The sequence below is a fragment of the Candoia aspera genome, chromosome 8 (genome assembly GCF_035149785.1).
Source record: "Candoia aspera isolate rCanAsp1 chromosome 8, rCanAsp1.hap2, whole genome shotgun sequence".
In the NCBI taxonomy this organism is placed as follows: Eukaryota; Metazoa; Chordata; class Lepidosauria; order Squamata; family Boidae; genus Candoia; species Candoia aspera.
In genome coordinates this window covers 18,058,808-18,202,986 of record NC_086160.1, presented here as the reverse complement: position 1 = coordinate 18,202,986, position 144,179 = coordinate 18,058,808, and the positions used below count along the sequence as shown (strand labels likewise).

Sequence of the window (144,179 nt, the reverse complement as noted above, 5' to 3'; positions counted from 1 at the left end):
AAATTCACACAGAGCCTGCATAGTATCTAACCATTATTATTGAAGAGAGAGGGGGAGAGGTTGTGGGAACAAGAAGCAAGAGGTAGAACTGCTGACAGCCTTGTGGATACTCATCAAACCAAGTAGAGGTATGCTAAGTAGTATAAAATAAAGGGTATTTCATCAGGACTCATTTAAAGTGTTATCTCTTGATCCTTGAGTGATAGAACACTATATTGGTATGAAATTGGCTACCCTCATTGCCAGAGGGTATGCTATGCTGTTACAGGTATGCTGCCAAAGGATGGTGCCCCTATGTACTACTTGCAGGGCATGTTAAAGAAAGAGATTGGTCACTTTCTGTAATGGTATGCGGGAAAGACCTTGGGACACTGGGCCAAGAGATGCTGCCAAGGAAACAGTTAGATAAGAGACAGCATAGCCCCATCTGGATAGTGGGTGGGGCAAGAGGCTAAGAAGAGACCCTCCCTAGTTTCTCAGGTTGTAAAGGAGATGGGGGGGGGGGGCGGAGGATTGTACTTTCAGACTTGCAAGATTCTGTCAATGTAGCTTTACAATAAAGTAGAATTAGCTCATCTGATTGTAATTCCTATCTGGTTTACCCCGTGAGGCCGACATCAATCTTGCAAGTCTGAAAGTACAATTTCCCCCCCCACCCATCTCCCTTACTGCCTGAGAAACTAAGGAAGGTCCTTCTGAGCCTCTTGTTCGCCCACTATCCAGCTGCAGGCTATGATGCCTCTTATCTCACCGTTCCCTTGGCAGCATCTCTTGGCCCAGTCTCCCAAAATCTTTCCCACATACCATTACACTTCCCTGGTTTTTGTTTCCTTCTCCCTCAAGCATCTCCAGCTGGTGGGAGAACATCCACCAATCCAATCCAACTTATCTAATTACAATCCAATCTTTATCTACAGCAAAGCCTGGGTTGGGTTGACAGGGAAAATACTATTTTATCACTGGAATGATTAAGGATGATTTAAGGTTGCTTCAGGCATTGGCTGGGAATCTGTAATGGTATGTGGGAATGACCTTGGGAGATGGGGGGGTGGGGAGAGATGCTGCCTAGGGAATGATCAGATAAGTGGGGGGAGCCTGCAGCTGCATAATGGGCAGAAAAAGAAACTCAGAAGGGACCCTCCCTAACTTATCAGGCTGTAAAAAGAGATGACGGGAGATTTGTACTTTCAGACTTGCAAGATTCTGTTAATGCAGCCTTACAATAAAGTAGAATTAGCTCATCTGGCTGTGTTTCCTGTCTGGTCCACCTGGGAAGACTGGTACCAGTCTTGCAAGTCTGAAAGTACAGCATCTCCCCCCGCAACACCTCCCAGTCTCCCAAAGTCATTCCCACATACCATTACAGAATCAGATGAAGGCAATATCATTAGGAAACAATGCAAACAGCAGCAAGCCAAGGCATATTTGGGCTGTGGTTAGATGCAAATGAGAAAAAAATCCCAGGATGGGAATTCCCTACACTAGCACTGACTACATCTATTTCCCCTAGTAGCCACTAGATTATGAAGTTACAATGAATCCATGCTCACTAAAGTGGGTTTTCCAACCTTTAGTTTCAATTTCTGCTGAATAATGTTCAGTTTTGAGTGCTACGATACAAGGGGAATACAGCATATCTAAGAACAGTAGCTCAGTCAGCAATCTGATAAGGGTGGGGACAAAGCAGTGTGGAGTCATGAAATGTTCAAAACAGCTCTGGTGGAGAACACGCTTTCTCTCTCTTTGTCATGGCTGGAAGCAATATGTTCATTTGCAGGTTGATATTGACCTTTGCCTGCAGATTGGAGGGAAAGCTTCCCTCTGGCTATAGCTAAGCAATCCCAGAAAAATATGCATTTGAGCTAAGGACGCATCAGCGTGTGTAGTGAATGGCCACTCTCCCTTCAAAGCATCTTCTACTATCTCGTACTTTGTCAGCACCTCCTTAACTCAAACACACTTTTTTTTTGAATTGCACAGCTATCATGAGATGCAGGGAAACGACACAGCTTTTTAAAGGTGCTTGATACATCATACACATGCACACCCACTCTGAAGCCCCTTTTCAGTTTTGGACCTGAAGTGTGTACATAGCTTGTGACCTATATACAGTATGTTGGGAGTTCTTTATGGAAAACCAGGGTCACCTTATGAGCATAAGAAGAGTTGTGCTGAATCAGACCAAAACGCCTGTCTAGCTCAACATCCTGTTCTCCAAGAGTCACCCTAAGGCCTCTGAAAAGTCCACAAGTAGGACCTGGATATGATAAGATCTTCCTACTGGTATCTCCCAAATTAAGAAATTATAGATAATATATAATAATAATGATAGTATAGTGAAACAGCATAATTCATAAACAGCATAAAAATCAGGAGAGTCACAAGACCAGGTGAAGTGGCAAGTGGTTTTAAAAAGATAGCATTCCCAATAGAAGATATTAAATTGGATGTTAATAGAGTTGTTCTGATTTTCTGCAAGATTCTTTGTAAACTCCTGTTTGCAAGAACACAAAAATGATAAATAACTGAATGACAAATGAAGGACTACACACACAGGATCCTGCCCTTTGCTAAATAAATGAGAAACAGAGTGCTGTTTCTGAAGAGTTATAAGAACTCTTCAGGGGAAAATGTCATTCACAACACCGTTCATTACAGAGAGTTGCTAAGGCAACTGCTGCTTTCAGATTTATTAAGACCTCTGAAATTTATCCAGTATAATATTACAAACTCCACAGGAGTTAGTTGCCTACAAAGCCAGACCCTATTTTGGTATAAGGATCATTATTTAATTGGCTCACAGGGGAATGAATTTTGATTTTTTCCCCCCCCATAGAATAACTTGGTTGCTGAAGAAAATTTTGAGATACATTTCCTCAAATGGGAATTCTTTCTGTATTCTAAGAAACACTGGATTACGGTTCCAACTGTAGGGCGTTCCCATAAAAATCATTTAGGGAACTGGGGAGAGACAAAGTCCTCACCCAAATAAATGTAAAAAGTTTCTTAGATACGATTGGGTTCACAAAATATGCTAAACTGTAAACCTGAGTAACAAAACACAATTGCTGCCTTCACGTAACAATGCTGTAATGCCACAACCCACCAAAACAGTAAAAGAATTTGTGTAACCTTACTCCATGAATAAAACTAATGATTCCACTGGGATTAGGATTGGGGTTTAAGAACTGGAGGAAGAGACATCAGTAACCTGTGTAATGCTGATGACACTACCTTGATAGCTGAAAATGCAAAGGATCTGAAAGCCTTAGTACTAAAACTTAAGGAGCAAAAGTGAAAAAATGAGACTAAAATTAAATATAAAGAAGACCAAACTAATGACAACAGGTAGAACCACCACCCTTAGAATTGACAATGAAGATATTGAAGGGGTGGATAGCTTCTACTTTTTAGAATCAACCATCAACAGTAAAGGAACAAGCAGTCATAAAACATGCCATAGACTAGCACTTGGTAGAGCAGCCATGGTGGCCTTGGAAAAAATATTCAAATGTCATGATGTGTCTATTGTGCAAGTATGGTATTTCCTGTGACACTCCATGGAAGTAAAAGTTGAATTTTGAAGAAGAGGATAGGAAGAGTATTGAGGCCTTTGAACTTTGGGGTTGGAGAAAATTCCTGAGGATACCATGAACAGCTGAGAAAACAAACCAATGGATCATCAAACAAATCAACCCAAAGTTTTCACTTGAGCACAAATGACCAGGCTTGAATTATCCTACTTCAGACACATTATATGAAGACCTAGTTCTCTGGAAAAGACTCTAACACTGGGAAAGGTAGAAGGAATGAGAAGAAGATGACCAGCAACATAGTGGATGGACTCAGTTACAGTGGAAATGAGTGCACCGTTGGGAGACTTGAAAAAAGGATAGATCAGCATGGAGAAAATCTATCTACAGTATGTTGTTGCTAGGAGTCTAAAAGGACTTTATGGCACATAATCAATCAGAAATAAATATAGCTTAATTCAACTGGAATCTATACAGAAGTTCTCAAATTCTGTGGTACCACAGCTACTCAGTGAGGCAATGTGGGAAGCAAAGCAAAGGAAATGGGAACACAATCAGAACTTGCTTCTGTTTTGCCTGCAAACGGGGTTCATCAAAAGTGGGGAACAAAGTCTGGAGCAGGTTTGGCCTGAGCAAACCTAACCAAAATTTTAAAAAATTTGCAACCTTCCTCTAAATTACTCCCAACCCCATGGTGAGGTCACAACTGACAGTTTGAAAATCCCTGAGTTGATATGATGGTCTGATGCTGACTGCAGCCCCTTATTTGATCAAGGTTAAAAGAAGATTTGTTGTTACTTCTGGCAACCCTTTATGGAGTTTCTGCTGATACCAGGACTGAAAAGATGACACTTTGTTTATAGATAAGAGATGGGATATTGGAAGATAAGATAAATGTCTGTAACCTTAGAGGGGGTTAAGAGTTACAAAATTTGTTTATACTTGTGATGAAATTTGGAAGTCACTTTATATATTTCTTTTCTCTTTATTATATTCTTACTTTCCTCTTTCTTTTTTCCTTGCACTTTTTACTCCTTCTTTCTCTTCTCTTCTCTTTTCTTTCTTTAAGTTTAGTTTGTATTAGATTTTACTATTATATTCAACACTCTTAATAAAAATTATATATGCTAGCGTTGACAGAAGTTGGTGATATGTGATTCTTGAAACAGAACCACGGGTCCTGCTTTTCCTAGTGATGAAGTAGGTTGAAATAAGTTCTTGTTGAAGAACTAGGCTCCTCCCCTTTCACATTTACAGCCAGGGCCGCAACGGGGGGGGGGCAAGCGGGGCATGTGCCCGGGTGCTGCGCTGGGGGGGCACCAAAATGAGTGCTGGGGGGGCACCAAAATGGGCGTGGAATCCATGCTTGCCCCGGGTGACACAGACCCTAGTTGTGGCCCTGTTTACAGCCACTGTCATATCCAGCCATCAAACATGTAAACATGCACTATCAATAACAGAGGATAGAAGGTGTCATAGAACCTGTAACTGCAATGTTGGTTGCCAGAAAGAGCTACAAAAGAAATAGCAAGTCTGGGATAATAGAACCTATTATATATAGTTAAACCTCTTCACTGTAACATAACTAGAAATGTTAATAATACAATTTAGTAATTTTAATTTAGTAACCCTAGCCCCAACTTTGTGCCAATTCTATGGTCTTTTCTTTCTCCCACCAGTTTCCTTTTAGCTGGCTGCTATAACTCCTCCTAGCCCCATTTCCAGTTACCATCCTTGTTTCCCTGTTACTTGTCATACTTTTGTTTGACACAATAGATGTTCCATGGTTTACTGCCTACCTTTCTTGAATTGGATCTGCATGTACAGTTGGGTGGGGCATCACACAATGCAGTAACAACCATCCCTAACTTAGGTGGCAATTTTGAAAGCGATAGGCATATTGTCTCCGTTCACTCTAAGCTGCTTGTTGGTGATGCCCAATGGCTGGCTAGTAAAGGAACAGGAACAGATTTGGCTTGCTTGATCTCCCTGGTTCCTTTGAAAGCCATCAATGAATAATACGTGGTAATTACAAACCAAGCTACTGAAAACATGTATTATTCATGCCTCGCACAATACTTATTCAAACTTAATGTACCCTGTAATAGGGGAGTAAAGGAGCTTTCAGATCCCTGGAGTTATTTCTATGTTTAAAAATACGAATATAAAAATAAGGGCCTGGAGAGGAATTGCAGTTATATTTTATGATTTATATTGGAGCAGAAATATTTCACAAAGGAATGCTGATATGGGAAGCAGCATGGTTTGTGACAGAGAGACTGTAGGTAATGAATGACAGCAAATAGATTGTGCTTTTTAATGATGCTCTGCTTGCTTAATATCAAAGGCAAGTGGAACATACATGGGGGGGGGAATGTCATATCTTTCTCTACAGTATAATAGAGAAAAATACAGTGAAGATGACTACAATTGAGATTTGCCATATTTACCTACCTTAGAAAATAAGGGGGCTCATGGTTGCTTCTCATCTTTTCTTTTTATGATTTTTATTGTTCCATTTTAAATTGTTTTTTCCCATGACATTTTAATTCATCTATTCTGAACACTGTTATAGAATGGTGGCATGCACATTGGAAGGTTAATAAATTAATAAGTTGCAAATACAAACACAGCTATAAAAAAAGGATCTTCTTTTTTACCTATTTTTTAAAATAAAATAAATAGTTCTTTTTGAAAACCAGTATGAGGATAATAAAAGCATTAAATAAATGCCCATGGAAGACGAATCAAGAAAGTATCAGTACATATAGGACATACAACCTGATTTGGACAATAGTATTTTTAAAAATCGAGTAATTGATACATATGCAGTTCACATTAAGGTACAGATTGGATTCCTAGGAAACATTTTCGGTAAAAAAATGTATATTAGCAGGAAGGTGAAACTAGGGTTAGGCTTCTTTGACATCTAAGGTTAAATTTAAGGGAAGGGTGAGCTTTTGAGGTTTTATCATTAATTATAGTCATATGTTCATTTTATTGTAGGCATTGCCTGCCAGGTTAGTCTTTGGGATAAAAATGGGATCTCTTAGTATTAGGATAAACGTAGTATTACAGTTAGGTTTCTGTGAGGCCTGTGGGTCCATTGTTGTGAGGATTAGTCTTACATAGAGTTTTGTGGTTAAATGATAGTCTTAGATTTGGGGTATTTTGGGATACTCTGTTCGGACCACTTTAAAGTATTTCTATTGGTACTTGATGAATTTGTGGCTAGGATTAGTTTTCCATGAAGTTTATAGACAAATTTAACTGTAGGGTTAGCTTTGGATGAGTTTTTATGATTATAGTCTTACATTCATTTTATAGTGCAATTCTGTGCCAGGAGAACTTTTGGGGCAGAAAATTTCTGTTGGCAGTAGGAGGAAGTCAAGTTAGGGTTAGGATTTGGATTTCATGAAAGCTTAATTGTAGGGTTAGCTTTGGAGTGAGTTTTTATGATCAGTGGTAATCTTACATTCATGGTATAGTGTGGATTGTCTGCCAGGCTACATTTTAAGATGGGAGTATGGTTAGGATTCTGAGATTTAATTTGGTTGGAAGGTTAAATTTGTTCAGAAGCTAATAAAGGGTTATTGGTTAATCTAAGTTGTTCTGAGTCTCTCCTGATATACTTCTATCTGTTATCGTCATTAATTTCTACATTGGTTATAACTTTGGGCATGTAATCAGTTTAAATTGTTGGTGCTGACCTTCTGGGATGTGCATAGAGGCATGCCTTACGATATGAAAAACCTGATTACAATTCACGCTGCTGTACGCTTGTCACAACAGCGCAACCAAGATTGATTCGTTTTTCCAGAACATTTCTCCAGAAGCCAGAAACATCTTCTTTCTCATTATTCAATACAGAGTTATATAAAAGTATAAAAGGTGTGCCAGGAATTGTTTATATTGATTACAGTATATTAACAAATATCTTGCAAATGTCTTACATTGATTATTATATTGTTTGCTATAGCTTTATTGCATTAAAAAACAATAATAATTTTTTAAAATAACATCAGGCGTAAGAGTTGGCAAGCTGACGTACAGCCAGTCTGCATTTAAAACTGAAGATATGGAATTATCTGTATGTATATATTCTAAAATCTGCCCACAGGACAAACCTTTTTGGATATTTAATCCTTTCTTGCCAAGGTAGATCTTCAGCAAAAATTTCCTACTTTTACCATGGCAATTAGTCTTAGAGGATAAAAAGACGAAACCCAAATAACTTATTGGTACCAGGATATTCTTCTCCAAATATCATTAGGCTGGGAGGAAGAATCTTTGCCAGGATCACAGAGGGAAGGCTTAAGCATCCTCTTCCCATTCTCAATGCCCTCCCCCACCCTCAGCTCTGTCATTAAATCTCTAAATCACAGATGGCACTGCATGCTGCACATATAATGTAATTAGTCAAACTCTTATGCTGAAAACATTCTCCTCTGTTAGATCTGTCTCTAGTCATTAGAATGCATGTCACAATGTAGACATCCTTCTTTTGCTGCTTATATCTAAGACCACCAGTGGTGAAGCTCACTGATTCATCTTCTCTGAGTCAACTGTCAAGGATCACATAAGCAGTCAAGTATAAAGTGGTTTTAAAATACGGTTTGAAAGGCTAACAAGCATTTTTAAATGTGGGGTCACATCACAGAGATGGCAACAACATATTTCTGAAGAAAATGACATCTTGAAGAATATTTAATGATTCGTTTGTCTCATTTAAATCTACACTCAGCTCAGGGCTGCAAAGAACAGATAGAGCTCATTTTTTAAAGCTTGTATTTGTATTTCCTTTCTAACCATACTCATTAATTAGTGTGTGGCAATGAAAGAAGCTATGTGAAAGAAACCTGTTGGTTTTCAGAAATAGCCCAATATTTCTGCTCACCAACTTTTATGCTTCTGATGTTTTTAAAGATGGCATCCCCGTGGTCATGATGGAAGACAAGAAAAAGATATCTCTCTTCCCATACCCATTTCAGGCCACATGCTGGTTTTTCCTTTCCTTCTCCCTGCTTCATTTTATCAGATACCTGGCTTGTTCATTACCTGCAAACCAGGGTGTTAAAGCTGCCAGAGGTAAAGACATCTACCTTTTCATTTCTGGTTCTAAGTACATATACTCCAGATATCATTCATAAATGATAAAAAGACCTCCTCACTATAGGAAATGAAATGTTCATCTTTCTATATGAACCTTATCATCACAGACATTTTATAGAAGCCAAAACTACAAGCTATATAAGGCATGGTTTGCGATCATCAGAAGTACCTACAGTAACTGCATGCAACTGAACACTTACTTACTTACTTACTTAATTTATTTACATTTCAAATTTTGTCACAGCCCATTTCCCTCAAAAGATGGACTAGAAACAACAGTTGCAGAACTTGCTGCTGAACATGGGATGAGGCTTCAGAAGGCCCAGATATCCAGAGATATTGGATGTGGACATTCAGGGTGCATTCTCATAACTCTACATTGTGGACCACTAAATAAACATTCAGAAAAAGGAGAGACCCATTCAACAAAACATCCCCTGTGTAAATTTTTATCTATTCATGTGTTTTGGAGAATAAGAACATGGTTATAACTGCATTTCTGTGTGCTTTCCCATTTTTAAATGTCTTTTTACACTAAATTCAGTTTATTTTGAATTTAAAAAATAATCCAAAATTAAGTATTGATTTACCACTTGAATTATCTTATGTACCTCATGCCATAATAACAACAGCTCTTAGTGAAAACTTGCTGGTTAAGAATATTATTCAATAGTATGAAGTACAAAGAAGCTAGGGATGAGTGGATCTCCAATCTGACAAAGTCCCATTTTCAAATTTAGTATTTCCCATTTGCACTTTTCTTTAGAGTTCACAAGTTCCCCTCGCATGGCACATGCAGACTTAATCTGTAACTGCACTCAAGGCCTGTTCACTATCGCCAGTTTTCCAAATGTTAATATACTTACTGCTCCTTGTGTTATTATTTGGACAGCAAATGCTGGCAAGTGGGTTCTGGCCCAGCCAATAACAGTCAGTGAACATGGGAAGGCTTCACTGGATTATCTGATGGTTCACACGTCATAATTTAAGAATCACTGCTTGTTTAGCTCTTCCCAAGGACATTTATGGAACCAGAAAACATGGTATAGGATTGGGTATCTTTACAAATAATGCAAAAAATATGGGTCACAAAGTCCTTGATTCAAACTTCTCACCAGCCATTAATTCAGCAGCTGGTCTTAAGCCTCCTCCATTGAACCTGGAATTAGTAGCATTGGCAACCCTTTCATGAATATTTTAAAGACTGCAAAGATAAAATATGCATGGCTTTCCTCAGACACTCAGCAAGCCTTTATAAATATTAACACTGTTGGTATTATGTATTTAACCATTCAGATTTGATCCAGGCTTCCCTTCAATTCACCATTTATTCAGGTTTTTTTATAAAAAGGTATTGCCATTTTTCAAGGTTAAACTGTGCAATGGCCAATGGTCTTACCAAAGTTGAAAAAAAAATCAAGCATTTTTTAAAATCCTGAAATACTACTAATCAAACTTTATGGTCACAATAGCTAAGCATGTTTTTTTCTCCATCCCCCACCCCATTGTTTGCATCAATGGAATTTTTGAGGGGGTGTCAAAACAGGTGAGGTTTGCATGATTCAAGCCCTGCCCATTCTGTGTGTGCATCAACATTGCAGGCATTTACAAAGGGACAGGGTTTTAATGATGATGTGGGGACCACTACCTTGACTGTTTTGACCTCTACTCCACAGACACTGCCACTTTGCATTGTAAAAAAATACAACCTGGAATAAAAAATTTGCTATTATCATCATCCCTACAGTCACCAGCAGGAGAAAGATGGAACAAGAGGGAAATCAGCTCAATATTCACCTAAGCAGCTTCTATACTAAAAGGTCAATACAACAAGATTTATTTATTTATGTATTTGAATTTATGAAATTTATGAAATATGAAACTTTAAGGACTGGTCTTTATATTTGCTTGTTTATTCTTGCCTTGCCATGGTCTTTTTCTTCTATGCTTATGAACAAGCGGACTGTTGAGTTTCATATGTAACTAGTGCTTAATAAATTGTAAATGAATTTCTGTGAGGATCGTATTAAGACACTTTGTGTGCCCGCAAGAAAGATGGGATGAACACATACCAATCAAACAAACCAATGAGACAATTATTAGCATTTACTTTCACATTACCTACTGTGTTGTTTCTTTTCGAGAAGGTTATTTGCCACTAGGTGACAGCACTTCCACGGATAAACTTAAACTGGGATGAAAGCAGGACGAAAGAAGAAAGGGTGTTCATGCTTATGTTCTTTTGAATCTGCTAAAACATAATTAATATTTGAAATATTTCTGTCCAAAAGGAAGACACTATATAGTCATATAATGTTAATGTTGTATTTTCAGCACTACATTTCAATTAGCTGAACCCATCTTTCCAAACAGATACCCAGGGACCCAGTAGACATGAAGTAGTCTTTGTTAAATTAATTGTAATTGTAACCCTACAGAAACATTATATATAGATGCCAAATTGATGTTGTGTTGATGCTAGTTCCTTCTATGTCACCCTCTTCTTGTTTTTTTATTAAAAACACTATTAGGTAAAGGTAAAGGTTTCCCTTGACGTAAAGTCCAGTCGAATCCGACTCTAGGGGGCGGTGCTCATCTCCGTTTCTAAGCCTTGGAGCCGGCGTTGTCATAGACACTTCCGGGTCATGTGGCCAGCATGACGACACGGAACGCCGTTACCTTCCCGCCGAAGCGGTACCTATTGATCTACTCACATTTGCATGTTTTCGAACTGCTAGGTGAGCAGGAGCTGGGACGAGCAACGGGAGCTCACCCCACCGCGCGGTTTCGAACCGCCGACCTTCCGATCGACAGCTCAGCGGTTTAACCCGCAGCACCACCAACACTATTACAAACATTAAAAAAAAAGAAAGTGGACAAAATATGATGCTTTGATGCCTCATTACTTTACAACAGGAAAACAAACGTATTTATTATATTGACAGCATTTTATAATGGTGCTATCACTGTAACAAAAGAATTACACATGCTTTTAATTCTATTTCATCAAGCGGCTGCCTTCCACAGATAGTAAAGTCGTCAAGCTTTCTTCAGAATGTCATCAGTTGTGTGGCAAGCTCCATCCCTTTGGGGCTGGCATGTGACTTCACAATACTGCAACAATGCTTTGGTCATCACTCTGCCCCCCCATCTGCTCTGATGCCACTGCCTGTAGATTATATTTTACATACATTTTGTGCAAGCTTATTTATATTATATTATATTATATTATATTATATTATATTATATTATATTATATTATATTATATTATATTATATTATATATTATATTATATTATATTTTGTCTTGAACCCCACCTTATTTCAAACATGATTTCCAGTGGTTAACAATACAAACACAGTAAAATATCTGTGGTAAGCCAAAACAGTAAATTAAATTCAAGACATTAATTTAAAATTAATATTAAAGCACGCATGGTAAGTGAAAATTAATCTATATCTAAAACTGGAACATCACTGTAACCATCAGACAGCATCATCACCCACTACCAGAACTCTCCGGGAAAGCTCTGTCTTAACTTGCTTCTGGAAATCAGTGAACAATGGAGCCAAGCCAATCTAATTTTTGAGGGGGGGGGGGACTTTTGCACAATACTGGGACCATAATAGAGAAACACCTCCTCACCTAGATCCTCCTGACATGACAGAAGTTGGGACTTATCAACAGTTTCTCCCTGAATGAATGTATTGGGTGTGTTGAATCACTTTAAGGGATGTCAAATTTTGCTTGGAGTATAATTTGGTACAAATTTGCAAGTGTTTGTTTGGGGAGGTAAGCTCATCATATTTCTTAAGGCAAAGAATTATGCACTTTATGGACAAAGCCATACCATCATTTCTACCAATCCTTCAAAAGAAGTTTAAAGATGACCATCCTCTCTTCTAGCACTCTCACAGTGCTGAACAGAAGGAACAAAGAATAATTGCTCTACTTCCAGATGGATGACTCTAAGTCAGTGTTTCTCAACCTTGGCAACTTTAAGATGTGTGGACTTCAACTCCCAGAATTCCCCAGCCAGCCTCACATCTAGGCTGCTTTCTTGGCAATAATATACAAGTTGTTTGTTGTTCACTTATTCCAGATTTTTTTTTTAAAAAAAAATCTATTTTCTAGTTTAGCCTAAAACCTGGGTTTCTATCCAAGTACTGGCTAGCTCTACTACTTACTAAGACAGGTTTTGGTGAAGAAGTAATTCAGAGATCACATGGGGCCCACAGAACTTGGACTATTCACTCTCATCAAAAAGTAAAAATGTAATATAAATGTAAAAATATCTATTTTCTCCATTGAAATGAATGAAGCACATAAGACCTCCAGGTGCACTCCAGTATGTATAATTTCCTCCAGTAATTTCTCCAATTTGGAAGGATATCATGCCTACAACAACCTGTCAGTAGAAAGAGCAAATGGTTTAAAAGATGGAGGAAACAGTTAAGGCATGCAAGCAACTGTCAATGGATGAGAATTTTCTTGTCAGTCACACCCTCTGCCTGAAGGTCCTCTGGCAAAGTTCAGAGAATAATCACTTATAACTAATTTGAATCATGCTTCTCCAGATGCTTTTGATCAACTTCTGATTAAAACTTCCAGATATGCTGGTCTATAAATTCTCAATGATCATGCAAGATGGGAATGTAATTTTTTAATTTATTATTTATTAAAGAATTGCAGATGGAAATGCTTCTGGATAAAGCTTCTGGATAAAGCTTTCCTATTGAATTATTAGTGATCACTTAAAAATATGTACAACAAATTACAAAAGAATAGAAACACGGGGCTACATAACTTCATTCACTACAGAAGGCACAGTTGATTAGGCTCGTATTAAGTCTGACCTGTCTATAGAAGCTCTAATTAAGACCAGCTAACATCAGTAATATGAAACTTTTTTTGACTAATAACCTAATTGCCTCTTAGATGTTGTCAGTAGGGAGGATTCTATTCTATTCCTTTTGAAGTTACACCTCTCTCAGAAAATTAATCTCAAAAAAGGTAGGGAAAAACAGGAATCCATTTCACTTTCATTTTCAGATTGCTTAATATCGCTCCAGGCATAGAACAATCTATCCCTCAGTAACAATGGAAGGGGGAAGTGATTCCACTTGATAATTGGACTGGAAAGCCATGCAGGCCACATCCACCCCATGGGTGGGAGAGAAGTGAACATTTCTCATCCTTATGCTATATTACGGCAACTTCTTTAGCTTTGTGACAACAGCTAAAGACCTCTGAGACAGAGAACATGTATTTCTACTGTGCCACATCAGACATGGCCTGAGCACTCATCACCTTCTCATAAAGGCTCTGAAACACATTAGACCCTTTTGCTTCTGCTAGATTTTACAAGCCATGCCGTGTTTGAAGCAGTAAACAGGGTTCTAGTCACAGTTAATTATGTGTCACAGCACAGGAAAAATTGGAAATGAGACAGCTAGACAGAATAATATTACTGTTTATGTCCTCATGAATAAAAACTCTTATCTATGGTTTCATAACCCGTGAAAGTGATGCAGGCCAGCTCAGTCATTAATCATCAAAATAGCCTAGGCTACTGACACGATGAATACATAGAAGTTAAGAATACTGCTGCTACTATGATTTCAGATTGCACAAGATCTCAGTCAAGCCCAGGAATCTAAAAGAAAGAGCTCTTGGACTGAGTTTAAACATTACTAATGACACTTTTTAAGCCCTACATCAATATCAACAAAAGTGTTAAGAGCAGAGGGTTCACTGGTAGCTAAGAAATCTAGTCCTAGCACATCTGGGGTACATCAGGCAGGGGGAAACATGTTTAAGTGTCCCTTTACAATTGTTCAGATATGAAGATCCAGTTAGAGACTGTACTCTGTGTCCTGCCATAAGGTACAGTACATTAGAGACCCAAGAGAGTGTCTTTTTGAGTATGGCATCTTGGCCATGGAATGCCCTCTTCTCATAGGCCAGATTCATGCCAACATTTATTTCATTTCAATGCTATGCGAAAACCTATTTACCTAACCTTGACTGTAGCTCAGTCCTAACTCACCACCTGATTCCTATTTTGATGTGCAATCAATGACTTTACTATATCATTGTGGTGTGGATTATTTTTCATTGTTCATTCATGCTTAACCTACTTGGAGATCCACTGACAAGGAGCATAATATGAACATTATAATTAATAAATTGATATTGATAATAAAGATTAAGAGATGGGTAGAATCCTATATCATGGAAACCATGGTAGAAGCCTGGAGCAGAGGCTGGTTTCCAGCTGAAAAGGTATTACAATTGAAGCCTTTAGTGTAGGCAATGCCAAAGAAGTAATCCAAACAGAGTAGAGGAATTAAAAGCATTCCCTGGATATTACATAACCCTTGTCATCCAAGGAAAGAATGAAATATTTGGGTTAAAGAGGAAAGTGTTATTTGTCAGGATTGCTGTGACAGAAAGTCACTCATAAAAGTACATCACACAGAAAGTCCATAGAGCATGCTTAATTTCAAAAACAACCAAACCAATTAAAGAATAGCTAAAATATTTTTTATGGTGACCTTTGTTGTCTAGTAGCCTAATTAGACTGCAATAATCAGTGAGATGCTTTTGACTTAGATCAGTGTTTTTTCAAATTTGGCAATTTTAAGATGTGTGGGCTTCAACTCCCAAAATTCCCTAGCCAGCATAGATGAAAAACCAGAGGTAGGCTAGACTGGCAAGTCGAAAGCTGTCCAGGAAGAAGCAACACAAATCATTTCTGTATGGTTGCACTGAGTTGTCCATTAAGCTTCCAGAAGACATGCCTAACTCAAAGAGAGTTTATCTTAATTAAGTTTCCAGCAATTCAGACTGGACAATCTACAGACTAAAACTAATATCTGTTAGTTACAAAATATCCATTTACCAGAAGATAAATTAGTGCTCCCTGCTACACCTTCAGCCTTCTAAGATGTTTCCATATATCCCAATTTACTATTGTCTTTTTTTTTAAAGCACAAACAAAGCAGTTGTGTTGCAGTTACCCATCTACTTTTATTTTCCAAGAATTCTTCTTGGCCCTACACAGGGCCAAGAAGTATTCTGGGAAACAAATATGATTCTAGAGGCTAGCATTTCATTTTGTAGCTTGCCAGTCTGCTTTTTAGTTTTTAAAATTAAAACAGACTTTAAAAATTTTTAGATCAGTTGGGGAAGGGAGTAATCTCTAGACATTGTCTCATCTGTGGAGGGAACAATGTTATCATTCCTTTTTTTTAATTTCTAAAACACCACCGGGTTCATTGTTCTAGTTGCTACAACAGGCTAACATAGTTACACTTGCGGATAATTACCAGATTAGAAAGGCATCATAAATAGATCCAAGCCATTGTTGTGTTGCTGAGCGTTCCAGCTTTGTCCCAAATACTAATTTCTGGGTGGCTCCACTGCAATTGCAAGCATTGCTGCTGTGGTGCTTGGCAATGGAGGAGAACTACAGTCCAAGTCACCTACAGAGTGCATGGTTAGGGAAGGCTTTGTTAGGCAACTGAGCTCACAAAACATATCGGAACTCAATTCTGGGTAGACATGCACAGAATCATACTATTTAGCATGGTACTATACAGCTTTTATAAATTCCCGTAGAACAGTGGTTCTCAACCTCAGCAATTTAAGATGTGTGGACTTCAACTCCCAGAATTCCCCCAGCCAGGTACGGGAATTCTGAGCATTGAAGTCCACACATCTTTAAGTTGCTGAGGCTGAGAAACACTGCTGTAGAGCAAATGTTTGAAGGTTTTCTCATCCTGACACTGATCTAGCCACACTAGTTTTACTAATTTCAGCTCTTCTTCAAACAGTACATGGTAAAACCAAAGCTACTTTTCACAATATGACAAAGATCTGATGTAATAAATGAGTGGATAGCTGTCACTGTTACTTTTCTGCACGTCCAAAGCCAACTCGTGTGCATATATACTATATACTGTCATATATACTATCAACAGAAAAAGGTAAGTGGGTGATTCAGTGTCACCGCTAGCCACTAAAATATTGGTGAGAAAAGTCTGGCCCACCAGATTTTGGATTCTAACTCCTGTCATCTCCAGGCAGGAAATTCAAGCCCAACAAGGCTGGAAGGTTCTTCATTCTTCAGCTGTAGTAGATAGAAGATTGCAATCAAGAGGGAGGGAGCGGGGCAGAGAGTATTGAACAGGATTTTTTTAAAAGAGCAAATATATCAGTGTCACAAATTTTCAAAGAACTGGGGACCCATACCCATTGAGATAGGGGCAGTTTTACCAGTTCAAGATTTTACCTATGTATTATCAAAATGCCTTACTAGATCAGACCCAAAGCCATGATACTGCTAAAATGGAAATTTTCTTTCCAATAGATCACCTTGCTAGATAGCCCAACACTGGGAATGATGGTGGTGGTGGTACTTCCAAATGGATTCATTTGGCACAAGGAATGTTCTGTTTGTACATGCAGAGTTTTTCATCTCTCCCTTCCAGCAGCAAAAACTCCCCCAAAACTTCCACTCTGGCCAACCCCTATGCCTGGGATCAGAATGGGTGATGGAACTCTTCTGTGATGTTTTGGTCTTTCGGATGGTCATGGAGTTTTTTCGTGGACTTTCTTTTTTGCTAAAGCAATTTTTTGTTTTAATATTTTGTTTTTTATTGTTGTATTCTGCAAGCTACCCAGAGTTGTAACAGGCTGGGGAGGTCTATACATTCCATAAATAAATAAGTATATACCTACTCATCTCATGGTCAGAAGATTCATTAGAAGAGTACTTGATTACATATAAGAAGTTGATTCCCAAATAAAATGTTTCCTCCGTTCATGTCTACACAGAACAGCTTATTTTAGTCCTCTGAATATATTGGTCGAGTCAGAACCAGAAGGGAATTTTGTAGTTTTTACGACCTAAAACATGGGATGAATAGCTCTTCTGTATTTCCATTCCACCCCAAACCTTGCAAGCATCTAGTTTATTCATTTATTAGTTTATTTGTGCAGATACTCTGAAAGAAGAACAACACATTAACTAAACTATTTTTGCAGAATCATTAAGTAAACCTTTCTGAGCAATATATTACTGCCAACATGTGTGGCAGAATTGGCATTCTCTAGCGTTAGGATACAAGACCCATGCCCTATATTTGAAATCCTTGGCAGGAACACAGTGAAAATTAGATGACAACAGCAAGAGCTTCACAAACACAACAAGTTTAAACAGGATTCAAGCAGTCTGGTGGTTTGAATTGCATAAGCATATTTTATAACCAAGGCAAAAAATTATTTAGACTCAAGTTCAGTAAACAAGATGGGACTGCAAAGCTGAAATACAAACAATTCATTTATACTACGGCAAAACACTGTCTTAAGAGGTGGGTATTCATTATTAAATGGAAAAATAACTAGATTCATTTTCACAGTTACATAATTGCTAACAGTACTTTCTCAAATTAAGATACTGGCACATAAAACAAGTAAAACTCATTGCAAATAAGTGGATGAAATTATCCTGGAGTGGAGACCTACCTTTTGAAATAAAATTACTCCAAAAAAAGTGCACTGAGGTTGCAATAAACAAAAAGAGATGCTGGATGCTCTTCAAATGTTATGGACTAGAAGTCCCATCAACTCCTAGCCACTAATGCCGATAGTTGAGGGTGATGGATTCTGTAGTCCAGAATTTCAGATCTGCTTCTTTATATAGAAGCACAACCACAGGAGACTGTCGCTTGCCCTAAAAGAACTGAACTGCAGTAATATGGGGGAGGGAGGGGAAGCATAAAAATTTGAAGGTCAGCGATCACTCATAAAGCATGATTGACATGATCCAGTGTAAAACAAAGCACTCTTAATGCTTGCCTTCAGGATGGAGAAATGCATTCCCTGCCAAAGGAGTAAGATCCGCTTACCTGGAGGCCAGGTAACAGGTTTTATTAATATCATTCTGTAATATCAGTTAAGACTCCCCTTTGACTCCATTTATTTCAGTGTTTTTCAAACTTGGCAACTTTAGGATGTGGGGACTTCATCTCCCAGAATTTCCCATACTCAAGTCTACATTCTCCATTGGGTGATCCTCCAAACTACACAAGTGCTACCCTAGAGGTAACACAGTCAAATCTTTATCCACTGTCTTTTGGACAAGGTGTTAGATTTTTAATACCAGAAATGACCGCCCCCATCCTTTTTTTCCCCTATCCCACCATATCCCTCCTAATTCTGTGAATGGGGCTATCAAAATTAATTGTCGTGTTTGTCCTGTGATGGTGAGACAGCATCTACAACCTCCATGTTACAAGAAGCAAAAATAGAACTCACTTTGCAAATTGGAAAGAATTTGTGGAGGCTCAGAATAAGTACTTTTCCTCACCCATTTTTATTACCCTCATTATTTTAAATGAGACGGATGGCTGCAAAAGGAGGAGAATAAATATTTATATTGGACTCCTTGGCCTAGTTTTGCACTGGCCTTGTATCTGGGAAAGTAATAGGTTGTGGTTTGTTTTTTGTGATGGCAAACAATTTCAATAATAAACCCTTGGAAAATGTGAGCATCATTATTCATGCATTGAGATAAAGCCTTTGGATGCCAAACAGCAAATGAGTGTGATTTAATATATGCACCAACTGAATTGTACCCTTGTACCTTTCTTTCCATTCCTCTGGTCTCTGATTATATTAGACTGTCCTCTTTGGGAACCCTTACCATTTGGAAAGGTTTATACCTCTAAATCAGAGCTCTCCAACCTTTTCATGTTGGTGACACACTAACACACTGCAGGTGCGGCCACATCACTGGAAGTCACGTGGAATCAGCTGTTTCGACCCGATTACGCATACTGCGCATGCGCAGGACCTTTATGATCGCCCGACCACACGACACACCTACACACTGCCACCAACACACTAACGTGTCGCAACACACAGTTTGGAAAGCTCTACTCTAAATCCGTTATAGGACTAGAAGTGCCACAGAGCTGCTGATTGAGCTTGAGAGTGGTAATACAACTGTCCTAACAGCCAGGAACCACGCTGAGACAAGGAATAGGTCTCTAGTGCTTTATTACTGCTACGTTAGACAGAAAATCCTAACAAACTGAAGAAGCATGGGAAAACCCAGACAGATAAACCCCAAAAGTCAAGGCCAGTCTGTTCTGTGTCTCTTTGAATGGCTGCTCAACTCCTCAGTACTACGCATGCGCTTTCCCCCCTGGATAGAGGCCCCCTCCTGCTCACCATCAGCACTCATGACAACAACATCCAGCGCATTGTATAGGGCTAGAAGCAGCAAGAATAAATCAGGCCCTAAGTCTCTGCTCTATTACATAAGTATTATGCAAGAGATGTGATTTTTTCTCCTGGAATTGCCAAATTGAACTCAAATGTCTTGTGACTTTCATTCTTCCCATATCGAGTTAAGCCACTGCAAGCGTGACGCTTTCCAATATGCTTGCAAAAAGAAAATAATTGAATCAGGACTTTCCTCCACTTAAATCAATATTATCTAGTTAATATCTTAGATGGGGAATATGTCCTAGGTGCTATTAACAGGAGATGCCAAGGCCGGTATCTCCTATAGATAACTTCTTTTCTCTACATTTGTCCTATGGTTCCTCCCAAAGGAGTTGGGTGCAATCCTGAGTCCTAAGACATGTATATAGTGAACTAAGCTCAGTCTTACTTCTGAATAAAGATCTTTAGGATTGGACTGCAAATTTATGTTGCATTGTCTTACTATGGAAGGATAGCGTCAGACTGAGCTAATAGATTCAATTTACTCTACTTTGCTTTTGTGTCTTATGTAATAGCCCCCATTTTGAGTTTATGTCTAGGAAAGCCAAACTAACTGTTTCTTCCCCCTATAAATTGTTAAATAAGCAATTACAAGGGTATTTACAGTTTTCCATTTACTTAGCTTCAAGTCTCATAAGCTTTTGCATTTGTCAAAGAAAAAGAGATGGCCACCCTTATTTTTTCATTTCTCTTTAGGTTTCGTGGGACGCCTTGACAACAGCTACTCAAAGAAGCCATGAGGCATTTGCAACAGATGTGCAGTTTATGATACTGTTACATCAACAGTGTACAATCACCACAAATATACTCTTAAAGACAGCTTTTATAAGGAACAGGGCCTCATACTTACTCTTAAAACATTTTATTTAAAACATTTACATCCTGGTTGATTCCTTCACTCCTTTTTTAAATTTACTGTCCTAGATAGGAACAGAAAATAAGCCTTGAAAGCAGGCTACAAAGTTTAGGCCTAATTTAGTCAACTCAATTGCTGAAGGATGGATAGACAACAAATAGGTTCCTTCCATCCTTCCCTTTTAAAGGAGAGGAAGAACAAAGAGCAACGAAAGAAGGCATTAAGAGATCTGAGAGCAGTGAAAGACAAGACAGGATGAAACAGAGCAGGCAAGCTTCTGCGGGGCAGAAAGAAGGGAGAAGATTGGCTGCTGCTGAACAACCCAGAAGATGCCCGCCAAGCTTTTCTGAGCAGAGACTGGCAAAGTTCTGAAAGGTTCAGTGCTGGCAAGCAGAAGCCCAGATCCTGGCAACCTGAAGCAAGACAGAGCAAGTTAGGTAATTGCAGAGGAGCCCAGGACACTACCAACAACCCATCAAGAAATGAGGACCTGGAACCTGGCTAGGAGTTCAGTAATCCCCTCAGCATCTAGCAAGCCATGCAGGTACTGTGGGTCAGGGATAGATCAGGAATTCCAAAGAAGAATTCTGATTCAAGAAAATTAAAGCAAAACATAAGATCTACAAGGAGTGACAAAAGGAGCAGAAAACAAAGGCTATGCAAATCTAAAACTATAGAACACAGTATAGTAGATTATAGAACCAGTAAGTAAACATTGGTAGTGTATGATAGAATAGATCACAAGTTAAAATAGGAAACAGAAATTTGAAACAAAATTAAGCAAAATAGCTTCAACATATAAGAACTTAGCACTAAAAACAAAATTGTTCTTTGTATAGAAATCTTTATTTTGTAATACTTCAAATAAAAACCTCATTTATTTTGTGTCCCTGCCTCTAACTAGTGCCATCTCACAACTGAATCTACAGCACCAACCTTCAAATGTTTGGGCTAGTTTTAACTTTTGGGGGGCCATGGTAACTGGAGTTGATTTGACATCTGGAAGAGCCAGGTAGGAGATGGCTGGTTATGAAATGCAGAGGAACTAAGTCAGAAAATAGTTAGCATTCCTATTCCCCCTCACCTCACCCCACCCTTAGTGCCTGCAGGTGAAATTGGGTTTAACTCATCATTCGCAGACAGCACTTCTCTCAATTAGTCTGGTTGGTTGAAGTGAAAAGAATAGTTGAGTCTATTAATCCAGAAGCCACAGGGCTCAGAAAGGTTAATTTAATGTAGAAATAATGGACTAAGTAATCTAGATATAAGTCTATATAGAGAGCACATTGTGGATAACTGTTTTTGCCTTTGGAGTTCTTATCTGATCAAGCTGGAAAGTGGGAAGGGGGGGGCAGTCTGGCAAGAATTAAATCCCAAATCTCATGGTGCTAACAAATATTTAGGCAGATCTGCAAACATTTTTATGCATTTGGACAGAATTACTGTTTCAGGAACAGAAGACACGAATCAACAGGACATTTGCTTATGAAATGAGTTGCGCCAGTGTCCATGGGCAAAGCACAGTGATGGAGCCCCAAAAGATATGATGTATTGCACTACTGATACCTCCATCCCTATTGAAAGACTATTTAGCACTGTTATTCTGAAGTTTTAGGCACAGGTGTATATTTAAAATTTTGACCTAACTCATTATGAAGAAAACTGCAAGCTTTTGTTAAAGATCACGTTGAAAAGTGCTAGTCCACCTCGGCCATGAAAGCTGGCTGAATGCCCTTGGGTCAGTCCCTCTCTCTCAGCCTAAGAGCCAATCAGGCGTGGTATGAGAGTTCTACTCCCGCTTTGGGCATGAAAGCCAGCTGGGTGACTTTAGGCCACTCCCTCTCTCTCAGCCCAAGAGCCAATCAGGCGTGGTATGAGAGTTCTAGTCCCGCCTTAGGCATGAAAGCTGGCTGGGTGACCTTGGGCCAGTTACTCTTTTCCAGCCCAACTCACCTTACAGTGTTGTTGTGGGGAAAACAGGAGGAGGAAGGAGTATTAGGTATGTTCGACACCTTGAGTTATTTATAAAAATAATAAAGGCAGGATAGAAAATAAATAAATAAATAATGCCTTCAGCAGAAAATCCCCATTGTAAACCAAATAATCATTTTCCTGTCTTTTGGCTGAAAGCCCAAAATCAAGCAACCAACCTTTTTAAACTCTGGAACATGAAAGGACAGAATGTTTATCCAAGTTATGAAACTGTCTGCTCACTGGAATTCCTCTTTTTATTATTAACACCTTGCCTTTCTGTCCATGCAATTCTCAATATGGCTTATGGCAATCAGAAATACACATCATAAATGGTATGCCAGTGAAATCCATCTACCATTTTTTGTTCTTTGAAGATAATAGCTCAGAAAATGAGAACTTGTGAGGAAACTACAAATACTAAAACCAATCTTTGGATTATATTTTAATGGGTTAGTTCTTCCACCTTGAATGAAAAGTACTGATGACCTGGACTATATAGAAGCCAACTTGATATCCCCCTTGACAAAGCCCTGGTGAACTTCTATTCCTTGTCTGAGGGTAAGGCAGAGGCTTCGTGGATCACAGAAATTCATACACGAGTTGATCAGCAATAACAACAAATGAAAATAACTGAATACTGAATCTTGAGTACCTATTATGGGTGCTGTTACAAAATGACTGCTGGGTGGGCTAGACTATTAACAAAATGACTCCTATGGGAACATTAGACTCACCCCCAGGCAGTCACTAAGACTACAGTGCTACTTGTTATCCCTTCTACATCCCCTCTTCCACTGGATGGATCCAACCATCCTTGCTCCCCACTTTGTCCTTTTGGTTATACTTCAAAACTAAGTATTGCACCACAGCGTTTTTTTTTTCCAAATAAAATTCTATTTAGGTACTAGTGCCATTCTTGGAAATAATGATGATGCTAGAGGCTGGTAGATTGCTTTGCTAATTCCCTACATCTGATTGTTAAGCTTTCTAGAATATTTCACAGTATACAGTTTCAATGGACTTACCAAGTTTTCCAGGAGTCAGATCAATGTTTGAAACAAAACAGTTGGAAAACCACTAAATGAATGAATCTATTTAATATTAGCTAATATTGAAATCAAGTAATGCTGAAATCCTATAATCACTTCTCTGATAGCAAGTCTCAGTGAACTCAGAAGATACTTCTGAGTAGAGCCATATAGAACCATACTGTGAAGCTATAATCATAAAATAGGAAAAAGGGCCATTAAATAGATTAGGGTTTGCCCTCAATAAGAATACAAGTGCACCTTAAAATTCTAATTCTAAACATAAACTCAGTGGATTTACTTCCTAATAAACTTACATATGATTGAGCTGCTAAAAAATATTTAAACAGCTAACCATTGCCATATGACTGGCATTATGAGTACAGGGAACTTCAACACAGTTATGGCCTAAAACACAGTGTTCAAAAACGGAACTTATCGATGATAGTGAAAGCAGGAAGTGGATGCTTGGTTAGGAAAACATCTTAAGAAGTTTAATGGCCAGTGGAATTTAAAAGAAAAAAGCAGAAAGATAAATGGTTTGGAAACTATGCATGAGGGCTGGGCTCAACAGAGAAATCTGCAAAACTAATCTTGACGGTTAACAAGAACATTACATCCAGTAAAGCATTTCAAGGCTGAAGCTAAACAACTTTGTAAATGTTTTCCTTAATGAACCATGAAATTTATGGTGTAACTTAGTAGACTATATCCACAGAGAAAACAGGTATCTTCCAAGAACAATGGAATTTAGCAAATGAATGTCTTCACAAAGCATTGTAAAGAAAGGCAGTTTCTAGTTCTGCTCAATTAATTAACAGATATACACTATATTTCAATTTTTTAAAATAGTTATTACAAGATATCTTTTTCTGCCTATCCACGCTAGTCTTTGCCAACTGGATACCATCCAACTGTGTTGTAACTACAAGGGTTCCAAGAAGGACAGAACACATGAATCAAGTGGTCAAAGCCACTTGAGTCATAATATACTAAATACATAAAAGGTTAAGTTTCAGTAAGGATTTCATGGATCATTTACTGTATAACACTATTTACTTGAAAAAAAACAGTCTGAACTAAGGTAGATTAAAATTTCTCTACTTCTTATACTACTTTCTTCTGGTTGTTGGGTTCAGATTCCAATAGCTCCTGCATGAGGCTAAGGCGTTTTCTAAAGTTATCTCTCGTGTTTTTGGATTTATACCACTGTAGAGATAATCTAATATCAGTATGAAATTACAAAACATTGAGATTATATTTATAATGCCCAGGAAGGCATTAGGGACCTGCAGGCAAGGCTAGCTGGTTTAGAAAGAAAATGGCTACAGCTCAAAGAACAAATTATAGATGAAGTAGTGGTTAAGCTGATAGCAAAAGTACAAGTACTTTTTGGTTTACAAGTACTATCCAGACCAGGCCAACTTTTGGTACAGGAGCATAACCTTAAAACAGGAAAAAAGGTAGTTCTGGCAAAAGATTTGTTGGCAGCTTGGAGGACAGAAGAAGCCCAAAGAGGGATGATAGATAAAGGAAAGGGGATGAAGCACAAACAAGGGAACAGAAAGAAGGAGTGGGAAGAAGAGACCGGTCAGGAAAAACTGCATTCCCTTTCCAAATAATACGGAGTTGGATTGTTGGTAGAGAAAACTAAGGGTGCTATAACAGTGGAAAATGGGACACTTAGCTTGGTAGCACAAGAATTATTCCCAAGGGTAGGGTTACCAGATACCTGGCAAAAGGAAGAGATGTCCTCCTTTTTGGCCTCAGGTCCTCTGTCCAGTAGGCATAGTCTTAATATCAAATATTGTCTGTCTTGGAATATTTTTAGACTTGGGATATTTTTAGACCACAACAGTGGTCATTCAAACTTTTGTATATTGTGACCTTGTAAATTGTTTACTTCCTTTTTTCCCTCATCTGTCAACAGATGACAGCCTAGATTTATGTTATTTATTTCCTGATTCCAGCAATCAGCTTCAATCCAGCCCCTTCAAATCTATTATCACTGTAGTCTGTAGATGTGATAGACTTCAGTAACACTTCTGGTTATCAGGAAGGAGGCAGCACATTCCAGGGAAGGGAGCAAGATAAGAGAAAACACAGTCCAGAGATGGAACATGGGAAGACCAAGGGGTTCAGAGTAGCCCCACCCTAGAGCCTTGCCAGGTTATTTCCCCTCAGGTTAGGTAGAGTAGCCTTAGTCTGGCAAGATTCTGTCTATATGGTGTGAGCAAATAAAGAACTGAAGTTTGGCTGGATTGATTCTTCGCCATTCTTGGGCTGGGCCTGACAGTAGATCACATGACTCATCATATGTGTCAGAACCCACAATCAAAGAATAGTTAAATCGTCCGATTGTGTTCTCTGCCATTGAAGCAACATGTGTCAGGCTCAGGATGGGAGGGGGAGAGATGCTGAGAGTGAGGAAGAAACATGTTTTGTCTAATGGTGGGGTCCAAGGTCGTAGCAGGCGGAGATGGGCAGAGTTGGAATGCTGAACTGTTGAGGGAAAGGGGGGATGGAACGCGAAGGGGGTTCTGACGTGTCTGTGTGCTTTTTTATTTGATAGCCTGTGTGAGAATTGTTTTTAGTCGTGGCTTTTTGCTTTAATCTGTACACATCGTCAATAAATCTGAAATCTGCATTTCATCTGGATGCATGAGTCAGAACCTTATTGAGTCAACTGGGTCAGAACTTTACAATACATTTCTGTGGTGAAATTTGAAAAGCACAATGTCGTTGATTCGATATTATCACTGGAATAAGTTCTTGAAAATAAAGATTTGTTGGGAAAATATTGCAATTGAAAAAGCAGTCTTTTTGATGCTGAAAAAGTAATTTCATATACATGTAGGCCTAAGTACTTTTTTTTTTTTGCAGTAATTTTTGTCATGGATGCCGAGAAAGTTAAAGAGTTAGTGTGTTCTCCTTTCTCCCCATTTATCCTGCTTTCCAATTGTCCAGGTCCTCCTTTGCCTGTTCAGATATCTGCTAACTCTACCCATGAACCTCTTTTTTTACAACACTACATGAATCTTTGTGGGAGCGATAAACATACATGCTAGATAGAAATACTCGGATTAATAGATACTGCAGGAAGAAGAATGTTGGTTTGCCACACCTGATAAAAGGGTCCTGCAGTATAGGGGAAGAACTCCCAACCAGTGTAAAAAGGCAAGCAAAAAAGTGGCCTTACTGAAGGTCAGAGAACAAGTATGTCCCCAAAATCACAATAATAGGTGGTAATAGGGATCCTTTGGCTGGTTAATAGGGATCAACTTCTTCCAGCTGATTGAGAAGAAAGAAATGGTAGACAGTCTAGAAACAGTCAGAGCAAACCACTCAGACATAGGCAAAGAAACAGGTGGAAGACAGCCCTGTCAGGGATGAAGGAAATAAGATCATTCTTAAGCATCCCTATTTGATTGGAAAGGCTGAGAGTCCTAGAAAGTGCTGAAAAGGATAAGGCCAGAAAGAAACCAAGAGGACAAGAGACTTGCCCGTGGGAGGTGGATTTATGGCTTAGGCAACCAAGCAGGAAAGATATAGACTTCAACAGATAGTTAAATCTGCAGAAAGAATTATTGCAATCCACCTGCCTTCTATAGAAGACCTGTATACTGCAAAGGGTCAAAAGGAGGGCGGAGAAAATATATGCAGACTTTTGCATCCCGGACGTTAACTGTTTCAACTTCTACCACCAGGACGGCGCTACAGAGTACCGTATGTCAAAACATCTAGACATCGAAAGTTTTTTCCCTCATGCCATTGCTCTGTTGAACTCCTAATTAATGTAGCATGATATAATGATTGATAATGATATGGTAAGACATGACTGCTAAGACGTGAGTGGTAATGCTCTGTTAAATGTGAACATATGTTAGACAACAGATGCAGTATATTGTCCCTTAATTCTCCCTTTAAATATGAGTGTTAGTTAATAGCTGTAGCATTATTTTCCTTCAATTCTTTTCTTGATAGTATAGTTTTAGTAAATAACATTACTACTTTATTGTTTATTTTCTGATGTTATGTAAATATATTGAGAGCTCTTGCACCAAAGTCAAATTCCTTGTATGTCTAATCATACTTGGCCGATAAAGTATTCTATTCTATTCTCATATCAAGCAGCTATGCAAACTATGGTTTTCACATCGATAAGACATAGTTAATATTTTATACTGTAGTAGCATAGATATTTTCTTTGGGAAAAATACATTTCTGCCACTTTTGGCCATATTCAATAATTTGTGACCCAGCGAACTGACCAAGCCCATCAATCATGTTCTAAAATAAATAACTGGTTTTCTTTCCATCCCAGAAGTCCCATCCACTTTCCTGACCTCCAGACTGTTCAGCCCCACTGTTAATAGTAGTAGGGAAGCAGTGATCTGCAATAGGATCACTGGGAGGCCCTGCTCCTTTCAGAAATCCTCCATTAAATTACTATTTCTCCATTGCTGTTAGCAGCAGATGCCAGAAATCTGGAACAGGCTCCCTGGGAGTGGGATAATGAGAAAGCTGTAGTGTATGTATGCAGATATGTAGAGCCCTCAGCCTGACACTGTGCATGGCTTATGGGCTAAAATGTTTACCGAGAAGAATATGGTTTTTGTAGTTTGTCTGATGTGATTTCTGACATTAGTCCTTTGAGGTGCACTGTTAGCTGAGTTGCCATGACCGCTTCTCCTTTTATTAACCACCAGAGATGAAGGAACATTACCTTTTGCCTACCACCCCCAAAATAGATTCCGAAGTACAGAAGGAGAGAGGGTCCAATATCTGAATTCCATCTGCCTGGAGCAGATGTTCTTGGGTGGTGATCCCTCTGCCAGTAGTGGAAATGGGGTCAAATCCAAACAGGATTCTAATACCTGCCTTTCTGCTCATGTAGAAACTAATAAAATTAGTATGAGCTGTTTTGGATATGACTGCACCCACAGTCAGCTATGCAATTGCCTTATACAGTATTTCAAATGCTATCCTGCTTCTGTATCATCTGAAAACAGTTCAGTATTTGGAATTGCATTCACTGTTTATAAACGTTTGCTACAATAGTCTCCCTTCAAACATGAGGCAGCAACACAAAGAAGAGTACTTGTGGATCTGGCTGGCCATGATTTCTAGAACATCTGAGGCTGCTTTAAAACAGCTACACCAACTGAACAGCAGGAACAGTTCTGTTTATTTGAAGTATTTATATCTTGCTGTTTACATGAAAGGCCTCTCATTGTAGTCTACAGATCAATTAGGCTAAGGAAATTCCAGTTCTCAGGCTTACACATTTAATGCAAAAGGAATGGGAAGTGAACAGGGGGGGTGGGGACTTCAAACCCTTCTTCTTAATTGCATCTGTTTTTATAAGAACTAGCTATTATGGAAGTGAGCTGTTCACATTGCAAAAAATTAGGTTTGGAAGGTCTCCAGAAATATCCTCACAACCTGATCTTCCCCAAAAGAATTGTAATGCAGCCAAAACTCGGTTTCACAGGGCTTCAGCCTAGTGGAATCTGCTGACTTCTCACTTTTGCCCCACAGCTAAGTGTCCAGGAGATTCCATACAGACTGTTGCTTTGAATGGATCTGTAAGGTGGAGGGAACATCACCCAACATGTAAGAACAGCAGTTATTCGAGAACTGATTACAGTAGAAGAGAACTAGAATACAGTACTGATTCCTCTAAGATCAAACTCAAATGACTGAAGTCATCTGTACTTGGAAGCAAAATTAGGCTAAGTAAAAATAAGACAATTGTTTCAACTTACCTTGGAACTTTTTCAGTATGCAGTACCATTGATACATGTGAACTGAAGGTATGCCAATTATAGGTTACCTGCTCCCATTGCAGCTGAGCCCATAGAGATAACAAAAATGACTCATCGCACTTCTAGAAAGGGAACAGTCATCCTGGATGCCCAAAACAGGAACATTTTGCTATGGATTATGGAAGAGATACAAGCATAGCTGCCTAGCCACAGCTACCTAAAACCCCAGATTTCTCCATTGCTTGCTGTAGTCACTCCTGCCCTAGAGGTATATTGTGTGGATTGTTCAATGAATACAAAAGCAGGTGAAACCCAGAGAAGGACATTTGAGACACCCATTGACACAGTATTGTCTTGAGTGATTGGTAACATGTTTACGACTAGAGTTTAATCCAGGCTGACATAAAGGTAGAGCCACTGACCAGCCAAATCCATTTTAGCCTACACATTCTGCAAACCCAGCCTTTGGACCAGGAATCTTGGAGGGGAATCAGAGTTGGGGAAAGTGTATTATGAGTTTAAAGCAGTTTTTTTTTTTCAAACTTGGCAACTTTGTAAGATGAGTGGACATCAACTCCCAGAATTCCTCAGGGAGGAAGGCATGGGTAGCTTGCACCAGCTTGTCCAGTGTGCATGCTCCATCATGGGGGGAACAGGCTGCTACAGAACTGCCGTCTGCTACAGCAAGACAATGAGCAATTGCCTCCATGGGGCACTTTTCCTAATGCAGGAGAAAGAACAGTTAATTCAGCAGTGAGTAACAGCAACTTTGCTCACCTCTCTTATTATGGAAATGACGATCAGTCGGCAGGAGGCAGACCTGCCCATGAGCAGAGATCCCTCCATTATACTACTGCTGTAATACATACAGTTGTTGTTTATTCATTTAGTCGTTGCTTCCGACTCGTGACTACATGGACCAGCCCACGCCAGAGCTTCCTGTCGGTCAACACCCCCAGCTCCCCCAGGGACGAGTCCATCACCTCTAGAATATCATCCATCCACCGTGCCCTTGGTCGGCCCCTCTTCCTTTTGCCCTCCACTCTCCCTAGCATCAGCATCTTCTCCAGGGTGTCCTGTCTTCTCATTATGTGGCCAACGTATTTCAGTTTTGCCTTTAATATCATTCACTCAAGTGAGCAGTCTGGCTTTATTTCCTGGAGGATGGACTGGTTTGATCTTCTTGCAGTCCAAGGCACTCTCAGAATTTTCCTCCAACACCACCGTTCCAAAGCATCGATCTTCCTTCTCTCAGCCTTCCTTATGGTCCAGCTCTCGCAGCCATATGTTACTACGGGGAACACCATTGCTTTAACTATGCGGACCTTTGTTGTCAGTGTGATGTCTCTGCTCTTAACTATTTTATCGAGATTTGTCATTGCACTTCTTCCAAGGATTAAGCGTCTTCTGATTTCCTGACTGCAGTCAGCATCTGCAGTAATCTTCGCACCTAGAAATACAAAGTCTTTCACTGCTTCTACATTTTCTCCCTCTATTTGCCAGTTATCAATCAAGCTGGTTGCCATAATCTTGGTTTTTTTGAGGTTTAGCTGCAAGCCAGCTTTTGCACTTTCTTCTTTCACCTTCATCATAAGGCTCCTCAGTTCCTCTTCGCTTTCAGCCATCAAAGTGGTATCATCTGCATATCTGAGATTGTTAATGTTTCCTCCAGCGATTTTAACTCCAGCTTTGGATTCCTCAAGCCCAGCATGTTGCATGATGTGTTCTGCATACAAGTTGAATAGGTAGGGTGAGAGTATACAGCCCTGCCGTACTCCTTTCCCAATCTTAAACCAGTCCGTTGTTCCGTGGTCTGTTCTTACTGTTGCTACTTGGTCATTATACAGATTCTTCAGGAGGCATACAAGATGACTTGGTATCCCCATACCACTAAGAACTTGCCACAATTTGTTGTGGTCCACACAGTCAAAGGCTTTAGAATAGTCAATAAAACAGAAATAGATGTTTTTCTGAAACTCCCTGGCTTTTTCCATTATCCAGCGGATATTGGCAATTTGGTCCCTAGTTCCTCTGCCTTTTCTAAACCCAGCTTGTACATCTGGCAATTCTCACTCCATGAATTGCTGAAGTCTACCTTGCAGGATCTTGAGCATTACCTTACTGGCATGTGAAATGAAATACATACAGTGCCATCGAGAATAAGGATCTCTTACGTTGTGGTTTTTCAGAGTCAAAACCAGTGTGCAAAACATAGCGTACCACTACAGCAGGAATTGGAGGCATAGACAGGATTAAACAAAAAGAGGTTTGCATTTGCTAGAATAAAGCAGAGCTTAACCCTTGCATCTTTGGTTATGTTCTCACAATATGCTTAACCGGGTTATTTCTAAATCCAGTGTGCTCTGCAGACTGAGAAACCTGCTCAAATCAGGGTCAGGAAAGGGATCTTTCTAACCCCCAAATACTCCGGCTCAACTGCTAGTCAAAAATTCTTTCTTTCATCAGGTCCTGTTGTACGAACCCAAATCATTCCTGGGTTAGAGTTTCGGCATCGCCCGATTAACTATCCAAGGCGTTTCACTGTAAAATACAGAAGATAACAAAAACCAACCATTCTGATTGGTTGTGGCAGCTAAGCCACGCCCACTGCTGTCAGCCTCGCCATGGGGAGGGGGTCATCAACATAGCAAGGTTGCCGGCACTTTTGGGGAGAGGGGGTGTTTGGAGAAGGGTCGCCAAAAGCAGCAGGCAGCGTGTATGGCCCACTGATCATGCAGCTGACTAGCCACACAAATCAGATTATTAAATACGCTGCTGTTTTCTTGTTTGCAAGAGAAAGAGATGCAGGAACGAGAAAAAACGTTGTACAGGGGTCCGGAAACATCCGTTCTCCAGAAAACAATGCAGGCTTCCTTTCCACCCTTTCCATTTGGTGGCCGAGGGCTTTGGTTAGTCCCCCAAATGGCAGTCCTTGGCCGTAATGTGTTGCTATATCGAAGAGTAAGGATGTATGCCTGAGTCGGCGGCGGTCTCGGATAAGGACGCTACGAGAACACCGCGAAGTTAAGGTGTTTTTTTTTTTAATCGTCTTTCTCCTTTGAAAGTTTCCAGAAAACTAACCAGACTACTGCTCCCACTTTTCCTAGCACAGTTCCCACTGGAGAGCTTTTCCCTGAAAGCCTCTGTAAAATAAAAATCAAGGTTCCAAGCTTATTGCAGATACCACTGCAGGGGGAGCGTAGCTTGACCAGAAGGGTTATTCGAGATGAACCCGCAAAACCAACGCGCGTGGGAACAGAACACACCAAAATTGTACCCCCCCACCCCGGAAGAAACAAAGACGAACTCCTGAAATCCCGCCACCCGGAAGCAAGCACCGCCCACCTTCCGAGCTCCGCCCCATCCTCCTCCTCCTCCTCCTCCTCCTCCTCCTCCTCCTCCTCCTCCCCCCCCACCCGCAGAAGTTCTGAGAAAGCACCAGCAGCACGTGGCCGTATTTTATAATTGCCCCGCCCCGCCCCTTTCCCCGGTCGCGCGCCTCTCCGCGCTCGTTAGCCAATCGAAAGTAAGCCTGCGTGGAAAAGTCAGATGACGCACAGGTTTTTTTTTTAATGCAAGTGAGGGGCTGCGGTGGGGATTGTCTCGCGCCGGCGAGGGAAAGGTGGGGGTGGAACCTACCGTGGCCTACGAGGGGGAACGGGCTTCCTTTAAAAAAACAAAAAAAAAAGGAAGAGGCGGGAGAGAGGGCGATGCGGGCCCGCGCGCCTAACGGCTAGCAACCACCGACCGCGCAACCCTACCGGAAGCGCAAGCGCGCCCGCCCAGAGAGAGAGAGGCAGAGACACACGCACAGGCTCCCTGCCCGACGGCCGTCCTATTCCCCACCAGAGCGAGCGGTGGCGGCTGGAGTCGCAGACCGCCGCCCCCTCAACACCCCCCTCCCCGTCTGCGTCCCGGCAGAAGAAACGCGGGGGGGAAGAAATGGCGTCCTCGCCGGTAGCGGTGAATGCCGAGGCGGCTCTCGACCCGGCTAGCGGCGGCGGGCAGCCGGAGCAGGAGTGGCTGTTGCGGCGCGGGGAACTCCTGGCGCTGGGCAACCACCTGAAAGGGGCTCTGGAGACGTACTCGGCGGCGCTGCGCCTCGCCCCGCCGCCCCCCTCCGGCTCGCGGCGCCTCCTGGGCACCCTGGCGGACTGCCTCGACGGGCAGAAAGCTGGGGAGGGCGAAGAGCAGCCGCCACCGGCGCCCCCCAGCCGGGCGGCGGAGCTCTTCCGCTGCTGCGGCTGCTTCGGCTTCCTGGACGAGCCGGTGACGGCGTCGTGCGGGCACACCTACTGCCGCCGCTGCCTGCGGGAGAGGCTCCACGCCCGCTGCCGTCACTGCGGGGACCCGCTCCGGGGGACGTCGGTCGCCGTCGTCCTCGCGCACCTGGGGGAGAAGTGGTTCCCGGCGGAGTGCGCGAGGGGCCGGACGTGGCGCCGGCTCGGCGAATTGCTGAGGCAGGGGCGGCCCCGCGTGGCTCGAGAATCCGCCGACCAGGCCCTCCGAAAGGGTAAGGCAGGGGAGGCACGGCGTCAGCGTCCTTTTAACCCTCCGCCCGGTTCTCTAGCGCGTTTGAAATAAAATCATAGATGAGTTTTGCTGTAACGGGTCTCCGATCCTGGGCTAGTGGACCAGGAAGCAGGCCGAGGTTACTTACGTGAAGGGATCCGGGAAACATGCGGATTAGACTTCGCAAGACAGACCTGTGCATCTTGGATTGTTCATGCCTCTGGTGACCCAGACGTTGCAGATCACAAGCATCGGTCCTTCTCCGAGTTCAAAGGCTTCATCGGACTATGTTGTGTAATCAAATGCGTTCTTTGCTTCTGGAAACTAGCACTTGAAAGTAGAACTAGCTTTTCAGGGAAAGTATGTGAATCAACTTTCAAACCAGTAGGATTCTTAGATACCAGTATTTTCACTGGCTGCTATAAGAATTGAGGTTCAGACTGGGAACATGAATGCACCGGATTTTTTTTCTTAATTTATATCTAAGGTAAAAAAGGCTAATCATACGGTGATGTGTACTAATGGCTTTGTGGTGAAGGGTGAAAGAGTACTTAACTCGCAATGGTTTGCTGTATTAGCAATATTACATCAAAACTTTATTATTAATTATTATTATTATTATTGGCTGTATAAAATTCTCCAGAAGATTCAGAAGTTGGTACAGTACTTCCTTACATGAGACAGACAGTTCGGGAGGAACTTAGGTAGAAGATATTCTTTAGGATGAGCATTGTTAATGAATGTAGCAGCTAAAGGACAAGTTAATTTGTGTGGTTATTTTCTAAAGAGACAGGAGAATGCTTGAGCTATTATTTCAGAAGTCATCTTCAGTATTTATGCACTCTGTAAAGTGAGGAATTCTTTAGATGGATGATCAAGTGTGTTTTTGGTGGTTAAAGGAATTGGCTGTGAAAATGGTTTAGTACACCTGTTTGGAGGATTATGAATCACTCTGGACCTAGAAATTTTAGCAAAAGGAGCGTTATATTCAGCCTTCCTCAAGTGTTACTAAGATAATTCACTGGCTGGTGCTAGTTGCATAAGGAAATGGGGGTGTGGAAGGGGAAATGTTGTATAATACTGGTGATATCACAGGCATTTGGGTCTTTCACAACACATTGCTGGAAAAAGATTTGGATATACAGAGGTCAAGAGATACGTTTAGGGTAATTCAGTAGGCACGTTAGAGCATTCTTATCATTGAGTAAGTATTTACAGTGCTATGTGAAAAACATTAATGGTAGTTGATCATATTTATATTTATTTGTTTCCTAATTGTATGTCTAGACTAGTAGCCATTTTGACACTAATTTGTCCAATTGTTTGTTTTTCTGATAGTTTATATCATACTAGAGACATTCTTATTTATGAACATTGTTCAGCTTTTATTTTGTACTTAAGATTCTGTGACCTTGATATTGTATCTTCTAAAATTAAAACCGATGCAGGAAAAGAAACAGTTTAAATAATCAGGGTAGCATAGTTTTGGGCTTGAAATTTGAAACCAAATATCTTAATACTGAGGAAAGATCTGTTACACTTGAACATTTTGGCAAGGAACTCAGTTAATATATATGAACTACAAAGCATTAAAACAAAATTCATGTTCAGTTCATGTCGTTTGTATGTCTTGTAAGGGATAATTCTGAGTGAGATAAAATTATTAGATAATTTTTGAAATGTAGAAATAACTGCAGTAAGGGTCTGCAGTCTGACCTAATATGCATGGAGTAGAGAAGCAGTAAATTAACTAATGCAGAAGCATGGTATAAGGTTATTACTCTAAATATTTAATACAACCCTGTGATTAGGATGATCTTTGGGGGACAAAAACTGAATATAATAATTTTAAAATGTGCCTATTTAATTGTATAATATTCTTCTACCATATGACTTCATTAACAGAAGATATTTAACACCAGGTCTTAAGAGATCAGATAGAATGGATCCACAAAAAGCTATGCTTTTGTAGAAAGGACTTCAGCTCTACTTGCTTTAAATGCTTTGTTTTATTGTGCATTTATTGGTTTATGAAATATTTAGAAAACAGCATCTGCAGTTTATGTTCCAATGGATAGTTTTAAAAATATTTAGATAAAAGCATGAGTTATTAGACCTTATGACAGTTTTAAAAATTGCTGCAAGTTATTGACAAATTCTTTGTCACCAAGAGGAAGACAGCAATTATATAATTTTGGTGTGCTGCCTTGGCATTATGTTTTTCTCATACAGAAGCATTATCTTGAGGCAGATTTTTATATAAATTCATCAGAGAAATCTTTGAATATTAATCAAAATATCATTTTCCCCATTACCTGCCATCATGTTAGAAAAGAAAGACAAAAATACTTAATCTAGTAATGTAATTGAATGTGCCTAGGTTCACTTTGGAGAAATGAGCAAAATGTTTTTTTCTTTTTAATTTCTTTGTAAATGTGTTTAAGTTGCTTTAAATCCTAAAACTATAGTAAAGTCTTGTGATGCTCCTTACAATTAGCCCTTGAAGATTCTTTTAAAATTATGTACCTTTGATTCTTAGGGCACAACTACACATGACAGTGGAGATACAACTATAGCATAGTTCTTTCCTTCCTTCCTCCCCTGCCCACAGTCCAATGGCCTTTAAAATGAAGATTAGTAAATGTTTAATCAAAAGTTGTATTTTGATTTTTTCTGTTCTTGGTTGTATTCGTAAGTAACTGTTTTATGGAACTATCAGTCACAAAATGTTCTGCTGAAAAACTCGGAGTAGAAGCACTGAATTATGCTGTCTTTGCTTTTTAGCATATTAAGAAATTATATTTCTGATAGACTTTGGGGATCATAGTGATCTTTATTTAAGTGAAGAAATATCAAAATCAAGGCATTGCTATTGATTTGTCTTCAAATCTATGAAGACATGAGGCCACATGTGGACCTAAACTGGGTTGTACTTTCCAAAACTTTATTACAGATTACCTAAAATTTTCTTGATATAGCTTTCAGAAATTTCTTTTCAGTATATACACAACATTTCTTGTAATTAGGTTACTTTATTATCTTTCAAAATTTTTACAAATAGTTGTCAAAATGTTAGTAACCAATCTTTAGCCATAGAACATTTTCCTGCATGATTACTTGGAGGCAAATCTTACTATCCATAGCTGAGTATCTGTTGTCTAGGTTTATATTATATGTGCTCTTTAAAGTACAGAGTTCTACAATTTGGGTTCAGTAAGCTGCATTCTAAATATGTATATGTGTGTCCTTTTATTTTAGATCCCAGTGATTTAATGTTAAGAATTTACAGAGCTGAATCTTATGCTGGTCTCCAAGAATTTAAATCTGCACTAGATGAACTGAATGCTGTTACTGCTAAAATGCCAAACTGGCCTGAGGTAGGTATAAATGCAAAGTGAAGTTACATCTTTAATGTAGGTTTCTGTATTTTTCATAATGTATCTAAAAGGCTAACATGAAAAATGATAAATTATGCCTAAAAGTTTTTTGTTTTGTTTTTTGTGTGTTTAAAGCAGGTATAATGTATATTTCTTGCAAAAGATCTGTATCATTGCCACCATTCTGTAGGACCCAGAAAATGTTGCCTAGAGTATGGATTTCAAATTTTTTCAGGTTGCAGGGACCTGTTAGTTAAAGGGGGGAAAAAAATCCCAGAGCCCCTGATCAAGAGGCAAAGTTCTAGTGACAGAAAAATGGCTGTATTTAAATGAATCTGTTGTCTCTCATAGAACCCCATCAACTTCTTGAAAAACCCTAAGGTTCCAAGGAATTACAGTTTGAAAAACCATGGCCTAGGCCAGTGTTTCCTCAACCTCAGCAATTTTAAGATGTGTCAACTTCAGCTCCCCAGCATGTTGGCTGGGGAATTTTGGGAGTTGGGAGTTAAGTCCACACATCTTAAAGTTGCTGAGGTTGAGAAACGCTGGCCTAGAGCATAGGCTGAGAACAGTTTTTGGTCTGAGAGATGCACTAAAAGCCAGCTGCCCTAGCACTGTTATTGACTAACGGTTGCTTTGAACCTCCCTGAACTATAATCTTTAGAATGCATTCCATCAGGCTTTTGGAACTATTTCTTCTCTCTGGTCATTCAAGGATATTATCTTTAAGAGTAGTTCCAGAGTAGGCTTTTTTCCCCTCTCTTCCCTCCTGATCTTGCTTTTCCTTGTTGTGTTCCTTAGCTTATATTGTGGGAATAAGGACAGTTATTTGGGTTATCTTTGAAATGAGTACAATAATCTAGGAGTGCTTTTTTGTTGTTAAAATATGGAATGAACTGCTTTAAATAAGGCTCGGGACAAGCACTTGGAAACATTGCATTTGGAAACACAGCACACTGTGGACACTGCAGGCTACAGCCAGATAATCAGATATTATAGTTCATCAATGGAAAGAGGCAAAGGAGCAGGGGGAAGGCTCCCCTGTAAGGAGAAACCCTTTGGGCTATATCGAACCCATGGATTAGAGGATCTGCCTGCTTGTTCTGGAGGCAGTGGCAAGGATGTATGAGTCTGCATACAGATATTTCAAGTTTGGGTCAATGATCCCTCATCCTTAATTCTACGAAAGAACTGGCCAGTTTCAGTCTCTGGACACATTATACAGTGTCAAGTCAATGTGCAATATCTAGAAGATCCTGAATAAAAGATGTTTAAAATATGTACAATGTAAGTATTGTATTCTGTAGTGTAATTTGTATTAATAAGAGTATAAAGGTTTGCAAAGATGAAAAAATACTGTCTAATTTGTGGCTGGTGTTTCCTTGTGGTAACCTCCCTGGCAGTTACTAAAGCAATTAAATAAGTGTTATAACTTGCATATTACATAGGAAGATTCAAAAGATCAGGCTTTGACAGGAAACTTGCAAACATTCTATTTGCTCTCTTTGGTTTATAGCCATTCTATGTACTCTCATTTCCTGGCAGAAACAGGGGAATTTTAGTTTGTTTGTCAGAGACATCTGCCTGAAACTGTATAAAAAGGGCAGTTACAAGCTGTCAGGAATCTGTTACAGCAGTGGGAGTCCTAGCTGGAGGAAAGCTTAGGAAAAGGCAAAAGATCAGCTAAAATTACTGAAAGGAAGAACTGAGCATTTGCCAAGCTTTGGAAATAATAGTCCAGAATAGTTTGTGGCCAGAATAACAGCAAAAGACAGTTGGCTTCGAAGAAGCAAGGCTTCAGAGAATACAATTGTGGTATCTGCTTGCTGTAAATATGGAGTAGTTATAGGAAGCCTATGAAGGATTTATCTATTCATTTATTCATTCATTCAATTTGTATAGCCGCCCATCTCAAACCAGTGACTCTGGGCAGTGAACAATCATAAAAGCAATTAAACACAGTACAGAAAAATTAAATACAAACAGCAGCCAAGAGATATTATAATCTGTCGGCTTCAGCACAAAAAGATAGTATCTGCCTCAGAAAGCCACAAGTGTATTATGAATGGCAGCCAAGGAACTAATTGTTCACAAATCATGCTAAATTTCATTCTCTAAAAAGAGTTCAGAATTCTGCCCCTTCAGTGATCTTAACTGCAGTGCAACCATCAGAAGACAACAGAGGAAGAAAGTACAGATCCACTGCTGACTGATATGTGAACCATATCACTAAGACTAGTGCTAATACTTTAAATCTTGTACCTAGTTAGCCTGTCCACACAGTTATTTGCCCCAATATTATTGGAAGTCTATTAGTTATGCCTTTGTAAACAAAGTTTTTCTAGCTTCCTTCAATGAGGCTTACATAATTGATTTTGAAGGATGATAAAGATCTTGCTGACTATGCAAGCTATTGTCCAGTTTCAGATACAGTGACCCTAGCATGTAGATTGCAAATAATATGACATTCAGTTGTTTATTCCGCACAATCTGGTTTTACAAAAGTTCACCAAGCATCTGCTAATGTTAGATTTCAGATTGACATTCTACATGCATATTCAGAAAAGTGCAAGCAGCATTGTTCTTACTGGACACTGAAGAGGCCTTTAATTTGTGAAGTGGACATTTTTGATATATTTATATCCACAAATAAAATTTTCTTCATTTGAAGATGTAAATATATTAAAATTAAATAGCAACATAATTGGATGGTTAAAAATCCTCTTCAAGTTGTAGGACAAGTTAAATGAAAAAAATGAATATTCAAAATAAACCTGTGCTAATAGCTTTATGTTACTTCAAGCAGATTGATAAATAGCCAGTTTGATCTAGTGGTTAAGGCAACAGGGTAGAAACCAGGATGCTGTGAGTTCCAGTCCTGCCTTAGGCATGAAAGACGGCTGGGTGACCTTGGGCCAGTCACACACACTCAACCCAACCCACCTCACAGGGCTGCTGCTGTGGGGAAAATAGGAGGAGGAAGGAGTATTAGGTATGTCCCTCGCCTTGAGTTATTTATAAAAATAATAAAGGCAGGATAAAAATTTAAAATATAGAGAGGGAGGGAGACATTTTCTATGGGAAGACAAAGCCCTGGATTTTGTCTAAATTACAGTTCTCATATAATGATGTGGGTTTTAACTTGCCTGACTTTTGGTTATCATTCAACCTTTATTTTGACTTCAGTTTTTCTATAGAAAACGTGTGACCAAGTTAAAAAAAACAATGGGTACAAGTAGGAAGTTATTAATGTGACCCATCTGATCTCATGATAGGAGCTTGGCTTCATTTTTACCAATATCTCTGTTGAATTAAATTAAAGGCTGTAAGGGTACCTTTGAAAGATGTTGGATGAAAGTATAATTTCACAGTTTGCTCATATAAAACAGGCTTGTTCTACTGCTGCATTTTGGTTTAGTAGCAGTAAGTTTATTAATATAGTGTTTAAAAATCATGCAGCTTAAAGATGTGAATGTACTTTTGAAGTATCCAAAATTTGAAATTTATCACTGTATGAAGAATTGTAGTTTTACCTAGCACAGAGTAAATCAGAAAAAATTATTATTAAAAATTGGAAAGAAAATATATGCAGTCCAGATATACAGTCTTGGATTGACAATATGTGTTCAGTTTCTGTTTATGAAATGGTTGTCTATTGATGTAGTGGAAAGACTGATTAGTATTATTCCATGTGGTCAGAATGTAATGATATGTTTAATACGAGAAAATTTAGATCATTTGCTGAGCCTTATTTATAAATTGTGGGTGAAATATGATTCAGAAGCCAAACATATTAAAGACTACATGATTAAACAGATTCAGATATGCAACAATGGGAATTTTAGTGGAAGAAAAATAATAAATTTACACTGAATATTATACTTAGAGAACACTGGTATAAGATGTTTTATCACTCGGAAGCGACTAAACGAATAAACAACATATTTGTCCAGTACTGATTGCTAAAATGGACAGTTCATTCTCTAAAAATTTTTGGAAATGTAATGACTGTTGGATTGTTTTGCTGTATTTGGTGGCACTGATGTAAAGGTCACCAATTTTGGGGAATGGTTTTTAATAGAATGAAACAAATTTTAGAAGCTGAATGTCCAACATGCTATTTTAAAAGTAAATATTACTAAACCTGATATTCAAACAAAATGTACCAAATTAACTTTGTACATGGTAAATATTTGTAAAATACTGTATGTTTTTTATTGGAACCCACAATGCCTTCTGCAGAAGAATGGCTAATTAAGCTCTGAGAGTACACCATAATATCCAAAGTAACTTTTTATTTCACAAGTAAATCTGATACAGAATTTAATTCAAGTTGGAAACCATTTTTGGATTATAACTCTATAGGCTTGTACCACATCTGAATTTTTGGTTTTTCTTAACATAAAGCCTTCAGTTGCTTGAATAGAAAGTACTGTAATACTTAATCTTGTTTTATGATTTATCTGCATTAATTATTGCTGTTGATATGTTAATTGGATTCTAACAATGATTTGTAGTTTTTAAAAGAATATAGTATAGTCAGTTAATAAAAACTAATCAGTGAAATATTTAAAATTTAACCTAATTCTGTTATGCTTGTATATTCCCTGTTTATCCACATTGTGCTTTATTTTTCCTTTTTACCTTTTCTTAAAATGCTTAATTAAAAAATGTAATTACTGTATGTATTTAAAAATTACATACGATAATTATTTTCTGTATAAGTATTATAGTGTATTGTTTTCTTTTAGCTTCATGTCAGTATGATTTATTTTAGTTTTAGCAGAAATCTAGTAATGTTTTTAAAAACAAACTTGAACCTAGTAACAAGAAGCAATGTAACCTCAGAAAAAGTATGCTCAGGATTAGGTTTGTAAAGCAAACTCAATCACAATAAATATGTCTTATATCTATTTATAAAATCATCTTCCAGGTATATTTCAGAAGAGCAACAGTACTTAATAATGCTGGTTCTGTAGAAGATGCCTTACAGGTCTTTCTTCACTGCCTATCACTTGATGAAGGATTTATTCTAGCAAAACTAGAAGTAGAAAAGGTACTTGCACATTCTTATAAATAACCTTTCTGGTCAGACTTACGTTTAAGAAATAACGTTGGAAAGCATGCAGATTATGATTTCTAAAATTCTTTCCAGCCCCTTAATAGCAGCACCTTTTTGGGTCCCGTGACTAGTGGGAAGGGAGGGTTGCTTAGAATGGTGCAGTCAGATTCCTGGCTGCTTCCAATTGCCCCTCCCTTAGGGAAAATATTCATTTATTATATTTTTATCACTGCCCATCTCCCCCACATGGGGGAGAATAAACAGACTCCCAAGCCTATTTACATATTTTCTTTCCAATATTCTATTAGGTTGAAAATAATAATAAAACAGAGATTTTCATGCTCTTGGGATGGGTGGTGGTGGTGTTGGGGGCAAAATTTTGCAAGAATCCAAGAAAAGTAATGATGCTACCAAAAACAAATACTTATGCCATCAAAACCATTTGACAAAATCTAGGAATTAATTCTCTGGATCACAGAATAGATGCTAGGAGGTACCTGAGGACCATGCAATGCCATTATATAACTATTGCTTTCATTTTAATCAGTGCTATAGATAACTAATATTCACGTAGAAAACAAAAAGCAGGAACATAGTCTTAGTTGATGAAACAGGGAAGATTTTCAGACAGCTGATTTTGTTCAAAATAAGAGTCCTTAAATTAACACTTCATAAAATGTGAAGTAGTCCAATAAGGAGCTAGGTAAAGAAGTCAGCTGAGTGGGAGTTTCTGTCTTCTGTGAGTGAAGCTTTACATGTGTTAGGGATTCGTTTCTGCAGGAGTGGCTGGAATGAAGTACCAATCATTGTAATCCCTTAAGCTATGATTTTATTGGAGTTCACTTACGGGAATTTAACTGTGGCAGCTTCTAGAACCAATTTTGGCTGAAAAGAAGCATATAAATTAAAGTGTTATCAGACAAGAAGTGCAACCATAAAAGTGTGTGTGGTTTCAAAGCAATGGAATAAGTTTAGGGGAAATAATTGTTGGTTAATTTGAGACGTCTGTCAGTTTGTGGGAGAACAATGAGCTTCTATTTATGTCTAAATATTGGAACAATATTGAAGGAATCTATTTATGCCATACATGAATGTAATAATTGTTGTAGTTTATTCCTTAATGTCAATTTTACAGATATTGTGCAATTTGCTGTCACCAGAAAACGTGAATAAGGGTTTGAAAGAATCCGCTTTGAATTCTTCATATGATCGAAATAAACAGCTTATGCACAGCTCTGAATTTGAAATGGAAGAACCTTGTGATTGTTTACAGCTCACCCCAGTGTCGGTAAGTAAACATTCTCATGCAAAATAATTATGAAGATTACTGGAACCGGTTTCAGTTTTGTGTTCCATCCAGCTTTTTGTGACTTGAAAATGTTTAATGCAGATTAATTAAACCTCCATGAGTCACTTAAATGAAATGGTCAGTCTATATGTTCAATAAATGAACAAAGATGGAGTACCTGAAAAGCTGAATGCGCTAGTGGAATCTTAGTTGTCATTTCATTATCAAAAATGTATAAGATATGTTGATTTTTTCCCCCTAATCTTTTCTGATAGGACTTAGAAGTGCCACAAGTTACATTAGACACTGTTGGAGGAAATTTGCAACGTGCCCAGTCTGCACATTCTCTTGATTCAGTAGAAAAAGATGCCAAAGATGATGGATTAAAAAGAGTTTCTTCTGAACCATTCCTTTCTGGCCAAGAGAAAGGTGCTTTTTTAAAAAGGAAGTTGTCCTTTTCTGAACAAGATATCACTTTTTGTGAAGATGGAAGGAATAAACATAAAAAAGGAGGTAAATATTTAGTTATGTATATTGTTTTGTGAGTTATGCACCAATTCATGTTTTAATCATACTTGTTCGTTTGCTTGTTTAGAAACTCCAAAAGGGAATGCTACCTTTTCACTCAGTTGTGGAGCAGTTCCAGAAAATTTGGTTGATGTAGCAGATTTTGAATGCTCATTGTGTTTGAGGTAATACAGTCTGATTTCAAAATTTATGATCTTTTTAATCACAGTATAGCATTACTATACGGTGGCACTGCGGGTTAAACCGCTGAGCTGCTGAGCTTGCCGATCGGAAGGTTGGTGGTTCGAATCCGCGTGACGGGGTGAGCTCCTGTTGCTAGTCCCAGCTCCTGCCAACCTAGCAGTTCGAAAACATGCCAATGTGAGTAGATGAATAGGTACCGCTTCGGCGGGCAAGTAACGGCGTTCCGTTTAGTCATGCTGGCCACATGACCACGGAAGTGTCTACGGACAAACACCGGCTCTTCGGCTTTGAAAACGGAGATGAGCACCGCCCCCTAGAGTCGGACACGACTGGACTTAATGTCAAGGGAAACCTTTACCTTATAGCATTACTTTAAGGAACCTTTAATGTTAAACTCAGTTCATAGAAGCTACTGAAAATCATTTCTTTGTGAAAAGGTTTCCATGATTTTCAGGGAGTCCCTTAATATGACTGCAAGAATAAAGTGACATTTCAGGCTATTTAAATAAGCTTTAACTGATTGGGCTGGCTAGACTTGTTTAAAATATATGCTTAGCAATTAGCTTGTTGTAGGACTGGATGGCCTCATTTTTTAATAGTACCAGGAGTCCTCAAAATGACACTTCTGAATAATGTTAGCATACTCTCCACCTATTTTCAGCTTGAAATGAAAGAAAATTGGCTTAATAGATCTATTAAAATTTCCCATTGCTGGCTTCCATTGCTGGAGAGCCAGTGTGAGGGAGTGGTTAAGGCACCAGGCTGGAAACTGGGCCAGTCACTCTCTCTCAGCCCTAGAAGCAGGCAGCAGCAAACCACTTCCGAAATCTTGCCAAGATATAACTGCAGGGACGCTTTGAGTCAACGCTGACTCGAAGGCACACACACAAATACACACAAAAAATTGCTGGCTTCAGAGGTTGAAATGTTTCCTGTCTCTAATTCACTGACTAATAATACTAACAGTTTTTGTGTACATCCTTCAAATTATTTTCTTATGATTTGTTTGTATTTGCATCTTAAGGATACATTCACTAATCCCTTGTAACATTGTTTCAGGCTTTTCTTTCATCCTGTGACCACACCCTGTGGTCACACATTCTGCAAAACCTGTTTACAGCGCTGTTTGGACCATGCTCCTCAGTGTCCCCTCTGTAAAGAAAGCTTAAAAGAGGTAATGCTTTTTATGACAATTTATGGTAAGAGGCATCTGTCATAAAGTGAAGTGTGAATCCAGAGTTGAAAAAAACTGGTGGTAGTCTAATAACTTTTTGTTCTGTGAATGGGAATGGTTTCTGGTTGCAAAATCTTCCTCTTAAAAATGTAATTAAGGCTGCAGATTAATATATACATAAGGCTTTATTCCTGATAAGTTTTAAAATCAATCTCACAGTATCTTAAGTACCTTCAAAATCATTTTTAATATGTTAGAATTTCATTACATTTATTATTTTAAATATATAAAAATGAGTAACTGCACACTAAAATATCAGTGATTTTTATTTGTGAACTGCCTTAAATCTTTTTCATAAAGATGGGGAATTAATAGCAAGAATTAATAGAGCTTTTTCAACATGAGAAATTACATTAAAAGTGATTATATTCTATTTCCAGCAAATGCCAGTTGAACATACAGGTAGTCCTTGACTTACAACAAGTCATTTAGGGACAGTTTGAAGTTACGATGATACTGGGGAAAGTGACTTACAGGTCCTCGCACTCACAACTGTCGCAGCATCCCTGCAGTCACATGATCAAAATTCAGGCGCTTGGCAACCAGCATGTATTTGCAATGGTTGCAACATTCCCTGGGTAATGTGATTACCATTTGCGACCTTCCCAGCCAAGCAAAATCAATGGAGAACTGCGTGAATCACTTAATGACCGTGTGGTTCATTTAATGACTGCTGTAAAAATGTCATGAAATCTGGTGTGGTCATGTGATGCCTCACTTAATGACCACACTGCTTAATGACAAATTTTCTGGTCTCTGTTCTCCTAAGTCAAGGACTACCTGTAAGTGTTGTTGCTTAGTATAGTCTTTGCTAGAGCACTATGCATTACTATGCAGTGGCACACGTATAGTGGAGCAGCTGCCTTGGAACCTACTGGTACAGGAGGCCCAACCAGACCTTCAAACTTTAAAAAACATTTGTTGTCAGCTGCAGGAATAGCATGCATACCCATAAAGGAATCTAATTTGCCTAAGATAATGCGATGAGTAGAGATGAATTGGCAGACAGAAATCCATGCAGACTGCCAGTACCATTCTATTTCTGAAAGAGCATCTCACGTTTGTTATGGACTACCACTTCTGCCATTCCTCCCTTATACCCAAGAGCTGCTTATATGCACAGGCTCTGGGTGCCAGAACAGAATTTTGGCGAGTGAAAGAGGCGGCATTATGATTGCTATTTCTGTGGATCTCCTGAAAATAGGGAAAGGAAGTGTTGGGCCATGAGTTTCTTGATTGCAAACCTAGTCCGTTGAAAGGAGACTTAAGCTTAGGAGACACCCACACCCACAATTTTCTCTCTCTCATACATCATGGTATATTTCTTTGAACTTATAGAAAGGCAACAGATGATGTTCAGTATGGTCAGTGTTTTCTGCTTAATTCTTTGAAATTGAAATGACATGAAACAAATTGATTGGCTTTTATGTAAGAAATTTTAATGGCTTAACAATTTATCCTTCATTTTAGTTTCTGGCACGTAGGGAGTACAGCACTACACAGTTGTTAGAAGAACTAATAGTGAAGTATTTGCCTACTGAATTATCTGAGAGAAAAAGAATTAATGACGAAGAAATAGCTGAACTCTCAAGGTAGGTTTAGTTGTATGTATATGCTTTTGTGTGTAATAAAGCTTGTTAACAGTCATTTAGAATAAAGAATAAACTGTTTTGGAACAGTAATCTTACAGAATATTATTTGAATCTTGTACCACAAAAGCAAACTGGAAAATTCTAGTAATTAAAACATCCATGTTCCATTTATACAGGTTAACAGTTAAGTGGAGTGAAATTTTGTTAACATTCCTTGTTTATGTTAATATTATGTTAAGACTTGGTATTAAGTTATTGCAAGAGTTTGTAGATTCTATAAGAATTAATATGTAGGAGACTGTACAGAAAATAACAGTACATATTAAATATAAGGAAAAATAGTACTATCTGTAATTCACACATCTCTTAAGTGCCTTTATGTTGAATGATGGTCCATACAGAGCCACAGTCTGATGCAGTGTGTTAAAGTTTTGGACTAGTGGTCCATTCACTTTGAAGAGAATGAAAGGATATAATTTAATGTTGGGGGAAGGATATTGGTGAGGGATGGGATATCTTGAGTTAAATCTTCCTGCACGGGTAGAATTCTAATTTTAACATTTTATTTTGTGCATTCTGTTTTAAGCTTGACCAAGAGTGTTCCTATCTTTGTTTGCACTATGGCCTACCCAACTGTGCCTTGCCCCCTCCATGTGTTTGAGCCAAGATACAGACTGATGATTCGAAGAAGTATAGAAACTGGGACAAAACAATTTGGAATGTGTGTACATGATCCCCAAAATGGGTAGGTTTATATTCACAATCTGAAAACCAAAACGTATAAAGTTCTTTTAAGCTGGCTATTGACACAGTGCCCTTTCTTCTAGATTTGCAGATTATGGCTGCATGTTGTACATAAGAAATCTTGACTATCTGCCAGATGGACGATCTGTTGTGGATACAATTGGATTAAAGAGATTCCGAGTTATTCAGAAAGGGATGAAGGATGGTTATTGCACTGCAGACATTGAGGATTTAGAAGATATAAAGGTATATAAAATATCTATTTTTGCCTCTACTTATACAGAAGACAACTTGGGTATTGCAGTCCTATTCCAATGCGCAACTTGCCCTTAATTTGATTGGAAGAGGAGAGAGATTCTACTTGCAGTGAATGACAAGTGTATAGAATTCCAGTTAGATCCTTTGTTAGTAAGGTATTGATTTTAATTCATTGTTACAGAGGGCAGAGGTTTTGTGCCATGGATCCCTTTGAGGATCTGTGAAAGCTGCAGACACCACCTCAGAAAAACATATTTAAATGTATAAAATCAAATGCATAAATACAGATCATATTGTAAAGGAAACCAATTATGCTCAAATACAGTTATCAAAATGTTAACAAGTATGTAATATAGTAATATATGTGCTTCTTTATTAATCCATTAAACCAGTAACAAGACAGAATCTTTTTTTAGGGTATAATTTTTGATAGTGAGTTTTATTGCACATTCCTGGGAGTCTAAAGGCCATCAATTATTTTGTTGCCTACATATATCATTGAATTAAAGGCTAAATTTCAGTTAAAGAATCACACCAAAGAGCCCACCAGTAGCCAGTACAGCTCACAGAACTGAAATGTGACATGGGCAAACATGTGAACTTCCTAACTAACTCATTAGCTAGATTTTGGCCAACTGTAGCTTATGAGTGGCTTTAAGAGTAGCCCCATGTAGTGCACATTGCAGTAATCTTAGCGGGAGGTGACTCAGCCATGAATAACTGTGAAGGGCCTCACAATCCAGGGTTCTTTTAATTAAAAATAATAATAAAGAGAACTAGCTTGCTGCAAAGTAAAGTAGAATCCTAAGATGTACTTATTTCCCCAAATGCTACTTGTTTTTTGTTGGGATCAAGTAGATTATTGGATGTTCCTTGAGAAATCATGGGAAATAGTTCCTCTAGGGAGTTATAAGATCCCTCCTGGTATTGCCAGAACCACCAAATCTTTTCCCAATTTGAAACTGTGCTGTTAATTTTAGTAACACAACTTAACGAAATGTAGAGAATACACACACATACACACACACAGGTAGTCTTCGGGTTACAATGGCAAGTGAGACCAAAATTTCTATTGCTAAGCAATGTGCTCAAAGTGCGACATCAGGTGACCATTTTGCTTAGTGATGGCAATTCCGGCAGTCCTGGTTGCCATCATTAAGCAAGGACCGCATGGGTCGTTAAGTGAGGGCCTCACGTGATCGCAACTTCCAACTTCCTGCTGGCTTCCCCATTGACTTTGCTTGTGGGAAGCCAGCAGGGAACATTGGAAATTGCAGTCATGCGACCACAGTTCACTGTGATGTAATCATGAGCTGGGTGCTGAGCGCCTGGATCATAACCACAGCGCTGCAACAGCTGGAACTTTGAGGACCAGTCATAAGCATCATTTGTTCAGTGCCATTGTAACTGAATGAATGGTTGTAACCCGAGGAATATGGATTCTGTCAATGGTACAGTGTTTAGAAATAATAACTATTATTTAACTTGAAAAGATAATCTGAAATTAGCATTTCTCTGCATTAAATAAAGGATGAAGCCTGCCATACTTTCAAAATTTCTAAAATACATGTTTGCCCTAAAAGTGTTAGGGATCCCTGTTGTATGTATTATTATTCACTGTAGAACTCCTCTGTAGTCAGGACCTCCCTTTCTGTGGCATTTTTAAGTGCCTTGCCATTTATTTCCATGTACATTGCAAGCTTTCACATATATTCACAATATAATTTAGTGCACAGGAAGCACTAAATCTTAAGCTGCGCCTAAAGCCCATCAAACTTCCACTTGGATAGGGAGTAAACCATGGCCCAGTGATGGCTAACTGTTGCTCAGTGAAATCAGGAAAGGCATCCAGCAAACCAGTTGGGAAAGGAATAGCTGGAAAACACTGCTTGAGCCAGTAGCTCATTCTCAGTTCTCAGAGCTTTGAACGATTGACTGTAGCAACTGTCTTTGTGATAATATGTGCTTGTATTTTGAGGTGAGCTGCCTTGCTATGCATTTTTCCCCTTTTCCATCTTTAAAGATTGAACTCTGTTTATTTTATTCTTTATATCAAGTTAGCTGTGTAATTTGTAAACAGTTTCATGGCCAAATTTTAATGTAGTGACTATGCTGTATTTTCTTGATGTACAGATTAAAGATGAAGGTGAGATGAGAAAACTCCAAGAACTCCATAATTTTGTATACAACCAGGCTTGTAGCTGGTTTCAAAGTTTAAGAAATAAATTTCATAGCCAAATACTCCAGCACTTTGGTCCGATGCCAGAGAAGGAAGAAAACATACAGGTATTTGGCAACTATAGTATCTGACATTTGTCAGTCTGAACTTCACTTGCTTTGCTAGTAAAGAGAGTAATAGAGTAATTAAATTAACAGAATAAGAAAAGTAAGACAAAAAAGAGGAAGCACAAAAAACAGAGGTTGCATTACTGAAAAAGTAGGAAAATCCAGTGTGGATTAATTGACTTTTTTAAAGTTAGGTCTGGAATGTTGCTGACTACATTTAGCCTACCATTTTAAGTATGCTTGATTTTTTAAGGTAGTCCTTAGTTATTTTACATACACATTTTGTAAAAAAAAGATAACCGAGAACACTGCATTTTTAGACTTAGTAAATATATTCCTTTTGAAACGTAATTGAATAAGCACTTTATTATAATATTTTTGTCCTGAAGTTTTAAGTTTAATACTATTTTTGTTTCTTCTTTTTAGGAAACCGCTAATGGACCTGCTTGGTGTTGGTGGCTTCTAGCTGTTCTCCCTGTGGACCCTAGATACCAGCTTTCAGTGCTTTCTATGAGATCTTTGAGAGAACGTTTGATAAAAATTCAAGCTATATTGACCTATTTCTCCAGAGACCAGTCCAAATGATTTCCTGGACCTTAATAAAACATTCTGGCTGTAATGTCAGCTGATTTTTTTTCTTGCAGAATTTGCACTTTTAGTACTGATTTGAGAACTATTAGGAATATTTTTCCTGTATCAATAATTGTTCACAAGGACCACTTCAGTTAGAAGAATGCCATTAACATTGCACACACAAAATTAATCTAGCAGCAGAATGTTTATTTGCACTATATACAAATGGGAATGTATCATATTATTGTCAAAATGTTTCCACTGACTATAACGAGTGGTGGAAAGTGCAAGATTTAAAATTTGTCAATTCAAGTTTACAGTATTGATGAATTCAAAATCTTGCAAATCAGAATTTGTCTCAGCTACAGCAGCACCTTGTTGCTATTTGCACAAGTATTTAAATGTAATACTGACTGTTGCTATAGCAAAAAAATGTTTTAAATACTTAAATGTAAATTTAGCACAATTTTCTTGCAAAATTATTGTATGAATTTGGAGCCATGTTAAAGAACAGTTGAAAAATATTTCAAAGCTGTTGCCACTGTGACTATGTTACCTATAGTTAGAATTTGAGAGAGATTAGAATTAGACATAGATGACTACTAGTGAATGTTATTTGGAGTTAATTGAAGGATTAAACAATCTCTCCAGTATGTAACAAAATAAAACAAAAAGCAGGCATAGCAACACTGGTGGTCTCTGATGGAGAAACCTTCAGCAGGAACAGGCCTTGTGGACTCCTGTTAGCTATGAGAGGAAAAACTAGAGGTTTCCTTTCCTGACCTGGTTCCCATGAGAAATCATTTATCTACATCAGTTTCATGACTTCTGAAGCCTCCCTATTTGGAGCAAATCAGGCACAGTCACGGGAGCTGTGTGATTTTGTGGTAACTTCTGGTACTTTTCTAATGCTAGAAAAAGTTGGTGGGACACCAGGAGGATGTTTTCAGAGTCAGATTTCTTCCTCCAAGGTTGGATCTTTATTTCCAACCTTGGAGGGAGAAATTTCATGTATCCCATACCTTCTGGACTATGTGTTCTCCAACACCCTAGCTTTGCAGTTAACAGAAAAATCATTCCTAAATCTACACCCATAATACCAAGACTAGTTACAAAGTCTGCATTTGGAAAAACAATCAGTGATTTTTAAAAAATTTGCTGTGTCCCATTAACTGCTCTTACATGTAAGATGCCCGTGTTTTGGAACTGTTGAAGTATCCTTTTTTAAATACTAATTTCTGGAAAGCAAGTTTGGAAACCCAGATTTCCATGCCTTATTAGTATCAAATTATTCTGCAGCACACAAGATGGCAGTCTGCTTGCCAATAGGTTCATTTTGTAATTTGTTTTTAAAATGTCTGTCTTGAATGTGACTCATTTTATGAACTTATTTCTTTAAAAATCTTGCTTTTGCTAATATTTAATTTTCAATAAACCTAAAATTAGTATTTTTAACTTCGATCAGAATTCTTAATACTTTGAGGACTTTAACATTTGTAATGCCTTCTAGAACTTAGTTGCAAGTAGTTTGAATTGCTTCAGCATGTCATTGAATGATTTTGGTGTCAGTGACAATTTAGACAGACTATATTCAAGTAAACTTTTCCTAACACTAAATTATGTGTTTTTGAAACTGTCTTTCCAAATAGGAATTATTAAAACCATTTGTGCTTTAAACGTGCAAATAGTTCATACCATCAAAATGAATGGCTTTGGAATAATTCCTTGGGTGAAATTACATTTTTAAATATCTATCTCCATCCTGTCTTTCAACCAGGAGCTTCATTGGAACAGCAGCATTGTAAGGTTGTTTGAGCCAAGATAAAATGACTGGCCCAAAATCGGTGAGCTTCCATAGCTGGTTCTTCCCTATCTTAGCCCAACAGCTTAACTGCTTTATCAAAGCTTTTCTGAAGAATTTTTTTTGAGTAATTGACAGATACAGCATTTCAGGTTATGCCTGTGACTGTTGCAATACTGTTCTATTAAAGATCATGAAAGCTATTTTGGGAAATGCTAAAATTGCTAAGCATATTCCAATAACCTGGGTAGTCATGACTCAATATTTTTAATGACTAGTTGACAGGTGGAACAACATATAAGCCTAGAAAAGTAAACAGGGTATCTGTGGTAGATGGTTTCTGGTTTAATCATAAAATACCAAGTGTTGCATTGTTAATAGTTTTGTATTCTCTTGAAGTAACATGCTCTCATTATAGGATAAAGCTTAATGAAATCCAAAAGCCACATGCCTCACTCATTCCATCTGTAGCCAAATGATCGATTTGCATATAACCTTCTAAAAATAATGGTGCTGTGAGCCAAGAACTTCCTGATCCTGAGCACTATTAAGCAGTGAAACAGCCTGCCTCCTGCAGTCCCTGGTGCTCTATTGCTAGAGGTTTTCAAGCAATTTGTCTGGGATGGTATGAGAATTCCTGCTCCGGGCAGGCAGCTAAACTGGAAGACTTTTAACATTCCTTCCAACTCTGATTCTAAGTATTGATGCAAGTGAATCGTAGAAAAACTATATAAAAATAACAGGCCTGGAGATGACAGAAGCCCTATATGGGCATAGATACTGTCTCTTCTGCATGAGGATGGGTGGCTGAGTTAGAAATCAAATAGGAATACATGCTTTCAGTACACTGGTGTTGAAATTAGCCTTAAAGTGCTGCCTTTTGTGTGACTTATTTTCAACTCACTTGTTTTTAAGTGATAACATGGTATTCAGTTTGTAACTGATAAATATGCTGTCAATATGCTGGTCATGGTGAAAGCCAGGGCTGCACAACATGGACCATGTTTGGCATGCCAGCGTTATTTTAAAAGTCAAATTCACCTTTACTGCCACCAAGCCTCATTGCCACCACTGCTAGCCATCAAACGGCTGATCAGTGTGCCAGGTCTTTCTGTGTGGCCCACAATGATTTTTAATTTATCAGTGTGGCCCTTTCCCCTCTACAAGTTGTAAAGGCTTGGACAAAACTATCTGAAGGTTAGCTATTAATTAGCTTTAAATACTATCAGCTTTATATTTAGTTATAGGGAAAGTTTTGGTAAGAACATTCCACACACATTTTAACATCTTGAATAGCTTGTCTTTCATATATTTGATTTCGTGCTGGACCACATTCCAGAATAAAAACAGACTTGCCAGTTTATTAATGTCACTGCTAGCTTTAATATAAATTTTAGGAGAATCACTATATGGGCATATTCTATACAGGATTACAAGTTGACACAGGTAAGATTTCTTTTTAATAACCAGTCATGAGGGATCAGTAAGATCTATGTTAATGCACATAACTCTGCTTTTAAGTTACACAGTTTCTAGAAAACACAAGATTAGTTGTCTACAGTTGCTTGGAACACAGATGTCACCTGCATACCCTTTATCATAAAATAGATTAGGAACAGTTTCCCATTATTAAGTTCTTATTCTAGGAATGATACGTCATCGAATTCTGGAAGCCAAAATGAAACGGTGGTTTAGGAATTCATCTATAAAGTATATTCTCTCATCTTTTTGTCAGCCTGTTTTAGGGAGATCCATGTATTCAACATGTTTGATCGCAGCTTGGCCCATACACAGTGGTCATTCAACCCAAAAATCTGAGCAGCAAATTGGGCAGCACCTTCAGGTGAAAGAATTGTGGAACAGCCAAGACCTGTTAAAAAGCAGGACAATTCTAGTTTTTAAAATGATTGTCAATGTATGTTATCCATAGAACACCTTTAGGGCTAAAGATTCTTAGCCTTCACAAATACTTCCAGAAACTTTCACCCCATTCAAAACTTCAGGTGAGTATTCCTTAGCAAAATCCATACATATGCAGAATCATACATATTCATTATTTCATATGTGCAATTCAGTTTAGGATATCCATAGCATATCACTTGACAACATTCAAACTTCTAGATTTTGACTACTGTAATAGGTTATGTCAACGCTAAAGCTCATACATGAATGGTTTATCCAAATGGCACTCACTACTAAACTAAACATTATTTCAAATAACTGATACGTAAATCAGTATTTAATGCATATAGAATATGGAGTTTCAGATGGATGTGGAAGACAAGGTCCAAAAATTCAGATAGAGCTGAAACTTGATCAAGTTAGAGAAGGTGCACAACTTTTTTGAAAGTTAAAACGACTTCTGCAGGAAAGAGGGCATGTTCCTGCTTTGGGCAAGTCTGCAGCAGGTCTGTGCAGGCTAAGTGAGAGGCAAACTACAGATAAAGTTTGGCAGCACACCCCCCCCCCCCGCATGAATCTTGCACAGGCAAAGCCCCAGTGTGATCAAAACTCATTTCTTTGTGCATACCCTCAAAAGAGCAAATTTTGAGAAATAACTAAGCCTGTGAAGTCAACTGCTTGCCATCAAGTGGTAACTGGGGCATGCAATATACAGTATCCCACAGTCTTTGGGGTCTCTGGAAGTATGTATTGGTGAATATCACTGTATCCTTTACCTTAAATGGAAAAGTTTTTGTTGGGTGGTAAGAGCTAAAAATAACCAGTCTTCTGGTAATGCTGACAAAGCATAACCCAGGAAAGTATGATGAAGTTAAGTATCTTTAGTAAATGGTGTACTCATTTCTTACAGACCCCAATGAAATCAATAGTTTTTTTTAATAGGGGGTCAAAGTACTCAGAAGTTTTTTAAATCCTGCCTTTGAGCTTAATTCTCTATGTATATTGTAGAAATTGTAAATTTAGGATCAAAGTATTTGTCCACTCTAAACTATAATTATTTTTAACAGAACTACAGATGATAGTAAGATTATGACTTTACTTTCAAACATGTACTACCTCACAAAAGATAATTTGTTCAAACTATTAAATGATAAAACTTACCACTAGGCATTCTCAGAGATGACCATATATCTTGGGCACCCCAATCTGCTGAGAGTGGAGGACAATTGACAACTGGATAAGCAGTGTTTCCAGACATCACAGGTCCCAAGCCATTGCTCCTCCCAGCCACTGCAACAAACACTGTGGGAATCCCATCTCCTAATAATACAAACAAAAATGTATCAAATGTGACACAAACACGCTCACCTAAACAGATTCTATGTTATTTTTTATTTTTTAAAACAATAGGAATATTTTGAGATTGACTTTGTACTTAAACAATAGTTCACTAAAATAAGAGAATTTAGACAAACTTGGGTTACGTACCTTCATATTCAGCTTTGATCCTCAGAGTCTCATCCGGTCCTTTGTGAGCAGAGGTTACTCGTAATTCACAAGGCACACCATAATTGCTACATGCCTTCTTAATTTTTTCACAGTGACCAAGATCTGAGGTTGAGCCCATGAGGACAACCACTCTGCCTTGACTCTGTGGTTTCAGTAACAGCTAATAGAAAAGAAGATCAAAAGACAATTCAAAAGTAAAAGAAAACAGTGATATATATTATCGATATCTCATAGATTGATGTCAATACCTCCACTCTTTCAGCCACCCATTCAAAGTTTCTTTTCACCAACTGTAGTGCTTCAGGAGTCACTTCTTTGAGATCACGGTAAGACTAAAAACACACACAAAAGAACAAAACATTACATACAAAATGCACAAGATTCACCTATTTCATAGCTACTTAAACTGCCAATACTATATTTCACTGAACAACTCCAAACATACGTTTATAATCTGATTTTAACACAGTAGTCCAATGTATGTGAGCATCAAAAATATAGTTTTTAAGTTGTTGATGTCTCTCCAATTCTTGTTTTGAAACTTCCAAAGTTTTACTTATCACTCAGAGTCAAAGCCATATGCTGATCTGGATCTTCAATATCAAAACAGATAAACTATTTATTTATTTATTTGTCAATTTTCTCTACCCCCCATCTCGCATACGACAACTCTGGGCGGCTTACAGATAATAAAATGACAAATCGCTAAAAACAGTACAATATAAGTATAAATACAAATAAATACAAATATAAAAATAGAAGAAATATAAAATATAAAATTCAAGATGGCAATAAGGTCTTATCCTTGGCACCATCACGGTACCAACCACCCCCATGAATGGCTATCCCCCCTCCCATCCCAAGCGAGGTGATATAACCATGTCTTAACCCCCTTCTGGAAGGCCGGGAGAATGGGGGCTTGCCTTATCTCTGGGGATAGCTTATTCCAGAGGGCGGGAGCTATGGCTGAGAAGGCCCTCCTCCTGGACCCTGCCAATTGGCAATCCCTCACGGACAAGGTCCGTAACATGCCCTCTCTGCCTGACCGGGTAGGACGGGTCGATGTAGTCGGGGTGAGGCGGTTCCTCAGGTAACCTGGACCCATGCCATGTAGGGCTTTAAAGGTGATAACCAACACTTTGAATTGGATCCAACAGCCTGGCACCAAATGCAGCTCACGCAGCAATGGTGTTATATGTGCCCTCCTTGGGGCTCTTAAGACTGCTCGCATGGCTGCATTCTGCACCAGCTGTAGCTTCCAGATACTCTTCACTTCCTCTTATAGGCAAGTCCTATTAATATAGGGATTAATAGCTATTATTTAAAATACACGCATATTCTAACAACGTTATCATTGCCAAAACTATAATTAATTGGAAAAGTCTGAATCAACATGCATAACATTTTGTATGTATCTTTCACTATTTTAACTGAAACACAACTAGAGATTTTATTTTTGGACACTTAAAATGTCTATCATAAAACAAATAAATTAGCAAAAGGAAAAGTATCTAATAGTTTTCCAATTTTAGCTGTAGAATTTGACTTTCCCTAATCTTTGTTCCCTTCTTCTGTTTCACTTGAGTTGAAGAAACTAACATGGGAGTGATGGAGAACAAAAGCCAGTTTCACACAGCACAAATACACACACCCTGTAAAACTGTAATATTGGCTTATTTTCAAAACATGGACGGAAACAGAATTACCTGTTTGTCCTTTTGTTGTTTTCTATCTCCAGATGGCCACAGCCTCCAAGAATCATTATCAATGACATCAGCAAGGACAATTTCTTTTGTGGCTACATTAACACCAAATTCAACCTAAGAAAGCCACGAAAGAAAGAAAGAAAGAAAGAAAGAGAAAGAGAAAGAGAGAGAGAGAGAGAGAGAGAGAGAGAGAGAGAGAGAGAGAGATTAACTGAATTCAAAAATTTCATTCCTTATTTTAAAAACCAGAATTGGTTTTAAAATATAATTATCTACCTTCAAATCCACCAGTGTACAATTCTGGGGCTGCCATGCTTTTTCAAGTATTTCAAAAATGGCTCGGGTGGACTGTGCCATGATATCTACTTCTGTTTGTCCAATTTCAAGGCCAGCAAGCTTAAACTTAACTTCAATGAGTTGCTCTTCAGACCACTGCGGATCATTTGCTGCATCATCCTATTATAAAGAGTGAGATTTCATTAGAATAACTGACATCCTCATTAGAAATCCAATTCAGTTTTTCCATTCCATACAGAAGCAACCAAGATTTTTCATTGAAATGCCACATTTACTTGGGGTTGATCCTGTAGTGTGATTTTTTGAGGGGATGGGCCTTTCTGATACTCTTTCTGATAGCACTTCTCCTTCTTTCCTGCCATATGTATCCAGTAGAAGCCATAATGTCATGCATAACATCATACAAATGATATAATTTGAATTATTTCCACAATGACATAATGATGTGTGATGCTACTTGCTCCCTTGTTGCCTCCCCTGACAGATGCTTCACGGTGCAGGCTGCCAGACTAGAAACAGATCATTCTTGCCAGAGGTCTAAACAGAGAATGCACCCAGACTGAGAAATATAAGTTGCCTATCCTAGTTTTCACTGAAAAGAAACAAGAATTTTTTGAAGTTATTACTCAAACACATGGCTTCCTAATTGACTATTAGTAATCACAGGTATGAACACAGTGTTTTTTTTAAAAACTAAGAATATGTTTTCTTACACAACTGTTTCTATGAATTAAGGATCACATACCTATTGCAAAATTCTACTAATGAGTGACAGTATTTCGGGGAGAGGAATTATTTTGGGAAGGCTTAGATTAGGAAGTTTAACTGAAGTACAAAATTATCTTGAGCCTCAAGCTTCCAAAAAATGTGGTAATTGTTAAATGTTATATAAAACAGTCATCTCCATTACAGCCCCATTATGTTTGTACTACCTACCTTATAAAACATCTCAATTTTAGGTGGATAAAATTTATAGCCTTCTTCAACACCAGGATTTCTCTTCAGAAAAGAACCAGTGGCAATTCTTCTACAAACCCATTCAATCGGAATCATTTCGCAGTGAGCAGCTATAAATGCTGTATCGCTATGTTTTCTCACAAAAGCAGTTTTGATGCCTATAATAAAATTTTATTGATCAAAATACTCTCCTGAATCTTAATTACAAATAAGCAACCTATAAATTTCTAAAACAAGAAACATACAAGAACTGAGCAATTTTTGTGAAAAATCAACAAAAACATACAGGGATAGCTAGTTGTGTTTGAGGCACATAGCAAAGAGCAAATAACAAGTGAAGAAGAAGGAATTCCCAGCAGACTGCTGTGGTCCTCATTCAGATCAGAAAACCTTATGGTTGCTTTTTATGAAAATCCCAAGCATGGTATTTCATGTATAGTCTGAACAGAAGCAATCCATTAGTTTCAAACTTATGGGAGTACGAATTGCTTTCATTAGATCAGACTGGGAAGTTACAAACCAAGAGTGGAGTAACTAAAACTCAAAAGTAGATCCCACTGCATTTAGTAGAGCATGACTGCAGATAAGTGTTGCTTTTCTTTTGTTTTTTTTTCTTCCATAAAAATCTAAGTGCTTGATTTTCAGGATCCAAAGCTGCAAAGGGAAGCTTTTCTAACTTTATGCATGGTTAGGAAGGAAAAAATATTACTATGAACAAAGGACATCAGCCACTGTGATGTAATAGCTACAGTCTTGGATTAGAAAGGGTTCAAATCAGCCCTCAGCAACAATGTGATTTGAATTATAACCATTAATATTAATGAACCTGCCAAAAATAGTGATGACAATTTCTACATGTCCCGCTGTGAGAAATCTCACTTTTTCTATTTTATGTCTTAAATTATATAGCCTATTGTATTTTTCAACTTGCCTCCTCCATATGTTTTTGTTGCTTGTCTTATCTATTTTGATTTTTATCTGTATTACTGCTTGGGTTCGTGCTTTGTGGAAATCTATTATTTGCTCATTCACTACAAATCATGCAGGTGGCAGCATCTTTCTGAGTTTGTCTAGCTCCAAAGCTAAGCAGAGTCAGGTCTGATTGGCATTTGGATGGGAGAACTCCAGGAAACCACACAAAGTTAAAAAAACAAGTCATGGCAAATCACATCCATTCTGAAGCCAAGAAAGCAGTTGTAATAGCTCCATGAAATCAGCAGGAAGCATGCCTGAATGAAAGGAAACTTCACTTTTTTATAATATGCAATCCTATCTCCAAAACCGCCTTAGTCATAGAAAAAGGAATGAACAGATATGAGTGGATACCCAACAACATCAGTGGGCATACACATTTTTTTCTCTTTTTTTGTGCTAAATATACCACTATATTTGTTAATGAGGCAGGAACGCACAGGATAGTGGGCAGGAGGTTTGCCACGGAGTGTTTCAAAGCAAATGTTACAACAACTTTCATGGGGAAAAAGTTGGAACATAAGAAAGGACTCCACCATGTTAATTTTTAATCCTTAAGCTTACTCAAGGCAACATTTCTTCATAACATACCAATGTGAGGCAAGTTTTGGAATCACCATTCAATAAGCTGATGCAAGCCTGATTACATGTTTTTGGTGATCAGTAGCCTGCAAACACATTTCTGATATGCAATTTTTAACATACAAAGCAAGGATTATAATTTCAAGCAAATGATATCTTTGCTTGAAACTATAATCAGTGATTTCTAAAATACTAAAAACTCATCCTGAGGACTTCAAAACAAGTTATTAAAGACATATGCAAAGTAAATAGGAAAAAAAAATCACAGCACAGATGCAGTGCAGTGGCAGGAAAATGCATACATAAAATTGCCAGTGGTATTAAATCACTATCTCAAAGTTTCTGCAATATGAACATAACCAGGCCTTGTTTTCCAGGATGGTTATATAATTAGCACATGCAAAGCATTTTGAACTTGTGAAAATGAACACTCTGTAAATGTTACATCAGGACAATAAATCTGGAAAGCCCAATTTATTTTAAAACAGCCAGCACTAAACATTTAATTTTTTTTCCCAATTGATTTGGCCTGAAATGAAATGTGTATGTTAAATCCCACTAGTTAACTTTCCAGTGGCCTCTTCCAATGGCTGTCAAGTGACTTAAGGATATAAAGGACAAATATTTAATGTGACTCATCTATGGAGAAACTAACTTGTATTTATTTTAATGTGGAAAAAATATTACTGTTGTGTTCTTCAAAGTTCTATGTTTGCTCCAGCATATAGTCACAAGATCTCTTAGCCATAATAAAACCAAGAAAAATTAACATGCCAGTTTCCTATAGCAAAAACAGTTTCCATGTAGTAAGGCATTACTGCTTTACACACACTGCCAGTGTTACTCTCCCGCATGGTGATTAACTTCTCCACTACTTACCAGATTCCTGAAGCAACTGGAACACGCAGGAGGTTGTTGTATTTGAGATTGCAGCCTTTCCTTCCATGATGTTCTTTCTAGCTGCATTTCCAGCAGTTATTTGGTCTTTTGATTGCAGCAGAACACATCCTGGGTAATTCAGCAATTCATAAATTTCTTTTGTTTTTCCTTCATTTATTTTTTTGCCCAGTTTAAGTTCTGGAGAAATAATTGGGGAAGAGAGATATTTACATCATGAACATATATGAAAACAAGGCAATACGTTTTAAAAGGTTTATAGAACAAATTTGTTTACTGGGAAACTCCCACTATATTCAGGGCATCTTGAACATGGGAAAGCATTCCACTATCTGCAATTTAACATTTATTTTGAGTATCAAAGACCACAACTCATTCATTTTGTTATTAAACCAAAGCAAAGCCTTGTTTGCTTTGGCTTAATAACAAGTGGTGTATAAACCATGCCTTCTTTCTCAGAATGTGTTCTCACATCAAACTTAGCCATTTTTAAAAAAAAGTACATTATGTCTTCGCATGAGCTGTGAATACTATAAAAGGCTTATTTTGGTTTTGCTTTTTCACTGTTGGAGAGGGGGAGAGAACCACCTCACACTATGAGGAGGAGGAAACAGAGTTGAAGTCTTTTTAGTTCCTATGGTAACAAATGGATTGCGGAATGCCATTCATCAAATAGTCCAGACAGACACACAGGGCAATCATCCTAAACTTTTCTAATGTATTTGTTCAGTTTCCAGGCTGTGCTAATTCTCCACATACATGCAATTATGAAGGAAAATAGCCCATATGAATCTTCAATGTTTTGCCTGTTTTTAATTCTACACTGGGAGACAAAAGGAGAAGATGTGCTAAATGTCTTCTATTTACACAAGGACAATTCACCCACTGAACTGTGGCTTCTGGGTATCAGTTGTCCCTCTCCCTCAGAATGAAAACTCAGCAAGCATATGTGGCTGTAATCACTATTTTTTTATTTTTTATTTACTTTCTATCCCACCTTTATTATTTTTATAAATAACTCAAGGCAGTGAACTACCTAATATGCATTCCTCCTCCTATTTTCCCCACAACCACCCTGTGAGGTGAGCTGAGAGAGAGCAACTGGTCCAAGGTCATCCAGCCAGCATTCATGCCTAAGGCAGAACTAGAACTCTTGGTCTCCTGGTTTCTAGCCTGGTGCCTCAACCACTAGACCAAACTGGCTCTCACTATACATTGCACTCCTCTTGTGAGGACATTTTAGGGAGCCGCCCTTGATCCTGTTAAACCAACAAGACATTCAACCTCACATCTCTTAAGGTGGTGAATTGTCTTAAGTTTTTAATGATTTGGGGCCTCTCTTAACATTTCTGGGGTAGCAAGGAGTTGTAATGGGCAAAGTTACATTCCAAAGTTGACCAGAATCTTTATATGGAGCTGATCTTGAAAGAAAGGAGGGGTTTTTGCTTTTGTTCTTGAACTGAGTTAAGGCTAGTTTAGAGCTTACGCTATAGTTTTTATTATCGCCCAGGAAACTGCATAACAACTTAAATTTAACTAGTTTCTTTAGCAGTCTCACTTAAAAAAAGTTTCCTTCTCAAGTAACAAGGAAGAGTAAAGACACTTAAGTTATTATATGGTAATGATAGGAGTATTTCATAAATAAAATACCACAACAACACTTCTGACAAGTGAAATTGTCTAGTGGTAATTTATTATAGATGCATTGGTGATAGAAGTTGATTACATTCAGTTGTCTTCTTCAAGATTTATACAGAGTTGTCCTTAGTTGAATATGATAACTAGGTAATGATGGGCACAGAATAAAAGGTACAAAGGGAGGATTTCTATCCAAATGGTACACCTAGAATACTCAATGAGGTCATTCATTTCTCTGGCCACTAAAAGTCTTTCCTGGCAAAATAAAAAGTCAAAAAAGCAAAGACAAGCAGCTATGTACCTTGGAATGTTCCAGAGATAATTTTAGGAAAACAATTATGAAGAACTTTAGAGATATCTGTGCATTTTATTAAAGATGGTGATGCTTATGAGCAATAACTAGATTTTATTTATAAAACTAGTTATGAGTGCCAGGTAAAAACCTAACTCAAACACCATTTTCTTCTGTGTTACACCTTAAATCTCTGGGCAGATTTATGGCTTAATGTCAATCCAGCTTCTTCTCCCCAAAGCCATTCCCCACCCTTTTTTATCAGCTTACTTGACAATATTACTTAGAAATCTCAAGAGACTTGCAGAATGTTGTGAACTTTGAATTGACTAAGATATTGCTTTAACCTAGATGTTTGAAATCTTCACTTAAATTCCTCCAGTCTTCTGAGAAACTGTCTACCCAAATCTCAAAACTGATACATACAAAGTCTGATACTTGGAGAATATGCATTAAAAAATTCAACTGTTCAGATGCATGCTGCATATAAGTTACAGGTTATCTGAATCTGAAGCTTCATATTCCTGAACTTGCATATAATACATAATGGGAGACATTATCAGGCTACAAAATTTTCATCAGTACAGATGGGGAAAGTCCAACAAAAACTTCACATGCCTATTGGGTTCTGAATACAGCATTACAAGTTTTGTTCCATGAGTAACTAAGCTAGATAGCTGTGTCAATGTAATGAACAGTAGAGGCAGAAGCACCAATAACCCCTTGGGCCAATGAGGAATATAAAATAAATTGCAGTTTTCCTCCAGTCTGAATAATGCATTCAACCCAAAACCCATATGGAGAATTACAGCACTCGCTGCCCGTCTTCCCAGAAGACATCTGGGTGGCTTAGACCATTTCCCATTGTGGTGGAGGCCAACCACGGGAAAGTTAATAACTGAAGCGAAACGTGACCAGAAAAAAGTCTTGCGTGTACAGCAGCCACGTTTTCAGAACGGCTCAACTCCCAAGAAATGGTAGGACTACAACTGCCTTCTTTCCCAGGCAACAGGGCCGCGAGCCCCAACATCTCTCAAGCTCCCCAACCTGAGAAAGGCGGACTGAGATTGCACTGAAGAGAGATAAAGGTAGACTGCACCACCGGAGCGGGCATTAGGGAGTCCTTTCTTTGGATCCGTGCCCCTTACCTAAGGCTCTCCCTACAGTGATAGCGCGAATGGTTCCAACCCAGCGCCGCTCACTTTCTACTCAAGAGTTTCTCCTGAACTTCGGCAGCCTCCGAAAGGCGAAGCCTGGGAACCGTGGAGAGGAAGCTACGGCCACCTCAGGCGACCCACGTGCATGCAGCCCGAACTCGGCGCCAGCGGGTGGCCAAGCTGAGTACCGCAAGCAGCGCCTTCCTTCCGCGGAGCCCGCAAAGGCGAGCAGAGCCACTCACCTGAATGTATCGGAGCCATTGCGGCGAGAGGAGCGGCGGCCCGGGACGCCTAAAAAAAGCAGAAAATGAAACACGTGAAGAGGAGAGGAGCAGAGCAGCGCAACGCCACCGGCCAGGGAAGCCCACGCACTTCCAAGGAGGAGGAGACCTAGGACGCGCGCGCCACTCGGGGTGCTGAACTGGCGGCGGGGCTGCGTAAGAAGGGGGAACGGCGGAAGGGGCCGGCGGAGCGGGGTGGAGATTAGCCGCTGAGCCCACCAATGGCCGCGGCCCGCGCGGGGTTGCGCCCCGAAGTGCACCACCCCAGGCACATTCCTCCTCCCCGACCTCCTTGTTCCGAGCGGGGGCCGGAGGGGGAGTAAGAAGGGAGCTGGTTCAGCCATCTCGGCCTTCCAATCTGCGCTAAGCTTCCACCGACGCCCCTCCGCCTTCCCCGCCCCTGGGCAGCCGCTGCAACAGTAACACGCGAGCGAAGTTCAGCCTTTCCCTCCGCGCGCGCCTTTTTCGCCCCCAGGCTATTTCGTGCCGAAGTTCGCCCCCAGGCCCATCCCCGCTCCCCTCCAACGGGAGCTTTGTCTGCGTGAAAAGCGAAGCCCCGCCCCCAAAGTGCAAAAAGTAAAATGCACCACATTTAATACGCAGATGAGAGGGTGACCGGGGAAAAGTTCCACAGGAAAACTTAGTTTCGGTGAAGCGCTGGAAAGAAAACGGTCCTCAAAGAGCGCCCCGTCCCTTTCCTCCCCTTCGCCCGGAAAAGACCCGGGTGCGCAACTCCCCGCAGGCGGCGCTTCACTTGCTCAGAAAACAACCCGATCGCCCCCCTCCCCAAGCGAGTGAGCGTGTGTGTGTGTAAATAAGGCGAGGGGAGGGAGCTGGAAACTTGCGCTGTTGCCAGCCCGCCCCCGCCGCCTCCTCCTCCTCCTTCTTCACAAACTCAGGCGGTGGCCGGAGCGACAGCAAGAGGAGAAGCTGCGGGTAGCATCCACACACGTGTTCCCTCGGGCAGCATGGAATTCGAGGAGCTGGGGATCCGGGAAGAGTGCGGCGTCTTCGGCTGTATCGCCTCCGGCTTATGGCCCACGGAGCTCGATGTGCCCCATGTGATCACGCTGGGATTGGTGGGGTTGCAGCACAGGTAGGAATTGGGGAGACGGTGGCCGGGGCAGGGCGGCTGACAGGAAGGCCTGAACTCAGCTTTAGGGACCCGGAATAAGCGCGAAGAGGAGGAGGAACGGTGGGATTAAGGGTTAAGGCAGCGCTGGCTCGGTAAGGTCTGCTCTGGTAATTCCCAGGGCACGTGCTTAGGATGTAGCCCCCTCCTATGCGCTCTGTGGGATTTAATAAGATCCTTGCTCCACAAGTAAATTTGTGCAGGCTTGCATCCTGAGGTCTTCCTGTTTTGTTGCTGCAGTTCTTCCCTGATTCCAAGAAAGATGACGTGCTGTCCATAAGGTTAAGGTCTAACTATGCAAAAGAACCTAACACTTCCTCAAACCTTTAGGATGGCCAGAGCTCATCCCTGATCAACATTTACAGGTGCTTTAACCATCTGAACTTGCTGAAAATCTGTATCTCATGCGGGAATTGGGCGATCTAATAAACTCTGGTCCTCTTTGGAACCATTTACTTGGCTGTGCATTTGGAGCAATCTTAAAGTTCTGCTGGGTTAGCATATCCCATGACATTCTTAAATATACCAGTTTTGGTAAGCTGCTTTACTCTTGTTTTTAGCTATAGAAAAGTAGAAATACAAAAGTTGGTTACAAGTGCCATGTGGGTTTGTTTTGTAACATATCCACCCATTTCAGACTCTGCCCATAATCCTTTCCTGCTGCAAAATGTTTGTTCTGCCTACTCTGGAGAGAAGCATCCAACAAGATGCAGCCTCAGCCCCACTTGCCCATCCTATCTGTAGAAACTTCCTTATTTGCAGACACTTGCTTATCTTTACACATCTCTGCTTTATCTTCATATCAGCTTTCTCCAACCTGGCACCTTTCAAAGTGGTTGAACCTGCTGGCTAGGGATGTTGGCAGTTTTAATCCAGCATATCTAGAGCTGGTCTATATGTCTTTTCTTCACCCTTGTTTCTCTTGCCTGCTAAAACTTTGGCTGTATCCATCCCTTCATGGGATGATAAATTTCTGAATTCATCTTGGATCAATTTGCTCACTGGGTACTTCTTCATGCTCATCTAGTGGATTGGGACTGTTTGTGAGCCAAGTAGCAACCATAACTTTTAACAGGAAGTGCTCTAAGGGTGTACTTTCTCTAAGATTGTGCCCATCTTTCAAAAGTTGTGTGGCTGGATGCTACAGTCTTATTCACATTTCTTGGAAGTAGCTATGCTTAAATGGGTTCCTGAATAAAGATTCAAAGGACCATGTTGCACATGTCTCTAGGATTTACTTTTTAAAAAATCCCTAGACTGCATAGGCAGAGATGTTTCAAGACACAACAGTCACGTTCTTGGTAACAAAAACCTAACACTGCAGTAACAAAACATTTATTCTTCAATCATACCCCCAAATCTGTGACTTGAGGTAGGTTGCATCACCTTAGTGACAGACCTATCTCTGCATCTAGTTTTCTATGTCGAGTTGCCCAATTTCTCTTCCTCCCATCCCCAACTTTATTAATTTATTTTTTAAGTTGTGCTGCTGCTTTGATAGTATCAGTTTATAGCAGTGTTTCTCAACCTTAGCAAGTATAAGAAGTGTGGAGCTCAACTTCCAGCTGGCTGGGGAATTCTGGGAGTTGAAGGCCAAATTTCTTAAAGTTGCTAAGGTTGAAAAACTCTGGTTTGTAGTATCAACTTGCCAGATTGATACAGAGTGGCTTTTTTACATACGTTACATAAATGGTGGGTTAACATATAACTTGATTGTTTAGCTCTACTCATGCACAGGCAGCAGAGCAAGTGACTTCCTGTTCTTAACTTTCCATCTTGCACTAACTTTCTACCAACTATAAAAACTAATCATATACAGATCTGAATTAATAGTAGTTAGTATTTAGCTATGGTTTAGGAAAACAAGGTAATTTTAGCAATGATTCTGGCTTCTTTCCCATCAGTCTTCTTGAAAGCAGCCTAATGACCCAGTTTGAAAATATAACTGCATAAATTCTGAACAGTTTCACCTCTTGTAGGCCTTTCCAGCAGTGTATTCTCCAATCAATCTGGAGAACGTGGGTTTTGGGTGGGTTAATAAATTGGGAAAATAAGCCAGGATGTAATATCAATGAAACTTGGTTGGTAAATCCATATTAAAGATAAATGCAGAACTTTTTTAGTTGGCTCATTGTCCCAACACATGGAGCACACACTAAAAGCTGATGGAGGCAGTACAGGTGGTCCTCAGTTAATGACCACTCGTTCAGCAACTGTTCAGAATTACAATGGCACTGAATGAGTGGTACTTATATCCAGTCCTCGGAGTTCTGGCTGTCACAGGACCCCCACAGTCACTTGATTGCAATTTGTGACTTTCCCTGCCGTCTTCCTACGAGCAAATTCAATGGGTAAGCTGGCAGGAAGTCAGAAATCGTGATCACGTGAGGTTCTCGCTTAACAACCCGTGTTGATTCACTTAGCAACAGTAACAAGGGACTGCTGGAACTGCCATCTCTAAGCGACATGGTCACGTGACATCACACTTTATGACCACATTGCTTAGCGACAGAAATTCCGGTCCCAATTACCACTGTTAAGCGAGGACTACTTGTATGAAACTGTATGGTAAAATGCAATGGCACAAATTGAGCCTATATTCAGCATTTCTAAGTTCTGATAGTGCACTGGTATGAATTATAATACATTATAAAAGATGGCATAATAACACTAGTTAGTTAACAATAGTTCTGTTGAGGCATATAGTTTTTTTTCCTGTGCCTATTAGCAGGGGTTGGAGTATTTCACATGACTCAGTTGTGTCCCAATATTTAGGAATAGTTTGCGTAGATATATCAAATAATTCTCTCCTCTATACATAGATTTTTCTATCTGAAGTGTACTTTTCAGATAATTTAAAGTGGCTCCCAGTTCTGTGGGGCTTTACCCTCAAAATCTGACACCAGTGTGAATGATGCTAACAAGTGTGCCCTGCTCTGTAAAGTATATCCTAAGTATATTTAAAATCTAAGTCAGACTAATTTCATGAAAACTATATTTACTGTCTTTTTCTTTATTATTATTTTCTGACTTTTATGGGCTGGATCAACAATAATGAAATTCCTTTTACAGGAATCTTTCTTCTTCTAAAACACTATTAAGTATTAGGATGACTCTGCAGAATCACCTGAAACTACTCTTAAGTGATTTTTGTTTTGTACCCTAGTGTATATTTTGTAGAATGTCTTGACACACAAAATATAACTCAGGTAGGGTTAGACATGACTTGGTGCTTGCACAGGGGACCTTTCACTTTTCACACAAGTTTTCTGGTGTTTACTGAAATTATATAGCCTCAAAACCCTTTCCACAAAACTTAAGTACATAAGAAACATGGTTGAGAGCAACATGCTGTTTTTTTTAAAAAAAAAAAAAAAAAAGAGAGAGAGAGAGAGAAACATATCCGATCATCCAGTCTAAAAGCTAAAGTTGTTTAGTAGATATATCTAATGCGAGGGTTCAGGGAAACCTCCCAAAATATGTTAGATCGCTGTGTTTTAGGACACAATTTAACATTGGATCCACCATTTATAGAAAGTTTTGATTTTTTTTTTTTTAAAGGATGTTTGATTCGGGTATCAAAGTGAACCATCTGCCAAAACAAAACAAAAATGCTTTCCTAAAAATTTTTTCCTATTCTCACTAGAATGTCATGGTTCTCAACTGCCTCTCCCAAAAGTGAGAAATGTATGCCCTTCTCTTTAGAAGGTGTTAGCCAGCATTTCATTTCATCCACTTCATCTCCAATGGCTTGTACTGGCTAGAGTGGATAGGAATTGGAGTGTGATAACACCTGCTAGAAATCAGCAGCTCTGTGTGAGAAAATGGTGACCATGCTAAGAAAAAGGCCTGCTAAATTTGCCTTAGGCCTAATGAGTTGCACTCTTATTTCATCCAGTTGTATCATGACATAAAGCGAGGTACTTTGGAGTATGTGCTGTAGCCTAACTGATATGACGATTTATAAAATTCATGTTTCTTGCATACACCTGCAGAAGTCCATCTCTAACAAACAGGCAAGGCCATGCTCCAAGACTTTAGAAGTATGTATCATACAATCAAAAACATTTACTGTGCAATCTGATTCTTCTCCATTCAGGGATGGTTAAATGGAGCTTAGCCAGTTTGGTCTAGTGGTTAAGGCATAAGGCTAGAAACTAGGAGTCAGAGAGTTTTAGCCCCGCCTTGGGCATGAAAGCCTGATGGGTGACCGTGGGCCAGACTCTCTCTCTCAGCCCAAGAGCCAATCAGGCGTGGTATGAGAGTTCTAGTCCCGCCTTGGGCATGAAAGCCAGCTGGGTGACCTTGGGCCAGTCATTCTCTCTCAGCCCAACTCACCTCACAGGGTTGTTGCTGTGGGGAAAATAGGAGGAGGAAGGAGTATTAGCGATGTTCCCCTCCTTGAGTTATTTATAAAAATAATAAGGGTGGGATAGAAGAAATAAATAAGTTATTGATCTCTTTTAATAATTTTAACCTCTTTTAAAAATTACGGTAATTTTTATTGTTGTCTTTCCTTTTTTTTTTTTTTAAAAAAGCCCTTTGCTTTTCAGGAGTTATCAAGGCTAGGTTTGAGATACTTGCATAGAACACTAAATATCAAAGTATGAAAAGCATTTTGTTATCTGGAAATATGACAGGCAGTTGGATGGTTATAAAACTAGAATTCTCAGTAAAGAAGAGTAAACCCATATTATTAATGTCTTGTTCCAGGCAATTGCTCTGTGTTAATCAATATATGAAAAAACGTAATGCAAGTCCTTGACCCAAACTGTTCCGTAACATGCATTTTGGAACAAGTTTTGGGCTTGTTAATCTTTTTCTAGAAGATACTTCATTTTGAGAAATATTTTGGCAAGAGTAGGATAGTCACAGATTGTGGGAGTTTCTGAATGTATTCTGCATTTGCCCAATCAGAGCATGTTGGCAGTTAATCAGCATGGTTAAGATTTCTTTGGAACAGGACAGAAGATTTTACAGAAAGAAAGGGAAGGGTTTATAATTTTTAAGTGCTATGCCTTGACTGTTTCACTTTTCTGACATTGTTGAAAGACAACAATGTAACCTCTTCTCAAAAGATTTCTCATGTTTTTACAAAATGTATCTTGTCGTTTTGAAAAATCACAGTTTTCTCATCTGCTCTCACCTAATGTTACTTACAGAGAGGTTTTTTCCCCCATGCTGTTCAGAAAAAAAATTATGAAACATTATGGTTTGATTATATTTCTACAAGAAAAAATGGCAACATTAACGTTTTAAAATACTGATCTAAAGAAATTGTATTTCAACATTGCCTGTGAATGACTTGAAATGGAAGATAAGTTACAAGCCTGATTTGCATTTGTTTAGCTTATTGTGGCTATTGTAGCCCTGAGAATTGTGACTAAGAGAAGTCCATTGTGTAAAGGACCTGTTGGGACACTAGATGTGTGCAAGGCTTTGGCATGCCTATTTTTTCTTTCTACTGGGATCAGCATTATTTCAAAATCAGTACTTGGTTTTCCTCAGAATGCAAAGTGAATAGGTTGCTTTGTTTCTTTGTCTTACCAATAAAGGCTAAGGATGGGGTATAAAGTTTATCTATCTTACATAGTGAGATGGGCGGTGTATAAATTTGATAAAATAAAATAAAAAATCTATTTTCTAGGTAGATGATGAATGAAAAAGCTGCTGATGGTAATCAGAGTCTGTGTTAGCTGAATAACAGTCACAAAGCTCTGTCTACAAATTAACCAAAAGTTGCATCTATAAATGCAACAGAAAAAGGGGCAAATCTGGCATACAGTAAATACTTATCAGTTCAATATGCAGTAGAAGGTTAACATTAAACAGAGTACAAAGAAAAGACTGCTCCTGCCATCTTCCCATGTTCTGCTGTTTTAAGGCATTTTTTCTTGCTCATTTCTATCTCTCTCTCAACAACATACTCATAAAGTGCAATGTGCCTCAATCACTATAGTCTACTTTGAGAAGGAAACTGTTGGAAGGATTCAAGCAACCCCTGCCCCTTTTCTTGCAAACTGCCATTTTCAAACAACATCTTCCCCCCATAGACGCTTCCCACCAAAACACTTCCCCAAATCAGGTAAGAAGATGGAAACTCCAGGGCAAAGACTAAGATAGGAGGGAAACGACTTACACATAAAGGATCACAATAGAATAATAGGAGAATACTGACATGAGACATAAAGGAACCCCCTGATAACCCAACCAAATTCTCCACAAACTGATCAGGTCAGGAAACTGGGGGAACAAAGGCAGAGAAGCAACACCTTAGCATAAGAAAAGGAAAAGCCCAACCCACCTCACCCAAGGGTTGTTGTTGTGGGAAAAACAGGAGGAGGAAGGAGTATTAGGTATGTTCACCCCCTTGAGTTATTCATAAAAATAATAAAGGCGGGGCAGAAAATAAATAAATAAAAGGGTCTTCCCCTCAGAATAACAATCCAAACCCAACTGGCAAACTGCCACAGCCCTGCAGAGAGCCTAATTGACTAAAGAGCAGGAAACAGCAAACCAACAAGGGGCACCACCACAGGAATGCCTCTGATCTCTAGTCAGTTAAACTGTCTCAGAAATCTTAGCGCCCCCTTTCCTGGAAAGGGGGCTTCTGGTGGGGGATGGTAGACTGAACCAATTTGAAAATTCTGTCAGTTTTCAATAGAATTTATCTCCAGTGAAAGGTAAGTTTTAAAATAATGGCTGAGCTATCATAGCATCTTTTATTAAACACACATTTTGTGGTTTCTGATTCATGTAGACCTATGACTGGATTATGTAAGATTGCAGCTCAAATTTATTACCTTGGGGAACATTTTACTGTTTGATAGCAGGTCCTTGAAGTTACTAAAACAAGAGAGTGGCAATACCTGGAAATGAAACTTAACTCTATTCTGTTGGACATTTCAGAAATCCTTTCATTATTTACTCTTTGCATAATACCCTTAATAAAGGAAAAAAATTAAACAAACCTGTTGCATGGGGGGAAGGGCAGTGTCCAGTGGTTTTCTTCTGACATCCTGCATCTCTTCCTGTTTGTAAAATCTCTCTAAAAGAGTTGCTCTGTTTTTGATAACAGACTGCAAGCCCTCAGATACGCATCTTCGTGATTGCACTGTTGTATTCTCTGAAGTGCTCTTCTTAAATTCAATAGTTGAGGGTTCTGTATGAGAAAAGTAGTTTCAGAAATTATCTATTTAGCTTTGCCAAAAAATGGACAGACTTTGATTTATTCTAACCTAGATATATATCAGCATATACAGACCTCATTGGCTTGCTTGGGGGATTCAAGCTCTTTGGATTTTTTGCTCTAAAGATACTTTTATATCCCTACAAACAAGCTTTTCAGACTGGGAGACATTCAAAATGTTGGGAACATGTTGTGGCTGTCATGAGGGAGCATGGCCATCTGAAAGCCCCAGTCAGAAGAAGGCAAACCGCTAAAGTTGCTTCTTGTAGCTTATATATTTGTCTTTTTTCTGAATAGGAAGACATATTTCCAAAGTGAACTGAACTGCAGGCACCTACCATTTGTACTTTAAAGAATATCTGTGGGGCTTAAAGGCATTTTTTAAAAATATGGGCTGTGCTAAAGGCTGCATGATGCCAGCTTCCAATTTATTATTTTTTCATTAAAATGTCCAGTTTTAAAAAAAACAACCGGTAATACAAGGTACCTGGCAAATGCCAGTGGAATTCCTAAGGAGATATTGGCACCCTTGGGTAACCTATCTACTCTGCCCCCTTCCTTCCTTCCTTCCTTCCTTCCTTCCAAGGGAAGGGGGACTTGCCTATAATGGTACTAAGTCATAGCCCTGCCAGTGAACCAGGGCTGGTCCCTGAAAGAGTGCTTGCTTATGCTCATGTCTATCCAGATGTAATTGTATGCAGCAAGGCATTGTGCTTCCATAACCTCTGAAACTAAGTAATAGAAGATAATGCTATTTTCTGCACTTGGTCAAGTGAACAGGCAACGGCCTAATATATTAAAGCACACATTGGATAGCTTATCTGTATGCAGTGGCTTCCACTGAAACAGAAGGCAACGGTTCTTTTCCGTTTCCATGAATGCAAAGCACCCAACATAAATGAATGGATTGCCTCAGCAACTTGCTATTCTCTTGTATCTCTTATACATCTACTCAGTGATACAGTGAAAAATTGTTACCTTCTTCACAGGCTTTCCTCTTGACCCTTGGCGGTATTGTGTCTGTAATAACTTCGGTAAGCATCTCTTTAAAAAAGACAGTAAATATTTAGTGGCAATGTGCTATTAAGGCTTGGGGTGCAAGAGTGATAACTTGGCTCAGAGGTTACTTCAACTGGCATAGTTCACACTTCTGGGACTAATAGAAGTAAGAACACAGCTATTTTGTTTTACATTTCTCTAAATTTTGCAGAAATTTCTTAAGCGAAGTGATCCATATATCAAAGAAAATTGCTTGGGTCATCAATATAGATACAGAGTTGGGTGCAAAAGTTTAGGCACTGTTGGTCAAATTGTATCTTTCAGTGAAAGCCTTTGTGAATATAAGCTGGACCCCTTTCCAGTTGATTCAGTGCTCCTGCTATTAAGGTCCCCCAAAATGATTCACTCATTAATGTTAGCCCTACTCCTAGCCAGCTGAAGACAATTCCAGTGGTGAACAAATACTCTGATCTTTTAACCTGTCAGGCTGTGATTTTGCTGCCTACTTTCAACAGCCATGGGCTTCTCTAAGCAGCTTCCCTGAGTATTTGAAAATGAGGATAATTTGCTCAAGAAGTGTACATGGAGTCTGTTTTCCATTTGGCATGAAAAAAACTTGCATGTCCTTACAATGTGTAGAGAACTTTGGAAGGGCATATTAGTGCCCTCAAAAAAAGCAGTGTGCAATCTATGGCAATTCTAGACAGTGCCCATGAAAAAAAGTGGCATGGGAGGTGTTTAAATCCTGAATTTAAATATTACATTTAAATAAAAAATAATATGTCAATATTCTTATATTTCGGGTTTTTTTTTAATCTGTTCAGTTTTGTCTGATTCTCGGAGGCTGCCTGGACAAGTCCCTGCAGTTTTCTTAACAAGGTTTTTTAGAAGTGGTTTGCCACTGCCTCCTTCCTAGGGCTGAGAGAAAGTGACTGGCCCAAGGTCACACAGCTGGCTTTCTGTCTCCCGGTTTCTAGCCTGATGCCTTAATAACTACACCAAACTGGCTCTCATATTTCAGTTAAGAATGCCGAAATCTCATGCAATTTTGACCACCTTATTCTTTATGTCTGCCTATGTCTGATTCTGTATCAGTGCTTATGAAAGGAAGTGTGGTATAGTGGTGATGGTGCTGAACTAGGAGTGGGGAGGCCTAAGTTCTAGTCCTCCCTTAGTCACAGAACCCAACTGGGTGACTTTGGGTCTTTCACTAGCTCTAAACTGAGAAATCAAAAAATATCTGTCAACCCTCACTAGACCAGTGTGATAGATTATGGTCCATAACCTTCAATGAGGAGATATTCATCCATAATAATAATAATAATAATAATAATTTTGTGCTTGAGCTATTATGTGTGATTGCATAATAGTTCCTGCCATCTAAACAGGATATTTTCCTTATTTTGCTACTATCATATGATCCATCTCACTGCCTTACCTCCAGCTGATGGTGTTCTTAGGACCAGGATAGACATGAAGTTTGCTAAGTGGGTTTTCAAACTGTGATTTGTTGGATCCACATATGCTATGCTAAACACAATTGGGGTCAAACAGCGCTAAGCCAAAATCAGGGAAACTACATTTAAACTCAGTCAGTTTCTGATAATTAAACTGTGATTTGCCAGAATGCTACAAATAGTTGAGTACAGTTAGAGTTGTAGGGATAAGTAAAAAATACCGCTTAATATGTGGAATTTGAGTAAATGATGATTAACTCTCAGTTCTATATTGTACAATTTTTAGGCAGGCAAAGGCAACAGATAAACAAAAATAGATCTCTTCATCCCTTCTAACCCAGTAGTGTTCCTGCTAGCTACAAGTAGATGGTCATTCTTCCCATTGTAGAAAGAGAAACAAAAGCTAATCTCAAGTGTTTAACCAGCTGCCTTCCATAGTGATCACAAGTGGGCCTCCTTTACATAGGAATGGATGCTTCGTGCCTTTTAACTGCCCAAAAACAAGAACAAAAATTAATCTGGCCAGGATCGTTTGTAGGCTTATTTATAACATCAAATTCCATCTTAATTTTCAATGTATCAGCAATCAAGTTAATTGGACTTAGGAGTTTATCAGCCATGTTGATGTAGAGGTCTGTATAAAGACAAGGGTGGGGGCCAGTGGAGAGTCATGCTCAGCAGGAAGGAGGTGGAGAGAGGGGGGCATAATCTTGTGACCCACTCCTGATTACTAAAACATAAATAAGTTTTTTGTTTTATGTGCAACACCCATCCTGTGATTTTCTGTTGAGATGGGACTTATTAACTCTGAACTTCAGGGCTTAGAAGCAACTCGCCACCATCCTGACATAACATTCACTTTGATAAGGCATTTATTTTCATATTTAAGCTATCCCTGCATTGTTTGCAATGTTCTTAGTATCTAATATCAAATTAGTTCTTCTGCCCCTTCTACTCCTGCATGTTAACATACCTGAGGGCTGGTTCCTCAAAATGCAGTCAATTTCATCATAAAATCTCATCTTCCTACTTGCACTGCCAAGCTGATTGTTTTCTTTCTGCACCGCTCGATACTCATATTTTAAGTTCTTGTATTTTGTACGACACTGTTTCCAGTCTCTGTCTATTCCAACTTTCATAAGCCGTCTGGCAATCTCCTCAAATATTTCTTTATTTCTTGTTGCTCCTTCAAGCATTTGTTGTATTTCCTCATCTGACCATATATTTATCAGAGCTCTGACTTCATTGTCACACCAATGCTTTCCTGCTCCTGTGTCATTAACTGTAATAACTCTAAAGTGATTCTGGGCTTCATCCAAGGTCATCTGATTGTCTAAAGGTACAGAATTAAAGAATTAACTGAAACAAAGATATTTCACGAAATACTGCATTTATTCGGTATTTAGTGATAGCCTTCTAACTTGGGTGATCAGTGTATAATACGGAGAGTGAGGATCTATGAGTTAAGTACCTTGTTTATCCACAGGCTCAGGATTTCATAATTGGAAGGGAAGCAATTACTTTAATTCCAAAGAACTGATTTACATAACACATTTTTTCCTATCAGGAACACCCTCCAGATATGTATGCTTCAATTCTAGTATGGCCATTACTGCGAATTTTGAGAGCTGAACTCCACACATCTGAGGACAACATGGGAGAAATTGGAAGAAACTAGTTAGGACAGAGGGTGCACCTTGCAGCTAAGAGTACTGATTTTATCTAGAAGGAAGCAAGTTCAGGTTAGTCATCAGGAGGCACTTCTTGACTATACGAGCTGTCATCTAGTGGAACATGAAGTGCTGAGGTTTCCTTCAGCTGAGGTCTTCAAACAGAGTGTCATGAGTAAGGATGGCGAGCAGGGGGCTCCCATCCAGGCTGTAAAGTGCATGCGTAGCACTGAGGAATTAGGTAGCCATTCCAAGAGACACAGATCGGGCCCGCCTTAACCTTTGGGGTTGATATGTCTGGGTTTTTCCCACGCTTCTTCAGTTTGTTAGGATTTTTCCTGTTATGTAGCAGCAGTAAAACACTAGAGACCTGTTCCTTGTCTCAGCGTGGTTCCTGGCTGTTAGGACACAGAGGCTGGATTGTCAACTATCGGAGATGCTCTAGAGCAGTGTTCCTCAACCTTGGCAACTTGAAGACCTGTGGACTTCAACTCCCAGAACTCCCCAGCCAGCCATCTAAGTTCACTTCAAATCTATGGTTCTGTTATTCTGTGAACTTGCTTAGTTCTGTGTTGTAGTTTGGTTCGGAAAGCAGAAAAAGATCAAACGAATTAAAATTTGGTTAAAGCTTGGGTATCAGGCTCTGTCAGTACAGTGCCGTGCATATTTACTCAGAGGTAAGTTCTTGCACAAAAAAAGGGTTGTTTTCTGGTGAGTACGTTTAGGATGTCAGAGAGCACAGTTAGCTAGAAGATTTAATAACTTAGAATAGATATACTTTCATTGAGGAATATTGTGATAACATTTGGAAGCATTTCAAGCCGTATTATTGTATCACTGTGTCCTGACTGTAGGTCAGCACACTACATATGCCTCCTCCTTGGTAGGAGGTGAAAAACAGTGTGTAAATTAGAGATTGTGCCTTCCATAGGATAGCACTGATGTGCTTGGGCTCACATTGGGATTTGGTTGTATTTGTGGCATGTGTGGTCTTCTGAAAGCTGGTTAAAGCTTGGCTTTTTTGAAAGGCCTTGGGAGACTTAGTTACGGTTTTTTTGTTGCCAATAGACAGTTTGATGTTCATGGATAATGTTTATTTTATTGTTATGGTATTGTATTATTGATGCTCTTTTTGTATACTCTTCAGTTGAAACAGTTTGTGAATTTTATAAATACATAAATAAAGTAAATAAAATGTGACTGGCACTGGCATTACAGTTAGCAGAAAGTGCTATAGGTGGCACTGGTATGACCAGGGCTGCTAACCCGGTCTACTACTGTCTCTTAGTAGAAAGCCTCAACTGACCAAAGCTTTGGTGGGTGGGAAAAGTCAATACTGTATCTCTGATCTCATCTAATGCTAACGAAGGTGTAAGAAAAATTGCAGTTTGGAATGTAAAAAGAGTAAATCATCATTCATCGAGGGCCTGTTGAAACAGATTTGATGGCTCTGTGGAAAGCCAATAAGGAGGGTGCCTTGTGCATATCTGGAGGCAAGGTCTTCCAAAGCAGGGGGACTGCTACAGAGAAGGATTGTCTCTTTGTCTATGTCCCTTTGATCTCTTGAGTAGCCCTAAGGCTACCTGGGACCTAGCTGTCCAGCCTTCATAGGTGATAGCTAGCACTTTGGATTGGGGTGGGAAACTTATAGATAGTCATTGCAGTGACTGGAGAATTGGAGTTACATGACAATAGTGGCTGTCCACTACTTAATTTGTGGCCACTGCATTTTGTACCAACTGTCGTTTCCAAGCCATCTTCAAAAGGCAGTCCCATGTAGAACATGTTACATTAGTCAAGATGCATGGAAATGAGGGCACAGTCACTATTACCATGGCTTCATGGTCCAGGCAGGGCCCAGATGACACCAGCATGACCTAACCGAAGGCCTCCTAGCCATGGCTTCTATTTCCTGTCCAAGCAGGAGCTTTGAGTCTTAGACGACGATCAAGTACTAAACCTCCTTCAGAGAGAGGGCCACCCCATCTAGAGCCACAATTCATAGAGAAGTATTTTGTCTTTAACTTCTCCCTGTTATCACAAGCAAAGAACAAATCACTTACCTGTCCCAGGTACCTGTTTATACACTGAAAATCCAGATGTATCCTCTGAGATTGTGCTGATTGAATCATCATCTGTAAAAAAAAAAAGCCAATTGTTTGTTATAATGTTGCTTATTTATTTACTATCCTGCCTTTACTATTTTTATAAATAACTCAAGGCGGCGAACATCCCTAATACTTCCTCCTCCTCTTTTCCCACAACAACAACCCTGTAAGGTGAATTGGGCTGAGAGAGAGTGACTGGCCCAAGGTCACCCAGCCGGCTTTCATGCCTAAGGTGGGACTAGAACTCACAGGCTCCTGGTTTCTAACCCGTTGCCTTAACCATTAGACCAGACTCGCTCTCTTGTGTATCTCTAATTAAACTTTTTAAAGCTGAAGCAATATAGAAAGTTGCTCTTTCTACTGTTTTCTTTAATGGTGCATCTGCATATGAGATGTTTCTTAGTGTGTAGCCTTTAATTGCCTTGAGCCTTTCTAATTTGGTGGCCATATAACCCTAATAAATTAGCATTATTTATTAGTTGAGAATAGTATGTCCATTATATGACTGTTTTGCCTCTTTTAAAACATTGACTAGAACAGAAGATGTGGATCAGTATATGTTACAGTAAGTCTTAGACATGGGTGGATGATTTTAAATATACCCACACCCTACATATCTGTAGGCTTTGGTAAATAGCAAACTCTACTTAAAAGGGTTGGTTGCATTGTGCAGCTTAACTGAATTTCTGCCATTATCACAGCTAAAAATTATCACTATGTCACCAAATAAAGTTGTGGCCCCAAACTGGGCAAAACAGCAAACCTCACCCTCAACACTGGTAGTATGAATATAGTCCATAAGACTAGAGGAATCTTCTTTACTCCTCAATATTCCTTCTCTGATAGACAAATTTAACCTACTAGAACTCATAGCTAGTGAGGTTTGTTATCTTGTAACTACTTTCCTGAGCTTGGCATCTTCTTTTAGCCATGCTGACTGGGAATTCTAGGGTTTGCAGATCCAACACAGCTGAAAGGATTGTGAAAATTATTCCATTTTATGACTTAACGTATTATCATTTATTCCTGCTGTTACAGTTTCTAATCCAGGATGCATCTCATCCAAAGTCACTATTCATTCTATTCCTATGAATATATACTTGGATGTACGCTTAGTTAAGTATAGGAAGATTTGCAGTCTTAATTTTCTTTTCTTTTAAGGCATTCTAAATGAGTGAGTGTTCCACAAGTTCACTTACACTGCTAATTAGAATGCAGTCTGGTGAACTGTGCTGCTACTGAATAGGCAGTAGAATAGAGTTTTGTATAAAATTCAGAGATGCTGGAGGAATGGGTTCTCTAGGTGACCTCGACTGGCTTTTGGGCATGTGTGGCCACTGAATTGCCTAACCATGCTCTGCATCAAGGCCAGTGTTCCACGTTTGCTGGAATAGGTGCTCCATTCACATAGTGATATCAAGAGACTTGAGACATACTGAGCCTTCAAATTCTATGCACTGTGCAGGCCTGTTACTTAGTCCTTGGGCAAAAGATTACCTTAAATCAGTGATTTTCAAATGTTTTAAATGAGGGAAAGACCTACATTTTAAACCACCCAGAGTACCCCATTGGGGGAGATGGGCGGTGATATAAATTTAATAAATAAATAAATAAATTTCCCTCTGAAACCCTGTAGGAACGATTATAGCTGGGAAAGGTGATTGAATGGGAATAGTTAAACAGTCCTCCCTCCCTCCCTCCCTCCCTCCCTCCCTCCCTCCCTCCCTCTCTCTCTCTCTCTCTCTCTCTCTCTCTCTCTCTCTCTCTCATTCTCTCTCTCAGGCCACACATACACACACACACACTGCTCTTCTGTTTTAAAATGGTAATATGTTCAGGCTGAGCTTTATTTTTGAAAAAGACAGAATGGCTGAGGTTTCATATCAGGAATGACATGCATAATTTGGTAAGGAGAAAAATTGCCTTTCAGATTGAGCATCAAAGTTTGGAATACTGAAGAGCACTTCTGACCCATTAAATTGACTTGGTGAAAACTTGTGCTATTCAAATAGCCTTTGAAAGAGGCCTTGGAGCCCTTTGTTTGAATCTGCTACTAGTCAAACTAGCCAAAGGGAGGGGGGGGGGAAACTGCATTTGGGGAAAAACAAGGCAAACTCACTTTTTGTCCACATCTGAATTCAGGTTGATTCAATAACATTTTATTTTTATAACTTTGTCCCAGTTCTGGAAGGTTTTGGACACAATAAGAAGAAAACAGCACTCTAGAGTTTTTAAAATCCTTGTGAATTGGCTGCAATTACATTGTAAATGAATAAAGTAAGGGAAAATATTATTTCATAGAGCCAGATCAGACCAAAAAAATTAGTTAGCATCCTGTTTCCATAGCTGGCAACAAGATGTGCATGAAAGGCATATATTTCCTACTGTTATGTCCCTGGATCAGCTGTTAATGTTTATCTGGAAAAAAAAATACTATTCTTAAATACAAGTTGAGAGTCATTGTCAAGTACAGTCAATGCAGCTAACAAAACTCATTTTTTGATGCGGGGATAGTTGCAGCTGGTGGGAACTGTCTATCAGACAAATTTGCAAACGGCAGAGCCTAGAAATAATTTGCCTACTTTTATATATGCTATCAAATACCCCCCCCCCCCTTTTCCCCAAACTAAAAGATTCTGCTTTTTATTTATTTGATATTGTATTGTATTTAGTTCTTTTCTCCAAAATCATCCATAGAACAGGCTATTGAGGTCCATGGAATTGTAAATAAAATGAAGGTTGTAATGTGAATTATAAGCAGTTAGTATAGTTTAGAAACCTGATCTTGTAGAGCTACAGTGGAAGTAAATTCCATTGTTGCCTATGGAAGGCAAGGAATGCAAGTTGGCTGTGGAAGAAATGTGAATTGTGCCAACAGTGAAAACATCTCAGCAACAGTAAAATCATCTTGGCAGTTCCTCTAGTATTTAGCAACTGGGCTGAGGCTAATAGATTCAGATATACCATGTTGAGGCTTGAAGGATGATACTTGGTTTGGCTTGTTTTTTTTTTCCTTTAGACCATACTGATAGTTGTAAACCTAAGCACAGTGTCTGCCTAAGGCTCAGGGCCCAAAAAAGCCCACAAAAAAGTATCTTGTCTTTCTTTGGGAGATAAAGTTCTCATGTCTACGTCTCTTATTTTGCTTGACAATGATTCAGTTTTCCTTTCTATCATTCCTTTTCCGTGCCAAATTTCTGAATGTTGCCAAATTGCAAACTTTATAGCTGGAACAAGCTATTCATGTTGCATAACATTTATATAAGCAGCCTTTTAAATTACATAATTGATTTCAGATGTTTTTGACATGGGATATACCACTTACGTTGTTGTTTTATAACACATCAAATCACCTTGAGTAATACGAAGCATAGTGCTTGTGTCAGTGCTTGGTAGAGTCATGTGGCCAATGTTTCCTTCTGTCTAGAGAGGAGTGGGCAAACCTATAACCCTCCAGACATTGCCAAACCATGACTCACAGCCAGCATGGCTAAGAATGCTGGGAGTTGAAATTCAACAGTATCTGCAGAGCCTTCCTTTTGTTATCCGCCTCTAATCTAGATGTCACTTTCGGCAGTTGTGGACCACTAAATATTTGAAAAATGTAGGGACCAGACAATTAAATCAACAATTTCTCTCTGTGTTTTCCTCTTTAAAAGCATGGGGGTTCAGATTTTGCAGCAAGTGTATTACTAATTATAGTTGCACTTGGGTAAACCTTTCCATCCCCTGCATTTTTAAAGGTTATTTTAAACTAAATTTTGTATTGAAATGTAAGTCTTTAGTTACCTCTTGAATCCCTTTATTTATCCTAGGCCATAATAATAGTGACTCCTAGCACAAACCTGCTAGTCAAGAATGTTCTTAAGTACTGAGGCTAGTGATGAATGGATTTCAAGACTAGCGATACTCATCTTCAGATATTCATGGTTGTATTTTTTTTCCTATTCACACTTTTTTTTACTCATTCTTTGCTTGAGTGAGATGACATTTACACTTAGCACAGTACATGTGGACTCAGAGTCAGTATCAGTGCTTACTGTTTTCAAAATCAAAGTATTTTATTTCAGTAATTGACCAGACTACAGAAACAGCAGAATAAAATTAGTAAGATAAGATCAATAAGATAAAATATGCCAGAAGTAGAATAAGGCAAATAAAAGTAAAATAAAAATAAAACCAAATTGAACTTTCTTGGCAGGATCTTGCCAGCTATTAGACAGAAGTGGGTGACCTTATAAGAGAGTACATCACTCAGATCATCTAGAGGTAACGAGAGCCAGTGCAACCTGAAACTTGAGATAATAAACCTCAATAAAAACAAGTTAGTATTACAATTTGTGATAAGATTGACAATAGACAAGCATGTGGCTGTTGTTTGACAAAAATGTTTGTTGTATGGGATTTTCTGAAATCTCCCTTCCCAAACTGCAGTTTGCAAAGAATTGTAGTGTGCAAATATTAGAGCTCTTCAGAATTTTGGAATAAAAATTTCATTGAGATGTCAGGCAATGTGTGGTGTGATGACATGATTGCCTAAATAGACATCAGCAGGGATAAGGCTATTGTTGGTTTTCTGAATGGTGGAACTCACATTGCTACTTAAATTATCATGTGTGCTAATTCAGTGAACCATTTTTCAGCCACAGAACAATTTTCATGAGCCAGCTGACTGTCAATGATTACAGAGGGGTGGGGGCTGAGGTCTCCAGCCAATCACCTGATGGAGGCTCCAGCCAATCACCTGATGGACCTCTGCAGACTACAGGACCACCCTTTGAGAATCAGATTCAGGTTTTGATGCAAAAAACAGTCAATTGCATTTGTTTTAAAGAGTTCAAGTCAGCTGTATCAAGTGAAACTTATAACCTAGGATTGAAGAGTATGTATGAATTGTATAACATATGAAGTGGAGATCAGATATAAAAATGTGAAAATAAAGAAGTAACAAATATGCCTCTTTTTCCTTTCCCTTCTTTTCTTTTCATATGAGAACAATATCATGATAGAAACCAAAGGCAGATGATACTTAACCACTAGATACTGAAATAAGGGAAAAGAGTTCCATGTCTGAGTGTAATCCTGTATTAAAGCAAACAAATTTAAAACTAGCATATCTTAGAGACAAAGAATGCTTTGCCGGTTCCTCTTGTGTCAGTGTTTTACTTCCAGATATTTTAAAAAACAAGTGGAAATATTAAAAAATAAAATACTCATATTCTGACATGACCTCCTTCTGACTTCATTCAGCTAGACCAGTGTTTCTCAACCGTGACAACTTGAAGATGTGTGGACTTCAACTCCCAGAATTCCCTAGCCAGCCATGCTGGGAGTTGAAGTCCACACATCTTCAAGTTGCCAAGGTTGAGAAACACTGAGCTAGACACATGGGGGTATTCGTTCCAAGGTGGGAAGTTGGCCTCTTGCCAATGATGCAACTTCAGTGCTTCAAAGGTCACAGGGGGCTCACGTCAGAATAGGAATAGTGCATTCCCAGGCATTTCTCATTCTTGTGTAATATGTATTAAACTTTTGCTTCATGCTATGTCCTTTCCTTTTTCCATGATGAAGTTCTCAAGTGCTTTTATAGCTAAGGCACTGACTGTACTGACAGCTCTTCTAGCATCAGCAATGCTGTGACAGATGCTTTTAGGCCAAAATCTAACATCTGACTCTGAATCAGGGACACATATTGGAAAATAGGCAGTTCCAATTCAACCTTTTTTGAAGGAGAAAGACTGTTCATGTAAAATAACTCTCCAAACCCACGGGCTTTATCCAGCATTGCTCTGCCAAGAAAGATACAATAAGCTTGGTTTGAAATTGTTAGTATTTCAATGATGTTCCCTCTCTCTTGTTCTCTTTTTCTGAATTGCTCCCTGTGCACTTTTTAAGCAATGGAATGTGTAAATTGAGTTTTCATCATCTTTAAGTAGATTTTACATTCCAGGAAAAGTACAACCGTTTTACAGAAAGAGACTCAATTGCAATATTAACATGATTGTCTACCACTCATGGTATCTTGTATCAGAATAATGCATTTTGTTCATGTGATCTGATATGTCTTTGATCTTTCATGGATGCTGTGTTCCATCTATGGAAGAAAATCTGCACTTTCCAAGATGTTCTTCATAGGGCTTTTCTTTTTATCATATTCATATGAATTATTTGCAGTGCTAGATGGTTGTCCCTAAAAAGTGCACCTGTTCATAAGTGCTGAGATATAGGTTGTGATTTTTCTGCCGTGATAATTGCTTGGCTTATGGAGACGTGAAAATACCTAGACTCTCCCCTTTTCTCCCATGTTCCCCATGTATTCTGGAGAAAAACGTTCAGAAGCATTTGCTTTTGATTAACCACCATTTGCTATGTTATTCAGCACCTGTAAAGCTAGTTAATGTTTCTTATGACTTTTCATAAGTATCAAAGTGCAGTGGACTATAAGTGGAATTGGAAGCTTCCAGAGTTTTCCACCAGAGAAGGAAAGGGAGGGAGGAGTGTGCAAGAGTGGGAAATGGTTAAGCTTAATGCATTCAGTGATATAATCTCTGTTACATAGAAGTGCTCCATTAGCTTTAAAAAAACCACAGCAATCCTCCATGACAAGTGATTGTGATTCCCATTTTGTACATGTGGAGAACTAAGCTAAAGGACAGTAATTTGCCTAATGATTTCTAATCAACAGGATTGCAGTGCTACTGAAACACTGTGTTGGTGCATGCTGGTATCTAAAACCATTGTGGTGAAAAGACCATGCAAACCATTACATGAAGCCAAGAGTCTGGGAAGAGGGTCCAGCATCTTTCAGTTTTTGCATTTCCTTCCCTTCAAAAAATCCCCTTTCCCGATGGCCTTTAGAGGAGGTTCCTCACTAGACTGCTGGGCAGGTTCAGCAAAGGATTTTGAATAAAACACTATGGCCAGAAACAAGAGGGTGGATTATGATAAAGGAATGTGATGCCAAGATCAAATGGAATTTAAAATTAATAGACTTTTCTAGAATGCATTCGTTTGCCAATCGACTAAATTTGGTCAATAAAAATTAAGGACAGAAGAAAATAATGCTATTCTCCAGAAGAAATTTTTACAGCCTTTCATGCTCTTTCAGCTTACTCCAGACCCCAGATTTAAAGAGCAAAGAGGCCTTAAGCACAGGTAATGAAATACCATATTGCATGTAATAATTAGCATATAATTCTGTACTTACATTTCTAAGTAAACTATGAAGCTTACAAAGCTTTTAAACAAGGGTATTTAAAATGCAGATTAAGATGTCAGATATGGCCAATGATCACATTAACCAAGGCTTCATTTTCTTACGGAAAATCACTTTGCAAATTACGTTATCGTGATTGGAATTGCCACAGAGAATAACATCTTGAAATATTCTTACTGGTATTGAAATTTATCAGAATTTGTGAATGCTCTCATTGGTTTAAATAATAATCTCAACAGTGTTTTTTCTGTAATATGTACCTGTCACCAGTGCTATATCTTAAAAACAAAGTGAGACCCCCCCCAAAGTTTAAATTTATGAATTTATGTTCATTGTTCAATGAAACAATATGTCTCTAGGCTACAATTTAACTTCCAAGTTTTTGTTTGAAATTAATTTTGATTATTCCAAGACTTTAGCCAGTCAACAGAAAAGGGAGTATACAAAAGAAGGATTTTTTTTTTTTTAAAAATGTCTGTTATAAAGAAAGTGTTAATGGTGGAGTAATTTAAAAATACCTGCAACAGATTGACTTACCTATGTCAATTGGTTCTTGCTTTATGTGACAGAATCCTGGAGTCATATTAATTGAATTGTTGTCTTCAGGAATTACTGTAAATTTAAAGTAAATTTTTAGAAAATGTAATTATATATGACTGAATTTCATATGTTTAATATACTTATTTCAGTATTAAAAATCAGTCAGTTGGAAGCTAAAATGTTAATGTCCTCTAATATTTTTCTGTGGTTGTTCCAAACAATTGGATTCAAGATTTCTATTATAACCAAATATTTATAGGCCATATCCTGTCTTCTGTAGTGAAGAATATCAGGACTTCAGTTGATTGCAATGAGATTATAAACTGGCTAACACACGCGCACACAACAAATACCCTTGCTCACCCTCAGGTTTTCCTAGTATATTGCATTTTAGCTCCCTTTGACATAGTCCTTGTTACAAATTTGCTAGAAGCAGCAACATGAAAAGCATAGTGCACTGGGAATCTTTGCCACTTCAGGAAGAAATTGCTATTATAGTCTGATACACCGTATGTTTAAGATTAAGGATGTTATGTAATTAATAACCTAGTGGCCAGAAGGGGAACAACGCTGTAGGAAATAGGTAAGCAAGCCCACCACCCCATGTTCATCGTCAGCCAGATGGCGTCTGAGTCAAGCCTTTATCTTCATGAGGGAAAGATTATTTCTTTAGCACAAAATAAAAGGCTGGTTCCCCCCAAAACTTGCTTTTTCTCCAGGTGAAAAAAGTATTTTTGGAGGAGGGGCAGTAATAGTTCCTTGGGAGATAGTTCCTTGGGAGGAAGGGAGTTAAACATGAAACTTTCATCCTATGGGATCAAACCTACTGCTACTCATGCAAATTATGTTTTACGAATAGAACTAGGATAAATTGATACTGAGTATTATTTTAGACTGCAATATAGTAATTATTTATTTGTGCATTTGAAGTATGGACAAATAGATCCTGGAAAGCATATGAAATTTGCCAATAAAGATTTTGGCTGTTTCTTTCCACATCAGAACCATGCCTGTACAGGAAGGGTTTCCATATGACTTCATAATGCCTATTTCACTCTTTTTTAGTCTCTTGGTGTAAGCATGGTGTGCAACATGGTTAAAAAAGGTAAAATCATTTCTGAGTTGCACTTGATTCCTGTTAACATCATGTGCATATCCATGTAATTTTCTTGGCAATAATATAGAAATGGTTTGTCGTTGCTTTCTTTTGAGATTTTTTTACCCTTTCCAGTCTACGCTATCTCCCTGGTATTTCTTGATAGTTACCCATTCCAGTTCTAACCAGGTTTGACCGTATTTAGTTTTTGGAGATCAAAGTCACTTAGATGATGCTTCAGACCTGAGTCCCACCTTGCTAAAGAGCACACAAAGCCTTGCTTGCTTCCCACATTCCATTTCTGTTTCTTAAATATGTGGGAAGTGCGCATAATTACATTTAATAGCCTGGTGTGTTGACTGAAGAAATTCATGGAGAAAGGGATGTGGAAAATGTTGCATTCTTATATTGTGTGGTACTGTATGTATATTAAAATGTGCCCACAGAATAATAGGATTGGTTTAAGGTGCCTAGTCCCCCTGACATTTATTTTGAGATTACTAAGTATGCAGGCATTAATATAAAGAACAGTAAATATGCTGTTCTGCTTACCTTGAAGAACCATATTCATTTTTTTTGTCATTATGGCATCAATTATCTTAAGTGAAGTCAGGGAAGAAAGTTTTTTTTTTTCCGGAATAATTGTAATTATTCATTTTTCTTTGCACATTACTGTGTTTTATCACGACAAAACGGGGAGGAGGTCTGACCTTTAATGTAATTGGTTTCTTGCTGTTTGGTGATACGATCCTTGTGATAGATAATATAGTCAAATTCAGCAATAGGAAGATCCAACGGAAGGGTGAAAGTCCAAGTTTGTGCTGGGGGGTCAGTGACCACATTATCTAACTGCAACTACGTTCTAAGCTGCTAGATAATACTATTGGCAAATATTAAGCAAGAAAATCTAATTGTAACATTTCAGTAAATATGCTCAAAACCAGTGCTGGTTTATTGATTTTATTCATGCTGAATTTCATATCTGTTTAAAAGACATCCCTTAGATTACTTTCTTATCTTAGGAAAGTAATACTGATTGCGCACATGCTTCTTTTGGCTTTCATAATTATAATTTCATAGCCCATGTTTGCCATCATCAGATAAATGTCCATTCACACAGAATAAACCATGAAGCTCATGGTTTGGGCTTGTGCTGGACAAATAAGTTTCTAGAGAATTCTCTGTAATAATTTGGCACCCTCTACTGGCTGATATGTGGTGATTGCATGAGCTTTTTTTTTTTTTTTTAAGACAGATGTTAGGAGATGAAGTTCTTGCAGCACTTTCTTAATTCTGCAATGTTACTTTGGTTTTCAGCATAGCGAGGAGACATCATAACCAATGGATTTATATTTCAGAAATCTAACAAGCAACGCATGAAGGATATGCTTGCTAGTGCCTAGAATTCATCATCTCAAAGCAGAAAAAGGAATAGTAGGCTGATGTGAACATTAACTTCCGGCTTCTCCATTCATCCTCTCCTCTTACTTAGGTTTTGGGGTTGAAGGTGTCTTTATGGCTTCACTGTGTAAAATAATATAATAGATTCATATTCATTTCGAGCAGAATAAACTAGGCATACTCATGTTGGACTGTGATTGACAGGTTCAGTGAAGGATTGTTGTAAAATAGGGGATGTGTATCTGTGGCACATCTTTGTATTTAAAAATAGGAAAGATACCAGTAAAATTGGTGTCTTTATGTAGCTAGCATTTTTGTCATGCTATGCTCATGAGAATGCTGATTTCCAGAACAGTGCCTAAGCCAGTTATTGATCAGAATATGAGTAGGTTGGCAAAACGTAGCAGGTACTGATCTAGAGGCCTAGAAAAACCTATCACTTTGTGCAGAAAATGCTGCACTATCAGTTTTTATCACCAGACCTCAATGAAATTGTACAATGAGTTTCTGTCATGGACAAAGACTTTCATAAGTGTTTGTCACTTGATGTCATTTGTCAAGGTCTTCTTCTATCACCACCATGGTTACTTGTTGTGTAAGACCCGTGCTTTATCAAATTAAACATATCACTAAGGGGAAATGCACAGAGATAACCTAGAGTTGTAGAAAAGGTGTCAAAAGGGCTACAGTTTACAGTAAGCTGAGGCTGTCAAAGGATGCTTAGAGTAGCACAAAAGGTTTCGTCAGAAAAGAATCACTATACCAGCTGCTCAATAAAGATGGTAAAATTCTCATTGGTAATGGAGAAAAGACAGAATGACCTGCCACCTATTTTGGCTCAGTCTTCTCTGGAATGGGGATATGTGTTCCACCAGGCAGTTGTGAGGAACAAAATCCAAGTTGTGGATTGAGACTGATAGAAATACATTCAGAAAGACCTATTTACTTTAAACTGAATTTAAGTCTCCAGCTTTAAATGAATTGCATCCTAGGATACTGAAAATAATTTGCTTATCGTCTGACTGAACCACAGTTCATTACCTTTGATAAATCCTTGAGAACTGGTGAAATGCTAAGATGGTTAACTAAGAGCTAGTGCTGCCCCTAACTTCAAAAAGTAATAAAATAAAGATCCAGAGAACTGTACTAATCAGTCTGACATCAATACCTGGGAAGATTATGGGGCAGATCATAAAACAATGCAGTTAATTATTAGAAGCCAGTGTGTAATCGTTAAGAGTAAGACTTGCTGGGCTAACCTTGCCTCATTTTTTGTCTCCTTAGTAGACTGTGGAAATGCTATAGAGGTAATTTATCTTGATTTCAATGCACTTGAAGTGGCATTCTGATTAGCAAGTCAGTGAAGTGTGGCGTAAATGTCCATTACAAGGAACTGCTGCTGGCTTGAAAATACTGTGCTCTGCAACAGTTTCTCACCTTCCTCCAGTATTTACAAGGGTGCCCCAGGATTAAGTCCTGCCTGATTACAAGCTAAATATGAACCAGCACTGTGATGCAGCTAAAAAAAAAATGTAAATGTGGTTTTAGGTTTCATTAGCAGAAGGGCAGAAGTTCGCATTACATTAAGAGAAATTTAACAGACCTCAGCTTTTTGGTAATAACTATTCATCTAGACAGGCTTCTCACTCCTTCTAAATTCTTGGATTCTTGAATTTACTAGAACTATGGTTTTGGACTTCCTCCACATTTAAGTTGACTATTCCCTAGTTCATGTGTTCATTACAGCTTCTGATTTTCTCAGCTAACTGCTCCCCTCATAGCCTTAATCAGAAGAGAAGCTGAATATGATAGGGTTCCTTGGGTACTTGAAAGAATGTCACAGAAGACCAGGACCTATTCTCTATAATCCCAATACACTGAATAACAGTCTTAAATTACAGGAAGGTAGACTGCAATTGAATGTTAGAAAATTATTCCTAAATAATAATAAAAGCAGTTCAGCAACGAAACCAATTTTCCAGAAAAATACCCTTTTACTGGAGCCTGGAAAGCTACCTGGTTTTGTCTGGATTTTCGCAAGGTGTCTTTCCCAGTTCTGTGATTCAGTGATATATATATATATATACACACACATACACACACATACATACATACACATATACATATACATACATACACGCATACATAGACACACACATGTATACGTATACATACATACATATGATGTATGAATGTTGTTTATTCGTTTAGTCGCTTCCGACTCTTCGTGACTTCATGGACCAGCCCACGCCAGAACTTCCTGTCGGTCGTCAACACCCCCAGCTCCCCCAGGGACGAGTCCGTCACCTCTAGAATATGATGTATGAATAATAATGTACAAAAAGATGAAATGAAATTGCACACCATTTACCTGCATCAATAATTTCTTCTTTTATACTTTCCCTCCTATGTATGGAATTGGGTTTTTCCAAATGCCGGGAGTTATCTCTCTCTGCTGTGCTGTGTATCACTAAAACAACAAAAAGAATAATTATGTCAGTGCTGGTATCATCATATTGTAGAGTTCAGAACTTTAGTATTTTAGTCAAATTGATCCCTGGTGTCTCATAGTCACCTGCATTTGCCACTTTTCTTGTATTAGTGTCTCCAGATGGGTTACTAATGGAGTCCTCTTCACCTGTAATTCAATGCAATTCTGGATAAAATGTTGTGGATTATAGTGTTACATCCTGTAAAATTCTGTTTCCTGCAAATGATGCTCAATCTTTAACCAGCTAAGCCAAACACAGTTCAACAGTTTTTAATTGTGTTTTGCTTGAGCGCTCAAGAAGTGTGTACATGCAAAGTTTAATCAGTTCTAGGAAACAAACATGATGCATGAATCCAATCCCCAAGAAGGCCATAATATTCAGTGAACTGTATTTATCTTACTGAGTCTCTTCGTAAATCTGAATAGCAAGGTAATGGGGAGGTATACGTGGCTTAGGTAACAAAATCTGATGTTATTTTCTTCCTAGCAGTACGGACAGCTCACATCATCCTTGGCAGACCAACAGCTGTGCTGACTAGAGATGATGTGGTCTGCAGGGCATCCAGTTAGGAAATGCTGAATAACTACTGCTGCAAGGAATACTTATGGATGTATAAATCTCCTTTGGGGCATCTGTGGGGGGATGTCAAAAAAGGCAAGAAGGCAGCTGTAAGTGTGCATTCTAAGCCCTACCCCTTTTCAAATGCATTGAAGAAGGGGACAGGCTTTGATCATATGGCTGTGGCTGCCATTGTTTTTTTTTTTTACACACACACCCCACAGATGCCCCTGATCTCCTTACTTTCTGACTGTATTTTATGGCAGCTAGTATTATCAGCCCCCTCAGAAATGTGTTATTCAGACATTATTCACTGAATGTCATCTTAATTAAAGCATCTGACCATCACACGCCAGCCTTTCTACAGTTGTTATTTTTCTGGTTTTCTTTCCCTCTTTTTCATTATTTGAATAAAACAGAGTTTGTTAACTTTACTGTAATTCTTCATATGCAGAATTTGCTGGAAAATTGATTAAAAAGTAACAGAAATTTTACCTCTTAATTTTTTTTCTATTGTGGTCTTTATCCATTCTGTTGGTTTTTCACTGTGGTCATTATAAGATCTGCTTGTTTTATCTGCATTGTGTCCCAAAATAGCATCCAATTCTCTGAAAAACTTCATACTTTTGCTTGTATTGCCTGAGTATTGGGCATCTTTAACACTCTTATATTCATGTTTTAGATTTTTATATTTTGTTCTGCATTGCTTCCAGTCCCTGTCAATTCCAAATTTTTGTAGTCTAGCAGCAACATGTTCAAATATTCTTTTGTTTCTCACTGTTCCTTCCAGTTGTTGCTGGATGCTCTTTTCTGACCATACACGTATTAGAGCTCTAACTTCATTAACAGTCCAATGCTTTCCTCCTTCGTTTGCTACAGAAGGAATGAAGGGGAGATTTTTGGAAGCATCTAATACTATTGTTGGATTACCTGCATCAGGTAGGATAGGAGAAAGACACCGATACATATTACCTGCATTGGGTAGGGTGGGGGTCAGGATCAGGTGGAGATAGTAAGAGAGAGAATGTGTGGTTAACTATTTTTCTTCTCCAAGGACATTTAGGAAAATACAGAAATAAACTCAAGCTGGATGACAAACCAGTAAAAAATAAAATTGCTTTTAAACCTTCTGATGTAAAGTTAGTATGTCAGACATCAGTAGTACCAATCAAAGTGAATATTTGTAGCTCAGGGTTGAACTGTGGAATCCTTGGTGCTCTCTGAGCCTTGTTGTTTTCTTGCAGATGTTTCATTGCCACACTAGGCAACATCTTCAGTGCAAAGAGGAAGTGGACCTTGCTCTCAGTTTATATACCATGGCTTGCCCTGCTTGTGTTGGTAGGGGTGTTGTTCTCTCCTTGGGAGTTCTTGGGAGTTCAACAACCCAATCAAAGAACTCCCAAGGAGAGAACAACAACCCTACCAACAAAAGCAGGGCAAGCCACAGTATATAAACTGAGAGCAAGGCCCACTCCCTCTTCGCACTGAAGATGTTGCCTAGTCTGGCAATGAAATGCCTGCAAGAAAACAACAAGGCTCAGAGAGCACCAAGGACTCCACAGACATCAGTTGTTTTTTTTAATATCTGAAAGGGAATCCATAATACTGAGTTTTGATTATCACTATTGCATTAATTCTTCTGGATGATTAATTCTTCTGGATGCGTATTAGGATGGTCAATCCACAGATAGCACTGTGCTCAGCCTCTAGGCCTTTATTTGCAGTCTCCAAAGCTACATAACACCACAGTACTGAATTTGGCTGTGCATTTTTCTGTAGGATATCTTTATAATTATAATAACAAGTAAAATAATTGTGTTCAGTCTCTACTAAGTCCAAGGATTCTATTTTCTTTTTGAAATCAACCCAGCCCCCCCCCCCAAATGTGATGTCATTGCCATTGCATCTCTGGGCCATTGCTGAATGGAATGCTATTAAAACATGTAATTAATTAGTGTCTAGAATAACTGAAATAGTTATTTTATGACACCCTGAAACCTTTTGTTGAAATTGCTGTTATGAATGGGCTCTCCGTGACTTCATAGGTGATAGATAGATAGATATATCTACTTTGTATATTATGGGTACAATGATCTTTAAATACAGAAATTGTACTCACTTTGCCTTAGGGGATAGTCTGTCTTTTGGGATCATTCAGCTTCCTGTCAGAGTTGGTTCCAAAAATACATTAACAACTGACTTTTATTAAAAAATAAAAATCTGCACGTGGGCATTTTTTTCTTCTATATGGCTCCAGAACTATTAACTCATCACACTTTGTCCCTGTTGACAGGGAAATTTGCAAGGAGCTAGTGACTTCAGCATTTTTCAAAAAATTATTTTACTGCAACTAGTCACTTCAGCGTTTTATTTGTCATATGAGTAGACTACTTGCATGTGAGCAATTCTTTTGTGAATGTCAACTAGAGGTATATTGGGTGACTCTTGTTTCTAAACAGACTGGAAAAAAGCATGCAGAAGCATATTTCTCTTTTTCTAATACGATAACTTCCTTAAATCGCCCAGAGTCCCTTTTCGGAGATGGGTGATGATAAATTTGATGGATTGATTGATTGATTGATTAATAAATAAATAAATCTGTAATGTTGATAACTTTCTCAGGAGAACAAAGTAATTCTACTTCCATATCATACACATTAAGAGATTTTTTCCTAGAGGTCTGAAGTATTAACAAGGGCTGCTCAATTGGCTAGGCACATCCATGCACACTTAAGCCAATCAGTATCTCAGCCAATAAAAGTAGTTTTATAACCTCAAGTGTTGAATTGTCTCAACCCTTAATTGAGTTCTTGCTTCCTCTGCTTTGGATTTCCATAGTGTTTTATGAACTTATATTCAGCCAAGTTGGGCAGGGAGGCACAAATCATTTTCCATTACATTTTAGCTATTCGCTGAAGGCAATAATTAAGAAACAGCTACTGAAAATCTAACTCCAATTATAACCTCAAATTCTCTATTTCCTAACAAACTTTTAGAGTGTGTGTGTGTGTGTGACCTAAACAGGTGCATCTGTGGAGGAGGGTTATGACAAATGGTAACCACAACCATGCAATCAGAGCTGCCCTATTGACTTTTTTGAGGCCTCTGCTTGCCCAACACCCCTGGACCTAAGAATACATTATGATCATGCCACTAAAATATCACAAAGAGAAACAATCCATTTCATCTCTTTCTCTCATATGCTTCCATTTATTACCTAGTTCAATAGGCCTGCAGTGGGAAATAAAAAGTAGTGGATTTGTAGGAGCATCTTCCTCTTCTTCCAGTGTAACTGAGACTTCACCTGGGATTAAAAAGAAGAAAAACTTTGTACGTAGGGAAGGCATAGAGCATACTGAAATGTACATGAATCTATGCTAGTACTTAACCATATTGATAATGCAAAAGGCCTGATGAAACCCCGAAATTGAACATAGCCATAAAATGCCCTGAATCAAGCCTGTGATCATTAGTCCCTTGAAATGAGTACTGTAATGGCAAGGAGAACATTCATTAAACTCAACTAGAATAAATCATTTTAAGCCACTCTGAATGGAAAACAAAAGAGAAGAGGCATAAATAATAGGCCTTTGTGTGTATAATTTGCAAGTAAAAAAAGATGGAAGCATGAACAAAACTCTACTCACACAACAGAACGTTGAAGAGACATGTTGTCAAACAAAACTAGGCTCTATTTTGGTAGTGAAAAACGTACATTTTTGATTGCTCTAAATAAAAGATGACATCTACTTACCTTACTATAGTTCTGCACTATAAACAAATTAAGGTTGAAATTAATTGTTTGAATATGTCTAGCTTTAAATTGAAATGGTTTAGGTCAGCAGCATTTAGTTTCCAGTTTATAAGCATTGTAAAAATTGCTTAATTAAAGTTAGCTCCAAGTAGGATTATATTCAAGGAACTATCATCAGAATAGGTTCATCCATTAGCTCTTTCTGCAGATTGGACCTGGGATAATTGTATATTTATTATATGCTAGAAGTGAGGAAAGCATTCAAGTCATGCCTGGAGAGTAGTAATATTTCAGCTTTTGAGTCAACAGAAATATATTGTAATAAAGTAAAATTCAGTTTTCATGACATCACCCAACTGCTTTGAGGTGATGATTCCTGCATGTTATACAGCCAATAAAAAGTTGTGCGCCCTTGGTTCAAACTATAAAGTTAAAGATATTCTACTGTAAGCACATCTGACTTCTCTAAATTACAGAATGTCCTAGCAGGGTAGCTGTAAAATGATTTGGTTCCCATTCAATGGAGCTTCTAAAGACTTACATTTATTTACAAATGTATAGATGGAACAAAACTGGAAACATGAGTTAAATGCTCCATCACAAATATTGATATATTTCTGCCTCAGAACTCTACCACAACAATTTAAGATGCTTATAGACTCCAAATTTGGATCTGCCATATTCTCTTCAGTCCAACTCCAAACTCCAATTACTCTTTACTTTAGAAATACCATAACTTAATCTTTGTTTGTGGATGGAGAATTCTGCTTTCTTCTGTGGTAGTTGTGTGTTTTTCTCCAATCAAGAAGCACTTGGCTAAATATTTACCCCCATGGCAGCATAATAGCTAGTTTCACACTTCATGATGGCATCTATTTATCTTACTATTCAACAAACCATGATTAAATATGCCATCATTTTGTGAGATATGGGGAGCCCAAACAATGCCTGTAGTTTATATAACAAAAGGAATACATCAGGCCAGACTGATTCAACAGGCCTATTCAATTTGAGCACTAATGCTTTCCCCATAGGCTGATGATAATCTGGGAAACAATAGCTACTAAATTAATTGCACATGTATTTGCACAGATTTCATTTTACTGCAGCAGCCCTGGACTGCTCTAGGAAACATTTTTCTTGAGGCTTCCTACTTTAAAACATGACTTATTCATGGATTGATTTCATATGATATGATCTGTACTTTGCTACAGTCACAACGGCTGTATGTCTTCTACATCAATAGAAATACTGTACAATAAAACATCTGTAGTAAAATAATATAAACACAAACCATAATCATCACAGAGTCAGTCTGATGGCGCCAGCTCATCCCTCTGAAGGCTGTCTGAAAGAACTCAATTTTTAATAGTTTGTGGAAGGTTCGATTCAATTACTGTATGGAAGCTGTTCCAAAGTGTGGGCATGCCTATGGAAAACGGACAGCTTGCATCCCTCCCTTACCCCATGAAAGTGGGGGTCACTTCTGCCACAGAGTCATTGACAATGAGGGGGAAGCCATTTCTGAAAATCAGCTGGAGCGCCTTCCATTACAGTACTGATCTTTGGAACTGCCACCTTTCCTTCTGTATCACAGCCTACTTCCTTAAGTAAGGTCCTCCTCTCCTTTATGTGCCACTGGACAGCGTGCTTTGGGGAGTGGGGGCAAGGAAAACATGCTTCTGTTCACTCAGTTGCATGGAATTAGATGTGGATTTGGGTTGGGGAAAAAATGCCCTCTAAGCTTCTGTAGCTGTTTAATGGAGGGATGGAATAACATCATAATTTTCAGATTTAAAAAATAATTGATGGGAAGTATTGGTCAAGAATTTCATTCTTCGTACAGTACTGTTTTCCAGAAAACATCTATAAACACGATCCACATTCATTAACTCCTTTTAGAAAGGAAAAAAGTTTGGTTTTCTTCGTGAATCTCAGAAAATTTTGTGTATAATTTATACACAGGTTGGAATGTGACAAACTGTGAAAATAGAACTGGAAATTGTGGTTCTCCCCCATCCCCTCACCCCCAAAACCTGGAGCAAAAGACTAGACCATTTATGTAGGCACAGGGTTCAACTTGTGCCCCCCTCCCCTTTTCCTGCAGAATGTTTCAATATTTAAAGTTAGTTTTAAAAAATAGCTTTATGCTATTAATTTAGGACAGATTAATATGCACTGCAAGGTTTCTGGGGACTTTTTGGTTCTAGGTATTACAGTCGGATATTTAACCAAGTGTTCTCTAAGAAAATGAAACATTTTAAATTACTCCCCTGATCATGTTTTTTTAAAAAAATTCATCCTGTGGGTTACAAACTGATATTTGAAAGCTTTATGGGACAATAATTTACATGTGTTCTTATTTATTAGCAATAAGTACTTTTTGTAAAGTGGCTTGATTTGGCTTGGGCCGGCCAGCCTGCCTGCCTGCCTGCCTGCCTTCCCCAAAAATATACTTTCTGATTTCCAGCAGGCAGGCAAAATATATCACATACAAACATGCAAAACCCTTGTAAATGTAGTTTTTAGAAGGTTTCCACTGCAGCAGCTAATCACCAAGTGACTTTAAAAGAGCTATGATGGATTTTAAACGTTTATAATGTAGCCCCTTAACAGATGATAAATCTCTTGGAAAAATGATCTTTCAAAAGGAATAACATGTTTCCATCACCGCTAGCAGGTGATTTACATTTTTGGTCCTTTTGCTTAAATTCTAGCAGAGCATATATATATCTGTATCACTGAGAGTGACAGAAATTACATATATTGCTTGTGGCCCAATATTTTCTCTTTATTCATAGCAATACAACTATAAAATGGCACGAAACGTTACAGATAAAGCAGCAATAGAAACCAGCAGAAGTTTGGAGGCCCTTAGTCTTTTGTTTTGATTTTGTTTTCCTTTAAAGGAATTCAGCTTATGAGACTAGCTAGCTCCAGCAGCTGGTTTAACTTAGGTTTATGTATTTATAGAACATTCAGGAGCAGACACCCTCCCTCTCGCCTCCCCCCCCAACAGACATACAGAGATAAGGGAGCCCATTAAGTCAGTTTGTTCTACCAACTATGCCATCTGCAGTGAATTATATGGTTTTGAGTTCCACAAGCCTGTATGTATTTTAGATAACAATAATAAAAAGAGTTTGGGGTGGGTTTCTTTTTTACCTTCATTGTTCTCCTTGGTGGCATTTATGATGTCATTTGCTGAACACCTGCCGTTCTCCTCCTCTGTTAACGGGGTGAAAGGTTTATGTTGCAGTATGGCATCCAGCTCATGAAAGAACTTCATGGTCTTTGTAGCATCTCCTGAGTTGTGGGCATATTTAACTGTTCTATATTCATATTTCAGGTTTTTATACTTTGCCCGACACTGTTTCCAGTCTCTGCAGATCCCCAACTCCTGAAGCCTTTTAGCAATGTAAATAAATATTCCTTTATTCCGCAGGGTCCCATGGAGTTGCTTTCTGATATTTTTTTCTGACCAGACGCTTAGCAAGGCTTTAACCTCCTCTTCAGTCCAGTGCCTTCCTGCTCCACTCTCCATGTTGAAAGTGACCTGGAAATGATTCACTATTTCTAGCCAAGATTGTGTTTCCTAGGAAACCAGACGGCTGATTGTCAGTAAGCTCCACAGAGATGAAAGGATCCAGTTTTACTGGCTCAAGCTGCCTGAGGGGAGTAACTTGAGAAACTGCCAAATAAGCAGGTTCCGTCTTAGAGGCAGGAAAATAAAGCAGCTCGGGCACAAATGATTGCAAAGTCTGTTAATCATTGGCACCCCAAATAAGCTGTTTTCTGCTTTGCAGAAATTAAGCACAATTCCGGAGGTAGAATGCATTCTGTAGCCTTTGTTATGCAACGGGCTTTAAATATAATCTCTGCTCTTAATGTACATGAGAGCTCTAAATGAGCTTTCCTCCATCTGGCCCCCTGCAGATGCATTGGATAACAAGCCTAGCTGGGTGCTGAGGATGATGGGAGGTGTTGTCTGACATATATGGCAGCATATACTGTATATTTACACAACTATATGCTACAATTTTGTTTGGAATGAATTGCTGAAGATTTTGCATCCTGATTCCCTTCAGATTTGCTAGCAAATAATGTGTTCAGTTTCCATAAAATATTTGTTCACATGGTTTAGAATCCCTTTTACAACTGTGAATCATAGTTTCACACACACACATACACTTACTCCTTTCCTAAATGCTTGATTTGCATTCACAGAGTCTTTTGTGATTCCTAACAAATGGAGTAGCTATCATTTGAATTCCGAGCATTCAGTAATAGTTCCACTTCAGTAGTCTTCTGAGTGAATCAAGTATAATACACGAAAAGCAAACCAAGGAAATTAAGATCAAATCTGTGTGGAAAACATGTCTGTACTCTTTTGTAGTGTCTAGAGCAAATACGTTACATGCTTTACAACTACAAGATTCATCTTAATAGAAAATGAGATAATACACAGCAATATTAATTTTAGTTGTATTTGCAAATTATTTCAATTAAATTCTGCATTTTCTCTTGTTCTCTAATATTTTATTTGAATATAGAAGATATTTTGGTAAGAAGCATCTCTATATATATTTTTTCTCTTTTTAAGTGTTTTTTTCCCCTGTGGTCAAGCTGGGTTCTGCATGTTTCCACTTAAAAGCATTCCCAGAGGTAATATAATGCAATTATCTCAGGTGCTAATTGAGATCCCTCTGGGTAATACCAACTTGCCAACAAAGGATTCTTTGGTATTCCATAATACTTGGGAGATGTTGCCATGGCAGCTAAATAGCTAGCCAATAGGTTCATTTTATAGAAGGATTCTAAGTAGGGAAAGGAATGGGGGGGGGAATGCCTTTCTTTCTCTTCCCCCAGCTAAAGATGCTTTAATCCAAGACTCTTGACTGAATGCTTTGAGCCTGACATCCCAATGAACCTGAGGTTCTCCAGATATAGCGGGACCTGTGGCCATGCCGCCTGGAATTTTGGGAATTATGGTCCAACATGATATGGAAGGCATCAAATTGGGAGATAGTGCTGTAAGCTATCTTCCAAGCACTCTTATGTACTATTACAAGCCAAACCTCTAACATAGTAGGGAAAGCGACTTCCAGGGAAGAAGTGGCAAAACTGAAGATGGCTCTGCTAAAAACAGAGCTGACAACCATGGCAGAATGAAGAGCTGGCAAGTAGACCAGCTCTTCATATTCCTCTCCAGATAAGGAGAGCACTTGAGATTGCCCGTAAGTGCTCCAGTCAGTTGCTCCTCACGAACAAGACAGTGGTCTCCGGTGGGCTTAGAGCTCTGGGAGATAAGGGAATAGTCATCTTGCTCAAACCACAGTTGGTGCCTTCAAAAGGACACTGGGTTCGCACACTTCTTTTTCTAATTACTTCTGGAAATTGCTTGTTAACTGCTTTTCAGTTATTAGGAATCTTTGGATCGACAAGTCAGAAAACAAGTGAGTTTCCTTCAATCCTTAATGAAAGAAGTTTTAAATACAAGTTTAAGGACTTTAAAAAATTGAGGGGAGGGGGGAATAAACAGCAAAACGGTGATTAAAATTTTGATTTTAGAAGATTTGACAAATGGACTAAGGGTACAGATAAATTTGAAATAAGAGTTTGGTATTAATTATAAGAATTAATTATCCTTCCCTTGGGAAAATGCTTTTGTTTTGAATTATATTAAAAAAAATAGGATGAGACTTTGAAAGGTTGGAAACTAGAGGGAACCAGAAGGAACTAAAGATTACAATTAAAGGAGAACACTTAAATTTGACTTACTAATACAGAGTGAAGCAAAATATTCTGACACTGGACATATTGAAGGATATTTTTGAACAGACGTTAATTTTAATGGTGTCTGCCTCTGTAGATAGATTGTGCCTAAAAAGTTATGAAAGAGGAACAAGTTTTACCTGACAAGATTGAGACTGATCTGAAAGTGGATTTAAAAATGACAGGCTATAAGAATGATATGGAAAAAGATGCTACACAGGACATACAAAAAAAAACCGTCTGATGACTTAATAATTAAAAGGGTTAGGGTATACAAATAATAAACCAAGAGTGTGACCTGGATAATTTTCCTATTGTTAGAAGGAATTCTTACCAGGGTTCGTCCCAAGCTGGGAATGAAAAGACACAGGCAGTTGCTGGAACAGAGATTGAAGGTTTATTTTCCCAAGAGCATGTACAGAGTACAAAGTATGCTGGTTGAAAGATGGCCACACCTGTTTTTCCCCCACAAGCTGTTTATATAGGAGAGCTAAGCTATTGCTATGCAAAGGTGTTCCCACCCCCTAGGAATTTGAGAAAAGTGTAGTTTCCCAGATTTCGGAGAGGGCACTCTGTGGTTTGGCCCCCTGCTGACCTGGTCCTCTGGGTTCCCTGGGGCTGTGGCTTTGTCTACTAGCTTGGAATTCACCTTGGAAGGAATACTATGTGATTGGATTATGGAGATCTGTTTGGCTGGGTTTACCTGAATAGGTAAAGGTAAAGGTTTCCCTTGACATTAAGTCCAGTCGTGTCCGACTTTAGGGGGTGGTGCTCATCTCCGTTTCAAAGCCGAAGAGCCGGTGTTTGTCCGTAGAGACTTCTGTGGTCATGTGGCCGGCATGACTAAATGGAACTCTGTTACCTGCCCGCCAAAGCGGTACTTGTTAATCTACTCACATTTGCGTGTTTTCGAACTGCTAGGTTGGCAGGAGCTGGGACTAGCAATGGGAGCTCACCCCGTCATGCGGATTCAAACCGCCGACCTTCCAATCGACAAGCTCAGCAGCTCAGCAGTTTAACCCGCAGTGCCACCACATCCCTGTTTACCTGAATGGGCTCTGCTAAAGTCTGTGAATGAGCAGCCCTTTGTGTTCCAAGGTTTCTGATTGAATCGGAAGGGAGTCCTTTGTTTAAACAGTTGGGCTTCCTTTTACATATTAATCTCTGGCATCTCCTTTTTGCATCAAACTCATTCTATTTTGTAACCTTTAACCTTTACCTTGCTCAAGGAGAAGGCAATATTGCAGGGAGGCAGTGTTCTGGGGGAAGACAACATGGAAGGCAGGAAGCAGATCTTAACTTGTTCCAACACTATACTGGATTTACAAATGAGGCTTGTTGAAGCTCTGAAGAATTTCATGAGAAGGGATAAAGAAAAAATGAAAAATCAATTTCTAGGACTTTATTTGAAGGGACTAAAGATCAAGATTGTTAAAAGCAAAAGGAAGGAATATAAATTTGGTTTATTTGATCAAGGTTAAAATAGATATATTGTTATCTCTGGCAAACCTTAATGGACTTTTGCTGATTAGGACTGAAATGATGAGGTTTTAAGGATTTGTTTATACATAAGATATGGGATATGGGAAGAAGAGATCATTTGTTGTATTTTAAGAGAAGGTGATAAGTTGCTAAAATTGTTTCAATGTATGATGAAGGAGGAAGTCATTTATTTATATATTTCTTTTTTTTTCTTCTTAATTTTTCTTTTCTATTTTTCTTTCTGTTTTTTTCTTTTCTGCACCTTTTTCTTTTAGTTCTTTTCTTTTTTTCTTTTTTATTAGTTTTTATCTTTGCAATTTTAATTTTTAATAAGATTACTCTTTAAAAAATAACATAGTAGGAAAAGCATTTAGCCTGTGGCTTCTCAAATTTTTTCCAACCCCTTTACCATTCATAGTCATAGGAAACATGCATATTTTCTTCTGTGTAACTAAGTAATATTTGTTCAAGTGCTCTGAACTGAGGGCTGAGAGAAAGTGACTGGCCCAAGGTCACCAGCTGGCTTTGTGCCTAAGGCAGGACTAGAACTCACGGTCTCCAGTTTCTAGCCTGATAGCTTAACCACTACACCATACTGGCTCTGCAGTATTTTTTTTTCTTAGGACAAAAAAAAAGTTTTAATGGTAGTCTTAAATTCATGATATGATAGAGATTACCTCCAGGGAAAATTTTCATGTAAAAAAAATTATGTTGGAAGTATAATAAAGCTAGGGTTAGGGATAGGCTTTCTTGAGGTCTGTGGTTCATTATGTTTTTTAGCAGCTGGGGGCCACAAATGGCATAAAAATGCAATGTTGTGACTCCAGGTGCTTAGATCTTGGGATTCTGGGTTATTTTTTTGGTGCTTAAGAGTTCTGCCTCCCAATTTTTAGATGTGATCTAATCCAAATGCAAAAAGGGGGTTTTTTTTCTCATGAAAACTATGTGCCTCTGATTACTATGAGGCCTGCAGAAACAAAGTTCAAGCAGTAGAGGTAGGCCAAGATCACATGTTCAGTGTTCAGAACTTACCAGGACAAATTGGATCTCCGACCAAATATGGCAGTGTGAGTACTTTCCTTCAGAATTCCAATCAACCGTTTCTTTTTATGGAATGTTCCTTTCCATCTCCCCATTCCAATTGTTTTTATTTATTGCACTTGTTCATATGCGGTTTTTGTTTTTGTTTTGGGAGGAAGAGTTATTTTCTTACAATTCTCTAGAAAATATTTTGTAAAACGACCCCAAAACCTGTAACAATCCCTCAATCATGGATGGGACCCTTTTGGCTACATAAAGATCCAGTCTCAGAGATGAGTATTTCTTACCTCCTCTTCCTTTTCTTACAGGGGCCAAGAGAGTGCAGGGATTGTGACAAGTGATGGAGAATCAGCCCATTCTTTCAAACTGCACAAGGTAATATTGGAAGCTTGTCTAGTGTTTCTGGAGGGGAGATGATGATGAGCCATCAAATTGGTATTGAATTTAGTGACCTTGTAAATAAAATTTCTCTAGAAGGATCTGTCCCCAGCCTAGTCCTTCAAGTCTTCAGTGGGGAAAAAGAAGATGTGGCTATTACTCTAATTTGTTTTCTTCGTTTGAAAAGGAACACTGAGGGAACTCAAAATATTACAATGTGTGTATATATTTGATGTAAACATGACAGTAGTCTGTGCAGGATTTTAACAGTCAATTTCTGATTTCTAATTCTTATAAATGTAACCTTCGAAACCTTATAAGCAGCATTATAAAGGAGCATACTGAACATAATTTTCTCACAAGAGGAATGTGAAAAAACATTTAGAAAATGATAACATGTATCAGTATTTGCTTGTATTGTAAACCCTTGATTGAATGGACTCAGTTTAAGGGATGCCTTAGTCACCTCCCATTTCGTTTAATGCAATGTGCTCTCCATGGGGCTGCCTTGAAGACCATCCAGAAGCTGCAACTGGTTCAGAATGCAGTGGTACACACAGTTTTGGTTGCCCCGCTGTTCACCCAAGTAACACCACTTCTGCATGGGCTGCACAGGCTTCCAGTTGCTTTCCCAGTGCAATTCATGGTGCTGGTTATCACCTTTAAACCCCTTCGTGGCAGGACCGCCTCTCCCTGAGAGCATCTGTCCATCCTACTTGATTAGATAAGGTGGACATGCTCCAGGTCTCCTCCCTTAAATGCTGCCACCACATGGGACCTCGGAGGTGTACCTTCCTGGTGGCCACCTCTGCCCTTTGGAACAGTCTCCCACCTGAGATCTGAGGGATCCCTACCCTTTTAGCCTTCTGGCAGGCTGTGAAGATCTGGCTCTTCCCCAGGCATTGGGCTAAGATGGGGGTTGAGCTGGAGGGTGTTTGGTCTGGCACCTGGGGGGGAAGGATATTTTTGTTTTTAGCCATGTTTTTATGGATTGTTGTGAGCTGCTTAAAGTCATTATATGAGATAGGCAGCCATATAAGTCTTGTAAAATAAATAAATATCAGGCAAAATCTGCTTGATGTGTGTTATGACCAGATAAACTATAATAGCTTAGCCCCAGCCAAGTCTGGACAATGTTTACAGCTTCTCCCTCAAAATCAGTTTTCTCTGTTATCATTAAAGTAGGCTTTCTCATGTACAAGAATCTTTTAAGAGATACTCAATTTTAAGGAATAGCCTTTCCCCCATAGTGCACTAAATTGAGAGTTTGCTGTTCTTTTCAGGTAGGTGCAGTCATGGTCAAAGCATTCCATTTTTCTGTCGTGGTGATGATGTAGAGTAGGATATAAATTAGTAAAAAGAGTTGACCATGTCCATTCAGTATTCCTTTCTTTTATTTACTTGTTTGCTTGCTTAATTAGGTTTATAGGCCACCCCAGTTCTGAGACTCTGAGTTTCTGTAATAAGATTAACACATAAAATCCCAGATTAGGATAAAACGATCAAATGGAATCCTAGAATTGACCCCCTTCTTCATGTTCTACTGCCACTATTTTCTGGCCCAATGAAGTCAATATATTGAAACTACACTTCCCAGATCCCAGCTTTCCTTTTCATTAATTAATTAATTAATTAATTTACTGGTGTGAGTCAGTCTGAAAGACAACATTTCATCTAAAAAGCAGAACAAAAACCACTGCATAGAAAATAGCTAAGATTTGTCCATGATATTTACACAAGTTTAATCTTTCCAGCTTGATGTAGAGAGGTGGCATCTTCCCAGCCACAAAACAACTGTGGTAAAGATTGTTATTATTAGTAGAAGTATTTTCAGCCAGGGATATGCTAGAAAGAAGGAAAAAATCCGAGCTTTCAATAGTTGGATCAACTGTGCATTTATTGAACAGAAATTTGACTAGAAAGATCTGATGCCAGAAAAAGATGTGCACAAAATTAGTTTTTATTAATTAGGCATTTGTTAATTAGGCATTTAATGAAACATTAAAATTGAGTAGAGCTTTTCTTTCTAAATTAGCCCAAAGGAATTAGTTTTACATTGCTATCTGCTGTAAGCAATACTGGAAACTCTGTTTAAGATCATCCATCCCATTTCCTTTTTGTCCACAGGGAATGGGTCTAGTTAATCACGTGTTCAGCGAAGATAGTCTAAAGAAGCTCTATGTTTCAAATCTTGGAATTGGCCATACAAGATACTCTACCTCTGGAGTCTCTGTCCTTGATAACTGTCAACCGTTTGTTGTGGAAACTTTGCATGGGAAGATTGCGGTCGCCCACAACGGAGAGCTCACAAATGCTATGCGACTAAGGAGGAAGGTAGGAATCAGTCTTCCTAAATTGAGGAAGCAGAAGAGGACAGTAAATTCACCCATAATAGAGAGGGTATATAACCATCTGGTAATAATAAGATGCAGAGATCATGTTAAAGGTGCAATCAGAATTCATCAGAAGTTGTAGCAGTTGGGATCAGATGGAAGAAAGGGAACCTGAAGCCTAAACCGAACCCTAATCCACAGTGGCAGGTTTCCCTTTACCTTCTCACAAGGATTTTTCATAGATATTCTGTAAAACAGAAATGTGGAATGCAAAAGTTCTATACTAAAATAAGTACTTATCTAATCCCATCTTGTATCTTTTTGATCCACGTTGCTTACTATTTCCCATTCTTTGAAAAACCGAAGACTCTGCACACTCCTTTCTTTAGCTAAAGTTGCTAAAGACTTCTTGTCGTTTCCCAATTATATGGGCTTCACGGTCAATTTTTTTAAGTTTGGGGGGGGGAAACCCCTCTCTACTATAATATGTAGTCAATATGTTACATTGATAACAGTCATTGTAACCATAACATCAACTTTTGCATGCTGAATAAGAGTTCACCATTTGTACATAGTGCTAAATTAATTACACAGTCATCTGGTTTCATTTAGCTGTCCCCACTGGCACTCTGCCGAATTCTTTATATTCCTGGGCTATCATTACATGCAAACGTGCTTCAGGATACACACAAGGTATACATATACATGATATAACCTGTACTAAAATTACATACAATAATCCTTTGTCTTTTGTTATGTAGCTAATGCGTCATGGAGTGGGATTATCTACCAGTTCTGATAGCGAATTGATCACTCAACTGCTGGCATTCACCCCTCCTTTAGAGCAAGATGATACACCAGACTGGGTAGCAAGGTAAAGCATCTGACTTGGGAGAGGAGAATTAGTATCAGTAACCTCCACTTACAGTATGCAAGACCAGCCTTGTACTTGTTGGAATTCTTGAAATAAGAAGTGTACTAAGTAAGCTTTTGTATTGCAGGATTAAAAATCTGATGAATGAAACACCCACTTCATATTCACTTCTGATGATGCATAAAGATATTATATATGCAGTTCGCGATCCCTATGGGAACCGCCCTCTCTGCATTGGCCGCCTTGTTCCAGTAGGTGATATCAATGGAAAAGGTACGATTTCCCTCTATGTAGTATGTTCCTACGAGAACTGTGCTTAAGTCGCTGAAATATGTTCATTTTAAAATACTGACACCTTTCTCAAATTCTGTTTTTTAATCAGGGCACAACCTCTGTCACCTTAAAAATGTAAATGCTGCATGCTGTAAATAAGTATGGGAAGGTCACCTATCTTTAAGTTTCTGACCTGTTCTCCAGTGAAAGTAACATGCAGCTATATGCTATATTAAATTAAATCCTGAAGTAAAACCATATGCAGTGGGTATGTTTATGATTTGTCTGTAACATCTGGAATATTTGAAAGTAAACATTTTAGGTAACCATGAGAGAGGACAAGAATATGTTCAAATGTATCAATCTACACTTTAATTTGAATACATTAATCTATTTCCAGAAATATTTTAACATTTATTTGATCTAGATTTAAATTTTGGAAAAGAACCTTTGGTATCTAGACTGGCCAGTCACCTGTGACATTAGCTTAAGTTACTTTCACACATATGTTTGCTGTGGTCATATCAATCTTTCTATTGCCATCACTATGACAAATGTGAATGACATATTTTGTTAGTGAATAGGCAATTGGATGTGTTTTGGGACATTCCAGTGTACTCATTACATCCTACAAATGTCTATTGCCTGTTTAAGTAGGCTTCTCTACCTTTCCCACTTCAGTTTTACTATAGAAAACAGCATTGCAGCCACAGCAAATGCAATGTGTAAAGTTAAACAGGTAACAATAAGGTTCCTAGAATTGTGAACACATTACTTTTATTATTGTTGAATTCTGTTACAGGGAAGAATAATGCTGAAACTGAAGGCTGGGTAGTTTCTTCCGAATCCTGTAGCTTTTTATCAATTGGTGCAGAGTAAGTTCATAATTTGTTTATTTACGGGAGAATTAAAAGCAAATTACTAATTTATTCATTGTTTAAACAAGAACTGGGCACTTTGACATCTGCCACATTGAAGTACAGCAATATTTATAGTTTTAAGACAATAAAGCATTTGGCCTGAAAATCCACATTACACTGAGTCACATTACAATTTTGGGATTAGGGCTATATTTAAAAGATAAATAATGAAATAATTCGTCTGTGAAAACTATTACATTAATAATAACTATTATTAACTATTAACTAACTATTAAACATGCTGTGTTTTTGTACATAGAATAGGAAAATGTTTTATTTGCTTCTTTTAATTGACTGCTTCATCTGTATGCTCAAAAAGCAGTGGATTTTCTCACTTTAACCCAATCCATAGTTCACTCTTAAGGAGGAAGTAAGTTCTTCCAAAATTTGAGAAAATAATAAAAAATTATTGACCTTCAGTTATAAGGGAGATATAAATTTAATAAATAGTAATAAGCACAGAATAATGATCAAAAACATCTGACAAAGTAAGGAATAAATGTAGATTTTCATAGACAACTGTGTTCTTTAGAAAAAACACATGCTATTGTCTTTCCAATCTGAAAGCACGGTATTTCTCTATAACCAATGATTTTTACAATACCAGTATTTCTAAACAAAGCAGTTGGGATGTTTAACATATACAATTATATTTTCAAGATACTACAGGGAAGTCATGCCTGGAGAGATTGTGAAAATATCCAGATATGATGTCCAAACATTAGATATTGTACCCAGACCTCAAGGAGATCCATCAGCGTTCTGCATTTTTGAATATGTATACTTTGCAAGGCCAGATAGCATTTTTGAAGGTAAACTATTTTAGACTTTAAAAATTGTACAGGTCTTCCAAATAAACCTTTAAATTTTCCTGAGTACTTCAGGAAAATGTCACAAAACAAACTTTATGACTATGTTGACTGTATTGTAGAATCAAGAGCAAGGCCTTCAGAATGTGCATGGAATTACATGGGAAATGTAGCCTAGCCTCCTTGTGGTGCAGCCCAGGCAACGTGACTTGTCATGGCTAAATAGTCTACACATCTGGCTGCTGGACCTCACAAGGATTTCCCAGCAAGAAAAAGCAGCATGAACACCGAACTGCTATGCCATACAATTAAAAAAAAAATTAACAATATGACATCAGTTAGTTGAAAGGCATTTCAATTCTTTGTAAATTCCACTGCTTTTTCTACATAGCAACAGAGGGTAGAATTGCAGTGTTCATGGGTGGAGTGTTGGATTATGAAATATTAATGGAGAATTGGGGGGGGGCCTTGGGAAAGGAATTGAAGAAAACACAATCAAGTGATAGCAGGTGACTAAGTTGACAGTGTAACTTATAAAGAGCAACTTAGCCAAGGTAGGGAGAAACCTGGGAAGAATCATTTCAAATCCCTCAGTGAAACTCTACTTAATTAACTCAATATAAATGAGGGTGGGAAATTCATATTATACTGTACTGATTCTGTATTTACCCATGCCAGCATTAAAGATACCTTACTGAAGGCTATATAGTTTCGGTTTTCTGGTCTTGCCCTGATAGGTATTTCTTGAATCGGGCCTGGACGCATTATGTGGGAATGGTTATGTAAATTAAAAATATTAGGTCACATTTTCATGAGACTTGGCCATTATGGTTGGAACTTAAGAGTTAGGGTTCCCTGCTAGATCAGCTGATTTGAAACTTTACCTCTCTGTAGATGGATTTTTAAAAGCAGAAGAATCATGCCCGATTCAAAACGTTAACATACACAAACACACACAGTGTTTTTCATTCTTCATAGGTCAGATGGTATATTCTGTAAGAAGGAGATGTGGTCAACAGCTTGCTATTGAAGCCCCCGTTGAAGCAGATTTGGTTAGCACAGTCCCAGAATCTGCAACTCCTGCAGCACTTGGCTATGCACAAAAGGTATCTCTCTACCTCTCTCTTAATTTTATTGTTAACTTTTTTAAACTATCATTTATAATTCACTTTTGCCCAATACACAACAAAACATCAACAATAAAATGAACAATAAAAAATTACTTTGGGGTCTGTTATCTTTACTCTGAATTATAATACCAAATGAATATATTAATCATGGAACAGAGAAATAGAGAGAATTCTATTAATACAGACCTTTAGCACTTGGTCTTTCCTTTGTACAGTTCAAAGCGATGAATTAAAAAGCCAGTTCATACCAAACCAATTGTCAGTATTTGTTGCGGAAATTTTTTTAATCGCTTCACCAAAAATGTACTTTGATCTCTGTGTTCGCTTGTTTTCAGTGTGGCTTACCATACATTGAGGTGCTCTGCAAAAACAGATATGTAGGAAGAACGTTCATTCAGCCAAACATGAGGTTAAGACAGCTGGGAGTGGCCAAAAAATTTGGAGTCTTGTCGGACAACTTCAGAGGAAAGCGAGTTGTCCTTATTGATGATTCTATTGTGCGAGGCAACACTATTTCACCCATAATTAAACTACTGAGAGAATCTGGTGCTAAGGAGGTATGTGAACCTACCGGAGCAGGAGGAAAAAGAAGGGAAGAGACAGTGTTTCATGACTAACTGTTCCTCTCTCAATGCTCTTCTGCTTCTCCACTAACAAGAGATCCAAACCTGTTTGATTCTTCCAACAGTTTCTTCTGTTCTTACCCTTCTCTTGTAGGATCTGAACATTATTGCAAATTATGATGTAATTAAAACACTGCCAGTATCATAATAGCATTTCTCCCCACAGGTGCACATCCGTGTGGCTTCACCTCCAATAAAATTTCCGTGTTACATGGGAATAAACATTCCAACAAAAGAAGAACTTATTGCAAACAGGCCTGAATTTCAAGACCTAGCAGGCTACATAGGTAACGTATTTTTTATTTTTCACTCAATGTTAGTAAAAGTTTCAGAAGGGTAGCCGGCTAGTCTACTGGAGCAGAAAGTTTCTTGAAGATGAATTGAGTGATTACAGCAAAAGCTTTTGTGGATCCAAGTCTGCTTCCTCAGATTGCATAAAGTGCTATCCTAAATTGAAGAGAATGCAGAAAGCAGAAACAGCAGTAATTATGTAAGAGCTTAGTTGTTACAGTAATAATAAGGCTATGTTGGTGGTTATTGAAATAAGGCATTGCAGAAATTAATTTGAGGACAATTAGTTGAGCCATGCTCTCTGCCTTTTACCTGTTTCTCTTCAGATCATGTAAAAACTAGTATAATACTCACATGAAATGATACCCTAAATTTTCTAGACATACTGAGACTGCAATACTGTTCCAATTTATTGGGATTAGAGCAAGCCCAATGGAAATCAATTGCTTAATTTTGAATGGACAATTTTACTTTCTTGAATGGAGAAAAAATCTGATGCAGCCAAAGACACATCCAGAGCCTTGCATTTACCAGGACCTATATGGGGTGGTCTTTATTTTTCCCCATCATTCCCTCCTAATGGACAGAGTACAAAGGACTTTTTATGTTGTATAAGAGAGGCAGTGCCTGGGGGACAAGGAAGTTTAAAATGAACTCTTCCTGGCACCTCCACACACACAGAACCATCCACAGGTCAACAGCAGCAGCAGAGATTTTTGTCCTCAGTTAAAGGAGGATTGTTTACATAGATCTGTATCTACTATGTATTCAATGCATTGATTTTTTTTGCATATATTAATATTTTAATGTTTAACAAAACAAGCATATTTGTTTAATAAAAGAAGCATATATTAATGTGCTGCAGTTACATGCATGTAGTTAGATAATTAATATGGAATATTAGACTATTATTAATATGGAATATTTAGTGTAGGTAACATATATTTGGTCATTATTTCATTCATCTAAATAAAAGGAACAGCATATTTTGCCTTTTATAACTGGAAATACAAAGTGACAGTGCGTACACAGCTGGTATACAGGAAACCAAAATCTTTGCTTTGGTAGTGCTCAGAAAACTTATATTGCAAATTTGATGATAATCAAGAGTAGCCAATGCTAATTGATCCATCTAATTAAACAGTGTCAGGTCTTTGCTAGTGTTGACTCTATACTTTGGATTTCTCCTTCTGAAAACAGACAGGAATTCTTACAGTTATTATGAAGTAGGTGGAAAATAGAAACATTAATAAAATCAAGATTTCAGTCAGTAGTTCTTTTTTCATTGTTTTTATTGAACTGTGATTAACAAACATTAACAAGTAACTAAATCAACATAAATTGAAGAAGCATAGAGGGAAAAAAAGATACAGAAAATACAAAAAAAAATCTGCAGTGTAAATAAAGAGACAGGTAATGTACATGATGTACAAATTTACCATATATGTACAGCCAGTAGTTCTAATGCTGCAGTTGCCAATTGCTATATCTGATTAAAGATCCAAGCATAGAAAATCTTTTGAGTTAAGCCATTTGATTTTTAGGCAGTGTAAAGTAGTGCAGTTTCAGTGATACGTTATTGTTTCTTCTCTTCTTCAGGAGCCGACAGCGTTGTTTATCTTTCCGTAGAAGGACTGGTGTCGTCTGTCCAAGAAAGCATCAAAGCAAGACAAGACAGTGAAAACAGCCTAAAAACTAACAAGTTCCGAACCGGGAAAGTCGGCCATTGTATAGCATGCCTTGTGGGAGAATACCCAGTAGAGCTAGAGTGGTGAATTTTCTGAATGTTATCACCATCGAGTCACAGTTTGGAACTGATGAAATGTGTTGCTGCTAAGCAAGTGATCAAACCACTCACATGTTTGTCTAAACCTTATTAGGAGAGAGTAAAAAGGAGCATATAAGAATACATTTTAAACAATCACGCAATAGTGGGGGACAATGCGGGGTGGGGGCGCGTATGGGTAAAAGGCCTAATAAAAATCTCTTGATTCTGTAGGTGGCCTAAATCTGCCAACAAACTTTGAAGATCTTCTCAGGCTTTCACTCACAGTATGGTTTCTTACAATTGCATTACGAGAGGTGGTGGGCCATTAAGCCATCTCACATTTTAAGCAGTGTTCAATCAGAAAAAAATGTGAATTTGATCTTAGGTCAACAGACAGATTCTTAAGTTTCACTGTTTTCATTGCTGGTTTTATCCAGCTATTTTGGATCCCTGTTTTTAAAAGTGAAGTGTCTTTTTGTTGTTTTTAAAGCTACAACTTTGGGTTATAATCCGCTACCAAAGAGACTGAATGTTATTTTTATACAGTGCATGGCTGAGACAAGGAGACTCAGGGAAATGCTAAACAAAGTTCTCTAATACCTTGAGCCTTAATTCTTTCAGGTCTGACAAATATACTTTCTGAGAGTAGCAGAGAGTAAAGTATCAGAGAGGTGTGACAGTAAAAGAATAATGGGTTGATCATCATTTGTGTACTGGACATTAGGGCTAATTTTCCCCAGTATGTTTTTTTCCGTTTCAGTGCTTCCTTAACTGATGCCTGACCGTTCTTGTTGCATGTAAGCCTTCAAAGACTCCAACACTGAAAAATTAACACACAACTTTATTTCAGTTATTTTAGCAAATATGATAATTTAATATATACTGTTTTATTCGGCGTTTCTGTGTTTTTAATACAGAATTTTTTGTTTTGAATGAATGCTAATTCACTGTTATAATTCAGATCGTATCTCTTATTTCAAGTAGAAAATAATTCCAAGTCCTAACCTCAAGACAGCCCAGCATAGGGGTTTGGTGTCTCTTCGGAGTAGTTATAAACTTTCCAAAAGGAAACTTTTAGGAGAAAACTCAGTCTGACTCTCAAGGTCCAGGTATAAGAGGTGTGATTCACACCAACCTGTTTTCGTTTTGATTGCTGCAAGAATGACATGAAGGACTTCTTGCTGTGCTTAGTCTCTTGAGAACATAAACTTGGCATATGTTTACCCTCCCTGTTCTTTCGGTATTTCATTTACATATGAATGTGCAGATAATCAAGATTCATGACCAGTAGCAAATGTGGGGCTACCTCTTATGACCCTGCTCATAGAATTATTAGTATCTGAACAGTATCCTGTGTAGGAATAAAAGAACAAGCATTGTTTCCAAATATTAATCTCCACATGTTTTGGATATTTGTCAGCACAAGAACTAACTCAAGGAGTTGTACGTATAATGCCCATTGTAGGACTGTATTATTTTAAAATATACGTGGGAGATTACATTAATTCCTTTGAATGGTATTTGATTTTATTCAATACGATTCTGTTTTCCATGTAACTGAGGAAAAACAATTGTTCTGCAGGGCTGTCATAAAATTAGGATCAGGAGATTGCTGATTTGGGATGTACAGGGCTTATTTCTCATTATAGCTGAGTCCATTTGGCGAAAGGTTGAAGGTCTCAAAACTCCTCTCCCAAAATTTTTCTGAATCTTTGTTGGGTACTTGGCGTTCTCTGTACTTTGCTTCTCTTCCTGCAGATGCTTTATTACCAGGCCAAGTCATATTATCAGTGCATGGATCTGAATCTCCACACCTTATCTCTGCCTCCAAGCATAATAGCTGCTCTTGCTACCACCGACGTTCCATGGAACACTTCACCTGGCCTCTTTCCACTAATTCCACCGGGTGAGAGAGAGGGTTCCCACAATCTGTGCTGCTTGTCTAGCAAATGGTGCGGGGAGCAAAAAATGGTAATAAATTCTATTGATTCCCTGATCCTGTAGCATTAAGGTGTATGGCTATGGGAACCCTTCTTCTGCCCTCCCTTTGGGACATAGATCAATTTCACAAGCGATAAACAAAATCAAGCTTTATTTTATAAAAATACCTGTTTAGCTTTATGTAGTCACATACAAAACATTTAGCAGCAAAGAAGACAAAAAGAGAAAGCTATTCCAATCATAGATCATGGCTTGAAAATATCTCCCATTGAAAAAAAATATATAAATGCATTAGATTTTTAACTTTATATTTTTGATCTATTGTATGACACCTGGAGCCGCAATGTCTGAACTGGGCAGCCATATAAATTAAATAAAAATACAGAAGATAAAGGCTATGGGTAGACCATAAGATGCTGCTAGTCTGCACACATACAATTACTCAGCTTGTACATAGAAAATAAATACTAGAGACAAAATCTTAAGCTCACATAATCAAAATTCATACACAATATACCAGCTAAACTTTTTTTACCTACCCTTTCAGAGATGGCCATATACTGAGACATTTTCTCTGTCTCAATTCTTCCTAAACTTCCCCTCTGGGGATTCCAGTCAGTCAGTTCTGAAGCAGTGGGGGAGATGGAACAAATCCTCTCTCTGTTGTCAGCTCTGTTCCCATGTCTCTCTCATTCTGAATCTTGAATTAACTTGGGATCGAGGTTTACTGCCTATGTATTTTTATTTTATTTACTTTTATCCCACCTTTATTATTTTTATAAATAACTCAGGTGGTGAACGTACCTAATACTCCTTTCTCCGCCTATTTTCCCCACAACAACCCTGCGAGGTGAGTTGGGCTGAGAGTGAGTGACTGGCCCAAAGTCACCCAGGTGGCTTTCATGCCTAGGCAGGACTACAACTCACAGTCTCCTGGTTTCTAGGACAGCACCTTAACCACTAGACCAAACTGGCTCTCTTTTTATTAGTCTGCTCCTAGAATATTTGAGCTTCATAAGGGTCTAAGACCTTGCAGAGATTGTTTATACCACAGTGAAGTTTTCCTTTCTCCAACCTAGAAAGGTCCCTAATTGAATCAGAATGCATCATCAGGAATGGCATCCATTAAGACAACTGTTGGCACGTAGAAGTCCAGTGAAAAATATGTCTTAATAGACTGCAGTTAATATGGAACACCAAATCTAGGCAGAGGAAATCATTATTTTTTCCATTTTAAATACAACCATTTAAAACGTGTGAGTATGGGAAACAAATTAACAGATTTAAGAATGGTTGGAAGACCTGGTTTTTCTCCCCCTCCCAAAATTAATTCCTATATGGAGAACTGCACAGAGAAACATACTGGATGTTGCAGTGCTACATGGTGAAATGTAAATATACATGGTGTTAATAGCAATTAATTTCCGTCCCATGTCTGTACATAAGAAGATGATTGTGTGGAAAACCTTTTTCACAATGTGCGTATGAATGGTTTTTAGTGCAATAACAGTTTAAGCTAGGAAGCTTTGCTTTCATTTTTATTTGATTTTCAAACACTCATGTAAGTGGTAAAAATGTGAATATTCATGAAGAAAATGGGCTGCAAAGTTCAAAAGATCTTCCATAACTACTGCCTGTTAAATTATAAGGCTGCCATTGACAACAATGAGGAAAGAGAAGTGCACTGGAAATGCTATCCAGTTAAAATTGTCTGTTATCTTTAAAAATAAATTGATTTTTTAAAAAAAACCCTCAGTATAACTGTTTATTATTTTTAAGCCATGTGAATTACAGTGCTTGATTGCCTTAAGCCCACTTGTGTTCCCTACTCTGTACTGATTGCGCCAAAGCAATATTAATAACATAACTAAATTCAGTTTTCTCTGTATTTATTGTGAAGAATGGCCATGGTTCCTTAAGAAATGCAAATGTGCCAAATTAACTTTGAAAGTCATGCAAATAACCATAGAGTATTAGTAACAAGCATGCAACATATGTAGATCCTCACCTTGGCTTTCCAATAGCATTCTGCTAAAGATCAGTTTGGTTTATTAGATCTTTTAACTTAGTTCCAGAAAAATGATTTCTGATTTTTGGGGAAGGGTAAAATACAATCCAAATATCTGAGAAATTGATTCATTTGTGGGCTTTTAATGTGCTAAAAGATTTCATCTTTCAGGGATGAATTGTTTTCACCTCTAACAAACTGAGGACTACTTTTTATGAGGAAGAAAATGAAGCTTTTTTTTAATTCTTCCTCTCAAAAAAGTTTCAGTCTAAGGTCATATAGTGAACTGCAGAGCACTGCAGAAATAATTCCAAGCTTCCCAGATTCCATAACTAACAATCTAACTAACTCCACATTGGGGGAGAGGGGTGGGAATATAAATCTAATAAATAAATAAATAAATCTGCCATGAAACCAATTCTCCAATTTAAATTTTCTGCATTACACGCCAGTATAGACCTCATCGATAAAATCGTATCAGTTCCTGGAAAATAACCAGTACAGAATGGTTGAATTACACATTCAACCAAATGTACCTTCTTTTGATGCACTACATCATAGACCTGGCTTATCCTTTCTGCCCTATACTGAATGTGACCTGTGCATTTTAGAAAAGAAAAAAATTATGAAAATCAGTTTGAAGTAGATCTATAGAAGTAGTGTACATTTTTCATCTTTGGAAATTTCTTGAAACATTCAGCATTACACAGCATTATACACCCAATGAGTGTTTTCTTTGCTGTTTCTGCAGTAAGTGGTTCCCATAGGAACTAATAATTCACCCCACCAGTTTGTTATCCTGGGCTGCCATTTTACACTCAATTAGCAATTGCAGAAACTAATTTTTCTTTTAAGAATGCAGTTTGGCATCTTTAACACGCTGGCCATGATTTTGTTTGTAGCTTTTATAGCCCATCTTTCCTCCAATAGCTCAAGGTAGTCCTCCTAGAATTACCCCCACCCCCACCCCCACACACACACACAGATTATCCTTAGACTGTAGTGATGGTAGCTGTTCCTATGTCTAAATCACTGTTCCTCAATCTCGGCAATTTTAAGATGTGTGGACTTCAACTCCCAGAATTCCCCAGCAAGCCAATTCCCCCAGCCCTCTTATGCAACGCGCCAGACCGGCACTGAGAACCGCCTATGCACCACAATTGCCAAGCTCCTTAACTCTATTTTGTCAGAAGGGGCTCCTCAAACAGTGTTTTCTTTATTGCACAAAGGAAAAAACTCTCCGTACTGGAGGTGAACGCGCGCCCTTGGCACGCGACCACCTGTCAGTTCTACAACCCACCGGGCTCACTCTCTGATCACCCTGCCTGCAAGCAGTCAGGCCTTCAAACGCTTCGCCTGCTTTCAGGTAATAATCGCCCGGGCTCCTCAATCCGTTCCTTACAAGACTCGCAATGTGCGGGGGTTACTCCAAGCTTATGAAGTCCTAAAGAAAGAGCCTCTTTGCAAGCGGGGGACCGTGAGCATCCGGAAGAGTCGGTTGCGTCGTCCTAAGGAACAAAAGAGAACTGGGGACCGCGGCAAAATGCGGAGCTGGTGAGAGATGCCTCCAAGGAGGGTGATGGAACTGGTTCACCCGGCCGCGCCCTCAAGACCCCCCAAATCCTGCCTGGGAGACCGCGGCGCCTTCCGGAAGGAGGAGACCCGCGCCCTCCACGTTACGCAACCCCAGCGCCACGGCCGGCCAGCCTGAGCTTTGCCCTTCGGCGTGCGTGCAGCCCGGCTCCTCCCTCGCCTCCTCCCCTCGGCTTCGTCCTCCCTTCTTCCGCCCTCCGCAGCGCGTCCCGCGGAAGGTGGGGGAGCCAGGGCGACGGGCACCAGGACTGGTTTTCTTACGGGGAGAAGACGGAGGCGCCCGCTCCCCTCTCGAGGAGGCCGCTCGGCGCAGCGGGGTAAACCTCGGCTTTTCCCCCGCAGGGTCCCCACCCGACCCTTGGCGCAAGAACCGAGCCGGAAGGTGCTACTTTAAGGCCAAACGCTGCGCGCGCGCAGGCGCCTCAGCACATGCGTCCACCCAAAAGGGTGTTTCCAGCCATCACTTGGCTGTGGTTGCGAAGGTAAGCGGGCTCGGACCTGCTTTGCTTTTGGATGCGAAAGCCTCAGACAATCCCAAGGCTGGGAAGTTGGAAAAGCATGCTGGAAGAAGGTAATGGTCATCTCTTCCATGTTGTTGCCCAGAACACTGGAAGTGCCCAGCGGGTCAGCAGGAGCAAAGGGTCGCTCCTCTCTGTGTCTCAGGGGCAGGTTCTGCCACCCGCTGTTTGACTTCCAAACATCCTTGCCTGGATGAGGCCTACTGAGGTTGATGCCCAGATGGAGCTCTAGAAAGCAGGCTAGAAAATACTCCAGTGCAACTTGAGATAACTGATAAAAAGGGTGTAGAAATCTTATTTCCGCCATTTAAAATTTTTATCCTAGGAAAATGAGAAGTGTGCTGGATCAGAACAGACGGCTCTGGAATTTATTTCCATGGTGGTCAGCCAAATAATTAATCATAGGGAACCCATAAGTAGGAGGTGACTACAGTAGGTCCAGAACCAGCAAGTCTTTCTGGAGGTGTTCAGAAGTAAGGTGCTCTAACTTCAGCGTGGTTCCTCTCCTTGGTAGATATACACAAGATACTGGCTGAACATGCAGTAGAGCAGGGTCTCTCAATCAGGGTTCCCTGGCACCCTAGGGTTCAATGAGAGGTCAGTAAGGGTTCCCTGGGAGATCACGATTTATTTAAAAAATTATTTCAAATCTGGGAAACTTCACATTAAAGAAGTAAGTTTTATTATTTTCATTTTGAGAAAACTGTTAATGCCTATATACAGGCCTACCCATAATAATGTTGTGACTTCTGGCCTACATTTGAGCCTGAATGTGCAGGAGTTCCCCAAGGCCTGAAGATTATTTCAAGGGTTCCTCCAGGGTCAGAAGGTTGAGAAAGGCTTCAGTAGAGTCTTTAATTCAGTGTTTCTCAACCGTGGCAACTTTAAGATGTGTGGGGAATTCTGGGAGTTAAAGTCCACGCATCTTAAAGTTGCCAAGATTGAGAAACACTGCTCTAGTTAGATGAAGTTATAACCTGATATGAACACAAAGCAGTGTTGTGCTGCTCACCTGTTGTGTGAAAATTAGCATAGCCTGATTGTATTCGTGTGTAAATAAAAAAAAATCCCACCAAACTGAATGACAGAATATAGTAATGCTGCTTATAACCACAGTTTTGGCTTCATAGCTTTACAAACTCAAGGTTCTTTCAGTTCTGTCTAATACTGTATAAATTTTTGTACTAAATAAGTATAACTATTAGAAAGTAGTTTTAAAAACCCCAACTTGCAGATTTGCTATCTGTTTATTATGTTTTATCTCTTTTCTGTATTTTAGGAGTCATTACTTGTTTTAGATGGGATTTAATCTCAACAGATGGTTAGGCAGTAATGCTTGATGGTCCATGAGCATGTGAGAACATGAGTAATTCTCCCATTCTGTGTCAGAATCAAGGTATATACCTGGCTTTCCTTTTTATATAATAGAAAAATAGAGTAACTCTGTTTTATTGAATGCTGCAACGTTGGAATAATGATCAGAACTGTCAATACAATATGTCTACTTTGGAAAGCATTTATTTATTTAAAAGATTTACAGGGCTGCCTATTTTGTAGAACACAGCTCTGGGCAACAAAAACATACTCCTTTCAAGTTTAAAATTATCTCAGTTATCAGGTATATTTTGTAAGTTTTTTAAAAAAAAATGTAAATTGATTGATTATGCTTTTTTTTTCTTGTCTATGCAGTACAAATATCGAGAATGACGCTGCATGAGATGGTTCAGGCTGCCGCCAGGTTATATCCTGACAGAAGAGCTGTGTGCTTTGATGAATGTAGCCATCAAACTCCAGTTACCTACACATACAAGACAGTTATAAACCTTGCTGCACAGCTTACAGATTTCCTGAGGAAACATTGCAATCTTACAGAAAATTTGGAAATAGGTCTCTACTGTTATCCAGGGATAAATCTACCTTCTTGGATTCTAGGGTATTTCTATGAGTTTGCATTTATATAAATTTGTTTACACAAATGCTGAACATGCTATTATCACCTCATTAAATTCAAACTATAACCATTTTTTAAAACGCTTATTTGAATAATATGTCCTATTGAGCTTGCCTCCTACATTTTTAATGTTACTATAGTGATATATTAATTTTTAACAGGATATATGTTTTGCTTGACAGCTTAAGCCACTAGATGGAGTGAGAAATGTAGAAATAAATCCTCTTTGTTTTTAAAACATTGGCCTTTTAGTATAGATAGCTATGTTTGCCTAAAATTAACAGTGTGAGGATCAGTCTAAATCAAGTACCTAACAGTTTGGCATGTACTCATATATTAATCTGTTTTGTCCATTATCGTGTAAATTATTACAGAAGTACATAGAAAGCCATAACCCCTTCTGTGCTGGTAGGAACCCACCGTAAGCTTGGGGACCACAATTAAAAATGAATTAGAATGGATTCAGAGAAGGACCACAAAGATAGCTGACCAGGAGTTAGAAACAAAAATACACAAAGATATTTGGGAAATTTCATATGCTTAGCTTTGAAAATAGAAGACAGATGTGAGAACATTCTTGAAGTAACTGAAGGGTTGTCACATGGAGGAAAACCACACAGTGTTTTTAGCTTCCCACAGTGTAGGATGTGTGTGTACGTAATAATGGCCTTAAGTTAGAGCAAGGCATGTTAGGAAGAACCTCCTAAGAACATAGGTCAGTATTGGAACTTGTTGATTTAGATATTCTTCTAAGCCTGTCTCCTTATTTTATGAGAAATACTGCTTATGAAGTTTGCTGGCTGGGGAATTCTGGGAGTTGAAATCCACACATCTTAAAGTTGCTAAAGTTGAGAAACACTGACCTAGGAAGATGTAGAATTGGTGCCTGAGAATAGCTTGCTTCATTTTGCTAGACTTCTCCAAGTGCCTGCTGCATATTTTTCCATTGATCCAGATGCCTTGCCCAGCCTGTACACATACTTTATGAAGAAATGTAATTTCCAATATGTCCTTGTTGAAGAAGATAAAGTTGATGTAAGTGCAACACTTCCAATTGTTATTTTAATGAGGGTATTTAAATCTAATTTGGAATTATGTATACATCCTTCTTAGGTTAGTTCTATGTTTATTGTGAAGTAATCCCATACAATTCTAAGTAACTGTACAGAGAATTACCTGTGTACTTCTTAAAATTCTGCTCTGATTATTTCTTCAACCCAGATTGCTTTATTCTGTAGCATAAACTTTTCACTCAGTAACTTTGTACCCGACTGCAAACTTTCTTGTGGGTTCTTATACTGTAATTGGCAATATTTCAGCGTTTGGCTTGCACAAGGTTGGCTCTAGGCTGGTAGCAATGCACAACTGTTTAGAAAATGAAAACGTTTCTATTCACAGCTAGAAAAAATACTCTCTTTTTTTTTTTTTGAGATTTTGAGGTAAGAGCAAGCATACTTAGAAATAAATCCCACTTAAGCCAATGGGTTTGTAACAAACACTGTTCTAAGCCCCATAACTAATCAGTCTGCAGTCCAATCACCCGAATGACTACTGGATGGAAACAAAGGCTTAGAGTTTTCTGTATCCTTTCACTCTCATTTACCCTTCATTTGCTTCTGATTGTGACCTAATAGACATACAGTAACTCTGTCTGGATTGTCTGCCAGTAACTGCTGCTTTGAGTCCTTGTAAGCTTACATTCAGATTGTCTGTGATAGTGCCTACCCACCTTGTCTTCCCTCAACCTCTTTTTCAGTTGCCTTCAATTCTTTCAGACATGAGGGTCTTCTCCAGTAACTCTTGCTTTCACATTATACGTCCAAAATATCTGAGCTTTAGCTTCATTATTAATAACTGCTTCCACTGAGCAGCCCGCTTTTATTTCATATGTACTCAATCTTGCAGCTCAAGGTTTACTCAGCTCTTTTCTCCAGCACTGTAGTTCAAAGGCATCAGGGATGTCAACTCTTGGTGACCACATAGACAAGATTGTCTCCAGTTCCCCAACCTGACATATATAACTTCAATATATTTAATATTAATACCTTACCTAGATATATCATAGTCCTTCTCCCAAATAGCAAGATATCTGTGACGTTTGAGCCTAGAAATATAATGTCTGTTACTGTTTCATCTTCTTGGCCTATTTCCATTAGTTGTTCGGGTTTTTTTTTTAATACAGAGCAGCAGACGGAGATTGTTAATGTTTCTCCCAGCAATGTTAATTCCAATTTCTGTTTCTTGTCCAGCATTTCTCTTGAAATACAGGTAGTCCTCAACTTATGACCATTCATTTAACGACTGTTCAAAGTTACAACAGTGCTGGGAAAAGTGACTTGCGACCAGTCCTAGCACTTAATAACTGTTGCAGCATCCCCACGGTCACATTATCAAAATTCAGGCACTTGGCAACCAGCATGTATTTATGGTGATTGCAGTCCCAGGGTCACATCATCGCCATTTTTGACCTTCCAAGCTCCCAACAAGCAAAATCAATGTGGAACCATGTGATTCACTTAACGACTGTGGTGATTTGCTAATGGCCCTGGCAAAAAAGTTCGTAAAATTGGGTGTGACTCACTTAATGACCACTTCGCTTAGCAACAGAAGTTCCTGTCCCAATTGTGGTCGTAAGTTGAGGACTACCTGTATTGTGTATATAAGTTAAATTAAAAAGTGACACTCTACAGCCTTGGTGTGCTTCATCTAATTTTGGGCCTTTTAGTTGCTCCATGTTCTTATTCCGTATTAATGGTCATTTGGATTTTTGCAGCCTAAATCTTGTAGCCCTACCATAAAACCCACAATGTGTTATTTATATTTATTTTTTATATTTCAAATTTTGTCACCGCCCATCTTGCTCGAAGTGCCTCTGGGCGGTTTGCAATAAACTAAAAATAAATACAGATTAAAATACACTAAAAAAACGTACTTCTTAAATACAAATACAAATATACGTATAAATATAAAATATAAAATCTAAGATGTTGATATTAAAAGTTTTTAATTTAATTCATAATAAGTTACCTGGCTTTTTGCACTTGTTGCAGAGTCACTTTACATTAAAAACCAAAAACAAAAGCCAAACCACATTCCCTTGAAAGGCATCAAACAGACCCTCTTTTGAGGGAGATGGGAGGTAACAAAATTTGAATAATAATAATCTCATTTGATTAGCTGCTCCAATTTGTTTTGTTTTGTTTTGTTTGTTGTAACGTTAGAGAAGTGAATATGCAAATGCTGTATTAGAATACGGCTTCTCGTTTTTTTTCAGAAATTCACAGTAACATATGGACACTTGTACAGCCAAAATTCTCTTCAAATGCAGGGAATTGGTTTAATTCTCTTCCAACCGCACAGTGGTGTTCAGTTGACAAAATGTGTAAATGCAGGTAGTGAAAGCTCTATGGTCGGAAGCATCTGGAAACCACATCTAGTGGAGCAACATGAGGCTAAACCGCCAAAAAATCTGTTGGATGTCAGAGAGAAACATTCCCTGGCATATATTTTGCATACATCTGGAACAACAGGGGTCCCCAGAATTGTGAGAGTACCTCATAAATGCATCGTACCAAATATTCTTCATCTTAGGTAAGTGTTTTCCAAATATACTTCGTAATATATTTTGGTAAGAAGGAAGGGTTAATGAGAAGACCAACAATAGCATAAATTGTGCTGGACCTCCAGCTTTCTAGTAAAGGTAAAGGTAAAGGTTTCCCTTGACATAAAGTCCAGTCGTGTCCGACTCTAGGGGGCGGTGCTCATCTCCGTTTCAAAGCCTTGGAGCCGGCGTTGTCCATAGGACACTTCCGGGTCATGTGGCCAGCATGACTCACGGAACGCCGTTACCTTCCTGCCGAAGTGGTACCAATCTACTCACATTTGCATGTTTTCGAACTGCTTGGTGTGCAGGAGCTGGGACGAGCAACGGGAGCTCACCCCGCCGCGCGGTTTCGAACCGCCGACCTTCCGATCGACAGCTCAGCGGTTTAACCTGCAGCGCCACCGCGTCCCACTAACACCAGCTTTCTACTTCCTATATAATTGGGATAGATCTGGAATAAGCACATAGATCTTGGTTTGCAATTTCTGGTTTGGCCTTTAGACAAAAAAAAATGTAGAGTTGAAGTCCACACAAAAATGTAGAGCGCTATAATAAAATGTATTTTGGAATGAACCTCATTCTGTGTTGACCTCACTACAATTCTGCTAGAACTTTTAGAAGGGCTGTTTGGACTGCAGCCCAAGAATTCAAGGTGTATAGTTCGTGTTATCTTGATCTGAAGGGGTGGAATTGGAGGATTAGTGGGAGAAAAGGCCTGATTGATTAATTTGGTGTATGCGTGATCCTGGACTTCAGTATTGCAAGAAATGCAAAATTGCTTAAAGCTTCATCTAAATCTAATTGCTGAGAGATGTATCTTTCCTTATTTTAGCGAGATTTTTAAAATTACCCCAGATGATGTGGTGTTTATGGCCTCTCCTTTGACTTTTGACCCATCTGTCATTGAGCTGTTCATTACTCTAGCGAGTGGGGCTTGTCTGCTTATACTACCCACAGTGATTAAAATGATGCCACAGCAGTTATCCAGGGCTCTCTTCCAGCGCCACAGAGTGACCGTATTGCAGGTAAGACTTGGAGTTATTGTTTGTTGTGAATACTGCTTCTCGCAACATTGGTTATGGAGTTGATTAAACTGTCTACTTGTCTTGTTTGCTTGAATAAGGAGAGATCTGCATGAGGCTATTTATATTGCAGATTAGTCTAAGGCTTTCATGCACAGCCCACAGGAATTAAAAAACTGTGTCCATATATTTAACACCTTGTTTCCAAATCAGAATTCTTCATCGGAAGTGCTCCAGTGCTGTTTTGACCATTCCAGGCATATTCCTTGCGGAACTGTTTCAGATTTGGAACACTTCTGGAATAATCAGAACAGACGAGGTTAAGCCTCAGGTGACAGTGTTTTCTCCAAGAAAGTTCTTATTAACATTACAAAGATGGGGAACAAGCCATGATTTATTTATTTATTCATTCATTCATTCATTCATTCAATTTATATTGCCGCCCATCTCAGACCAGTGACTCTGGGTGGCTAAAAACAAAACAATACAGAAAATTAAATATATAAATATATATTTTGTTTTGTATTGACTGAAATGACAGGAACTGAGCAATGCCTAGTTTCAGAGTTTCTGCTCAGGAGTGTCTCAGAGAGAAAACTAAGTCCCTTAGCTAAAGGCTGCTTTGCACCAATAGAAGGCAATTTTCAAAGTCCCTTCAATGAAAGCCTTCCTTTAGACATCTTGAGAGCCCCAAAAAGTAACTTAATCAAAGTTTGACAGCATAGTTTTTATGTTCCTTGGCATTGGTGAGGTGCTCAGTAGATCCAAAAAGGAGCCTACTATTTTCATCTTCCATTTAAAATAGTTCCTAAATTATTTACATGAAAGTGACACTGTTGTCACTGCCACCTCTTAACTTCAAATAGAGATAGCGTAGGACCACAGTACGATGCATTGCGATATATACTTGCCATCTCTGTGGTGGTACAATTATCACAGTAGTAACCTTGAATCTTGCTTTCTGCACTGTGCAGGCTACACCAACCCTTCTGAAAAGATTTGGAGTTCAGCATATTAGATCAACTATATTGTCTGTGGATGCTTCCCTGCGAATCTTAGCTCTTGGTGGAGAAGCATGCCCTGGGCTAAGTGTGTTGAGAAGCTGGAAAGAAAAAGGAAACAAAACTCATCTCTTTAATATTTATGGTATTACTGAAGTTTCCTGTTGGGCCACATGTTACAGGATTCCTGAGGAGGTTTTTGACATGGATCATCGGTAGGAAATGTTCGTTTTTGCTGCCCTGGTGTGCACTTTGATGAATAAATGATAAGGCTTAATGCTGCAAATTAGGGTTCTGAGTTGGAAATGTTTCACGTATGAAATGGCTTGTTTCACCCATTCCAGAAATGTTTTGAGTTGAGAGTTGGCTGTGCATGTCTTGAACTGAAGATACTTCTGGAATGAGCCAAATAACTCATCCCATACTCAAAACACTTGGTTTGAACTCAAAGCAGTCTTTCAAATTCAAAATATTTTATGCACTTATGGTACACAACTGAACTTGAATGCTGAGCCTGATGAAAAGTGTCTGAGCCAGGTTCTACAACATTTGACTTGTGAATAAAACATGTAACAGTCGTGAATGTTGTTTGCTTTGTATTTTTTAATCTAATAATTGACATGTCATGAAACATCTGTAGAAAGTTGTTAGTGGCTTGTTTCATTTTATGATGGTCTGAATCACGTGTCAAGCAATTAGTTCTATACTTATTTTCCATCCCTGCTTCACATCTCTCTAACCTCTGCCTGCTCTCCCCACCTGGTTTTAGATTTGATTCACTTGTACCACTGGGAACATCATTACCTGGAACAACAGTTGAAGTCAAAGATGCTAATGGCTCTGCTGTCCTAGAAGGTGAAGGCCAAGTATTCATAGGTAATTTTATTTTTTATCATTTTTAATTACGGTATTCATTACTTGAAGATGTTGTAATGGCCATTGGATTCCAGTGAATGGGGATGTGGAGGTAGGCCGTTTCCAATGCCCTCATGTCTTACTTCAGGCTTCTAGAGGCTTCTGATTAGATAGTGCTGGAATTCAATTGGCCACAGTAATACAGCAAGGTTTTTTTATGTATTCTTAATAAATTTTGGAATAATAGGGAACAGTCCAGTGACTGGATTTATTGGGGGATTGAGGCCTTTGAATGAGCTTAAACGTTTTCCCTAAAACAAGCATTTTTCTTAGCTGGGATTTAAATATTTTATTTCTGAACACTGTAAAATAAAAATGCAGTGTTGTTATTTGGCATCATCCTATAAAAGCTTTTTAAAACTGGCATCAGATTTTAATAATTTTACAAGATGTTTGTTTCAAACACTCTTCAATGAGGTAAGGTCTGTGGTTAATTGGAATAGCATGATTTAGGCAATACTTTGTTTTAAGGGCAATGTTTTCTTTCTGTAATGTTATACATTCTTCCCTCTGAAAAATATTGCACCTGTTTGGCAATTATAAAGCCAGATCCTCAGAAGGATAATGCGCTCCCAACTCTGGTTGACCTCAGCCAACACAAGCAGTAGCTAGGAATGGATGTTGTAATCAAACAATGGAAGGTGCTGTAATTAGTTTGCATCATGGCCAGAAGAGGCCATTGGATGTCATGCTAAATATACATAATATGCACAAGGCTCTAATGTACTCATGGACTTGCATGTTCTCTTATCTCACATCAAAATAAACCAATTTCAAACCATGAGAAGTGAAATAGGCTTATTAAAAATAAGCTCAGTTAATATTTAAGCACAGGAAGCTATATTCAACAAAAATAAAAGTAAAAGCTGCTAGATCAGTGTTTCTCAACCATGGCAACTTGAAGATGTGTGGACTTCAACTCCCAGAATTCCCCAGCCAGCAATTCTGGGAGTTGAAGTCTACACATCTTCAAGTTGCCAATGTTGAGAAACACTAATCTAGATTCTTCATGGTCATCTGAGTAGATAGGAAGATGGCAACACACAAGCTCAGAGTGCAAGACTTGTTCTCACTATGCATGCAGTAGTTTAGTGTGCCATAAATTAGATATTAGGTGGTCAAGTTACTTGATGAAGTTTTTGCCTTCTGCTAGCTTGAAAGACTTGCTTCTTTTTCTGTATTGATGTAATGGTATGTGGAATGACCTTGGGAGATGGGGAAGAGCCAAAGCCAGGGAAATGGTCAGATAAGAGGCAGCTTAGCCCACAAAAGGAATGTGGACATGGCAAAAATCTCAGAAGGGACCCTCCCTAGTTTCATGGGCTGTAAAGGCCACGGGGGAGAAATGTACTTTCAGACTTGCAAGGTTCTGCAAATGTAACCTTACAATAGGGTAGAATTAGTTCATCGGGGTGTGCTTGCTGTCTGGACTATTTCACAAGGCTGACAATCCCTGACTGTTGGGATAAATCTCATTAAGATCTATTTGGTCTGCATTGTATGAATTGATAAGGACGAGTTTGACTTACTGCTTGAAATTGCTTTGCACAGGAGGAAATGGACGTGTTTGTTTCGTTGATGATGAAATAACACTCCCTGTGGACACAATGAGAGCCACTGGAGATTTTGTAAGAGTTAAGAATGCTGAAATGTTTTTCTTGGGGCGGAAGGACAATCAAATTAAGCGTCATGGCAAGCGTCTCAACACTGAATACATACAGCAGGTGAAGTAATAAGTAGCTATTTATGAAAAGTTTCTTAAGCAACCAGAAAGTGAGTTTGGGCCCTGAAGAATCTGGAAGATAAGATGTTGCCTGACTTTTTGAGATTGCTTTGATATAACTTACATGGAAATTTGATATAACCTACATGGAAATAGGCTGTTTTACTTTGATACAACTTACATGGAAATAGACTGTTTAGTTGACTAGCCCTAGGTTTTATAATCTGTATTATAATATTAAGAGACCCCAGAAAGGATAAAAATCAAAAGGTTAGGAAGCCATACATTGAAGAAAAGCTACCAGGACCAAGTCGTAGGAGCATCAATAGAAAAGGTCTTTAAGAGTTACAGTGCCATTTGAAAACAAAGCTCTTAATGGGGATGAGAATGATTAGCAAACTGACAGGAGAAGGAAGGCAGGGATACTCCTAAACAAATAGAAGGAGGATGTCTGGATCATGAGTGTGTCCAAGTGGTCCTGCACTTAAGTGATCAGATCAGTGCAAAGTCATATGAAGAAGAAGGTGCTGGAGGTGTTTTCTGCTTGTACTTTGGAAAAAGAACTCTTCCTTTATGGATGGTGTCACAGGGCCTTTCTTAGTCGTTTACACAGGGCCTAAGTTCTAGAATGTCCCATATCAGACACATCGGTCAAAGACCATAATAAAGATTTATCTATCTATCCCATATCAAAGCCAATTAACTGGGCTGGAGCAAGAGTGATACTTTCAGTGGGTTCTTTATCTAGAACCCAAGCAGCAGACAACACATCTACATCTTTGTGAGGTTCAAACCTTTTGCATAATAATTAAAAGAAATTCCTGCAATCTATTTTAATGGAGTACAAACAAGATTTAACTCCTCTTGGTTTTTTTTCCTGGTTTACTTTCTTAGAGGAATAGACTAGAAGAGAGGAGACGGGGAAGTCAAAAAATGTCCTAGAAGAAAGTCATGGCCAACCACTTCCATGTTGTTACCAAACAAATCTACACAGATGAGTAAATGTAGTCATCAGGAGTCAAGTGAAACTCAAAGGACAGTTTAATTCCACCTTTGTTTCTCAGAGAAGTGGAGATTCTGAGATCAGGTGCTAGGGAAAAAATAGCAGAGGATCAGGCTTCTTGGCAACACCTGTTAAAATCTGTTAGAACAGATTGTGTCCCCAGCATTTAAACTGATCTTGCCATTAATGAAGAGGGGTTGGATTGTTTATGCTTGCAGGGCACTTAACGTTATTTGAATCATAAGGGGAAGAAAAATACAAGGTTCTTAATGTTCATGGCTTCCTATAGTTTTGTCAGACTCATTAGAATTTTATTTTGCAGGTTGCAGAGAGCCTCTGCACAGTGGAAACCTGTGCTTTGATATGGTACCAACAAGAAAAATTAATTCTATGTGTTGCACCCAAAGATGTTTCAAAAGGGCATCTTTTAAAAAAACTCCAGGAATGTCTTCCCAGCTATGCAATCCCAGATGAGGTTTTGCTGATTGAGACTTTGCCATTCACATCCCATGGTAAATATATGCATCTATGTGTGTATATACTGTATATATTTTATTTTATTTATTAAATTTTTAAGCCACCCACTCTGAAGGCATACCGCATGAACCAATTAAAACAGAATAATGCAAAACTGTACGATAACAAATGTACAGATAGAATAGCAATTCTACCAGACCACACATCCCACAAGGGAGCCATCCAGCACTCTAACTTGTTAATTCAGAGACTGGTTGTGCTTTTTTGGGCTTCCAAATGCGTGTGCCATTTTCTTGGAAAATTTTGTTACAAAAAATGGCTTAGTTTTTAGGGCATGGGAAAATGTGACAGAAGCCAAGTCTGACTGACTAAGTATGTGCCATCAAGTCGGTCAGTGACCACATAGAAAAATTTTCTCCAGGAGGATCTGCATCCATCTGGTCCTTCAGGTTTTCCAGTGCACTCCTGACCACTGTGACTGATTCCATCCAGCTTGCTGCTGGTCATCCTCTCTTCTTTTCCACATTTCCCAGCATCATAGACTTCTCAAGGGAGTTGAGAATATGTCCAAAATAATGATAATTTGAGTCTGGTTATTTGTGCTTCAAGTGAGAACTGTGGATTGAGTTGTTCTATGATCTATGTATTTGTTTTCTTGGCTATCCATATATTCTCAGGAGTCTTCACCAACACCAGAGTTCAAAAGCACCAGTACTTTTACTATTCTTCAGTGTCCAACTTTCGCTTCATTAACGTTTCACATGGAAAACTATTGCCTGCACCATTCTGATATTTGTAGATATGCATATATCACAGCATATGAATATCTTTTCCAAGGCCTTCTTGGTTAGTGTACCAAATGCTAGTCTGCAGCATATTTCTTGACTGCTGGATAGTTTACTGTGATTGCTCATCCTAAAAGGCAGAAGCTTTCCACCACTTCAGAATCATCATTGTCAATTCTAATTTGGTTGCTGTACATGTTGTCATTAGTTTGGCCTTCTTTATATTTAATCTTTTATTTTCACTGTGCTCCTTGATTTTCATTACTATCTGAGTAGGACGTCAGCAACATACAGGTATTGATGTTTCTTCCTCCAGTTTTAAAACCATGTTCATATTCCAATCCTGCTTCCCTCAATATATATTCTGCATATAGGTTAAATTAATAAGAGGAGAGTATGTAGTCATATCAAAAAAACCAAGATTATGGCAACCAGCTTGATTGATAACTGGCAAATAGAGGGAGAAAACGTAGAGGCAGTGACAGACTTTGTATTTCTAGACGCAAAGATTACTGCAGACGCTGACTGCAGTCAGAAAATCAAAAGACGTTTAATCCTTGGGAGGAAAGCAATGACAAATCTCGATAAAATAGTTAAGAGCAGAGACATCACACTGACAACAAAGGTCCGCATAGTTAAAGCAATGGTGTTCCCCGTAGTAACATACGGCTGCGAGAGCTGGACCATAAGGAAGGCTGAGAGAAGGAAGATCGATGCTTTTGAACTGTGGTGTTGGAGGAAAATTCTGAGAGTGCCTTGGACTGCAAGAAGATCAAACCAGTCCATCCTCCAGGAAATAAAGCCAGACTGCTCACTTAAGGGCATGATATTAAAGGCAAAACTAAAATACTTTGGCCACATAATGAGAAGACAGGACACCCTGGAGAAGATGCTGATGCTAGGGAGAGTGGAGGGCAAAAGGAAGAGGGGCCAACCAAGGGCAAGGTGGATGGATGATATTCTAGAGGTGACGGACTCAACCTTGGGGGAGCTGGGGGTGTTGACGACCAACGGGAAGCTCTGGCGTGGGCTGGTCCATAAAAGCCACTGAACCAATAAACAACAACAACACATAGTCATAGCTCACTCCTTTGCTGACCTGGAGCCAGTCCATTTCTCCATGTTACATCTAGACTGTGGCTTCCTAAACTATGTATAGGTTTGCATGAAGACAATGAGATGTTCTGGGATTCCCATTTTCCTAAGCACATTCCATAGCTTGACATGGTTGATACAGTCAAAGGCAATGAAGCACATACTTCTTTTTGATATTCTTTGGCTTTCTCAATTATCTAGGGTACATTAGCAATAATATTGCTTGTTATCTGGTTTATTCTAAAGCCAGCTTGAACTTCTGGCATTTCCCTTCCATTTAGGGCTCTATTTGTTGGATGATCCTAAGCATTATTTTGATAGAATGTAAGAAGTCAAGTATAGCTAGCATGAATTGATGGCTAATCTGTGTACTACTGCTTTGCAGTCTAACATTCAACATTCAGACACCGTGTATGCTATGATGTATGATCTGTTACTTCTTATTCTGCTATATCTATATTCTTTTAAAATAGATCTCTGAATGTATGTGAGTTGGAATATATATTACATTCAATATATAATATGCATGTATATATATAATCTGACTCTAGCTTTGCCTTCACTAAGGTCAGTTGAGAGCCAGTTTGGTCTAGTTTTTAAGGCAACGGGCTAGAAACCGGGAGTCTGGGAGTTCTAGTCCCACCTTAGGCATGAAAGCCGGCCGGGTGACCTTGGGCCAGTCCCTCCTTCTCATCCCAACTCACCTCACAAGGTTGTTGTGGGGAAAATAGGAGGAGGAAGGAGTATTAGGTATGTTCGCCACCTTGAGTTATTTATAAAAATAATAAAGGCAGGATAGAAAATAAACAAACACACATGTGGATTGTGCCTGCAGTGGAGTGTTAAGTTACCATAAAGATATAGGAACGCTTTGTCTTAATATAATGGAAACTTGTTTTATTTTTTGCTTTGTGCAAAGGCAAAATTGATGTGTCCAGGCTGAACAAGATATACAGCAGCCACCTGAATTCCAGAAAAAGTGACAGCAAGCTAAGCCAACAAGAACTATGGGAAGCCTTGCAGAGTCTCTGGCAGGTAGTCCTTTAAACTGCATTATTCACATACCATAGCAAGAATTCTTGTGAGTATTCATAATTCAGTCATTTGAATAAGGGAGAGAAGAACAGGGTAAATATTCTTGGGTCTCCCCATTGTATGTGCTGTAGCGTCTATCATTGGCCTGGATTCTTTGCAGCAGCTTTAGAGAAACTGTTATTTTTCCTCAAAAGCTCAGGACTCAGATGATGGTGGGCAGTTGTAACGAACAGAACAAAATGCTGCTGTGCCAATGAGCCATTAATCCTTGCCTCTCTGGGATAAGTTGAAACATGGTTTGCTTCTTTCATTATTTTGGTCATGTTTTTATTCAAACAAACAGATCTTTCTGCACAGATAGGTGTGAGTTTCTTCAAAATATCTCTGTTTTATTCATTGTACCTGTTTCTAATTTATTATAAGTGAGGGTGGATGCTTGAGGATTAACTGCCCTGCCTATTAAGTAAGCATCAGAACAGGGTTAAATTAAATTAAATATTTAGCTTCTAATTTTTATGAGCTAGAAACCATATGCAAATGGATGGAGGGATAGACAGACAGACAGACAGACACACCCAGTTTGGTCTAGTGGTTAAGGTGCTGGGCTAGAAACCAGGAGACTCAGAGTTCTAGTCCCACTTCAGGCATGAAAGCCAGCTGGGTGACCTTGGGCCAGTCACTCTCTCTCAGCCCAACTCACCTCACAGGGTTGTTGTTGTGGGGAAAATAGGAGGAGGACGGAGTATTAGCTATGTTTGCTGCCTTGGGTTATTTATATAAAATAATAAAGGCGGGGTCTCTCTCTCTCTCTCTCTCTCCTGCTAAGTTGCATCTCTCTATGGTGCTTATATACCATTTCCCTATATACTGTAAAATTATAAAATAGCTACAATCCTATATAGAAGTTCCTATCCATTTTGTGCTACTAGGGTGTTCAACCTGTAAGGCATAATATTCGATCAGGTCTGTATCCAAAAATATCCATGGAAATTAAACATATGAATCAATTAGAACTTTGCTTGGATGGTGAGTTCATTCTTCTCATTATCTCATTTAAATACATTGCTTTCTTTTTCCCAGAAGTTTTCTTCTGTTTTAAAAGATGGATCTTACTTAGCTTCAGAGAACTGATCGCCCTTCTTAACTAGTGTCTGTAGCAGTGTTTCTCAACCGTGGCAACTTTCAGATGTGTAGACTTCAACTTCTAGAATTCCCCAGCCAGGCTGGCTGACTGGGAATTTCTGGTAGTTGAAGTCCACACAACTGAAAGTTGCTACAATTGAGAAACACTGATCTGTAGCCTGTCCTTGGTTCTCTTTAAGTCTGTTGGGCCCTTACTACTTTGTAGATTAGTAAGTTGCTTTGCTGCTGGGTATGCACTTCTGACGGAAGTTAATGTATACGTAACAACACTTTGCTTATTCCTTTCTTTTCTTCTGCCCCCAGTCTGTCCTTAATCTTCCAGATGGTTCCAGCTGCATTTTGGAAGATTCACAGTTCTTGCCCAGTGGTGGGGATTCTTTAAAATTACTACAGCTCCATGATGAAATTGAGCGTATGGTAGGTAGGCCTATTCCTGGCTTACTAGAAATTATTCTCAATCGTTCAATTGGCGAGATCTACAAACATGTCCTAAAATCAGCCTTCCCAAGTGACAGCCTAACTATAAACGAACACTGCACTATAAAAAGAAAATTGAGAGACCGTTTCAGTGAAGAACCAAATAATAAATGTGTGGCACTTGCCCCTGAGAGTTCCCTGAAAAACGAAGTGGCCAACATAGGATTTATTGCCGTAAGCCGAGGAAACCACTTGGTGTCTATCAATGGGTCTGTGAAGAACCAGATTGATGGAGAACAGGCAGAAAAGAATGAAATGTTGCAAAAAAGGAGTACTAATGTAAATATAACAGAAGATTATTCTGTTGAAGAAAATTTGGGTCAAGAGAATCTTGGTGAAACTATTAAAAAGTTGACATTGCATGTAAGATGGATATCAGACCTTGGCAAATGTGTTGATGCATCTCCACTACTTGTAATCCCAATTCCTGACAAATTACCTGCTTTTGTATATATTGGGTCTCATTCTCAAGTGATTCAAGCAATTGACTTATATTCAGGCAAAGTGAAATGGAAAAGAAACCTTGCAGATCGTATTGAGTCCTCCGCGTGCATATCTAAGTGTGGAAACTTCATTGTTGTTGGTGGGTATTCAAACTATGTGGTAGTAAATATATGTAGAAAATAATGTAAAACAGTAATATTTTAAAATATAAAATGCTGTGAAGAGTATTATATATTCAACACTGCTGACTTTATGAATTAACCGTAATTGTTTGATTGTTTGAAAACTGGTTTAGTGGCTATAGTGATTAATTTTGTCTGCTGGAAATGAAATAAGTATATTTGGGTAAGAAAAATATTTGAATATCACTAGAATATCTCCTGCAGAGTCAGAAAAGCATCAGCCCCAGGGGGGTTCACAGGAAGATCAACATTGGCAAGATGGTGGGCATAGTGTTGCAATCCAAACTCAGACCCTTTTGTATGTGCCCATTTTGCCAATTTTCACACAGACATGCATACAGACACTTCCTGTAATCAGAACTGTTTTGAACTTGAAAATATTTTTCTCACCTCTAATTAACACTTTTCCAAATGCACCTGTTTTCTGTGGCTGTGATTTTATGCAGGTTGTTATAATGGATTGGTATATGTTCTCCAAAACAGTAATGGGGAAATCCACTGGGCATTTCCCACGGAGGATGCTGTGAAAAGTTCTCCAGCTTTGGATCCTTCCACAGGATTATTCTTTATTGGATCTCATGACCAGCGTGTATATGCTTTAGATATTTATGTAAGTAAGTATGAATGTTGAGAGCTAGTTTGGTCTAGTGGTTAAGGTTCCAAGCTAGAAACCAAGAGACATGAGTTCTAATCCTGAATTAGGCGTGAAGCCATCTTGTTGATTTTAGGCCGGTCACCCCCTCCCTCTCAGCCCTAGGAAAAAGGTCACGGCAAACCATTTTTGAAAATGTTGGCAAGAAAACTGCATAGACTTGTCCAGCAGTCACCAGGAATGAAGACTGACTCAAAGGGACAAAATTTTAAAAGTATGAATGTTAGAGATATTATTAATGGGGAAATGCCTTCTAGCCTAGTATTTATTTCATACCAAATCAAATCATATGGATTTCAGTGGAATGAATGCCAAATCAGAGCACTTAGAATTGCAGCCGTAGGATTTGATGTTTAAAATCTCATTCCAGTTCCAAAGTATATTGGCAACTGGGAGCTATAGATCATCTACAATTATTAGCCTTGCTTTGGTTTTTATTTATTGATTAAAAGTATTTATTTAAAATGTCCCAAAATACAATACTGACAGCTCTAGCTGTTTAATTATTTAACCATGCCACCACCACCACCACCACCACCATCATCATCATTATTATTATTATTATTATTATTATTTTGCTTCTGCTCAGAAATAAACTCCACAGAAGTCAGTCTTCAAAGCATACAAGTTTGCAGCCTGTGGCTCTTAATTCACTGTTTTCTCCGTTGCCTACACCAAGCAGGAACTTGGTGCTTGTTATGTTGCCTTTATTATGCATGCATGCTATGCTACAATACTATTTCTATCAGAATATTTCAGGTACATCCTTGTATATTTTGCTGTTAGTTTATGATATAGAATGGATCTTTCTTCTGAAGAGGAGCAATTAAAATACTGATGTACTAATAACCGTATTAGTCTACTATAATGTATAATAATGATGATGGTGGTGGTGGTGGAATGGACATAGGTTTGGGAATTGCTGCTGAGCACAAAGATTCACCTCAGGAGAATATAATACTTTAAAATATATTGATCTACAATAAGACCCTGTATCTTAAACTTAAATTAAGCTGTGTCACAGTGTTATATGTATATTTTGTTGTTCTGACAGAAGAAGGAATGTATTTGGAGTTTACACAGTGAATCTGGAGGTGTATTTTCTTCTCCTCATCTAAATCTGTTACCATATCACCTGTATGTTGGTACTCTGGGAGGACTGCTACTTGCTGTTAATCCTGTACGTAACTTCCTGCCCTGTTCTCTTCTGATGCAAGCTTTTCAAGCTACATTAACATATGCTACTCCAAAGAAATTCCACAAATGGTATATGTTAAGGGACGAGAAGCTAATAACTATTTTGTTTATCAGCTTGTAGTAATTTAACTCTTGTGTAATTTTACGTAACTATGTAAAATGTTACAGTACATGCAGAGATGTACACAAGTACAACATTAGTGAATGATTTTGCATAAGTATGTCGCTCTGCAGTACTGGTCAAGCATCCATGATTATTTAATATGATTTCACATTGTCTTATTTCAACGATAGATAGATCCTTCCTTATCTATTGTTGGAAAGGACAAAGAATATCTTCTAAACATTAATAAGAATCCTTCTTTTAGTCATTTCTGTTCTTCTGGCTTAGAATATAAAAGATGCGTCCTTTTGCTTCATCTTCATTAATCTTCTTTAGGCATTAATGCTGCTTCTTTAAAATATATGAGGAGGGAAAGTAGGGGCAGTCATGCTACTGCAGAAATGGAATGTGTAGGGGGCATAGAGAATGGCCTTGAAGTACAAGAGGGAGAACTGCTAGCAAGGCAGTGGTGAGATAAGCAGGGCTTGGGCCCAGTCCAAGAAAGTAATTTGAGAAAACATCTCAGACAAACTCCTCCCTAGTTCATATGAAGATGAAGTGAGGGAGGGGGAAGTACATTCAGACTTGCAAGATTCTATTACTATCATTACAATAAAAGTAATCCTGACCTATATGGCATTCGTTTCCTAGTCTTGTAGGGCTGACACTATGGGTGGTGAATCTCAACTTTGGAAAATTCTTTCAAATACTGATTTTTTTGTTTCCAGTCTTTGTTTGGGTGCCTTAATTTCCCATGAGTTTAACACTTGGAGCATCTTAAGGCAGCTTGTGTTACTTATTTCCTTTTGCAGGTTATGGGGAAAACTATTTGGAAAAGTGTTTGTGGAAAACCTATCTTCTCATCACCACATTGTGACAAAGACTATGTGTATGTTGGCTGCGTGGATGGAAATTTATACTGCTTTAGTCACTTTGGAGAAAAGGTTAAAAATTGTTATAATACTGAATAGTTGATACTTCTAAAATAACTAGTTTAATCTTTTTTTTACTATTAACTTTAGATTCAGTTTTTATGCTGCCCATAGAAGCTTTTTTTTAATGTGTATATCTATCTGTTTTACAAAAGAGAAGTTGAGACATAAACCTCTAACTCAGTGAGATACAGGCTTTCAGGCTGTATCATCCTGTTTATCTGATCTTACTGATAAGGGTTTATGTAGTCTGCCATCTTGTTTCCCATAATAGTCCATTAAATGCCTGTGAGGAACCAAAAATAGCACAAGAAACAATAGCATTGTTCCAAACCTGTCTTCCCAAATGTAGCATATATCACAATATATAAGAATCAGGGCTAGTAACTAGAACTCTGCTCTCACATGCCATGGACCTTGTACGAGTCATAGAGTGGGGCAATTTAGGATGGGTTTCTAAGAGTGAGAATTCTGCCTTTGATTTGTAGTTGAAGAATACAGAAAAGCACAAGATGTTACACAATACAAGCAAAAACGGTGCTTTTCTGCCTTTTTTTTTTTTTTTTTTTTACTTTAAAAAGATCCTTTGACACTTGATATAGAAACTCCTTGGTAGAAGGATGGAGAATTGGATCTCTTATTGATAGCTCCTTAATCGAATCATACTGAACATTGTTACTGGGTAGGTGCTGAGATTGTGGGGGATTGAGGTATAGTCAATGTTACTGCTGTCACGCATTCCTGTTGCCCAGGATCTTTTTTCTCTTGTGGTACCCATGGTAGCAATCTAATGCAAAGGACCAACTGATTAATGTTTGTATCATTCTTAGTCCCTCTTGATTATACTACATTTAGCCCCTTCCATTCCTTCCTCCTCCTTCACTTCATTTCCTTTCACAACCTATTCCGCTCTTTAGTGTTGCTTAAAGACAATCATTTTTGAATTGCGCTTTTAAAATTCTCGTCTCTCGTTCCTTTGTTCTTCCTGCTGATCATTCATTGTCATTAGCTTCTGTTTTTTTAACCATATAAACAATTGTGAAGAATGCACACTTGTGTGTGTCTGTCATCTTCCTGTGTGTCTAAATATTCTGCCTCTTTGGGTCTTTGTAAGTAACTTTCCCATCCTTGTTCTGATCCCATTTGGGCACTACTGATAGGGAATGGGTGTTCGTACAATAAGCAGTTGCACTGGAGTGACTGAGTGTAGAATTTCACTGGCAAAAGATTCCTGGGAATGTTGCAGAACTGGACTGAGGAAGCCATTGCTGTGATAAAAACACACACACACAAACACAGCAACTTTAAATCCCTGCACTGATTCCTGTGACATTGGGCAAATTTAATCTATTCCTTTACATTTCATCCCATTTTAGTGAAATGCTGTAAAGTTAATAACTCAGTTTGTAAAGGAGTGTAACTTGGACACCCTTGTGCTAATTTCTGTGGAATTGGTGGGCTTTGTCCTTTTATAATGGCCTCACTTTCCTGGAAATGTTGTCCCATTCTGATTTTTAAAAATGTCACAGGAGCCAACAGCATTTCTGTTTTTCATGTGCTAAATATTGGGAAGGTGGAGAATCGGGAATAAATTGCAATGAGCTATACTCCACCTCAGAAGCAACAGAAGGCTGGTTGAGCTGTTCTCCAAGCTGAGGACCTGGCTTCAGATACACCTCTATTAGTTACTGGATTAGTTTCTGTTTTAAAAAAGCTCAAATATTTATCATCTATCTATCACATTTTTCCACTGCCCATCTCAATGACTCTGGGCAATTGCAAATATTGCAAATTTCCTTGGTGTCCTTGTAAGAGAGCTGCTTCTGTGAATAAACTTTTATTATATTTTGCTTTACTTTTTCTGCACCATTACCAGCAGTTAAGTGCCTTGAATTGGCCCAATTCCTAGTTGTACGGGCTAATGATTGTCATCTCAGTCTGTCCTCTGCAATAATCTGTTGCTCTTCCAAGACCATCTAGTTCCATTTTTATCATCTTGAATAATCTAGTATCATCTGCAAACTTGGTTACAGTACTGACCATTCATAACTCTGAATCATTTATGAACCAGCACACTATTCTGTACAGTTGTTTAATAGACTCCCCCCTTTGCATACAGTAATGAAGAATGTAAGAAGCATTCGTTTACTTCCACTTTCTGCTTCCAATTTTTTAACTTGTTACTAATCCATAAGAGAACCCAATCTGATGCTACCTTCTTGTTTTGTGATATGCATTCTATCTGAGCTTCTTTTCATTGTGATTTTAAATAATCATTCTGGAAAGACTTGACTATCTTGATTTTCTGTGGGAACTTTCTTTTGAAATCAACCATGACTACTAGGGTTTTGTTCCTGGGAGTTCCCCACATAGCAAACTGTTGAAATTGGTCTTGATGTTAAGATTAAATCCAGGGTTTATTCCTTTGACTTGAGTTCACTGATAAATTGTTCTACAGTACAGTGATTTATGGTGTTTAAAATACCATTGTAAGAGAAATATGCATTGGCCAAGACTATGCTAGAAAAATAGTTGTCACCAATCATTACAACACTAACTTCATTTGGTATTTTCTCTAGGGGACGATGGTACTATGATCCTTCTACTAAATTATTTGTGGTCCATTAAAATATGCTCTTTTAAAATTTTCTAGTTTGTTTGGCAATGCCGAATAGCTACCATCGCTGATTCTAACTGAAACAGATTTGCTATTTGTTCAGAAGTCCCTCTCAATAAGAAAAAAAAATACAAAGATGTAATGTATTTGCTTGACTATTGTATATATTGAGATGTATAGTGGATTGGAGGAATTAGTCCTTGTTTTATGTTTTGTAAACATGGCTGTAAAGTTGAATGCTTGTATGCATCATTAACTCATAACAATTTATAGAATAATTCTGTCACACTAACTGAAATTTCAATAACATGTTTAAATTCTTATTATTGTCCTACAGGTTTGGGCGTTCTCCAGCAATGGACCAATCTTTTCATCACCCTGTGTTTCACATTTTTCCAGAGATATATTCTTTGGGTCCCATGACTACTTTATTTATTGCTGTAATAGAGAAGGAAATTTATTATGGAAATTTGAAACAACATCAAGAGTTTATGCGACCCCATTTGTTTTCTGTAGTCATGATTTGGACAGTAAAACATTTCTGGTTGTGACATCTACAGATGGCAGAATATGGATCCTGAATGCTAAGACTGGGGTGGCAGAAGGTACAGGAGAACTTCCAGGTGAGGTATTCTCTTCTCCTGTAGCCTGGGGATCAACAATTATTGTAGGCTGTAGAAACAACTACCTTTATTGTTTAGATTTATTATTATCTAAAACTAATAAAACTGTCCAACAATGATCTTTTTAGGGTTTTTAATTTTTTACTTGAGAGCTAAATGTTGACCTTAGTGTGAACTTTTGCCCAATATTTAAAGCAGCGCTTCTCAACCTCGGCAACTTTAAGAATTCTGGGAGTTGAAGTCCACGTATCTTAAAGTTGCCAAGGTTGAGAAACACTGATTTAAGGGGAACAAAGCTAATTTTGCACTTAAGTTAAAGATTTTTAAACTACCAAGTCAACACCCCTGAAAGGCCAGGAGTTAGTGTTCTATATTCAGTGTCATGTCTAAAAATGGAATATGATTCTTCTGGAAACCAGATTTATGAGTATTTATTTATTTATTTAAAAAAATTAAACTGCTGAATAACTAAATATAAAATACTTGGTTGATAATAGAAATTATGTGGGACTGTGACTGGCATGCAGGCTTAAGTCCAAAAATTAGGCTGTGTGAAAAATGTTACTGGATATTGCAGATATCTAAAGAAATTATATGTTCAGTTCAGGAGATTTGCATGGATAATAGCTCT

General features: G+C 38.6%; 4 protein-coding genes across 5 annotated transcripts; 3 read left to right on the top strand and 1 right to left on the bottom strand.

Moving 5' to 3' along the window:
- Positions 1-33,377: 33,377 nt before the first annotated feature.
- On the top strand, positions 33,378-52,662 carry LONRF1 (LON peptidase N-terminal domain and ring finger 1). Its single transcript, XM_063309784.1, has 12 exons — positions 33,378-34,083; positions 37,341-37,459; positions 42,393-42,515; positions 43,657-43,809; positions 44,085-44,322; positions 44,405-44,501; positions 45,580-45,694; positions 47,225-47,346; positions 47,933-48,091; positions 48,174-48,336; positions 50,482-50,634; positions 51,061-52,662. The coding sequence occupies exons 1-12, from the start codon at positions 33,513-33,515 to the stop codon at positions 51,217-51,219; spliced, it is 2,172 nt and encodes a 723-aa protein (XP_063165854.1). The 5' UTR covers positions 33,378-33,512; the 3' UTR covers positions 51,220-52,662.
- Positions 52,663-54,367: 1,705 nt separating this feature from the next.
- Positions 54,368-65,563, bottom strand: PAICS (phosphoribosylaminoimidazole carboxylase and phosphoribosylaminoimidazolesuccinocarboxamide synthase). Its single transcript, XM_063310479.1, has 10 exons — positions 65,545-65,563; positions 65,160-65,210; positions 61,813-62,010; positions 59,359-59,537; positions 58,402-58,581; positions 58,126-58,239; positions 56,668-56,751; positions 56,399-56,579; positions 56,072-56,230; positions 54,368-54,878 (listed from the first exon to the last, which is right to left on the bottom strand). The coding sequence occupies exons 2-10, from the start codon at positions 65,176-65,178 to the stop codon at positions 54,712-54,714; spliced, it is 1,281 nt and encodes a 426-aa protein (XP_063166549.1). The 5' UTR covers positions 65,179-65,210; positions 65,545-65,563; the 3' UTR covers positions 54,368-54,711.
- Positions 65,564-65,735: 172 nt separating this feature from the next.
- On the top strand, positions 65,736-115,734 carry PPAT (phosphoribosyl pyrophosphate amidotransferase). Its single transcript, XM_063310477.1, has 11 exons — positions 65,736-66,294; positions 105,417-105,483; positions 107,614-107,820; positions 108,581-108,693; positions 108,821-108,966; positions 109,769-109,841; positions 110,547-110,698; positions 111,674-111,801; positions 112,161-112,382; positions 112,615-112,735; positions 114,339-115,734. The coding sequence occupies exons 1-11, from the start codon at positions 66,167-66,169 to the stop codon at positions 114,512-114,514; spliced, it is 1,533 nt and encodes a 510-aa protein (XP_063166547.1). The 5' UTR covers positions 65,736-66,166; the 3' UTR covers positions 114,515-115,734.
- Positions 115,735-120,500: 4,766 nt separating this feature from the next.
- AASDH (aminoadipate-semialdehyde dehydrogenase) lies at positions 120,501-143,671 on the top strand. 2 transcript variants are annotated; one of them, XM_063310579.1, is made up of 16 exons: positions 120,501-120,620; positions 121,847-121,963; positions 122,257-122,500; positions 123,433-123,553; positions 125,793-126,109; positions 126,955-127,147; positions 128,119-128,360; positions 128,915-129,021; positions 130,612-130,784; positions 132,109-132,298; positions 135,063-135,178; positions 136,625-137,381; positions 137,871-138,034; positions 139,131-139,256; positions 140,189-140,320; positions 143,263-143,671. In XM_063310579.1, the coding sequence occupies exons 2-16, from the start codon at positions 121,930-121,932 to the stop codon at positions 143,665-143,667; spliced, it is 3,321 nt and encodes a 1,106-aa protein (XP_063166649.1). In that variant the 5' UTR covers positions 120,501-120,620; positions 121,847-121,929; the 3' UTR covers positions 143,668-143,671. The 2 variants fall into 2 exon arrangements, with proteins under 2 accessions (XP_063166649.1, XP_063166650.1); XM_063310580.1 differs by lacking the exons at positions 120,501-120,620; positions 121,847-121,963; positions 123,433-123,553 and having other exon boundaries at positions 122,426-122,500.
- Positions 143,672-144,179: the final 508 nt, after the last annotated feature.

Coding starts and splice junctions, on each gene's coding strand:
- LONRF1 (XM_063309784.1), top strand. CDS start 33,513: ATGGCGTCCTCGCCGGTAGCGGTGAATGCCGAGGCGGCTCTCGACCCG. Junction 34,084..37,340: donor CGACCAGGCCCTCCGAAAGG/GTAAGGCAGGGG, acceptor CTTTTATTTTAG/ATCCCAGTGATTTAATGTTA. Junction 44,323..44,404: donor GAATAAACATAAAAAAGGAG/GTAAATATTTAG, acceptor TTGCTTGTTTAG/AAACTCCAAAAGGGAATGCT.
- PAICS (XM_063310479.1), bottom strand. Junction 56,580..56,667: donor GGGTGGCTGAAAGAGTGGAG/GTATTGACATCA, acceptor CTTTTCTATTAG/CTGTTACTGAAACCACAGAG. Junction 54,879..56,071: donor ATCTCTGAGAATGCCTAGTG/GTAAGTTTTATC, acceptor GCTTTTTAACAG/GTCTTGGCTGTTCCACAATT.
- PPAT (XM_063310477.1), top strand. CDS start 66,167: ATGGAATTCGAGGAGCTGGGGATCCGGGAAGAGTGCGGCGTCTTCGGC. Junction 66,295..105,416: donor TTGGTGGGGTTGCAGCACAG/GTAGGAATTGGG, acceptor CTTTTCTTACAG/GGGCCAAGAGAGTGCAGGGA. Junction 112,383..112,614: donor GAGAATCTGGTGCTAAGGAG/GTATGTGAACCT, acceptor TTCTCCCCACAG/GTGCACATCCGTGTGGCTTC.
- AASDH (XM_063310579.1), top strand. CDS start 121,930: ATGAGTAATTCTCCCATTCTGTGTCAGAATCAAG. Junction 127,148..128,118: donor ACAGAGTGACCGTATTGCAG/GTAAGACTTGGA, acceptor TGCACTGTGCAG/GCTACACCAACCCTTCTGAA. Junction 129,022..130,611: donor TGAAGGCCAAGTATTCATAG/GTAATTTTATTT, acceptor TGCTTTGCACAG/GAGGAAATGGACGTGTTTGT.